Source organism: Perognathus longimembris, chromosome 28, assembly GCF_023159225.1.
Source record: "Perognathus longimembris pacificus isolate PPM17 chromosome 28, ASM2315922v1, whole genome shotgun sequence".
Classification (NCBI taxonomy): Eukaryota; Metazoa; Chordata; class Mammalia; order Rodentia; family Heteromyidae; genus Perognathus; species Perognathus longimembris.
Window position 1 is genome coordinate 66276020 of NC_063188.1, and position 140991 is coordinate 66417010.

Here is a 140991-nt window from a genome sequence, read left to right on the forward strand (position 1 = left end):
CCTGAGTATCTAGGATTACAGGTGTGAGCCACTGGTGCCTGGCAGGAATATTTTATGGCCTGTAATTTCCATTTGGTTCTATATAGTTTATACTTCTTGATACATTGTAATTCAAGTTTCTTCTGCTTTTTTTATAAATTGTAATTTTTGTACCAAGATAAAATAACCACATACCTCAAACTTCATACATCCAAATCCTAGGCCATGTTCACCATCTCCTAATGAAAGGTAATATCCATTAGCAATTAGTCTGTACCATATGCCTCTCCCTGACACAAGCCCTTGGTAGCCACTAATCTACGTTATGTCTTTATGGATTTGTCAATTCTAGACATTTCAAGGTAATGAAATCATAAATATGTGGCATTTTGTATCTGGAATCATTCACTTATGACATTATTTTGAAGGTTGTGTTCAACATTATAACATGAATATGAATCAGTATATTTCATTCATTTATGGGTGAATGAATAAGATCCCATTTTATAGATATACTACACTTTACTTACACAAACATCAGTTAAATGTTTGAGTTGTTCCCATTTGGGCTATTTTGTATGTGCATGTTGGTACTTGGGCTTGAACTCATGGCCAAGGTGCTATCCTTGAGCTTTTTTGCTCAAGGCTGGATTCCTGCCACTTAAGCTACAGCTGCACTTCTGGCTTTCTGCTGGTTAATTGGAGGTAAGTCGCCCTGACTTTCCCTCATGGGCTGGCTTAGAAACTCTATACTCAGATCTCGTCCTCCTGAGTAGCTAGGATTACAGGTGTGAGCCATAGGTGCAAGATCTACTTGGGCTATTTTACGAAGTACTACTATCCCTATTCATGTTTTTGTTATGTACATGTTTTCACTTCTCTAAGGTATATATCTAGCAATGGCTGGGGCTGGGAATATGGCCTAGTGGTAGAGTGCTTGCCTCGTATCTAGCAATGGGATTACAGAGCCATATGGTATACTGAACTTTTTTTGTGTGGGTGCTGGGGATCTAACTCAGTATCTCACATATGCCAAGCCAAGTGCTCTATCACTAGTCCCTATGTTGAACTTTATTTCTGTTATCTTTTTTTTCTTTGTTGCATTATAACTGCCTAGACTCTCCCAACCCCCTGGCACTTGTACAAGTGCACTGAGAACTAACTTACTTGCTTACTTACTTCTTATTTCTTTATTTACGTGGGGCTTGAATTCTGGGCCTAGGAGCTATCCTTGAGCTCTTCAGCGCAAGGCTAGAACTCTACCACTTGAGCCACAGTGCCACTTCTGGTTTTCTGGTAGCTAATTGAAGAGAAGTGTCTCATGGATTTTCCTGCCTGGGCTGGCTTTGAACCACAATCCTCAGATCTCAGCCTCCTGAGTAGCTAGAATTACAGGTATGAGTCACCGGCGCCTGGCCCTAGTTTTAAAAACAGGTAAAAACTATCTGTTTGTAGCAGCCAGGTACTAGTGGCTGTAACCGTAGCTACTCAGAAGGCTTAGATCTGAGGATTAGGATTCTAGGCCAGCCTGGGCAGAAAAGTCACTGAGGCTCTTATTTCTAATTAACCAGCAAATAGCTAGAAGTGAAACTCTGGCTCAAGTAGTAGGGCATCATCAGCTTTGAGTGGAAAAAGTTAAGTGTGTGTGACAGGCACTTAGCTGAACCCCAGTACCAGTGTGTGCACATGTGTGTGCTCACACGTGCATGTATATGTGCACATACATGTGTGCACGTGCGTGCACACACACATATCTGTTTACAAATATCTGGTAACTGAGCCAGTCAGCACTGAGCTGTTAGCTCCTAGCACAGCAGCTGGGGGGCAGGGTGGGGGAGGGGCCTCAATTAAGGAGCACTGACTGGGAAAACAGCCTGGCAGTTTTTCAGAAAGTTAAACATAGACTTGCCATACAACTCAGCAGATTTACTACTAGCCTATATCTGAAATAATTGGAAACACATGTACACTCTAAAATGTGGATATGAATGTCCTTAGCAGCATCCCTGACTGCCTGGAAGGTGAAAACCATCTAAGTGTCTGTCACCTTGACAGTGGATAAATAAAACTTGGTATATGCACACAATAGAATGCCATCTGCAAGAAGAAACTCAGTGCGGATCCATGCTACAATACAAAGATTGCATATTGTATGATTCCATTTCTATAAAATGGGAGCTGGGAACGTGGCTTAGTGATAGAGTGCTTGCCTAGCATGTGTGAAGCCCTAGGTTCAATTCCTCAGTACCACATAAAGAGAAAAAGTTAGATGTTAGTTAAAAGTTAGGTGTTGTGGCTCAAGTAGGAGAGTGCTAGCTTTGAGCAAAAGAAGCTTGGCTGGGCACTAGTGTCTTATGCCTATGGTCCTAGCTACTTAGGAGGCTGAGATCTCAGGATTGCAGTTCAAAGCCAGCCCCTAGATTTGTTACCTTTAAGTAGCTGCACAAAGGAGTTTCAATTCTGGGACTGGGGATATAGCCTAGTGGCAAGAGCGCTTGCCTCATATACATGAAGACCTGGGTTCAATTCCCCAGCACATATACAGAAAATGGCCAGAAGTGGCGCTGTGACTCAAGTGGCAGAGTGCTAGCCTTGAGCAAAAAGAAGCCAGGGACAGTGCTCAGGCCCTGAGTCCAAGGCCCAGGACTGGCAAAAAAAAAAAAAAAAAGAGGAGTTTCAATTCAACATATCAATCTGAGTACAATGCAGCTTGATCAATTCACCTTTTTAAGGAACTGTCAAAGCTGTTTTCCAAAACAGTGGCACGATTTTACATTCCCATGACTATTATATGAGGTTCCAATTTTTCCATGTTCTATTTAACCCTTTTAATTGTCTCTCTTAATGCAAGACTTTCTGGTTTTAGACAATTGCTTTCCCTGCTAGTGGTGCTGGAGAACCTAAGATCTTGTGAAAGTGAAAAGCCTTTGTAATGAATGAGAAGTGCTATCTCCTGTGATTTGCATTTTGCTAATGTCTAATGAGGTTGAGCATTTTTGTGATTATCAGCCACTGTATTGTAGAAAGGTTTGTTCACATTCTTTGCCCATTTTTAAGTAAAATCATTTGTTATTTTTTGGTCAAATTGCCTAGTACTTTGTAAATTCTGTGTACTAGACCTTTACCAGATAAATGATGTTCAAGTATATTTCCTACTCCTGCTGGTTTTTGTTTTACTGTTTAGATAATGTTCTTTGAGGTGATCTATCTATCTATCTATCTATCTATGTAGTTTTATCTTTGTTTTCTTAGTTATTGGTGCCATGCCATGTCTAAACAGCATTTCCTAATCGATAGTCACAAAAAGAGTTGCATATATCTTTTCTTCAAAAAGTCTGGTTTTCTGACTTTGATCTATTTCTGTACATGTTGTGTGATATGATTATTATGATTATAATTTCATACCTTTGTATATGAGTACCCATTTCCAGTTAACATATGTAGAAAACATTTTTCCCCCACTAAATCATGTTGGTACTATTTTAGTTTACTCTGGACTTCTAAGTATATTTAAATGATTTCTAGGTCTACTTTTACACCAGTGTCTCACAATCTTGAGTACTATGGCAGTGTAGTAACTTTTGGTATTGAAAAGTGGAAATACTTCGACACTGTTCTTTTTAAGTGCTGGATGCTAGAGGCGTTTTACTGGTTAACTGGAGATAAGAGTTTCACAGAGCTTTTCTGCTTGGGCTGGCTTAAAAACCGTCCTCTGATCTCAGCCTGCTGAGTAGCTAAGATTACAGGTGTCAGCCACCAGCACCCACATTCCCCCCTTTTAAGCAATAAACTATTTACATATAAACATCCAAACATACATATAAAATAGACAACCTGTGGGTTGAGGTTGAGGTGGGGATCTAGAGCCTTTTCACTCCCTGAAGCAACAATATTTGGAACAATCATTAGCAGAGATTCTAAATGGATTTTCCTATCCTGATGTTTGATTCACCTAGAAATGCATTACCAGCAACCTTAGAATTGAAATGCCTTCTCTTCAATCTACATTTGGCAGTGCTAAGGTTTGAATTCAGGACTTACTTCACATAGGGTAGGCAGGTTCTCTTAGCACTGAGCTACATCTCCAGGCCTGATTTTGATGGCTAACACTTTAGAATTATCAGTTATGTTGCTACCTTGTCTCCCCTACAAGAAAGTAACATTTGACCTGACAAAAATAATTGAATGTGTGACACATTAATCATTGAAAGGACTGTAACATTTGGGATGTTTCTTTTTTTTTTTTTTTTTTTGGCCAGTCCTAGGCCGTGAACTCAGGGCCTGAGCACTGTCCCTGGCTTCTTTTTTGCTCTGCCACTTGAGCCACAGCGCCACTTCTGGCCGTTTTCTGTATATGTGGTGCTGAGGAATCGAACCCAGGGCCTCATGTATACAAGGCAAGCACTCTTGCCACTAGGCCATATTCCCAGCCCGGACTGTAACATTTGGCAGACATATTTGGGAGTCACTGCAGTAAAAGATTGTTGTTAGGGGACTGGGAATGTGGCTTAGTGCTTGCCTAGCATGTGTGAAGCCCTGGGTTTGTTTCCTTAGCACCACACACAGAGACAAAGCCGGAAGTGGCCCTGTGGCTCAAGAGGTAGAGTGCTTACCTTTGAGAAAAAGAAGCAAGAAACAGTGCTCAGGCCCTGATTCCCCAGCCCCAGGACTGGCAAAAAAAAAATGTGAGAACTTAAAGCATCGGTGACAATTTACTTTTCTACCAGGAAAAGAATTGCCACTAAGAAGTGAAGAGTACCATGTCCAGGACAACCATGAAGACTTACCCAATTCTCAATTTCTTCATCTAAAAGATGACAATAACCATATATAACCTATAAAACTGCCACTTTTTTGTGCTTGGGCAACAGTCTCTAGTTCCCAATACCAATCTAAGAGTATCCCAAGATTAATGCAGAACCCATAACCCACTAGAAAAGTTAGCCAGCAGCCACAGAAAGGGCAGTGTCTTCTATGACAATTCTGTGACCTTAAGAGCTATCCTGCTTTGTTCGGCTATTTTAGGTCAAAAATGGGTACTCAAACTCAGTACCTGATGGTATACTCATTGGCTAGTGATCTACCCACTGGGCCATACCATCAACCCCTATCCTGCTTTCTTTTGAACTTATCCCCTCCTATTAAAATGGGGATAGTTCTACCCTTCCTCTCCACAGAGCTAAAGTGAGGGTGAAGCAAATAAAGGATGCCAATGTGGTTTACAGAGGTGATTACAATGAAATACCTTACAGACACCCACCCATGCCACAGGAAAGAAAATTGAGTCACAGTGAAGTCTCCCTAAATTTTATTGGCACTGAAATAGAACATGGGTTGAGCATAAACCCCTCCAAAACATTTTTTTTAAACCCAAAAATACACACAAAAAACTGAATATAAAATCTAACTTTTCTCCCCAACCTCCCTGGGGGTAGTTTACTGCCCTTCGGGGAGCTAGGTTGCCCCACAATTACAGGTCTGAATTTAGCTGATACAGGGCACATCACCAAGTAAGTGTCACTATAATTCACAGCAATGCGTACAAGACTCCCCAAGATTAAGTGGTGATGGGAGGGTGAGGAAGGTTGAGGGAACTTCTGGGCTAGGAACACTGCCTAGGAATAGGACAGTCCATGGGGACTGAACCCTGGGGAGAAGGCAAACAGAAACAATACAACCAAATACTAAGTTCTTTAAAAAACTGGATTGCATGACCTATAGTGACAGGTAACATCACTAATACTGAAAGCTTTTTTAATGTTTCTGGCAAAATATCCTTTCATAATACAGTATATGCTTCTGAGGTGTGGAGGGTAAATAAAGGAATGAGGCCAAAAAAAAGATCCTGCCCCAAGACTAGTATCTCTAATAGTGCATTAGCAAGAAAGACAGAAATCAATATTGAGTTAGAAATTATTACGTTATATAATACTGATAGAAAGAAAAAGAGCACACAAGAGATGGGGCGAAGAGGATACTCCTGGGTTGAGTGCAAGACATGGAGGTGTGGAAGGGACCAGGCCAGAATCCCCAGAAGCTCTCTGATCTATAGTTCCAAGGGACAACACAGCTGGTAACAAGACCTGGGTTAGAGGCTTGTCAGAGGCAGGGCCCAGTCACCACTTGGGACCTGGGGGTGTTGGACAGGGAATATTGGACACCTGAGAGGGTTGAGTAATAAGTAAACTGTGGGACGAGAGGTAAGAGCTACTCTTGCTACACACAGCTTCTTCTTCCCACTCCCCAATACAGCCTATTAGACTCAAGATCTAGAAGTCACCATACCAAGGCCCACGCAGCTATGAAGCAGGAGCTGTAACTCAAGTGGCTCTGAAGTGGACTAGAAATCCTGGCAGGAAAAATACTGAAGCCAAGTATGAATATTTCCTCCTTTTTGGCAAGAGCTGTGAGTAAGGCTTGCTGAGCTTCGAAGTATTTATCTCTGCTATTCCAGCTCTAGGAAACTTGGGAAGGAAGGGACAACAACAAATCTAGAGAAGGAACCATGGACCTGGAATTTAAAAAAGGTATATACCTCTGCCCATATAAGCTCACTTGAGACAAGCCTAGGTTCCCTTAAGGCAGAGGGGCAGGATCTCTTACACAGCCTTGACTGAACAGAGGGCCAATGGCCTTCTAGGATGTTCCTGAAACCTCTTGAAGGCAAGGCATCATCTCCCCCATCCCACCCTGGAAAGAAACTGAGTCCCTGAATTCAGGGAGAAGGCTTATTGGGACTGAGCTTGTAAGAGGCCCAATCTGGGAGGTAGAAACAGGAATGACTAAAAATGTCTTTATCCTCCAATCATCACAAAGCCAACATCAACTCTTAAAGAGATGGGCACTGGGAGGCCAAATCCTAGGTTTGTTGATATACTAGAGCAGATTGCCAGGGCCTTGTCTCCTTCCCTAAACCCTGTAATACTTGGATCTTGCAAATCACAGGACTTGAAAGGGGAAGGCAGTGATATGGCAGGAAAGGGAAGCTAGCTTTCAACCCATTCCACACTTAACTCCTATAAGGACCATGTAAGCATGGGAGTGTATTTGTCAAATCTGACTTGGGGAAGAGATCTATTCTATCAAACTAGATTAAATAAGACAGGAGGAAAAGTGGGTCCCAGTGGCATCATAGTAGGCCATTTGTCCACCCAGGGAAGTGAGTGGGGGACAAGGGAGCTATGTTTGGTCCCATGGCTGCATGGAATGCTTGGCATGATTCCAGGGCTGCTCTAGTTAGTGGCTCCAGCACAGTGTGAGTTAGGTAAAGGTACAGGAGTGTGGGGCAAGGATGAAGGGAGGAGGGGTCCCTAGAGGCTGGGCAGATACCCATTACATGGACTCAAACTCATCAATGCGCTGCTTGGTATTGCCCTGCCGGATCTGGCGCAGAGTCTTGTATTTGTCTCGGCCAAGCCGCATGTTCTCAGCATGGATCATGTCATTGGCAGTCTTCTTGGACTCATCACGAGCATTGGCCAGCTCAGAGGTGAGGGCCTGGGGGAATACAAGGGGATGCAGGTGTTAGTGGTGTTCTCTCATTTAATTTCTCATTTAATTGTTTCCTAGTCCTTTCTTTCTCTCCCTCCTCTCTCCCAGATGTACACAGGTGCACACATAAGCACTTAAGAGCACCAGTTGGATGATGGGTATCTTGTGAGTAAAAGAATTCATCAACAGGGCTGGGAATTTGGCCTAGTGGCAAGAGTGCTTGCCTCATATACATGAAGTCCTGGGTTCAATTCCTCAGCACCATATATATAGAAAACGGCCAGAAGTGGCACTGTGGCTCAAGTGGCAGAGTGCTAGCCTTGAGCAAAAAGAAGCCAGGGACAGTGTCAGGCCCTGAGTTGAAGGCCCAGGACTGGCTAATAATAATAATAATAATGATAATTCATCAACAATCTAGGCAGGAATTTTAACAACTGGGTACTTTCTGAATGGGACAGGCATATCAGGTAGAAGTGAGAAGTGGTGCAGAGAGAGAAATTCCAAAACAAGTCAAGAAGTAATTTAGGGTCTGATCAATTCAGTTTTCCTATGAATGAGGCTCAGACTCCTAGACAGCTCTAGGACACACTTCTATGCCTATCCTCCCCCATGGTGGTCTAGGACATGCCAAGGGCTCTAAAGTCATTCATTGCCTCCTTGATGTTTGGGCCCCTGCCTGGATACCTTCAGGTGCTTCTGCACACGTTCATTCTTCTCTGCCTCAGTGGTCCGTTCCTCCTCGCTGCGGTCCTTGGCCATTGCATCCGCCCGCAGGTCAGCACTGGCCTCTGCCCCATTCTCATCCTGTTCATCCTGTTCATTCTCAGCAGGCTCCGCCACATGAGGTGTGCTCATGGCAGTCTTCAGCTCAGCACGGGTTTTCTCCAAGTCCTCCTGTACCATCTGAGCCTGTCCAGTGACAAAGAAGGACCAGCAGTCAGAACAAGTCACTGGGGCAGCCAGTAAGATACAGTCACTATATATAAATCATTTCATCTGCCTAATACTTAATTGTAACAACTTCCCAGAGGCACTAGGAGATTTTGGAAAGTATTTCAGAAAGTCTGAGCACTTTCTCCCATATGGCCTGTTGTCAATGAATGCTGGAAGCAGCTGGGCACCTGTGGCTCACACCTGCAATTCTAACTACTCAGGAAGCTGAGAACCAAGGATCAGGCCTGGAAGCCAGCTAGTGGGACAAAGGGTAAACCAATGTAACAGTGATATTTATTAGACACTATATTGGAAATGAATTTTGCAACTTGAGGTGGGAGGGAGATGGGGGAGTAGAAGAAAGAAATGCACTGGGGCTGGGAATATGGCATAGTGGTAGAGTGCTTGCCTTGTATACATGAAGCCCTGGGTTTGATTCCTCAGCACTACACATATAGAAAAGGCCAGAAGTGGTGCTGTGGCTCAAGTGGTAGAGTGCTAGCCTTGAGCAAAATGAAGCCAGGGACAGTGCTCAGGTCCTCAGTTCAAGCCCCAGGGCTGGCAAAAAAAGAAATGTACTCACTACCTTACTTATGTAACTGTAACCCCTCTGTATATCACCTTTACAATAAACTTTGGCACCAAAATAATAACCAAAGGTTGGAAGCAGGAGGGATCCAAGCCCTAAGTAATTGAAGGAACTGGAACATATGTATGAAGTACTCCTGGTCACAATGCTTTGCTCTGGGTATGGTATCTTACCTTCTGCTGCCACTCCACAGCCTCACTCTCCTTCTTCTGCCGGGCCATTTCCAGCTGAGAGATGCGAGCTGTCAGCTCTGCCATTTCTGAAGCCTATGGATAAATTGGGAGCATATGAGAGCAAGGATTCAATGTCCAGGTGTCCATACTCCAGTTCCCCTGGAGAACCGGTAGGGGACCTCCTGCTCCCTGTATGCTTGCTGTCCTATGGTCTTTGAACAAATCCACTTCATTTCAGTCCCATTTTCCACATCTACCACTTCTTCGTAAGTTATAGCTACCTTCCTGGAATATAGGCTTCCTGAAGACAAACAACATGTCACCTCTCTATCTCCTCTTCTTCCTTTCCCAAGAATTATTGCCAAGTACGCATTCATATGGAGCCTTAAGAAAGAAGCAGTGTACTCATAAACTGACATGTTGCACTGAAACCTCTTTGTACAACTACTTAAAGGTTAATTAAATACTAAGTGCAAGCTTTTGAGATTGCAGCGTGGAATAGTAGATATTTCCCTACTGTCTGAGGAAGCAGAGACCTTCACTAAGACTCTTCTCAGGACAAGTACAAGGAAAGACACTGAAGCATCACAAGGCACTATGAACAAGGGAAAAAGCTTATTCATATCCCCTTTATACTTTGGACCAGTTGCCCATGAAAACTTCTTCCTGAGAAATAGTCTAGTTTTCTCTAGTCCCATCCAAAACAGTACAAGGGTAGAACATATCAAAAAATTAGAAGTCAAGTATGGGTAGCTCAGACCTGTAATCCTAAACTACTCGGGAGGCTAAGTAAGATCGAAGGATTGAGGTCCTCAGCCAGCCTTGGCAGGAAAGTCTATGACACTCCTATCTCCAATTAACCAGCAAAAAGCCATAAGTGTAGTTATGCCTTAAGTTGTAAAACACTAGCCTGAAGTGAAAAATCCAACTGAGGGCAAGAAGCTATGAGTTCAGGCCCTAGAACAGGGGGTAAAATAACAGACAAAGAAATTGGGACCATAGGTTTTTAACTTCTGAATCAAAGAACACTTGGAATCTATGATTAATACACGAGTACTCAACCCTAGCTCTTCTCCTATCAAATACATGGACACATGGTTTTGCATATGGTTTCTTTCAAATGCAGATAGAAAGAGGTTTTCTCTTCCTTGTCCAATCACAATTATTTGACCTTTGGCAAGTCTTTTAAACTCCCATAGACCTAATTTCCTTATCTGGGCATGAATTCTATGTGAGAGTTAATACCAAAGTCACTAGGAAAAAACTAAGTAAGAAAAGGGAAATGTAGCTAGCCTGTACCTACCACAGTAGATACTCAATTAACTGTGAGTTTTCCTTCCTTCCTTCCTTCCTCCCTCCCTCCCTCCCTCCCTCCCTCCCTCCCTCCCTCCCTCCCTCCCTTCCTTCCTTCCTTCCTCTTTCCCTTTTCTTTGCCAGGTTACCAGTTCAGATCTCCAAAGGTTAGGAAAATGAATGGAAACCAGGCACCAGTGGCTTGTATTCCTGGCTACACGAGATCAAGGTTTAAATGATCAAGGTTTAAAGTGAGTCTGGGCAGAAAAGTCTATGAGACTTTTATCTACAATAACTAACAGAAAGCTGGAAGTGGAAGTGTGGCTCAAGTGGTAAAATACCAGTCATAAGCCAAAAAAGCTAAGCAAGATCACGAGACTCTGAATTCAAGTCCCTATATCAGCACCAAAAATAAAAGTAAGTAAAAACTAATGGTTAGAAAAGACTGTTGGCAAAAGTTGCTGGACCACCCTGAGCTGCTCAGCTTGCCTCTACATGAACGATTTAGATAAGATCTGTGGCATGGAAACCTTCTGGCAAGAATCAGTCCTGTAGGTAAAGGGAGTTAGAAGTAGGTTTGGCTAACAAGGGAGAAAATGCAAGTCTCACAACCCAGTCTCCTGTGCAGCTTTACCAGCTGTTCCTGGGTCTTCTTCTGATCCCTAGACGCCTGAAGCAGGGCCTCCTTGGCCTCTTCGGCTTCCTGACGTTCCTTGGCCAGCTTCTCAGCCTCACTTTGAGCACGCTTCCGTTCCTGCTCAAGTTCCAGAGCCCTGCGGGTTTGTTCTTCCAGTTCTGAGCAGAATAAAAAGAAGGAAGAAGACAGTGAAGGGCAGAGATGAAGACAGCAAATTAGCTTCCTTACTGGGAAGGAACAGTCTACCACATAGCACAGCTGGCAGAAGGCTGTGGGAATGCTTCTTACCCCATCTCCCTCATTTAGTCTGTGGCCACAGTTGGACTACTCTATGATCTGGGTAAGGCAGAGTACAGCCAGTCTTCATGGTGACTCTGAGACTCACCTTGCTGAGCTTTCTTAGTCTGTTCCTCGATCTGCTTCAGCCTCTCCATCAGTTCTTCCTTCTCCCGTTCAATCTTCTCCTTCTCCTTTTCTGCCATCTCACGCTTCTTCTTCTCATTTTCCAGCAAAGCACTGAGAGAAGGAATAGAAGAGGTGAATAGGACAGCAAGGCTGCACTGAGTCTGGAGATTTCGATGCCCTGGGTTCTTTGGTCCCTACCATTCTAACACACCCAGGGCTTGTGAGCTTGGGGCACTGTCCATTTGCTTCACACACCCTTGCCCTAACAACAGAGCCCAATTTTCTGCTATACTGCAGATCCAATCTGTTTGACCTCAGTCAGGAGACCCAAAGCAGACCCCTTGTTATTCAAGTAAACCACTGGGTGGCCTTAGTTATCCTACAACTTTACCTTTGTCATCAGGTTCTCTATCTGTAAAAAGACCCTATGGGACTCTGACAAGTTTCAGCTCTGCACTCAGACTCCATGGTTAAATCTGGAGAGTAAGCCTAATTTTGCCTTTTCTAAATCTCTATGTTCCTTCCTCTCGGAGTTTACTGCCATTCTAGAATAAGTATTTGCTTTGTCTTACTTGAGCAACTCTCCCAGAAAGTCCTCTTATCCCTTAGCTAAATGTCTTCCCCCGCTCCCCGCTGAGCCCCCAGCTGAGCCTTCAGAATACTCAACATAACCTCCTCTCCACATCTTTCTGTTGTTTTTCTGCATAGCGTTTTGGTTTTTTGTTTTTGTTTTTGTTTTTGGTGCCAGCACTAGGGATAGAACACAGGGCCCAGGCACTGTCCCTAAGCTTTTTTTTTTTGCTCAAAATTAGCACTCTACTAGAGCCACAGCTTCATTTCTAGAATTTTGGGTAGCTCCCTTGCCTGGGCTGGCTTCAAACCATCACCCTCAGATTGCAGCCTCTTAATTAGTTAGGATTACAGGTGTGAGCCACAGGGATGGGGTCTGCATCACACTTGTTTGTGTGTGTGTATGCCAGTATGTAGGCTTGAACTCTGGGGTTGGGTGGTGTCCCTGAGCTTTCTTACTCAAGGCTAGATCTCTATCACTAGAGCCGCAACTCTACTTTTGATTTTTTGGTAGCTAACTGGATATTAATGCCTCACAGACTTTCTTGCTTAGGTTGGTTTCAAACTAAGATCTTCAGATCTCAGCTTCCTGAGCAGCTAGGACTAGATTACAGACAGGAGCCACAAGCATCTGGCTGCATAAGCACTTTTTACTCATCTCATAGATGATACAATTTGCTTCTTATGTTTGTTTCTTCCCAGTGGAAGAACAGCTTCATGAGAATAGGGATATTTTTCCTCATATTTTTCGCTGCTCAATAAACACGAAATGACTAAATGGCACAGTCCTGTGTCTATGTGTGTGCGCACACGCGTGTGCACACACATGCATACACATGTGCATGGGTATGATGTATTTCATCTCTTTCTCCTATGAGGCTGTGTGGCCCTAGAGGACATGTTGCTGCCAGATCCTGTTCTGTGAACCACTCTTCAATCTTGGTATTTTTTTCTTCGCTGGTACTGAGATTTAAACTCACAGCTTCACTTGGTTTGCTTGCTCACACCTGGTATTCTACCACCTGAGCCATGCCTCCAGCTTGACATTTTGCTGCTTAATTGGAGCTAGAGTCTCATAGACTTTTCTGCCTAGATAAGCTTCAAGCTATTATTCTCCAGGTCTCACACTCCTGAATAGCTAGGATTGGAGGCATGAGCCACCAGCACCTGGTTAGACTTTCTTTTCTTCATAAATTTGAACTTTAATGTCTAAATTTTCATATGAAGTTATTTCCACCTTATTAAATTAGAAGTTTTCTGAGGTCCTAAACACTTTGGAACAGAGTACCCCCTACAGTAGCATTCCTTCAGTGCTAGCCCACATAGAAATAACCTGGAATCTTCTCAAATAGTTCATTAAGTGAAATTCATGTAATTTAAAATCACATGGCCATTTAGTACATTCCCAATGATGTATTGCCACTTTTTTCTAGTTCCAAAGTATGTTTATCATGCCAAAGTAAAACCCTATATTCATTTACCAGTCCCCACTTTCTATCCATCCCCAACTCTAGGCTCTGACGACCACCAAATTACATTCCATTTCTACCCATTTTTCTATTCTAGATTATTACATATAAATGAAATCACATAATATTTAACATTTTGTGTGACTGCTTTCACTAGAATAATGCTTTAGAGCGGTACCTCGACCTGTAGCATATATGGCTAAATCATATTCTACTACAGTTTGGATATGGCTATCTCTCAAACCTCTGGTAGGTTCAGCCCTCAATGTAATGGCATTGAGAGGTAGTGAAACATTTATGAGGCGGAGTCTGGTTTGAGAAGATTAGGTTGAGTAGGGGAACCACCCTCAAAAGGGATTAATGCCTATGCAAAGGGAATGTGGTAGGTCCCTCAGAACTGGATTAGCACTTGTGAGACCAGCTTGGTATAAGTGAGCCTGGCACTACCCCCGAGTCCCACAAGTGTTAACCCTACTGTGTGATATTCCCTGCCACATTATAAAACAGTATAGGGCTCTCACCAAGTGTAGCTGCCCAATGTTGGACTTATCAACCTCCCAAATCATGTGCCAAAATAACTTTTTATGCCAGTTCTGAGGCTTGAACTCGGTGCCTGGGCACCGTCCCTGAGCTTCTTTTGCTTAAGACTAGAGTTCTACCATTTGAGCCACAGCTCCACTTCTGGATTTTTGGTGGCTAATTGGAGATAAAGAGTTTCACAATTTCCTACCCAGGCTGGCTTCAAACCATAATCTTCAGATTTCAGCCTTGTGAGTAGCTAGGATTACAAGTGTGAGTCACCAGCACCCAGCAAATATTATTTTCTTTATAAAACTCTCAGCCTCAGGTATTCTATAGCAAGACAAAATAGATTAACACATATTCCACTGTGTATATTTATAACTTTTATCCACTGATACAATGATAGACATTTGGACTATTTCTGTCTTTTAGTGATTGTGAACTGTGCTACTACGAATGAGTGTAGATGCATTTGTTTAATTCTGTTGCTACTTACCTAGGAGTAGGACTGCAGGATTATATACTAATTCAATGTTTACCTTCTTGAGTATTTGTCAAAAATTTCCCACAATTTGACTTTCATATCAGCAAAATACCTGGCTTCCAATTTCTCCCCAACCTCATTAACCTTTATTTTCCATTTATTATTAGTTATTCCATACTAATGAGTGTGAAGTGGTATCTCATTAATATTTGCATTTCTCTAATGACTAAAGATTGGATCTGGAGAGAAAATTAATCTCTATCCTTTGTGTGTTTGTGGTAAGGGGTACTGGGGCTTGAACTCAGGACCTGGGCTCTTTCCCTTAACTTTTCTGCTCAAGATTGGGGCTGTATCACTTGAGCCACATCTCTACTTCTGATTTGTTTGCTGGTTAACTGGAGATAAGAGTCTCTAAGATTTGCCTAACTGGACTGATTTCTAACTTGGATCCTCAGACCTCTGCTTCCTTAGTAACTAGGATTATAGCCATGAGCCACCAGCACTTGGCTTCACTTGGGATTTTACGGTGCCTATTCTCATCAACAGATCTGGGCTAGGGGCTCAAATTTTACCTTTCTAGCAAATTCTGAAGTTGATGCTGATATTTGTGGAGCCTCAGATTATATTTAGAATAACAAGGCCTTCAGAATACAGACTCAAATGTGTATGAAGCCCTCATGGGCTACAAATGTGTATGGAGCTTAGCTGGGACAGAAATGGCATAATGTGTACAAAGCCCTCATGGGCTACAAATGTGTGTGGAGCCTAACTGGGACAGAAATGGCATGAGGACAAAGATATGGGGAAATTATTATGAAATCCTCTCCCTTGTATATAAGCCTGTGAATTTCTATGCTTCTCATGGCTGCTTCTCAGGAATGAGGATGCTATGGATGCTAAGTGCCTTTGAGAAGCTGAATTAGCCAAATACTGGCCCTCATCTCAACTCTGTAAGACTTACCGCTCCATCTGTTTCTGGTGTTTCTCCTCCCGGGCTTGTGCCTTCATCTGCTGCACCTCAATGGTATCTGGCTTGCGGCGACGCATGTATAGTTCATGGTTCCCCATACAAAGGGCCAAGATCCGCTTGTTAATTCGCAGCCGAGGAGCATAGAAGACAAAGTCCTGGTAAGAAAATAGCAGTCAAAAAGAGTTTGGAGGAAGAAGGAAAAGTGAACATCTGCTTTTGGACACATTAAATTCAATCACTCCTGAAATCCTAGCTACTTAGGAGGCTGAGATATAGGAATTACTATTTGAAACCAGTTGGGACAAACAAATCCCTGTGATTCTTATCTGTAACTAAGCAGCAAAAAGCTAAAATTAGAGCTATTGCTCAAGTGATAGAGTACCAGCCTTGAGCCAAAAAGCTTAGGCACAGTACCCAGGATATATGTCAAGCCCTCATACCGTAAAAAATAAAGAAGTATTACAAAGATCATTTATTTTCATCTTTCACATTACAAATGGTAATGTTTCAGGAAGATGAAGTGGTTTGCCCAGGTTCGAATAATAGGCTAGCCATAGGCCTCACGCTAGAACCTAGTGCTCTTTCCACCAAACCACAATTTCTTTTGAAGAGCCAGACTAAAGCCATTTTGAAGTCAGGCCCCACTTTACCACACGAACCTGAGATAAGCAGGCCCTGTGAGCAAACCCAGGACAAGCTTATTAGGGCCCAGCCGGTCAAGAACTCTAACCGCCCCCAAAATGCCTTGAGCCCTGAGCCAATCAGATTTGTACCCGTGTCCTAATCCTGCTTGCTTGAACATCTGATGGCTGTAACTTTGTTTTTTGCCTTTATGAGCCCTGTGCAATCACAGCTCGGGGCTTCCTCCCAACCTCCGCTGTGTTGGTGGGTAGGACGAGGCCTGAGTTGCAGCTCGCCTGAATAAAGCCTTGTTTTTGCATTTTGGAATGTCTGAGTCTCGGTGGCCTTCTTGGTGGTCTTCTCGCAACTTGGCATAACAGTTGGGGGCTCGTCCAGGATAGCCCCAGAGACCCCCAAGACCCCAGACTCCGAAGGTAAGAAAACAGCGCTGTTCATTTGTCTTGTCCTGTAATTTGTCTGTTTGTCTGTTTGTCTGCTTTGCTTCCTTTTTGAGGACAGCCTTTCCGACTCGTATTTCTTGAAGGGGTTATCGAAGCGGACGTGCTTACTCAGCAATCCTGGGGACACTGGGGGACGCCCCAGACTGTCCACACTTGAAGGGGGACCCCTGGAACCCCGCCTTGAACTTGGGTCCACTCCTTCTGCACCCTTGCAGGAGGTTGTGGGCCAACTTGGGTCTACTCCTTCTGCACCCTTGCAGGAGGTCATGGGCCAACTTGGGAGATCTCCAACTCGTAGCTTTTCTTTTTCTCAGGCCTGTGTGTTTTCCTCCTTTTGTATTTATTGTTTTGTTTTTTGTAGCCTTTTGGACTGAACATCTGATCAGAGCTATGGGTAACGTTCTATCTTGGGGACCTCCATCTAGCCCCCTAGATTTGACCCTAGCTAACTGGAGGGAGGTCAAGGAGATAGCTCAGAACCAAGGTGTGGCCCTTAAGGAGGAAAAGTGGATCACCCTGTGCAAGTCAGAATGGCCCACCTTTGAGGGAGCTAATTGGCCACCTGAGGGGAGCTTTGACATAGGTAAGATCAGGACTTTGCAACCTCATTCGGGCCATCCAGACAAGAGAAACCAAGAAGGAAGAGAAGAAATTGTACCCACCTGTCCTCCAGGGAGGAAGCACGGAGGAGGAAATGTTTCCCCCTCCATACGCCCCACCCCAGTTAACTCTACAAGAGGACGCTGAGGAAAATGTTTCAGCTGTGTCCTCCCCTCCGGAGGGTCCCGCCCAGTCAACTCACTGGCACCAGCAGCCCAGGACACCGATGTGTCAGCCCCGAGTCCTGACCTGCAGCTGCCGACTGGGGCAGATGTGGGGCCAACCCAAGCCACCGGGCAGGCGGTGGGGAGTGACCCCACCACACAGCGCTGTCGTCTGTGTTGTTTGTGATTCTGACAGTCTCTTCTGTGTCAAACCTACATAAGATGTACAGGCGACAGTTCACAATCAGAGTGTGAGTGTCCACAAAAAGAACTCTGGGGTCCCCCACCCAGCCTTCTTAAGCAGAAAATTATTTGGTGTGCTAAAATGTTTACGAAGACTATCAAGCCCTGGAAAATGAGGCTGGAGAATGCTAAAATCATTTGTTAAAGGTTTTGTCTTAAAATTTGGGTGTTGAAGGAGTAAGAATGACACTGGAAAATGTACGGCTGATGTTTATTTTACGTGCTTTAAGATCTTTTGAATATGTATGTGTGTGCATGTGTGAGTGTGAACATGTTCAAGACTGTTAGTATGATGTAAAATTGAGTGAGTTCAAGTTTAAATTCAAATGGTCATCAAGTTTGGGCATTACCAAATGTTTTAAAAGATTAGTGCATAGTTTTTAAAAAAAAACAGGAACTAGAGTTAAAAAAGGATTTCTCAGGGTTCTTTAATTAGCAGTCAAAAAAAAGTGGGTATCTTAATACATTAAGACTTGATTTAACAAAGGGCAAGCTGGAGTGAATTCATCAAGCCCTATGGAGTCAGGATGGAGCCAATAGAGGGCTTTCTTTCGTCTTTGTTTCCAAGTGAACATTGGAAACCTAGCGATAAAAATGAATGTTTTGACTGGAATTTCTAAAACTGCCCCTTGAGAGGTACAAAGAATTGGAAAAGGTTTTAAATGGTTAAAAAGTTTATTTATCTGATGTGATTCGATTCCTATGCTATTTTTGTAATTTGGATTTTAAAGGATATATACTAAAATAATGGGGATAGAAGTAAACTCTCATTAACTCTATGTATGTAGGAAGAAATGGCAAAATGGGCTAACGTTTCTCACTAATTTATTGAAAGCTAAATGGATAAGTATTTCTAATTTTGTAATTGTAATTCTTTCATTAAGGAAAAATTGTCATTTGAGCTCAAAGGTCTTCATGCCATTCGGTAACTGGAAGAAAAGAACAAAAAAAAAAAGAGGCTCTTTTAAAACAAGCAGCCTAGAGGCAAAGGGTGGCACCTGGTTTCAGAATGCCTGTAAGCTTCAGAGTTTTTCCAATGCAGATAAAAGCTAAAGTGTTAGTGTTAATGCAGAGTTTAGTAAAAAGACTTTGGAAATCAAGAATACATTTCTAGATAAGAAATTTGGAAGTAAAATTGTCCTAAATGATTATTGCAAAAAGTGTTTAATTGCCATTCCAGTTTCTTTGTAGGTTTTTTGTAACAGTTTCCAGCAGACCCACAGAAAAGCACAGGTGATTCCTACAAGTTTATCAAGATCTAAAACTGGCCCTTAATAAGTTCCAGGTAAGAGCATGCTTAAAAACTACTTCTGTGTGAACCACCTTGCTGCTTTTAATTGGAGTAAAGTGGCCTCTTGTAAGACTCATTGATCTGAAATCTGCAGTTCAAAGCCAGCCCGGGCAAAGAAAGGTCCCTGTGAGAGACTTGTCTCTAATCAGCCAGCAGAGTGCTGGGAAGAGTCGTGAGTCTCTTTGAGGCTCAAAGTTGTAGGGTGCTAGTCTTGAGCTGGAGAGCTGAGGGACAGCACTAAGGCCCTGAGTCCAAGTCCAGTGAAAAGTCACTCCTGGGACAAAAGTGATGGAGCCATCCAGAGGCAGTAAGCCAGCCACTGCTTGGATGGCAGAGATGGTATCAGATCCTAGAGTCACTCCTGTTTGGCCTTTCAAAAGTTAATCAAAGCCGGGAAGTCCTAGAAGAATACTTCGTAAGCATGCCTTTCTAATGCCCATGTCTATCTACTGGGCAGGAACTTGCCAGTCATCTGTGATAGTGGGTAGTAATGGTAAGTTTGTCAAATGAGAGGATAGTTTAAAATCCCAACCACCCGTATCTAGTCAAAGCCTTGACTGGCAGTGAGAATTTTAAGCTGGTACACCTGTTCAGGAAAGAAAGCTTGTAGACCTGAGATTGTGTCCTTATTGAGATCTGTTAAAGGCGTGCAAAGGTAATGTAGGCATTTTTTTTAGGTCATCAGAAATCAGTTCCCCAGCCAGTCAGGAAAAAGCTTTTACAAATTAGAATGTTAAAACGCACAAATCTGTAAACCTGAAGTCAACCTATCTGGGCTTCATATTAAAAGAGAGCAAGCATTGGCTGTCAGATGCACATAAAGAGACTGTGCTAAAAATCCCTGTGCCTAAGTCAGCCAGACAAGTCAGAGTTCCTGGGAACAGCAGGCTTTTGCCGGCTGTGGATACCTGGGTTCGCTGAGATATGAAGCCTCTATATGAAGCCACCAAAAACCTCCCAGAGTTTCATTGGACTGAGCAGATGAAAAAAAGCCTTTGAGGCAATCAAGAAAAGCCTTCTGGAAGCCCCTGCCTTGGGCCTACCTGACATGAATACCAAGAGAGGGGGCTACTGACAGCCAAAGGAAAGGCCATTAAAAACAAGCAGGAGATTTTAAGCCTCATCTGGGCCCTATGGGAACCATCAAAAATTGCCATTATGCACTGTCCGGGTCATCAAAAGGGAGTTGATTCAGTGACTAGAGGGAATAATCTGGCCGACCAGGCAGCCAAGGAAGCAGCCCTCCAGCCCAGGGCAGAAGTATTGACTCTAGTAGACCAGGGCCACGAGCTTTTCCTCCTGTGCCCCAGTATTCCCAAGAAGACTTGGAGTGGATAAAGAAAATTCCCATGGCCCACAAACCCCCAGACAGAGAAGGAAACAATGACTGGTGGAAAACTTGTGAAGGGAAACTTATCTTGCCACAAGGGCTGGGTAAGGGGATCCTTAAGAGAATCCACCGAGCTTCTCACATGTGAACCCGAAGAATGCAGGACTTGCTCTGACACTCCAAAGTGAAAATTAGACAAGGAGATCAACTTATTGAAGATATTGTTAAAAATTGCAAGGCCTGTCAGCTCATCAATGCCCCCAATCAACAAGTTACTAAAGGAGCTTGCCTCCGTGGGAATAGGCCAGGCATGTATTGGGAAGTAGATTTCACAGAAATTAAACCTGGAAAATTTGGATACAAATATTTGCTAGTTTTTGTAGATACCTTTTCAGGATGGGTTGGAGCTTATCCAGCAAAGCATGAGACCGCAAATGTAGTGGCTAAGAAGATCCTGGAAGAAATCCTACCCAGGTATGGCTTCCCATCCACCATTGGGTCGGACAACGGACCGGCCTTCATGTCAAAAGTAAGTCAGGGAATAGCTGCTGCACTGGGGACGGATTGGAAATTGCATTGTGCTTATAGACTCCAGAGTTCAGGACAGGTAGAAAGAATGAATCGGACTCTAAAAGAGACCTTAACTAAATTGGCCTTAGGGACTGGCGCAGACTGGGTATCACTCTTTCCTTTTGCTCTGCTTAGAGTAAGAAATTCTCCCTATCAGCTTGGCTTTACTCCTTTTGAAATAATGTATGGGTACCCCCCGCCCATTATCCCTAGCCTTCAGACTGAATTGCTTGCTGATTTTGATGATACTGAATTTTTGTGTAAACTTGATTATTTGCAGCTCGTGCACAAGAATATGTGGCCCCAACTTAAGGCATTATATGATTCTGCTTCTGTCCCTACCCCCCATTTATTCAGACCAGGGCATTGGGTGTTCGTCCGGAGGCATAACCCCAAATCCTTAGAACCACGGTGGAAGGGACCCTACATGGTGCTACTAACTACTACCACCACCCTCAAGGTAGACGGCATCGCCACTTGGGTCCATTGCTCCCACACCAGGCTAGCTGACCCCTTTGCCCTAGACAATGACTACCGTGGTGGAACATGGGAGGTCTCCAAGCACCCGACTCAGCCCCCTCGCCTTCGCCTCAAGAAAAGAAAGTTAGACTGAATATTGTTATAATTTTCTTTTTGCCTTCTTTCCTTGCTACCCATGCTAATGTTGATGCTATTTTGGCAGCTCACTCCAAAGTGGGGTGACCCCCTTATTTTAGCAACTAAGGAAGCCCCCTTAGGAACCTGGTGGCCAGGCTTAGTAGTAGACTTATGTGATCTGGCCGCAGGCAACTGGGATGTGCCAGATCACTCGAACCCAAACCTGAAAACCTGAATGAGCAGGAGTCCTGTAAAGTCCCATGCAAGCAAGAAGGCATTGGTAGTTTTGGGCTTGCTCAGGAATACAGATATAGCCACCCGACCCTCAGAGCACAGCTGAGAAGTTTACCATTCTATGTATTATTTTGTTGCTGACATTTGGACCCTAAACCCTATACAGCTAATGGTAAAAGGCTACACTGCTATAGCTCAAAAAGAAGTCTGTATAGCTGAAAGTTAATTTCCAGTTTGAAGTAGTCCTGCAATCCCTTGGTAAAGTAGACTAAAGTTATAGATTCCTGGCTAGGTAAGGTCAACGTCCCTCAGTCAGCCTGAAGAAGCTACAGAAGATGGATGATCTTCACCCATCAGCCCCCCTTTAAAACCAAGGGACCAGAGTTGTTTTTGGTTACTACTTTGGGCCCTATTGGCCCATGCCTTATCTCTATTATCCCCTAGACATGCAAGCCATTGAAATGGACAGAAGGGAGCCATAATTGGCTCCCAAGGTACCAAAGAGAAAAGGGGGAAAATGAAGAGCCAGACTAAAGCCATTTTGAAGTCAGGCCCCACTTTACCACACGAACCTGAGATAAGCAGGCCCTGTGAGCAAACCCAGGACAAGCTTATTAGGGCCCAGCCGGTCAAGAACTCTAACTGCCCCCAAAATGCCTTGAGCCCTGAGCCAATCAGATTTGTACCCGTGTCCTAATCCTGCTTGCTTGAACACCTGATTGCTGTAACTTTGTTTTTTGTCTTGCTTGAACACCTGATGCTATAACTTTGTTTTTTGCCTTTATAAGCCCTGTGCAATCACAGCTCGGGGCTTCCTCCTAACCTCCGCTGTGTCGGTAGGTAGGACGAGGCCTGAGTTGCAGCTCGCCTGAATAAAGCCTTGTTTTTGCATTTCGGAATGTCTGAGTCTCGGTGGCCTTCTTGGTGGTCTTCTCACGACTTGGCATAACACTTTCAACCTTTACTTATGGAAACTCTTCTAAAATACTCTCAATCCCATCGAATCAGAATTTCCTTCTCTGCTAACTAGAGATACTCCTGAGTCTCAAAGGACCCCTTTTGGAAGCCAAACAATCCCAGCAAAATACCCCAATGGGTACTGGGTATGCATATTAGCCACTAAGGATGTCTAGACTGTTCCTGAAGTCTGGGAAAAAGCATATATCCTATACCCAGTCCCTCATGTCATTTTTGAAACAAGGAAGGTTGTACACACATACACGAATGCATATATCTCCTAAATATCGATTGTCCTAGTTGTTGTTTGTTAAATAAGCCCTTGATCTCAGCTGGCTTTCTTACTTACCTTTTTCTGATGATAGGTGAACACAGCAGCAATAAAAAAAAACACATAAGAAAATCCAGTGAGTTTGAGTTTCAAACTACAATAGCACTGGACCAAGGTCACTAGCTGATAAGCTAGCCATCATATCCCCTGGCAATGAAAACAAACTTCTATCACCTCACAGAGCTTTACATAGAGTAAAAGAGCACAGGGTCTCAAGGTCAAATGACCTAGGGATAAGTACTAGTTGTATGACTGAAGAAATCACTTCATCTTTCTGAACCTCAGTTTCCTCACTGCAGTGGATATGCTGCTACATACTTGCCCTTTACTTGAAGCTTTAAGGACACAACACAGAAAGTATCTATCAAGGCAGGGTACTAGATGCTCATTTTTGTATTCCTACCTACTCAGGAGGCTGATATTTGAGGATTGTAGTTCAAAGTCAGCCTGGGCAGAAAAGTCTATGAGACTCCTCTCTCCAAAAATCTGAAAGTGTAGCTTTAGCTCAAGGGGGAGGGGAGGGGAGGGGAAGAAAGGGGAGAGAAGGGGAGGGAGAGGGGAGGGAGAGGGGAGGGAGAGGGGAGGGAGAGGGGAGGGGAGGGAGAGGGGAAGGGAGGAGAGGGGAGGGGAGGGGAGGGGAGGGGAGGGGAGGGGAGGGGAGGGGAGGGGAGGGGAGGGGAGGGGAGGGGAGGGGAGGGGAGGGGAGGGGAGGGGAGGGGAGGGGAGGGGAGGGGAGGGGAGGGGAGGGGAGGGGAGGGGAGGGGAGGGGAGGGGAGGGGAGGGGAGGGGAGGGGAGGGGAGGGGAGGGGAGGGGAGGGGAGGGGAGGGGAGGGGAGGGGGGGAGGGGAGGGGAGGGAAGGGAAGGGAAGGGAAGGGAAGGGAAGGGAAGGGAAGGGAAGGGAAGGGAAGGGAAGGGAAGGGAAGGGAAGGGAGAGGGAGAGAGAGATCCTAGAAAGGGGAATCCTAGAAAGGGGATCCTAGACAGGACATCTCAGAGCTAAGAAACATTGGACCCTCATGAAATGGATCAGGCTCAGTTAACATGGTTACTGGCTCCTGTTGGATACAAAGTACACAAGGACAGAGGAATTTCATTTTACATTTTTAACCTAGCCTCAAACATCATCTTTCTCTTCTTGTCAACTACAGGAAAGTTGGTGTGAAGTGTGGTGAAGGGTGAGTGTAGTGAACATGTGAAAAGGGCTAGACTCAAAGCATTTTCTTCATCTTAGGTTGGTTGTGCTGGAAAAACATCTAAGAGGGCAAAAGTAAAACTATGAAAAAATTTAAATGTGGATGACCATCTATGGATTTGGTCTCTTCCTGGTTTTTGCCCTTTCCCACAATTAAAGATAGACTATACTTGCCCCAGTGGCCTAATAGATAAGACACTATCCCCTAACAAAGGGATTGTGGGTTTGAGTCCCACATTGGGTAATATGCCAGCTCTTCTCATTTTCAGATGTCTTAATGATGGTTTAGCACACACACGTGTGCGCACATACACCCCCTACACGCAAACTGTCCATCTTCTGGGGCTCAGTAATTGGAAAGGTGAGGTGTATTCTCTTTGTACCACAGTGCTTGCTCAGAACAGCAAATAGTATTGGCTAAGGAGCAGCACTTTGGGCTGCTTGTAGTCTTCTCTATCCACCAAGGGAGACTAGATAGCACTTGAGACACAGATGCAGAAGGCACAAGGTAACAAGGTGCTTCCTGGCTATTTCTTAGCATTGGTATCTCCTATGTGTCTCCATTTGTGTCCCCTGTCCAAATGCATACGCACACCTAAGTAGATGTTCTCACACACCAGTAAAGGAAGGACAGACACAATGACATGGTCGTACCTACCATTGTCCAGGTGTTGGCAAAGAACCTATCAGGGTCACTCACCGGGGCTTTTTTGTCAATCGGCTTGATGACAAATTTCTTATCATTGAAAGAGATGTTCCTGATTTCACTCCAGGGGAAGCCAATCTTGGGAGTCAGTCTAGACAAATGGAAACCAACAACATTAGGACAAAGGGAATATGAAACAGACAGACAGACAGGGCTACTGCCTAGCTCTTATCCTTTTCCCTCAAGAAAGTAGACCCATTGCTAGCTCAGCCAGTGCCATCACATTCCATCAAGTCAATTTCCAATACTGAGATTGCACAAAGAACTTCCTAATGCCACAATCAACACATTAATCCTGTTCCAATCTCCACAATTTGTTTTGTTCCATTTTTAGTTGAGGCATAGATCTTAAAATAGTCCTTCAGCCCTATTTAACTGGGACTCTCCTATCAAATATTATAAAGGTTGGAGAGAAGGCAAATAATGAACTGCAAGATTCAGAATTATATGAAACATAATCTACTGGTCCCTATCCTCACCGAGGGCACAACAAAGGTAAAAAATAATAAAGTGAGATAAAACTACAATACGATTATAAGTCAAAAGCCACTTAATGATTACATGGAACTTTAACATCAAATCTTGATGAGGGAGATTCTAGGCCAGCATCGTACCCCAAAAATGCAGTGAAAATCATATACATGATTTTTAATTTTTTTCTAATAACTCATATGAAAATGCGTAAAAATAAACAAGTGGAACTAATTATAATAACACTTTAGTCCAATATGGCTCAAATGCTAGCATCCAAATATATAAATATTTTTAATTGGAACATTTAATATTCTATTTATAGTTTAGATCTGAAATGTTCCTCAAAAGCTCATGTGGTTTGGGCTCTAACTAATGGCATTGTTGAGAGGTAGTAGAAACCTTGGGGCAGAGCCTAGTGAAAGTAAGTAGGTCATTGAGGTTATGCTGAGGGCAGAGCCTAAGTAGAGGAAGTAAGTCATTGGGGTTTATACTCTTGGTTTCCCATCACCCTTCCTCAGCTTTCTGCTTCCTGGCCTCCATGAGAAGAGCAGCTTTAATTCTGTCACATGCCACAGGCTCAAAGGAATTACACCAAGCAACCTTGGACTGCTACTTCTGAAACTCTGAACTAAACTAAAACATTCTTCCTTTAAGATGATTGATCTTGTCATCTTGTCACAGTGATAAAAGGCTTTTTAACACACATTTCATCCTTTACATTAAGTCTTTAGAGTGGTGTGTACTCTGTAATATGCTTATAACATGCAATTCAGAGTAGCCATACTTCAAGTGTCCAATAGCAACATGTGTTTAGTGGCTGCAACAGTATACAGGATTAAGATCCATAAGGGATGTTATGAAATGATCAGGCCTAGATTACATTAAGTAGAAAAGAACTAATGTGCTCGGCCAAAAAGGATGAGTGCTATGTCTGTCTCAGAGCAATTCAAAATAAAAGAGGATTAAGGGATACCTGTCATTCTGCTCATAGATGTTAAGACCCAAGGCATCGACCCCCAGCCACAGTTCTGAGCCTTTCTTGTTCTTGATGCTGAAATAATTCACACCATACATCTCCAGATCTTGGGCAATCTTCAGGTATTCCAGGACAGCATCCTCCCTAAATGACACAGAGTAGATAAGGGAATGTCACAGAAGGAAGCTCTGAATCACTCAAGGAGACAAAGAAGCCGACTTGTTCTACGTTTCTGATACTGTCAGGCATGGGGAAGGAGATAGAAGTTGATTGCAGAGAACTTACATGACTTTTGTCAAGCAAGTGTGTAGCTAAGAACTTCCTATCTGAGGACACCAATGGGAGTAAGGATAGGCCTTGATGGCCTCTGGCATGTCAATTGTCCTAGAAGCTATTTTCTTCTCCCCATTCACTATGTTTTATTTTATTTTTTATTTTTTGCCAGTCCTGGGGCTTGGACTCAGGGCCTGAGCACTGTCCCTGGCTTCCTTTTGCTCAAGGCTCGCACTCTACCACTTGAGCCACAGTGCCACTTCTGGTTTTTTCTATATATGTGGTGCTGAGGAATCGAACCCAGGACTTCATGCATGCAAGGTGAGCACTCTACCGCTAGGTCATATTCCCAGCCCTCCCCATTCATTATGAAAGCCTCTTATTTGGTGCCAGTCTTGGGGCTTGAACTTGGGGTATGGGTGCTGTCCTTGAGCTTCTTTTGCTCCAGGCTAGTGCTCTACTGCTTGAGCCACAGTACCACTACTGTGAAAGCCACTTTTATACAAGCACTTTTATCTAAGTGCTTATCACAGCTTAGATATTGTTGGGAAAAATGATAAGCTTTATTCAACTAAAAAATAATACCAAAATGCTTTGCGATGTTTATAGAGAGTTCCTTTCCCACTCTTTTTTGTGGAAAGAGCTATTGAGTGGTGCAGAAATTCTCTGGGGATCCGGAGGTCTCCCACATTTCTTTTATTTATTTATTTTTTTGTCAGTTGTGGGACTTTAACACTGGGCATGGGTGTTGTCCCTGATCTCTTCAGCTCAAGGCTAGCACTTTACCACTTGAGCCACAGTGCCACTTCCAGCTTTGTAGTGGTTAGTTAAAGAGTCTCATAGGCTTTCCTGCCCAGGCTGGCTTTGAACCATGATCCTCAAATCTCAGCCTTCTGAGTAGGTAAGATTACAGGTGTGAGCCACCAGCTCCCCCATTTCTTTGTAATCAAAACTTTCCCATTTTTTAGGGGAAGACTTACCAAGTGGCCCAGAAATTTCCTGGGGATCCTGAGATCTTCCCAATTTCTCTGTAGTCAAAGCTGTTTGAGCTACCTAATTGTTACTATTTACCTAAACAAAGAGCATTCTTCATAATGGTTCAGGTTGCTATCTATGTTTAAGTGCTAGAATCACCTGTATTATCTTTCTGCAATATCCATTAATGTACCTGATTATCTGTTTATTCTCTTTAGGACCCACTCTCATTCTGCTTGCAAAGGGCAGTGGGGCTCACAGCTGCTGGATAGGCTTACCTAAGCATGCCCCGGTGTTCCTCATGCCACACCTGGATCCGCTCTTCCCACTGATCCTTGTTGAGTTTGTGCTGCTCCAGGACTCTGGAAAAAATGTGTAGAAAGGAACGGAATCCCACTTAGCAACTCAAGGCGTTGGTAAACATGTACAGTTGACCCACTGAGGTTGCACACTGCCCCCAGGTTGAAATTAATAAAGATGTTAGACATAAAGACCTGCCTAAGAAGTAGGATAGCTGCAAGAATAGATGGCCAAAACAGATGATGAGAGTACCTTCTTTGTACCTAATGGAGAAAACCACATAATGTGTTGCAGTCTCTAAGCACAGTAGTAATGTATCAGAAGTCCATGAGGACCTGAGAGGCTCAGAGTTTGGATGAACCTCACAAAACCAGCACATTCTCCCCTAGATGATCCTGAGACTAACAGTTCCTGTTTGTAAGACTACTACTCAAGGACAAGACCACGAATTTTGTATACAGAGCAGAGAACTGAGCCCAGGTCTACTAGACTATAAGCAAGGTTTGCTTTAAACACGCATCTCAGACATCACAACAATGACTCAGAGAGGCTTAGGGCACAACTAGTTTCCCTAATACCTTCTGATGGGTTGTACACATGCCCCAGCTCCAATGGCATGAGGGATCCCAGAATGATGCTTAATTTTTCTTTCTAATCCGAAAGCCTATGGATATGAATATCATATGCCACAGGAAATAACACAGAGTTTTAAAAAATTCAGTACTTGGCACTGGGGGCTCATGCCTATAATCCTAGCTACTCAAAAGGCTGAGATCTAAGAACTGAGATTCAAAGCCAGCTTGAGCAGGACAGTCTATGAGACTCTTACCTCCAATTAGCAACCAAAAAAATAGAAGTGGAGCCATAGCTCAAGTGGCAGAGGGCCAACCTTGAACAAAAAAGGGACCAAGGCTCTGAGTTCAAGCCCCAGTATCAACACACACACACACACACACACACACACACACACACACACACACACAAAATCAAGTTTCAAGCCTGGCTTGGTCTTAAATGAGCTGTGGGAGACGGGCAACTCAGTGTAAGTTCCTCTGTACATCTCCTAAGCTAGGAAACAAGGCTAATGCCTGTTTTATTAGTTTTGTGTGTTATCGTGATGTCTAAACAAAACAAAACCAAAAAATAAGTGTTTGAGAGATTCTGATTTTTAAGTTTACAAAGCAGAAAAGTCTGTATACTGGTTATTAATACTAAAAGACTGTTTGAGCCCCCGCCCCCATGTCCCTGCCTTATGCATTTCTGTTTCCCCCATGAACTTCTGAAATAAAAGATCTAAATCAGTAAAAAAAAAAAAAAAAAAAAAAAAAAAGGATAGAGAAAATAAAACCAGGGAGAGGGAAAATCAATCCTTCTCTGGTTCTACATAAGCACCTGTCTCCAGGGTAATGAAGTTCTGTAACCAGGCAGAGAGAAAGAAAAAGGCTTTTTTTTAACTGAGAGCTAGAAAAACAACAAAGTGTGACACTGTGTGTAAATATATCTCTCTGAGCAGCAGAACACTGTCTTCAGACAGACCTTAGTGGAAAGAACAGATTTGGCAGCCCCTGTATAGCAGAGATTAATCAGCTTTGGGCTGCAGTCCCCTTTGGTCAGGATAAAGGAAGTCACAGTACCACCTTACCTCTGGGGCAACAATTTGTCTCCAGCCAAGTAGCCAGACTTGTGTACCTCCTTATTAAAGTCACCATACTTGGACTGAACAGCATAGGAGGCCAACAGCACAGCAGTTTCAGGTGGACAATAAATGTCATCATTGAGAATCCCCTCCTTCACTTGCAGGAAGAATAGGCGCTGGGTGATGTCCTGGATCAATTCCTCAGATACATCCTCAGGATAGAACTTGGCCCGGAACTTGAAGAGAAGGGGGCTTTCCTTCCGCACATCCTGCGCGGTCACCTGGGAAAAGCAAGGAATTAAAGGCTCTCAAAAATAGGCTTTAGGGGTGCAAGCTTAAGAGCAGCAATCCTATCGGACTGGCTCTTGTCTCATTCTTGCTCTCCCCAGCAGCCGGTGGGTGGAGTCACTTTACAGTGCGGGCAAGATTAAGCTCTCCAAAAGAGAAATCAATGATTTGATTTTTATGTACAAGAAAAAAGGGGGGGAATGTAATATGGAGGTCAGATCTGGCCAGTGCCATCATTGGCTATTAAGGGGTATCAGATTGACTCCATCTCAGATTAGTTAAAGAGAGCAGACGGTGACTCCATCTTCACTAAGATCTCCCCCGGCCCTATCGAGGGAAGTTCCCCTTTGCTGTGGTAAGACTGTGTAAACTGCTTGACCACCTGAGTAGTACAACATTCAAGGTTAAACCTGTGCCCTCCCATGAGTAGGCATATCCACCTGCATCATGTGAGCCCCGCCAAATCCTTGCACCAAGTCTAAAATGATAGGTTGGTTCAAACAGTTGCTATAAGGCAGATTGTAACCCCACTGGCCACCTGCGTGTGACCTGGCATGCTCTGTAAGTGTTGTAACCTCATTGGCCACCTGCATGTGGCATGCTTGACCATGTGGTATTTGCCTTTATAACCCAACCGGGAGCATGGTCTGGGGCACGCGGTTCCAGCTCCTGAGTCTGGGCCATAGCCCTGGCCAGTTAGCATACTTTTTACTTCCCCAATAAATCCATCTTTTTACTTGGAAAAAAAATAGGCTTTAGTAATCCAGGCACTCATAGCTCATGCCTATAAACCTAGCTATTCAGAAGGCTGAGATCTGAGGATTGGGATCTGAAGGCAGCCAGGGTAGAAAAGTCCACGAGACTCTTCAACTAACCAGCAAAAACACGGAGGTGGAGCTGTGGCTCAAGTAGTACAGCACTACTATTCTTGAGCAAAAAAGCCAAAGAACAGCTCCCAAACCCTCAATTGAGCCCTATTGCTGGCACGCATAAACAAAAAAGAAAAAAAAGGAGTGCCTGTATGATCAGTGAGAGAGGGTCAGCTCAGTTTAAAAGTCTATGCCTCACCTTTTTGTGCATTTTTATTGTCATTGTAAAGGTGGTGTACAGAGGGGTTATAGTTATATAAATCACATAAAAAGTACATTTCTTTTTGCTATGTATCTGTTTTAAACAAATATTGCCCTTGACTTTAAAAAGAGAAAGGGACACCAATCCCCTTTTTTATATTTTGCCATGCTTAGGACTACACCCAGAGCTCTGAACATGTTAGGGTCATGCTCTACCATTGAGCTACATCCCCAGCCTACTAATGCTCTGTTGGGGAATCACTAATATATTTGACCTAAAATAAGTCTTGGTCAAAAGTCAAAGTGGAGAGAGACCAAGATCTTTGCCATGGCTGAGTCCTCTCCTCTTCTTCTGATGGTGACAAATAGATAACCCAACGACAATCAAAGCCTTAAGTATCCCAGATTTATTACCTAGTGCATTAGCCACTGAGCTCATTTTGCTGGGAGAAAGAATTCTAAACCCAACAAAGGAATAACCAGTTACCTTCTTATTGAGTTTCAGCCAAGTGGAGAAACCTTTAGTGTCCTGGTACTGCAGACCAAAGAACCAAACTTCCCGCAGGCCAATTGTTTTCACCACCTAGAAAAGAACAGCCCCATAAAACACCTGTTGAATATCTACAGTATGCCAGGCATTGAAGGCACAAAGGTAGAATCAACTTGGTCTTTGTCCTTAAAAGGTTTTAAGGGCTCAAGGTCTAGAAGGAAAACACACCTGGGTAACACTCAAAAATGTAATGTATAGAATCTAAACTTTCTAAGATGACATGATGATAGAAGGAGACTAGTTGGAAGAGGACAGATCAATGAGAAGGGAGAGGGGAGCAAATGTAATCAAAGTACATTTTCACATGTCACATGCATATATGAAAATGTCATAATGAAACCAAACCTATGATTTTGAACAATTAAGATATGCAGCTGGAGCTGGGTGCTGATGGCTCACGCCTATAATCCTAGCTACTCAGGAGGCTGAGATTTGAGGATTGTAATTCGAAGCCAGCCCAGGTAGGAAAGTCCATGGGACTCTTACCTCCACTAAAACTACCAAAAAAGCTGGAAGTGATGCTGTAGCTCAAGTGGTAGGGTGCTAACCTTGAGCAAAAGAAGCTAATGGACAACAGCCAGGCCCCATACCAGTAGCCCAGAAAAAGATATGCAGCTGCAGCTGGTGACTCACACCTATAACCCTATTTACTCAGGAGGCTGAGGATCTGAGGATTGACTTTTGAAACCAGCCTGGGCAGGAACATTCATGACACTCATATTCAATCAACCAGCAAACAGCTAGAAGTTGAGCTGTGGCTCAAATGGTAAAGCAACAGTCTTGAGTGAAACAGCTAAAAACAGTGTCCAGGCCTTGCGTTCAAGCCCCAGTAAATACACACACACACACACACACACACACACACACACACACACAAGAATGAGAGAGAGAGAGACAGAGAGAGATGCATCAACAGTTGTGCATTGTTTAGGAGCACTGTACCACACCAAGGACTTAGCTCCATCATCTTCATTAATTTTCATAACAACGCTATGATATAATTAGACCCATATTGTAGACAGCAGAAATGAATTTAGAAGTAAAATGATTTGTTAAAGGTTCAGATAGTGAGGGGCAGATTCAGGATTTGAACCTGTTCTGTTTGACTCCAAATCCATTCAGATCCAGTGCTTTTTACCACTGCCTCCCTCCCCCTATAGCACCATGTACTACTTCTACACAGATGAAAGACTTCACATAGACATTATTGCATTGACTCCTATATCCTGGTCTCCTGGGTTACTCCAGTATTTTGTCCTTTATTTTTACATGTTTACTTGCTTATTATAAGGGTTATTATAAGAAGTGGTGCTTTGGCACAAATGGTAGAGCGCTAGCCTTGAGCTGAACTCAGGGACAGCACTCAAGCCCAGAGTTCAAGCCCCACGATGACAAAAAAAAAGGATACAGATTAACAAAAAGAAAGAAAATCTATAAAGGGTAACCAAAGGGGTGCAGAGTGTCTGTGTCCTCCAACCATCTTTCTCCAGGAAAGTCTACATGTTCAGTTTATCTAGAAGCTCCCTGAACGCTGGTCTTTGGGTTTTCACAAAAGAATTATTATATGGGAATAATTGATTACATTATATATCACTGATATAATCAAGTCAGCTTCAGCTTTTCTTTATTTTCCTTTATCTTTAGGAACTGGGAGTAAATGTTAGGTGCTCAAGGTTCACACCTATAACCCTATATACTCTGGAGGCTGAGATCTGAGGATTTTAGTTCCAATCCAGTTCAGGCAGACAAATCTGAGACATTTTTATGTCCAATTAACCACCAAAAAAAAAAGCTGGAAATGAAGTTGTGGCTCAAGTGGTATAGAATCAGTCGTGAGTGAAAAGCTAAGGAGCAGGGAATCAGGTCTCAGCATGGGAGGGAGGAAGGGAAGGAGAGAGGGAAGGAAGGAAGGAAGGAAGGAAGGAAGGAAGGAAGGAAGGAAGGAAGGAAGGAAGGAAGGAAGGAAGGAAAAAGAGAATGAAAGAAAAAAATGAGAGAGTGAATGAAAGAAAGAGAAAAAAGAAAGGAAGAAAGGAAGGAGAAGGGAAGGGAAGGGGAGGGAAGGGGAGGGAAGGAAGGAAGGAAGGGAGGAAGGGAGGGAGGGAGGGAGGGAGGGAGGGAGGGAGGAAGGAAGGAAGGGAGGAAGGAAGGGAGGAAGGAAGGAGAAATGAAAGGGAAAGGAAAAGAAAAGGAAAAGGAAAGGAAGGAAAGAAATTGAGAGCAATGCCTATGCCCTTAAGGCTCAACCTCATTTATGATACACCAAGCATGGGCATTTTGGAAGACAAAGCAAGCTCAGTGAGAAGCATAAATTTCAAACTATGCTGTTCTTGGGTGCTGAGAAGATTGTGCTGGCCCCTGTCAGATACCAGATATGATTCCCCTTACTACTCTCAGGTTAATGGTGAAAACAGAGTGAAGTAGCTGAGGGGCCTCTTGGTTCCCTGGGCCTCCTGGCTAAGCAGAGGGCAGGGAAGGGAGCCCTGCCAGGAAAAAAAAAAACAACAGATGGGGTCTGTTCTCCAGTTTCTGACATTAGCATGTTAATGGTAAGGCTGTCAGCTCCACCCCAGCATGCCCACCACTGGGGGAGGGGGGTAACAGCAGTAAACTGAGCCACATCCTAATGAAGTTAGGGACATCAAGCACTCTTCTCTTTTATTTTTTTCAGAGAAGGAGATGGAAATGGAGGTGTTGGGGAGGTCAGTAGGGAATCTAAGAGATATAACCAGATAGAAGCAATGAAGGACTAAGAATTGTTTATGCCCTTCTGTGCGAGCAAATTTACATTTCCACTACTTATATTTTCCCTATTTATATTCACTCACACACACACAAACACACACACACACACACACACACACACACATCCCTCCATTACTGTCACGAAGTTTCTACTACATATTCAAAGCCCAGTCCCACAGTTGCAGCCAGTGCTTCAGAATCCCAAATAAGTATGAGCTCCTGGGAATGTGGCTTAGTGGTACAGTGCTTGCCTGCGTGCATGAAGCCTTGGGTTCCATCCCTCAGTACCACATAAACAGAAAAGCCCGGAAGTGGTTCTGTGGCTCAAGTGGTTAGGCGCTAGCCTTGAGCAAAAGAAGCTCAGAGACAGTGCCCAGGCCTTAAGTTCAAGCCCCAAGACTGGCAAAAAATAAAAAGAAATATGAGCTTCTATGTGGAAGACATTGAACACAAAACCACCCTATAAGATACAGGTGAGGAAACTGTGGCTTAGAGGGAATGCCTGCCAAACAACACAGAAACATGAGTCCTGATGAGTCTGACTCCACAGCCTGCATCTCTGGCATCTGTCTCTTAATGCCAAAGTTTCACAGGACCTCAGGGTCTCAGGGTTCTTAAGTTAACTAGCTGACTTGTCTCTAGTTTGGCCCATATACCCTAACTATACACTGAACATGGACCACCTCTGCATTCGTTATGGTTTTTTAATTTTCCACAGGCAACAAGCCATGTCCCTAAGGTATCAACCCTTTCTCTTCATAGCTTGATGTCAGACATCAAGAAATCTGAGCACAAGTCTCCAACTGAATGTGTGCTCTTAAGGCAATATATTTCCCTTCCTGAGTCTCAGCTTTCCCATCTATCCAATTTGGTTGTATGTTTTAAATAATATCTCTCAATTTATTTCATTCCACTAATTACACTGAAATTTGAGGGGCAAATTGCTTAGACATACAATCTCATTTCCTATCAACCTCTTGCAAACTTGAGTAATTAAGAACATGTTTAGGAGTGAGCATGCTGGCTCATGTCTATAGTACTAGCTACTTGGGAGATGGAGATCAGGAGGATTATGCTTTGAGGACAGATAGCCTGGGCAAAAATTTAGCAAGACTCCAAAGCCTGACAATGGTGTCTCATGCTACATGGGTGGCATAGGTAGACGGATTGTAGTCTGAGGCTGGACCATCCAAAACTATGAACCCAAAAGACCCTATCTGAAAAATAACTAAAGCAAAAAAGAGCTGGAAGCATGACTCAAGTGGTAGAGTACAAGGGAAAGCTATGACTGAAAGGACAGGTCCCGGCCATCCCAGAGGACCATGCAGAGATAATCACAGACAGGAGAAGAAGGTTCATAAGGAGGTTTATTAGTGGGTCCATAGTTCCCACAGGAGAGGGAGCTACATGGCATCTGTAACTTATCCAGGTGGCAGCTTCTCTCTCTGAGGGTAAAGGGGAAGTAGTTAGGTAGTGAGTAGGAGTGGCTCATTAGGTATGGGCGGATCTGGGGGCTAGTGGGAGGAGCTGAGGACCTGAGGCTAGGGAAATGCTAACAATGACTTCAAACCTGAGCACTATTTCCCCACATACAACATGTTTAAAAAGATAAATGGGGCAAGGAATGATGGTGGTGAGAAATGGTGAGGGAATGTCAAAGACTAAGGACTAGGTAAGACCCTTATTCTAAATTAACCAACAAGAGCTGCCAGTGAACTGTAAATGGAGAACTGTGAATGCTTATACTGAAGTGTGATAATGGCTTTTCATATAGGCTAGATGGACAGATATAGGTGAGTTTTTTAAGCTCTTGTGGTAGATCTAAGGTAAAGCTTAACAGTTGTACTTATTTTCCATGGGGTAGCAGAAGAATAGTGTATTCAGAAGCAATTGGTAGGAAGGAAATGCCAATAAAGAATCTAGTCTTGAGAGAAAGCAAGTCCCATGTAAATACAGAATGAAGATAAGTTGAACCAACAGACCTAGGATTCTAGGAGCTGCCGAAGGAACAGAACTGGAAAAGCAGTAACTGTCCTTTGCTTGTACCAACAGACCAGTTGAAGAATCTGAGAAATCCCAGGGCTGAAGGGAAGTAAGGCAGGTGTAGATTGTACAGTAAGGCCTGGAGGACCCAGGAATAAGTCCCTTAGTCTCTTGTTGCACCATACTGGCCGTTTCACAGACGATGAATGGGTAGAGAGAGGACCATGCAGACTCATGCAGTTCTGGGATCCAGAGTCCCTCTGAAAAGTTAGAAAAATCAATAGCTACAGCAATATCAAAGGAAATATGTAAGAATCAGTGGGGAATTTTGATGTCTCTGGACATGGTCTTTGTGTTTGTGTGTGTGTATGTGTGTGTGAACAAACAGAAATTGAAGCATAAATTTTCCACTGCCCTAGGTTCTAGGGCTTGGAGAGATAAGTAGTGTCTCTCAGCCTGTGCTGAAGTTCCAAAGTGAAGAAGTTAAAATTGAAATGGAAAAGAATGAAGGGCGCAAGAGATGCTCCTTGGCCACAAGTTATAAGGAAATCTCCCGTTAAGGTTCATGGGGTACAGAGAACCATATGATCGGACATTATTTCCAATTCTTCGAATTTGGAAATAATACCAAATTTTGCTCACTGCAAGCTCTGATTTGCACTCCAGAGGAAAAGAAACTCTCCTTCACAAGGTAGAGAAAAATACCTAGCTCCTTGTTCCAGGAACAGTCTCTATGATTACAGAGGACCTTATCATTTCACTGTTGAGAAACACCTCCATCCTTTAAGAAAAATAAATTGTATGCGTTCCATTTTGGATCCAGAAAACCAGATATTCTGACCTAAGCTAGTATTTTGCAAGGCTGCCATAGAAGAAATCCTTAAGCAGCAGAAAATAAGGAATAAAAATACTCAGGGGTCTGGAGGGGGTTGTGAGAGGAAGATGTAAAATGGAAAGATAGATAGCTGCAAGCTAGGCAGAATTTCTTTGGAGCCCCAGGTTTTTAGTCTTAGTCATTTGTGTGAATTTTATATCCTATTCCTTAAATAATGATTTTTAAATAATTATAAGACATGTACTAAATCACTTTTATCCCATAGCTTTATGTCATCCTTAGATCCACATATTCCTAGAGGTACTAGGGACTTCAGTTTGTAAAGCACTGACTGGCTTAAGAAAACTAAAACCATTGGGCACTGGTTGCTCTCACCTGTCATCCTAGCTACTGAGGAGGCTGAGATCTAAAAATCAAAGTTCAAAGCCAGCCTGGGCAGGAAAGTCTATGAGACTCTTATCTCCAAATTAACCACTAAAAGGCCAGAAGTAGAGCTGTGGCTCAAGTGGTAGAGCACCAGCCTTGAGCATAAAAGCTAAGGGGCAGTACCCAGGCCCTGAGTTCGAGCCTGAGTTCTGGCATAAAAAAAGCAAAAAGTAAAAAAAGAAGAAAAAAAGAAACAGAAGCCTGTGAATTCTCACAAATCTCCAAAAGTCACATAAAGTAGAAAACTGAAATCCAGTGGATAGAAAAAAATCTATCTTGAGAAGATCCATTTGCCTCTCTTTTGCTTGTGCAGACTGCCTACGCTGAGGGCTGAGTAAAGTGGAGAGGGGTGGAGTCTCAAGTCATTTCCGGAACTGAGAGCCTCTCTCTTTGTATACCCCATGCATCTAACTGAGTAAACAAAACACTGACAGCATCAGCCACTTGAGAAGCCCAGAGAAGAATCAAGAGGCAAGGCTGGAGCCACTAGAGAAGAGTCATAGGAAAAATTATGTACAAAACTACGTCAATGCCTAAGCACTTGAGGCCCATAGAGATCCTATTATAGGATTGGCAGTAGAGGCATCAGCAACCCACCTGAAAGCAAATCAGTATACAATGAGAAAACCCCAAGAGGGGCTACATCTCTCCTTAACAGTGCCAGTGTCCCCCACAGAGCAATAGCCCCAAACACATGAAGTTAGGTTTTTAGTTTGGGGAGCAGGCAAGGGGATGGGGTAGATTCAGAGAGAACATAAAATTCATCATTGACAGAAGACAGAAAAGACTGGAAATGCTACCTTCCCTGGTTCAAGCCCCAAACATACTACTTCCTGTAGCTCTGTGATCTTGAGCAGAACCCACTCCCTCTTCTAAGCCTCAGTTCCCACTCTGTTAAAATAGGAAGACTTATAACTATAACAATGCATGTTAATACTTTTTAGATTGAAAACAGAAGAAATGAGAGGGCTGTTTTCTGAGTGCTGGTGGTGCTTGCCTGTAATCCTATCTACTGAGGAGGCAGAGATCTGAGTATCAATGTCAGTCCAGGCATAAAAGTCCTTGCGACTCATCTCTAATTAATTAACCACAAAAAGCTAGAAGTGAAACTGTGGCTCAAGTGGTAGAGCACTAGCCCTGAGCAAAAAGGCTGAGGAATAGTGTCTAGGTCTAGGGGAAAGAAAGGGAGAAGGGGGGAGAGATGGGGGAGGAAGGAGAGAAGGAAGGAAGGAAGGAAAGAAGGAAGGAAGGAAGGAGGGAGGGAGCAAGTGAGGGAGGGAGGGAGGGAGGGAGGGAAGGAGGGAGAAAGGAAGGAAGGAAGGAAGGAAGGAAGGAAGGAAGGAAGGAAGGAAGGAAGGAAGGAGAGAGAAAGGTTGCTGTCCTTACTGCAAAGTCCATAAGTCCTAACTATTTTACTAAGCCAAACATTTTTCTGTGATTTCATGATTTCCTCCAATGAACTCCCATTGTAATTGCCCCCTACATATTTGGTCAGTAAGAAAGACCAACATTACAATGTTTGCTATGAACCAGGCAGTTTATTTCAGGATTAAAAACAAAATCTCTGAGATCTTAATATGATTACCATCTTACTGAGACAATTTCTAAGATGCTAAATGATCCATCCAAGGTCACCAACAAAGTAGTAGGGCAGAATTAGAACTCAGAGCTGACTCCAAATCCTAGGCTCTATGCTCCACTCCATGTAATATTAGCCTTAAGAATATTTCTTTCCTTCTTTGTGGGAGGAATGCTGTGTGTATTTATCTATGCTTCTATAGGTAAAGAAATTCCAATTCATAAGGGCAGAGATGGTGTTTTCTAGGGCTAGTGAACAGTTAGTGAGGCAGTAGATAGATGAATGAATGTATGTACTGAGATCCCATGTCTGACTGAAAGCTCAAAGACAAGAGAGGGCAGGTAGAAACAGACTACATAACCAGGCAATGGGTTTTCAAAAATGCTACTCACAGTGGCGACATTGCCCCCTAGTGGCAATTTGGTAATCCAAGATGAAGGTGAAGAAATCAAAACCTAAATTCTGTGGCGAGGTGGACACAGAATTCCCGTAGCAAAACGTGCTGTCTCTTTTTCCTGGCAGTGAGCATATTCACAAGAAACTGAGGTAAACTGAGGGGGAAATTCAGGACCCCACTACCACTTCCCACCAGGCCCTGAGCCTCGTTAAGCTATGGGTTTCCATTGTTACCAGTTATTTATCACTTGTGCCAAATTCTTCTCCAGTCTGTTTCCCCTCTGGTCATAGACCAGATGACTGCTGGGTTCCAGGATGGCCTCAGCTTAAGCCTCTCCAGTCTGTTTCCCCTCTGGTCATAGACCAGATGACTGCTGGGTTCCAGGGTGGCCTCAGCTTAAGTCAATTTCTCCCAAGGAGTACACCTCCTTCCTTCCAGGCTCTGGCTCCCATGAAGACGGCCTCCTTGAATGATGGGTCTGAAGGGCCAGGCACAGTGGATTTCCTCCCTATGTCTCATCAAATTAGACAGAGGGAAGAGCTCACATCCTCCAACTGCCTATGAACACAGACCTCTGTGGATTCCCATCCTTAAGGACCTCCCCTCAGAATGAAGAATGGAGCAGATGCTCCATTCTTTGTCTCAAGCTCAAATATTTTTTCCTGTAACTTTCATGTTTGAGGTCACAGTACTGCCCTTTCTGACCTCACAGAAACTGACTGTGCCTCCTCCTTTCCAGAACAGCTCCTCAGAAGCCTTCTCTGATACTTCTCCAAGCTGTAACATCTTCACTGATCCCAAGCAGTGTTGTGCTGTGTGGGAAGGAAGGTTATGTTTGCTCCATCAAAGCTGTGTTGGAAATTCTGTATCGCAGCTTACTAACTATACGACCCAAGGTAATTTCTCTCACCTCTCAGAGGTGGAATCATTGTGAGAATTAAATCACACAGTCATATGTGTCACCTCACCCATCATTTCTTTTTTTGGTACAATAGTATGGCTTGAACTCGGGGCCTTGTGCTCTCACTTGTCTTTTTTCACTCAAGGTTGGTGTTCTACTTGAGCCACAGCTCTACTTCTGACTTTTTGCTGAATAATTAGACATAAGAGTCTCATGGACTTTTCTGATGGGACTCACTTTGAAACATGATCCTTGGATCTCAGCCTCCTTAGTAGCAAGGATTAAAGGCATAAATCACAGGTACCCAGCTTACCTACCCACCATTTTATGTGGTGGCATAGTAACACTTCGAGTCTACTTTCTACAACTTTCAAAAAATACATCATTTAGTATAGTTGCCACATCATCCAACAGATCTCTAAAACTTAGTCTTCTTTATATCCTTTGAACATCATTCTAACCTCCACCCACTCATAGTCCAAGCTGCGGTACCACCACTATTTAACATTTTTTAGATTCTACATATAAGTGAGACTGTGCAGTATTTGTCTTTCTGTACCTGGCTTATTTAAACTTAACCTGAGGCCTTCAAGGTTTATGCATATTGTTATAAACAGCAGGATTTCCTTCTTTTGATGGTGGAATAGTATCTCATTGTGTATACAATACATTTTTATCCATTCATCTCAGGTTAACTTTGTATCTTAACAATTGTGAATACTTCTGCAATGACTATGGGACTGCAGCTATCAACTTAACATACTTGTTTTGTTTCCTTTAGTCATATAGCCAGTTAGGTCCATTTAGTCATTCCATAATATGTACGTATTTCCATATACCATGTTATGCATGGTAAACATGCATAAACTTGTGCTAGTGGCTCACATTGATAACCCTAGCTATTCAGGAGGCTGAGCTATAGGGATCTACGTTCAAAGCCAGCCCTGGCAGGAAACATGGAATTTGTGACTAAAACTGAACAAAAGTGGTGAAAAAAACTGGAAAATTCTCAACTTGCCCTTGGAAAGAATTCTAAAAGTAAGTTTTAAAGTAAGCTCAAGACAAAACTATAAGGATGTGACCATGCAGCTATTTGCTAAAGACATTATTTTGTTTGCAGGAGACTAATAAGGATATGAGAAAGCCATATTCTAGTCTTCAAGAATATATAAAAGATGGGTGGCATAGTGCACTATGCTTGAGCAAACAGAGCTCAGGGAGAGCACCTAGGCCCTGAGTTCAAGCCCTGCAACCGGCCAAAAAAGAAAAAAAAAGATGATTGACAGTATCTCACACCTATAATCCTAGCTACGCAGGAGGCTGAGATCTGAGGATCATGGTTCAAAGCCAGCCTGCACAGGAAAGAAGTCCATAATACTCCTATCACCAACTAACAACCAAAAAGCAGGAAGTAGATAGAGCTGTGACTCAAGTGGTAGAGTGCGAGTCTTGAGAGCAAAAAAGCTTGGGGACAGTGCCTAGGTCCTGAGTTCAAGCCCCAGAACCATCACAAAAATGAACAAAGAAAAAAAATCAGCATAGCTGTCTGGCCAGGACTCCCTACCATCTGGGCTTCCCTCAAAACCACACCCATATTACATAAGGCAAACCTACACTAACAAAGAATGACCAGGCCATGTGGCTTTTCAGAGTTAATAAACATCTTTGTTCAAGGATTTTTCTGCCCTAGGCTGTAAATCATGCTCTCCTCACCCTCAGCAGCTATCCCCCTCCAATGCTAAAAGACAAAGCTCCCAGTGTTAAAGGCTAGGATGGCGTCATTTCAGTTGGGAGGGGGAGGAGGAGGGGGTAGAATCAGAGCTTCAGGAAAGAGTCTAAGAAATGCGTGAAGGCTCCTCCAGCTCCCTAGACTACAAAATCTATCCTGGTAGATATCCTAGCCTCTTAAGCCTCAACCCAAAATGATACTATAGCCAAAATAAAGGTCTACCATCAGCTTAGGTATCATATGTCTCAGAGAAAGCTAGGATCCTATCCAGGAAGGGAAGTCCCTCTGCCAGTTGCAAGTCCCCTCCTATACATGCCAACTCAAATGAGGCATTTCCCTTTTTTTAACAGGAGAGAGTTGTATGAAATCCATACAGTGGGAATAGAAATGGGAGAGAAGTGCCAGAGAAAAACTTTTTGCGATATATCCAAATTTGAGAGATCGAACACTATACTGATGACAAAATTAAGGAAGGTCAGAAGAGGAGAAATATTTACACAAAGTAATGTAGGGAGTTAGGGACAGAGTTAGGATTCCTGACTTTCTATCCAGTGTAGTCTTTTCTGATTCACTGATCTGTTCCTTTAAAAGCTCTCCAACATAAAAGCCTGCATGCAAAGGGAAATTGCAAAACTTAATATAACCAAGATATATTCAGTCATTCCTGACTAGCACTGTAATTACTGTCTGCACATTACTTTAATTGTAATGTGTGTTTAAAAATTCCTGACTAATTTGTATTTTCACAGATTTTAAGTATCACTGATTTCCTACACCATTCAAAACAAAAACCCCAAACAAACTCCAAGAAGTTCCAGCTAAATCCAAAGTAAGGCAGTCTGAGGATCATAAGCTATAGTTCATGAATGAGACAAGAAGCTCTCATTTATTACATTTCTACTACATCCTGGATGCTTTACGTAACACTTCCTTCTCTGCTTATATTTTTATTGCCTTTCTTAATTATTTCTAATTTACCTTTTAGATTTCAGGCAACTTTATATGCCAGTGTAACCAGTTTTAAGGGAAGAGGAAACAAACAATCTAACAGACTTCTATGGGGTTTTGTGTGCTGGGTTTTGAACTCAGGGTCCTCATGTTTCCTTGTTCATAGCTGGTGCTATACCATTTGACCAATAGCTCCAGTCCAATATTTTGTTGATTAGAGATAGAGTCTCACAGACTTTTTCCTCTGTGTGCTTGTCCTAGGGCTTGAACTTGCGGGGGGGCCTGGGTGTTGTCCCTGAACTTCTTTTGCTCATAGCTAGTGGTCTATCACTTGAGCCATAGCTCCATTTCACAGGGAGTTATGACAGCAAAAATCTTGTCACAGTAATCAGCATAAGTGAGCCTTGGGAAAACCTATCCTGTCCTTCTCACCTCATTCTCTGTCCCTTTGTCTTTCCTCTCACCAAACAGAATATTCACAGGGATAGAAAGAGCCCATTTGAATACAACCTCCTTCTTTCCTCTTTTCTTCATCCAACCTTGAGGAAGTTGTCATACAGTGGAGAGACTCAGAAAACAAAGAGAAAGGAAAGTGAGACCGCTTGGAAAATCTGTTAAGGTTATAAGTAACCATAACATCTTGGATAAGTCAAATCCCCAACCTCACCAAAGGTTGGTTGGGAAATAAAGTGGTTCCTGGTGTCAGATCCCCAGCCCCTGGAAATAGGAGTCCCATTTTTATTTTTTTGCTTCTGTAAAGATGGTCACAGGTGGCCTATTCCCTGGGGCCCTGGAAAGTTTTTCAATGCCAAGTTTCTATAGCTCTTACCTGGTTATTATAGCACACAGCACATCCTTTCAGAGTGAAAGAATACCTTTTGAGTTGGATAAAGGAATGACCACTAAACTGATTGAGAGTAAGAACTATATCCATTTCCATGGCAGACCAAGAGGAGATTAAGTACTGCTCTCCATACATCATCTCTAGTGTTATCCTAAGTCCCAATAGCCCTTTATCTCTCTTTTTTGGAGACAGTCCTGAGGCTAGAACTCAAGGCCTGAGCACTGTTCCTTGAGCTTTTATGCTCAAGGCTGATGCTGTACTAGAGCCACAGGTCCACTTCTGGTTAGTTTTCCTGACTTTCCTATCCAGGCTGGCTTCCAACACTGACCCTCAGATCTCAGCCTCCTGAGTAGCTAGGATTACAAGTGTGAGACATCCAACATTTTTTACTAGCATCAATTAGTGATACAAGTCCATATATGATAATAGTACACCTTGGTCAGATTCACCCTGTCTCTCTCTGATTCCTTCCCCAACCCATTTTGACAAGTGTATTGCCTATGTTCTATCAAAAGAAAAAAAGTGCTGTGGGAGCAGTATAAGGTTCAAATCTCAGCCAGAAAACAGCTGGGAGCAATTAGCTTCTGAATCTCATCATTAAAATGGAGAAAGAAAGAACTGATTGACATAGTTCATGCCAGTAATCCCTGAATTTTGGAGAGAAGTATGAATTTAGAGTCAATCTGGGCTACAAGGGAGACCCTGACAACTAACCAACTAATCAATTAATTCATAAGCACATGAATGAATAGATAAGTAGGTAGAGATCACTTATATCTCTCAGAGAACCTAGCACAGAATCATACTTCTCTTTTTTGTTTGGGATCAAGGATAGGATTAATTAGGGTCATGGGCACATGCCAAAGTTAAACTTTGACTCCTTTTTCATTAAGGCTGGAGTTCATCTTGATTTTGACCTTCCTTTGAGAATCAAGCAGGAAATGAAATTCTCTAACAAGAGGTAGACTTGTGATGAATCCTATACTGAGAAGAGAAGGTCACTTAAGAAAAACAAAGTTCTCTTACCTGGTCAAACAGCTGCTTGCCAGTGGTGTTAGGCTGGATGGCAAACTCCAGCTCTGCATCCATGGTGGTCACACGCACACTGATCTAGGATAAGATCAACAAGGTGCATTAGTTGTCGGGCTCTGTGCTCAACAGAGGTTGGGACAAATGTCTCTGATATCTCTGTTCAACTACAGAGGAAGTTGGATGTTAAGAAACTGAGCAACTTGGGATATGGGTAGGAAGAAGGAGATATATTCATACAACTAAGTCATCACCCAGTCCCTGTTTCCTTACTGAAGACAAAAAACAGACACAGAACAATGCATATCAAGGAGCAAACAAGAATGCAAACTATCCTACTACCATGAAGAAGAACATGTTGCATATAATGCTTCCCAGAAGTCCTCCCCACTCCCATAAATCAGACCCTCCTACTCCACACAATATTTTCACCTGTGGTCTACAGTGTGGATTATCTATAGCACTGGAAAATAATTGCAGAGATAAGTTAAGGGCAGGATACAAAAACAACAACACTGGGAATGGGAACTGCTGGTTTATGGCTGTATTCATAACTACTGAGTAAGCTGAGATTTGAGGCTGGAAAGTCTGTGAGACTCTTAGATCCAGTTAACTACTAAAAAGGCAAAAATACAGCTGTGGCTCAAACTCAAGAATGACGTCCGTGAGTGAAAAAGCTAAAGGACAGTACCCAGGCCCTGAGTTCAAGCCCAGTACCAAACCTCCACGCACACATACACAAAACCCACTGGCTGCCAAGTTAGCACTTTTTGAGTGCTTTAAGCTATAACCTTCACTAATTAGTATCCCTTTCCTGAGCCTAAGTTTTTCTCATCTGGGAAGAGTTGCAGAGGGGGCAGTTAGTTAGAAGATGATCTCTAAGGACCATTCCAGTGATGATGTCTCTGGTTTTAATATATTGCTTTGCATTGTTAACATTTCCTGTATTTATGTCTCATTGGCCTTCCTATGCACAAGAGAGGAAGGAGGGCCTCAGCAGAATTAGATGTGGGCAACATGCAGGGGACACCAAGGCCAAGTTTGTAGAGGGACAAGGGGACAGAAACACGTCTAAACCAGCCACCATATGTCATGGGGCACTAGAAAGCATAGCTACTACCTTATCAAAGATTTCTTACACAGGTCAATGATAGCAAAATTTCATTATTAGAGGGGTTTCCCTTTGGCTAAAACCTTGGCAGTGATGGCCATAACAATAAGAATGACAATAAACAGTAGTTTGGGGGTATCTAGATTTAATACTCTCAAGATATTTTGTTCAAAGTATTATGTTTATAATAGGAATGGACAAGTAGATACTTGCCTAAAGTCAAACTGCTAATAAGTAAGGATTTGAATCCAGGTCTAGGTCCACAAACTTCATAATTTAAGCCAATATTTATATTTCCTGATACACAGTACAACAAATTGTATGAGAAGTGTACCCACTGCCTTACATATGAAACTGTAACCCCTCTGTATATCACTTTGACAATAAATAATTATTTAAAAAAAAAGAAAATAAACTGGGCATCAGTTGATTACACCTGGAATCCTAGTTCCTCACAAAGTTGAGATCTGAGATTCAAAGCTACCTTGAACAAAAGTATCTAATTCTTTTTAAAAAATTATTTATTTGTTGTCAGTGATGTACAGAGGGGTTACAGTTTCAAATAAAAGGCAGTGAGTACATTTCTTATCAAACTTGTTACCTCCTCCCTTGTTTTTCTCCCACTACTCCCCCTCCCCATTTTCCTCCCAATCCCAGAGATTCTTAACTGATTAACCAGCAAAAAGCCAGAGGTGGGGGTGTGGCTCAAGTAGTAGAATGAAGGTCTTTAGTGAAAAAAGCTAAGTAAGAGCTAAGTAAAAGCTAAGGTTCAAGCTTCAAGTACCATGATGCCTCCACCCCTCCCGCTTAGAAAAGGAACACTAAATTTTAATGGCCAGATAATTTCACTTCAGTCACCTATATAGGACCGACAAGACTGCATATTATATAGTCATATAAAATATTTAGGAAGAATGAGGGACGAGGTAACAAACAGTACAAGAAATGTATCCAATGCCTAACGTATGAAACTGTAACCTCTCTGTACATCAGTTTGATAATAAAAATTTGAAAAAAAATATTTAGGAAGACTACTACGTGCTCAAAGAAAATACCTGAATAATACTAAGGAGAAACAGCAATATGAATATATGAATTCAACTTGGTAAAATATATCCATAAAGATGTTTGGAATCATGTTCATGTATAATTCCTGCTTGGCTTTTGAGTAGTGATCTTTAAATTTAAATCAGTCAATCAATCTAACATATGTCTTCTAGGACGCTGACTACTGAAGATGTTGAAGGAAAGACCAAAATGTAGAATTATCAAAGATGTGAAATGCCCAGGGAATGGGCAAGCCATTAATTGTTACCAGTGTTTGAACCTCTGGGTCTTTCCTGAGCACAGGGGTCAGGTAGCAGAGAAGAAGTGTCCATGCAGCCATTTTGCCATCTAAACAATTCTAATGAACAACAGACCCGGGGAACTATTTTGTAAATAAATCTCACCAGGGATCCAGGGAGGAAATCTATTTCAGGATTGACAATAGCACAGGAAAAGCCCTGAAAGCAAGAACAAGTAAGTCAAGTGCCTCACGGGAATAAGGCAAGGTTAGCCACCTTGACTTGGTGTTACTCTAGGCTTCCTGCCCATCCAGTAACCCTTGTGGAAATGGGCTATCCATGGGAATGGGGCCCAGCCAGGCTAGAAACTTGGGAAGCCACAATGCTATACTCAGCTTCAACTCGCCCTTAAGGTAAAACAGAGGTGACCTCAAAGCAGCAATGGCTGAAGGGACAGGGGGGAATAGGATGGTTTAATTTTGCCTAAAGTTTGTGTCTCAGAACAAGATCTCCAAGCTGGGTGCCAGTGGCTCATACCTGTAATCCTAGGTACTCAAGAGGCTGAGATCTGAGGATCAACGTTCAAAGCTGGCCCAGGCAGAAAAAGTCTGTGAGACTCTTAACTCCAATTAATCACCAAAATAAACCAGAAATGGAGCTGTGGCTCAAGTGGTATAGGCCAGCCTTGAGTGAAAAAGAGACATCACCCAGACCCTTGGTTCAAGTCCCAGTACTGATTTACACACACACACACACACACACACACACACACACACACACACACCCCTCAAATATCCAAGAACTGATGACTACTCAGAAAATTCTGGATATATGAGCAGATACCAAGCAATGGAAAATAAGAGACTCAAGGAATGGGGATGTAGCTCAAGGACACATTGCTGGCCTAACATGTGCACAGCCATAGATTTAATCCCCAACACCACAAAAAGTCACCAATACAATTAAAATGCTAATGCAATAGCTCTTAGCAGGAAAAAACTGTACATATTCAGTACAGATATCATTTTCCCCAAAATATTTTTTCAATCCAGCTGGTTGAATCATGTATGCTAAGCCCATGTATATAGATATCATATATATATATATATATATATATATATATAAATAAAATTTTCAATCCAAGTTAATAGATCTTTCCCCTTTCAAATCTGATCCACTGTCCTCAAGGAGTTTCAAGGATTTCAGGTTACATTTATTCAAACTACCTAATGTTGATGGAACATAATGCTTAAGAAACTATGGTTAGAATAGAGCTGTAGAAGCATTCATTGACCACAAGGCACTTACTAAATAAATAACAAATAGACACTGAAAAGTGCTATAGCAAACATGAGAAACCTTTTTGTGGACATTAGGGATCACAGCTCTAAGTGTTATGTCACTGGTCTCTCAGAATAATATAGATCTTAGGAAAGAGAGACTGTGGGTGAAGGAAGGAAAGTAGATGCTCTAAATGGAGAACCAAAGTTTGTGACAGCCTATGAAAGGAAACAGGGATATAGATAGCCCATCTATAGAAGCAAGGTGAAAGAGAACCCTGAGGTGCAGAAAGAAGAGTGGTTAGGAGGGTAGGTGCAAGGCTTTGAAGGCTGTGCTTTAAAAAGCTGGGTCTAAAACCTGCTGGCAGTGGCCAGCTAGCCTAGAGGTTCTGAGAAGGATGGTGAACAAGTAGAAACCGAGAAAATGGGTAGAACTCAAACATATCCTCAACTTAGCAGTTCCCTTTAATATACCATGTTACAATAACCCTTCAGGGGCTGGGAATATGGTCTACTGGTAGAATGCTTGCCTTCCATACATGAAGCCCTGGGTTCAGATTCCTCAGCACCACATATATGGAAAAAGCCAAAAGTTGCACTGTGGCAAGAAGAAGAGGAGGAGGAGGAGGAGGAGGAGGAGGAGGAGGAGGAGGAGGAGGAGGAGGAGGAGGAGGAGGAGGAGGAGGAGGAGGAAAAGGAGGAGAAGGAGAAGGAGAAGGAGAAGGAGAAGAAGAAGAAGGAGGAGGAGGAGGAGGAGGGGGGAGGGGGGAGGGGGGAAGGGGGGAGGGGGGTGGGGGAGGGGGAGGGGGAGGGGGAGGAGGAGGAGGAGGAGGAGGAGGAGGAGGAGGAGGAGGAGGGGGAGGAGGAGGGGGAGGAGAAGGAGGAGGAAAAGGAGGAGAAGGAGAAGGAGAAGGAGAAGAAGAAGAAGAAGAAGGAGGAGGAGGAGGAGGAGGAGAAACCGCCCAGGACAGTGCTCAGGCCCTGAGTTCAAGCCCCAGGACTGTCGCAAAAAAGAAAAAGAACTTCAAGGAAGGATCCTGTCAATCTAGCATATCTTCAGGGCAGTGGCCAAGGGTAGGGCCAGTACTGCCCTATAGTAATGTTCATTAAAGTAATGTTGGTTAAAGGAATATTTCTATGTGGCTCATGCCTGTAATCCTAGGTACTTAGGGGGCTGAGATCTGAAGAGCATGGTCCAAAACCAGCCCAGACAGTAAAGTCCATGACACACTTATCTCCAGTTAATCAGCAAACAGCTGTGGATCAGGTAGTAGAGTTACCAGCATTTCGTGAAACGCCAAGCTGGAGTTGGAGTTCAAGCCACAGAAAGAATGCACGAGTGCGCACACACACACACAGATGTTTGCAAAGCAAATAAATTGGTAAAAATGGACCATTCTGGATAGTAGAATAAGCATGGCATATAGACCAGGGTCGGCCAAGTTCTCATCCACCTAGAGCAAAGGCTCTCCTGAAGGTGTCTAGTTGAACCTATTTTTTCTAAATCTCCACTTAAAGTTCCTGTCATTCCTGTCTGGCTGTTTCTCTAGGGGATAACAGCTGTCGGAGGTTTCCTGAATTTCATTGTGGAGACAGGTTTAAAAGAATGAGAAAGAAAAACAAACATAAAGGAACTTCCATATTTACCACCACTTAACTCAGAAGAAAATGTGAGTCATAAGGCCAAGGCCATGGGTTGGTGCTCTCCTGTTTTCTGTGTGTGTCACAACTGAGGGGAAGGCACAGGGTGAGAACATAACTGGGGCCTAACCGTCGATGAAGAGTCCTGTTCCAAGGTCTGTGACTTCTTAGATGATTTGGGATTCAAATGTCCAAGAGGAGCTGTGGGCACCAAACTCACTGTCACGAAGGCCCACTGCCTTCCTTTTAGGTGTTGCCTCTGGTCACTCACTGCCAACACAGTGGTCTAGTTTGCAAGGCAAAAATCAGAAATTTTCCAAGAACCTTGACAGAAGCAGAGGAGGAGATCTGGGCAAGGTAGCCAGTTCAAGATGCAGTTCCCAGCAAAGGGTATTATAAAATGGCTAAATCCCTTTCGAAGTTGGAGTCTAGGATTTATGTAGGTACTGCCTGAAGTCAAGGGTTTTGTCTATAAAGGATACAGAAGGTTTAAGAAACAAAAAAATCTGGGTATGATGGTGCTGAAGAAGGGAGTATTATCCTCCCACATGTACAAGCCCTTCTACCTCTAATCCAAAAGCAATAAACCTACTGATACTTACTGAACACATGAATATAGATACTTCCCAAATCAAGCCCTTCTCTAAATATTCACAACTCATTTTGCTCATATACCATCTAAAAGCTTCAACAAACTGGGATCACTGCTGTATCTCTAGCTGGCTAGCCTGAGAAAGGAAAACTATCAAACTGAATGCTGTCTCTGCCTTGGCAGCAGCAGCTGGACTAGCTCCAAAGAAGGGACCTTCCCTTTCCCTAGAGTCAGTAGTAGTCTGGCAAGCAGTAGCCTGGCACAGAAGAGGGTCTGCAATGGTCTGCCCTTACCTGCCTTGTGCCACTAAATTATATAACATGGCTCTTTCCAAAAGAGAGGTTTGGATGGGGAGGGGTGGGGAAAGGAAGAGAGAGGGAGAGAGAGACAGACAGACAGAGACAGAGAGAGACAGAGACAGAGAGAAGGAGGGAGGGAGTAAGGGAGGGAGGGAGGGAGGGAGGGAGGGAGGGAGGGAGGACAGAGAGATAGAGAGACAGAGACAGAAACAGAGACAGAGGTGGGGGGAGGGAGAGAGGGAAGGAGGAAGGAACTAATCCCAAGAAAACTCACTCAAAGCATGGACTTTCAAGATGGAGGGGATGGCGTATTACTGGTCCTCAACCCATAGAGGAACAAAATGAAGGACACAGGGGCAGGTAACAGAAGGATGGAAGTGAACACTTACTGGATGCCAACTATGTTCTGGGACCATCAGTTTAACATCTCTGAAGCCACATTTACTCAGCCAACAAGTGGTGGAGGCAGGTCTTCTGGACATTCCTGGAACTCCTTCCACAACTCCACCCACCTCTCCTGTCATGCTGCTGAATGCAGCCTTCAGATACTGCCTTAGCAACTGTTTTGGTTAAGGCCCAATACTGTGGCATAGAAAGCCTGGGTACATCTGAAAGCACTGCTTGGGAAGCCCCCACCCCCTGCTTCACTGGGGTAGAACTTGTGAGTCATCCCAGTTGGGTTTAAGCTCAGTGACCTCACTTCCCACCTGCTGTCTTCTGCTCTCCAGGGGAATGCCCATCCCCTCTGGGCTTGCAGTGGGGCTGCTACTGTGAAGATGGCAATAAAGATTATGGGAAGGCAGCCAGAGGAAGACCAAGCTTTATTAGGGCAATACCAGAACTGAGACTAGTCACCAGTATTCCCAGAGACACCTTCATCAGCCTGGAACTCAATCTAAATATAGGCTGTAGCATCCACCATTTCCTGCTGCCAGGGCTAGGACCAGGGTAGGGCAGGGCAGGGCAGGACCTCATCTTCCCTACTTCTGTGGATGACAGCACTGCTTCAAGCAGATGTTTTCCATAAGAGGAAAAATAAGGGTTGCTTTGCATCTCTGGCCTAAGAGCTGTTCACTTCCTGCAGCTCCTCTTGCTCCACCCCTTTCAGTTCCCAACAAGTCAACCTCTTTCTTATTGACTTGAAAATGGTACCTGGTACAGTATCTGTTCTGACCACTTCCTGCCAACTTCTAGACCTTTAACACAGCCAGCAAAACCTGCCAACTGCCTGGAGTTACATTTCCTATTCCTGTACTTTTCCCCTGTCTCCTCCTCCTCCTCCTGCTCCTGCTCCTGCTCCTGCTCCTGCTCCTGCTCCTGCTCCTCCTCCTCCTCCTGCTCCTGCTCCTGCTCCTCCTCCTCCCCCTCCCCCTCCCCCTCCCCCTCCCCATCCCTCTCCCCCTCCCCCTCCTCCCCTTTTCTTCCTCTCCCCTTTCTGTCTCCCCGCTCTGCCCTCTCTGTGCCAGTAATAGGACTTGAATTTAGGACTTGTCATTGTCCTTTAGCTTTTCCACTCAAGGCTGGCACTCTACTACTTGGGCCACAGCGCAACTTAAATTTAATTTTATTGTCAAGGTGATGTATAGAGGAGTTACAGTTACATATATAAGGTAATAAGTACATTTCTTACCAAACACAGTTACCCCCTCCCACAGATTATTCTGCTTAGGCTGGATTTGAACCATGCTCCTCAGGTCTCAGGCTTCTGAGTAGCTAGGAACAGACATGAACCATCACTTCTTGGATCCCCTATAGTTTCTAGAAAGGAGAGCCACACACAATCCTACTCACACCTACACCTTAATGGGTCAACACTGGTTCTTCAGTCACCCCAAATACATCAGAAAATGGTAGAAAACAAGGTCTTCTTTCATTTACTTGGGCTCAGCGCCATCCTCCAAAAAGTCCCCAAGAAGCATTTCAACTGGGAGGCTATTGAACGACTCAGTGTTGCTCTTCTAATGACTACATTTGGAGCACTAACCCAAAGGAGACAGATCTTGTCTCAAAAAGGAGAGCTCTCAGGGCAGAAGCCAAAGCTGGGGGAAAAAAATCAAAAAGCTCTGTCCATCATAGCAAGCTCCAATTTCATCAATCTAGCCTTAATTGCATGACCTTCTTTTTGCTCAACCACAGTCCTGAGTAGAATCCCCTCTTATTTCTGTTCACACATAAAAGCCAGGGAAAAAAATGAGGCTCCCTAGTGTTTTACCACACCCAAGAGTCTCACTATCAAAAACAGCTCAACCACAGGTGTCCTGTGGTTCTTGCCTGGAATCCTAGCTACTCAGGAGGCTGAGATCTGAGGATCATGGTTCAAAGTCAGCCTAGGCAGGAAAGTCCATGATACTCTTATCTCCAATTAACCACCAAAAACCCAGAAGCAGAGTTGTGGCTCAAGTGGTAGAGCGCTAACCTTGAGCAAAAGCTCAGAGGCAGTGACAATGCCCCAAGTTCAAGCCCAGGACTGGCACAAAATCAAACAAACCAAAAAAAAGCGTCAGTTCAAACTAGGAGCAAGACAGCCCAGTCCCAGCTCAGCACTGGTTCTCGGGAACATGGACTGCTCTACAATGCCCAGAGGATGGCCATTCACATTTACCCTGCTGGCCATTTCTTCATTATTTCAATCCACTCACCCAATATACTTATCTGGCTTCTCCTTTCTGAACTTCTCATCTCTGTTCTTCAAAACAATAAAAAATTCAGAATTGCAAACTGTCAGAGCTGAAAGGGCCCTCAGTGATCACTTAACTCCAACCCTGAAATATATGTTCTGAAAAACTGAGATCCAGTGAAGGGGTAGCACTGGCTCAGATACACATAGCTGATAGTAATGACAGCATAAATAAAAACCTGGTTCCTGGGGCTCATGCTTCTAATCTCAGCAACTTGGGGGGTAGATACTGGGTGACAGCCATTCAATGCCTGTCTGGGCAAAATGTTAGTGAGATCCTGTCTCAAAAAACAAGCCTGGTGTCTTGGTAAACACCTATGATCCCAGCTACAGCAGGAGGCTGTAGGTAGGAATAGGATGGTACAGGCTTTATTGGAAAAATAACTAAAGGAAAAAAGGATAAGGGGTGTGGCTCAAGACCCTGAGTTCAAACCCCAATACCCTAAAAAGCCCTTTCTCTTGTACTTGGAGTATAGCTGGTAGTAGAATGATTCCCTAGTATTCATGAAGATTTGGATTTAATTCCTAACACTACAAAGAAAAAATTAATACCGATTATTGTTTTAATCACCTATTTAATAGGCAACACTGACCTGGGTCTTGTGTGTGCGTGCATGCTGGTACTGGGACTTGAACTGGAGACTTGTGCCCTTGTTTGGCATTTTCAGTCAAGGCTGGTACTCTACTACTTGAGCAATGCCTCAACTTGTGGCATTTTGCTGGTTAACTGGAGATAAGAGTTTATTGATTTGGCTAGTTTCAAACCTAGAGTCTCAGATCTTTACAACCTGAGTAGCTAGAATTTTAGGCATGGGCCAGAGGAGCCCAACCAACCTGACTTTTGCAGGTACTTCAAGAAGAAACTATGGATCACAAACTATGTGGAGGAGGCTAGACTAGCTTGCTTCTATGAAAAACCAAGGTGGTCGGGTTGGAGGCATGGCTCAGGCGGTAAAGCAACAGGCAATGAGCAAAAGCAAGCATCAGGTAGCGAGTTCAAGTTCCGGTCTTGGAGCAAATAAAGCAAGGTGGCACTCTTGGAAGTCTAGCCTTCACTCTCAGACATCCACTACCTCTAAATCATAACAACATGGAGGAACAAAAAGCAGGGAAGAACAGGAATGAGTGTATCCAGGCAGCAAAAACAATAGAAATCTTTAATTCCCATAAAACTTCAAAGGTATTGAAACAAAAAAGGAAGAGGTCCAATTTAATAAAATATAGTCCCCAAATGGAAGAAACTGTTCTCTAAGCTACACCCAACTGAGCTTCACACTCAAATGTCAGCTTCCTGCTTGACCTAGCTTCCTGCCTGCAAGTTTCAGAGGAAACACTTGTACAGTGGAGAAACGAACCATTTTGGGTTGCCTGAAGATTCCAGGTCTGCCCAGGGCACCAGAAGAGGGCTCTGTTCTCTCTGCTCAGAAGTATATACCAGCACCTCCAACATCACAGTTCTAAAGTACACTGGAGCTGCCCCAAATCCCAGCGTGGCTCCCATCAGTTGCTCATGGTAATCACCCTCAGCCCTTGTCCCCTGAGTGCTAAAATTGCTGAAGCTCAGGTCAGTCAACTAAGAAGGGTAGGGGAAATTTTCTGAGCCTAGGCACAAAGCAGGGTTTTCCACACCAGGTCTAGATTAAGTTTGATTTCCTATCTACCTTGTCAGAAGCAGACAGTCTAGCACATTATCTTAGGAATCCACAAAACTGAAGACTTTGGGGGCTACAGGTATGGTTCCAGTAGTGAACATGAGACCTTGAGTTCAAACCCCAGCACCACCAAAAAAAAGGGAGAGAAATCTCCACTAAAAGGGGGAGAATGTTATCACAAATTCAATGCATATTGTACAAAATTAAGAACAATTAATGAAGAGGTAGGTGAGAATACTGATGGGGTGACACCAATGAAGATGTATTTATAAATTGCTTTGTTAAATGGCAACTTCTTTGTACAAGTACTCAAAAATAATAAAAATGAAATCAAGAGGAAATAAAAGAATAAAAAGAAAGAAAACAGAAAATAAAAAGGGAAGGGGAAAAGGAAAGAGGAGGGAAGAGAAGTGAAGAAAGGAAGGGAAGGGGAAAGAAGAAAGAGGAAAGAGGATAGGAGAAAGAAGAACTTGAAGCCCTTGTCTTAGGAATATTGGTCTCATCTAAATCGAGTGCCAAGTGAAGTACAGTGGGTAGAAGCTTTGTAATCTGAATTTCTTAAAACCTAGTTTCCAGTACTGGGAATATAGCTCAGTGGTAGAGTACTTGCTTAGCTTGCCTGAGTCCCTGGGTTCCATCCCAGCATTACAGGGGAAAAACATCCCCAAATCCTCAGAGTGTGTGTGTGTGTGTGTGTGTGTGTAAAATACCAACTTAACTACAGGTTTATTAGGAGATTTAATTTAAGTTTATGGACAAGGTAAATACTTGCACACCATAATTAAAATGTGATGGCTGTTAAATTCCTCCCCTTTGAGCCAGTTTTTTTTTTTAATATTCTATGTTCCAGGGATGATTTAAAACAAAACTTGTTGAAGCTGGGCATTGCTGCCTCATGCCTATAATTCTAGCTTTTCAGGAGACTGAAATTCAAGGATCACAGTTCCAGGCCAGCCAGTGCAGACAAAGCCATGGGACTTTTATGTCCAATCAACCTAAAAAAACTAGAAGTGGAGCTGTGGCTCAAGTGGTCAGGACAAGCCATGAGTAAAAAAGACAAGAGCTTGAGGCTCTGATATCAAGCCCTAGGTACAAATGTATGCATACATGCATGCACACACGCACACGCACACACACACACACACACACACACAATCCTGCCTAAAAAGACCCCCCCTCCCCCACCAAAGAGCCACAAAGCCCTTCTAGTAGAAACAACTTTCCTTTGGGGGACAAACTCTAAAAGTAATTAGATTTCTAGTTGGTTTCAACTGCATACAACAGTTACACAGGCTCACATCACCACATTATTTGAAATGTACTATCTTACGAGGGATGGGAAATTCCTCAGAACACAACAGAGCACCTATGCTACCTTACCCTTTTCATAGGCTGCCTGATCTTCCTTCCTTATTCTGGACTCTACTGGTCATTTTGTTTTTCAAAGAAACATCTATTGTTATTACAAAGGTGATGTATAGAGGAGTTACAGTTATATAAATCAGGTGAATAGCACATTTCCTTTTTTTTGGTTTTCATTTATTTTAGTCTTGTTCAGTTAATTGTCTTTGGAAGGGTAAGGAGAGATAGAAATGGTGGGACAAAGGGTGGACACATGCAGCAGTGGTACTCACTAGACAACATGTTGGAAATGAACTATACAATCTGTGGGTGGAAATGGGAGGGAAAAACTGGGTGACATTGTCCAAAAAGAGATGTACTCATTGCCTGACTCATGTAACTATAACACCTCTGTACATCACTTTTTTGCCAGTCCTGGGGCTTGGACTCAGGCCCTGGAGCACTGTCCAAGGCTTCTTTGTTTTCAAGATTAGCACATGAGCCACAACACCATTTCTGGCTTTTTGTATATATGTGGTGCTGAGGAATCGAACCCAAGGCTTCATGTATGTGAGGTAAGCACTCTACCACTAGGCCATATTCCCAGCCCCACTTTTTTTTAATAAGAGAATAGTTTACTTAGAGTTAAAAATATGGAATGCTTCATGAATTTGCGTGTCATCCTTGTGCAGGAGCCATGCTAATCTTCTCTGTATCATTCCAATTTTAGTGCATGTGCTGCTGAAGCTAGCACTATACATCACTTTTATAACAATTAAAAATTTTAAAGAAGTATACATTTCTTTTTGGACAATGTTACCACTTCCTTGCTCTCTCCCAGTTTATTCCCATTTTCTTCAAACCTGTCCCACTAATATACAAAAACTCCTGCCCTTCAACAAAACTCTCCAGGACTTTTAAACTCCCCCAGCTACTATACTAAAGATTACAAACTGGATTGCAAAATGGCTTATCAAAATCACCTAGGGGTAAACAGATTCCATGGTTTCATCCACAGAGATTTATTACATCAGAAACAGGGCCTAGACACAGGAAGTTAAGAGCCTCTGAGATAATTCCAAGGCCTGGCCAGATGTGAGGGTCTCTGGCACAGATTACATAGTTCTCTGAGCCAACCAGACTCTCATAGGCCGGTATTAAAATGGCTTTCAGATTAGATAGCAGAACTGGTGGTTTGATGAATGGCTCTGTGGAATTGAACACAGCCCACAACAACGGAAGATCAAGGATATACTAAATCCTACTAAAGCCTCCAAATCCCTCTGCAATGAGTCCTGAATACAATGATTATACCTGGCTCTCCCTACCAAGAGTCATTATGACCCACAACCACAGGGTAAAGTATATCTCAGAAGTAGGAGAAAACACCACCAGTAACAAGCCATGATCTCTCAAATCTCCATTTGTAAAATGGCCATTATGAGGCCAACCTGGCAAATGTTGTGCAGTGCTTAATGAGGTGTTTCCCAAAGTTAACTCATCAAAAGAATCATTTGTGGCAGTAGTCAAGAAACCCAGATTCCTGGACTGTGTCCCAAGCTTACTAAACCAGACTCTCTAGATTCTGGGAATTTCTGTTTCTACAAGGGCCCCAGGTGAGGCTTCTGTCTGGGAAGTTTAAAAGAAACAACATCTCCTGGCACAGATGTTGATGACAGCATAGGAACTGGAGGTCTGATCCTCTGAAATGCCTTCTGGCTCAAGATCTCAACGGCAGAAAACCTGAGGGGACCCATGGGTGCAGGGTCTGCAACCAAGGAGAGGAAAGAAGACTTTAGAATTCTAATCAGACAGCTTAGTATGCCAAACTTTTGGGTTGTGGTCCAGAGTGTTCAGCCATCTTCCTATCTATTTAAGAAGAAGTGGGAGGAAACAGCTGGTGCACATACCTCAGTAGTCAAACTAATTGATCAAAAGGTTCTAATTAAAGCCCTAATCAGAGCCCTCTTCAGAGCCTCTTTTTTGTGTGTGTCAGTCCTGGGGCTTGAACTCAGGGCCTGAGCACTGTTCTTAGGGTTTTGTGCTCCAGGATAATGCTCTACCACTTGAGCCACAGCTCTACTTCTGGCTTTTTGGTGGTTAACTGGAGATAAGAGACTCACAGACTTTCCTGCCCGAGCTGGCTTTGAACTACGGTCCTCAAGAGTCTCAACCTCCAGAGTAGCTTATTATTAGAGGTGTGAGCCACAGCACTTGGCTCAGTTCTCTACCTATTAAACACTCCATATTTACTCATTCCTAAGAAAGGTTTAAGGCATGGCATGACGCTTAAATGCCATTGTACCTTTCCAGGATGGTCTGGGAACTAAGCAAAGAAAGGAAACATGGTGAAAGGATGCTGCATTCATGTACTGCTAAGAGTAAGTAGTTGGAGTGGAAAGAGTGGGGATCTAAGACTAGGCTGATGGGCTGGGGATATGGCCTAGTGGCAAGAGTGCTTGCCTCGTATACATGAGGCCCTGGGTTCAATTCCCCAGCACCACATATACAGAAAATGGCCAGAAGTGGCGCTGTGGCTCAAGTGGCAGAATGCTAGCCTTGAGCAAAGAGAAGCCAGGGACAGTGCTCAGGCCCTGAGTCCAAGCCCCAGGACTGGCCAAAAAACAACAACAACAACAAAAAAAAACTAAGACTAGGCTGATGTAATGATGTAGTGGAATCAGCCAGCACTAGAGCTGATCATGCATACCTCTCCCTAGCTCCTCCACACCAAGGGAGTTTGTGTTGGCAAACTTACACCAAAGGAACTGCCAACCAGTGCAAATCCTGGTTTTGCCAGGAAGCTGATTAAACATTTACATACCCAACACTATAGACACAAAATATATGCAAGGTAAGCATTCTTTTTTGTTTAAACATTTTCAATCTACTTTTTTTTATTTTTTTATAAATATATTTTATTTTATAAATATAAATATGAATACATACACATAGTTACACTAATACTTTAGGTAAGCATTCTTAAAAGCTCATTTTGCAAATGAGAAAACGAAGTTTCTGAGAAGGATAGCATCTTCTAGATGAATGACCTTGACCAAGAGTGATGTCTGTCTAGTTAGGTAAAAATCCTTGGCTCTCTCTATTAATATCACAAGGTAGTAAGAGAACTCTCCTGTCAGTCAAAAGGTAGTTGGCTCATAGGCTCCCCCATCAGCTAAAGGTGAAACAAGGCCACCTAATGGTGACTGGTGTGCCACCAAGCAAAGTTGGCCACCAAGCTACAGAACCCAGGACTGAGACATGAATTCAATAAAAGGTAGTCCTATTCCCAGCACAAGAGAGATGAATGCAGCTCAACTCCACCCACTTTTTCCTGGAGATAACGTCTTACAGATCTTTTTGCCCAAACTGACTTTGACTGTGATCCTCTAAATCCCAGCCTCCAAAGTAGCTAGGATTTACATGCATGAGCTACCAGTAAATTTTTTAAATTGTGTGTGTGTGTGTGTGTGTGTGTGTGTGTGTGTGTATGTGTGCATGTGTGTACCAGAGCTTGGAACTCAGGGCATCTCACTCTTGACTTTTTCACTCAAGGTTGGCACTCTACTGCAAATTGAGCCACATTTCAGCTTTTTTGCTAGTTAATTGGAGATGAGGCTGTGAGGACTGGTTTCAAACCATAATCTTCAGATCTCAGCCTCTCCAGTAACTACTGTTGCAGATGTGAGCTACTGACAGGCAACAAATTTTTACAATTTTAAAGCAACTTTCTGCCTTACTCTCTCCAACAAAACATCCCACAAAACATCAAGTCTACAACAAATAGACTGACTAGACTGAGAGTTAGCAAGAGAGAGAAAAGAGTTCTAGGTATAGCCTTTTAGAATTTTAGCTCTGCCACTGATTCCTAATAGAACTCCCTGGGCTCTCTGGTTCTGTATCTGTAATATGAGGTGCTTAAATTAGTTGGTTTCTAAAGGCCTGTCCAGAAGCCTACTTATGTTCACTGTAAAGAGTGGACCAGCATCAGCAAAGTGTCCATCTCTATGTCCCAGAGGGGCCCCACAGCTTCTGATGACTCTGAACTGAACTCTTCAGGCAGTTCCTCAAGCACTGGGTGAATGGTGGTTGGGCGGGTGGGCCGACAGGCAGGCCGACAGGCAGGAAGGCGGGCGCCCCACCCTCCCTTGCACAGGAAGCTAGCCACATCCTCTTTTCCCCACCCCAGGCAGCACATCTCTAGAGGTCCCCAGCAGAAGCAGTGGGGGCAGGGAGAAAAGGGTGGGGCCTAAAAGGAAATTGAACATGCAAATCACCTCAAATGTGCGAAGGTGCCATCTGGGGAGGAGGCAACCAACTGAGGCCCTGAGAAAGAGCAGCAAGGCACCCCAGCTCCTGGGGCCCAGCTCCTCCCTTCTCCACCCTATGCCTCTGAACTTCTATAGGCCAAAGAGCTGGGCCTCATACACACAGGTGTTTGTCAATCACTTTCAAATTAAGAGTAGAGACATACCAAGATGGACACCAGTGGCTCACACTTATAATCCTAGCTATTCAGGAGGTTGAGATCTGAGAATCCCAGTTCAAAGCCAGCTGGGGCAGGAAAGTGTGATCTTCTTCTCTCCAATTAACTACAAAAAAGATGGAAGTGGAACTATGCTAGAGCACTAGCATTGATTAAAAAAAAACTCAGGGACAGTGGTCAGGTCCTGAGTTTAAGCCTAGGACCAGTACAAAACCAAAACAAACTGAAGCAAAAAGAATACAGACATGGGCAGGGAATGTGGCTTAGTGGTAGAGAGTGCTTGCCTAGCATGAATGAAGCCTTGGGTTTGATTCCTCAGTACCACAGAAAAGGCCAGAAGGGCGCTGTGGCTCAAGTGGTAAGTGCTAACCTTGAGCGAAAGAAACTCTGGGGCAGTACCCAGGCCCTGAGTTCAACCCCCAGGGATGGCAAAAAAAAAAAAAAAGAATACAGACAAACCATGGAGAAGGGTGGGACATGGGAGAGTGACCACTTTGAGAATACAAGATCTCTCTATGTCTCTCAAAGACAAAGAAGCAGGCACCAACCACCATGGCCTCACCATCAGCCCACTTTCCCGCCAATTGCCCCCATACCCTGTGACTGGGACCCAACCCTCCCCACATCCTGTTCTCAGAGAACATGTGTCTGCCTGGGGAAAGATAACGTCATTACCACACTTCCTCTCCCTAGAGGCGGCTTTGGTTGACTAGGGAGGGGACCTAGAATTCTCTGCCTGACCAGGCTTTAATAAATCTCCCAATCTTGCAGATGGAGACAGGAAGAGTGATTAGCTGGCTTCCACCTTGAAGAATCCATGCCTCTACAGACAAATGGTGATGATCCAAAGTACTTCCAGAAAAGGGAATTTTCTGGGGGAAAAAAAAATGGCAACTTCTTCTACATTTGGAGGTTGGAAAACCATAGGCCAGTGTTCTTCCATGATTAATTAAGTAGGAGGTGCAAAAATACAAATTATATTTTTTAAAGATTCCCAAAATGACACTCAAGCTTCAATACACATGGTTTTCAGAGGCTAGTATTGGCATTTCTTCTACAGCAACATGGTGGCATAGAGTGAATTGGCCTCTTTGGAAAAGGAAAATTACTTTATAGAAGCAGCCTCCCTTCCCCCAACTCAGAGAAGAGCTGGTACTACACACTACTCCATGTTGGATCTCTTTTCATTCCTCTCTCTCCAGCTCACTCTCTGGCTCCTCCTTGTCTTCACTTCTCAGCTTGTAAATATAGTAAAGAATGTGGCTGAACATTCCATTGAATATTCAGGGAGGGCCTCCTCACTCTTGCAGGATGAGGAGTTGAAAGGCCTATGTCATTCCTCAGCACTGCCTTCAGTGCTTTAGCTGGTAACTCGTAAGTAGAATGTCCCTAATCCCACCCAGCCTGTTAGGACTTGCACATCTAACCTTGCTACCTCAATTCAATTCCTCAACTACATTAAGGAACATGTCCTTTTTTTCTTTGCCTGTCCTGGGGCTTGAGCTCTGGGCCTGGTCACGGTCCCTACGCTTCTTTTCCTCCAGGATAGTGCACTACCACTTGAGCCACAGCATCATTTCTAGCTTTTCTTGAGTAGTTTATTGGAGATAAGAGTCTCCCAGATGTTCCTGCCCAGGTTGGTTTTGAACAGCGATCCTCAGATCTCAATCTCCTGAGTAGCTGGGAGATGTGAGGCACCCTGGCACCCAGCTTAAGAAACAAGAGTAGTAAAATAAGCTTTCAGAAGACAAATACTTTCAAAGACCACTCTTGCCAGCCATGATGGCCCATATCCATAATTCTAGCCATCCCAACACTGAGGAGGCTGAAACAGGAGAATCACATTCCAGGCCGCCAGCTTATCTTAAAAACAATCTCCAGTGGATGTGCTAAAGTCTGTCTCCATTTATAGCCACTGGCTCATAGTCTTCATTTTTGTATGACTATCATCCTGGAGGCAGTGCTACAGAGCCCCAGGTTCTGTAGATCTAGCATTGTTTCTAGAAAAGTCCCTTCTGGGACAATGAGACGGGAGGGAAGAGAGCCAGGAAGAGAACAGGGCTGCCAGGTTAATAGTCTGAGTCCTACATAGCTTGAGATAACTTCACTAGAGGCTGGCTTTGTTATTTGTTCTTTCCTTTCCTTTCTTTTTCTCTCTCTTCTTTCTTTCTTTGTTTTTTTTTTTTTGAGTTGATAAACCCACATATTGCCCTCTAAACCACAAGCCATCTACCAACTTGCTGCAACCAGTAAAAACTGTTTAACCTACCCAGCAAAAATACCAGGAGCATTAGCACCCTTGCTACCACAAACATTGAACTTCACAGTCTCTAAATGTTACCCAGCCCCCTCATGCAAACATCAGGTGTTTGTTTTTGAGTAGAGCAAAAACTCTTCTTCCAATTGCTCCAGCATTGGTTTAGTTTCTTCAGAAAGGAGCAAGGGGGAAAAAAGGCCTGCTAGAATCTCTATAGAAATATCTCAGCGGGTTCTTTAATGACTCAGGTCAAACATACATTATTCTATAATCCAATAAAGACCTCGGAACCTGGGAAAAACAGCCTACCTCTTGCCCACTTCAGATGCTTCAAAAAGAATTCACATCCCCAACATAAAACATTTATCTACACACACACTGGTTCCAAATAACACCAAGTTACTAAACATCCAATATAGACCAGCCTTTAATTGATGAGGATGAGGATGGTGGGGAGGGGTGACAGTGAGAGAACTAGAGGGAAAGAAAAGATTTTGAGACAAGGTCTCATTATGTGACACCCATCCCCAAATGCAGAGCCTGTCTTCCAAGATTCAGATTATAGATGTACACCATCACAGGTGTGCACTATCACACCTGCCTGAATTTTTTGGTGGAGGGAGGTGATGGATATATAGGTATATATCCGTGAAAGAGAAATTAAGCATTCCATAAAGCAATGGCAGTGATAAAAAGCAACTAGAAACTGTTGTGAAAACACAGAGCGGCTTCCAGACTGTAATAGGGAAAGTAGAGAAGCCAGATTTCTAAACCCAGCAAAAAATTGAGACAGATTTCCATAGAAAGGGCTGGCATGTCCTGGAGGATAAAGATTTTCATAAGAAAAAGGTGAAAGGGGAAAGGGAGGTCATGGTATTCTGGATGGAGAGACAGCATGTACAAAGACACAAGGCAAGAAACACAGTGAATACCTTCCAAATGCCACAGGAAAACATAAATCAAAAGCTCTCCCAAAGGCATGAAGTTAAAAGATCAAGGCCTCCTTTCCCAGCTCCCTGACCTTCTTACCAGAAATTATTAAAAGAGAATAAATTGGAGGAGACCTTTTCACTAACTTGGTATTTGGTATCAGCTTATCCAATTTGAGAGAGAACGAAGTATTGCACTGAGACAGAAATCCCTGAACACAAAGTGAGATAAGGTAGACAAGCATACAAGACACTGGGAAGAGGCTATTTCCCCACAGCTCCACTGAGAAGCCAGATTAGCTTTGGGAGCACTCCTTGCCCTAGCAGATCTCATGAGAATCACTCTCCAGATCTGACACAGCCAGTCTAAGACCCTCTCAATTCACACAAAGAATCTGAACATTTAGCGAAAGACCTGGAGTGGTGATCAGAATAAGATTTCCCTATACCACTTCTATCTCCCAAAAAAAAGGAAGTGAAAACTACCAACACAGCAAGAGCCTAGGGTGGGAAGTCCAGGCAGCCTGGCTTCTACTAAGAGGTGGGACACTTGTTAATTTCACAAACTAGTTTATCTTTTTAATAGTAAGATTCTTCTAATCATTTTCTCCTTGGCACATCCTCCATCCTTCCTACCCCATAGCCATCTTTTCTACTGTGGTTCTCATACCCTTCTTCTCCTCCCCTACCCCAACTACTTCATCCTGGGAGGTTCAACGCTCCCCAGAGCTAAGTTTCCTCCTTACAGGGTGACAGGCATCCTCATACTGCCCCCCCCCCACATCTTCAGACTGCTCCCACCTCTACCCAATGAGCAAAAGCAGAAGTAGAAGGTATGGAGGAGGTCACTGAAAGCTAAATCAGTCATGGGCATCACTGTTTGAAATACCCATTTTCTCATCTGTTTTTTAAAAATCATACAGGCCAGGCACTGGTGGCTCACACCTGTAATCCAAGCTTATCACAAGTCTGAGATCTGAAGATCAAAGTTTAAAACTAGCCTGGGTAGGAGTGTCCATGAGATTCATCTCTACTTACCCACCAAAAAGCTAGAAGTAGAGCTGTGGCTCAGGTGATAGAGCACTAGCCTTGAGCAAAAACAGCTGAAGGAAAATTCATATAGAGTTAGTGTGGCCCAGAGGACACACTTCGAAATTAGAGGCAAACCCTAACAGGGTCCTAAAATTGTGATTTTTAGTACTTAAAAGAGGGCAAAATATGGAGATATTTAGGAAAATGACACTCATTAAGCACTTCCTATCTGCTAGATACATCCTCACATCCTCCAACTCTAATTCTCTCATAAATCCCACTGATGTGGTTCTCCTTACTAATCATCACTTTAAAGATGGAAACTAAGTATCAGAGAAGTTAAAAGAATCTTGCCCAAAGTCATGGAGCTCTAATAGTTGAGAATTATTCTAATAATAGGTCCACTTCTTTTAATTCATGGCCAAATTCTCCCTTCCCTCAAATCACATTGAGCAATACTGACCAAACCTAGGCTCACAAAGTCATGGGATGACCTAAGGCAACTCTACTGGGGACAGTCACCATTATTTTATTGTGTGGATTAGTACTCAGGCTTAAACTCGAGGGCCTGGGATCTGTGCCTTAGCTGTTTTTAGTTTTTGGTTTTGTTCTTTTTTGTGTTGTTGCAGATTTTTTGCTCAAAGTTGGCTCTCTACCAATTGAGCCACAGTTCCAGCACTTTGGTGGTTAATTGTTGATTAGAGATAGAGTCTCATAGGCTTTCCTGGCTCCAGCTGGCTTTGAACTATGATGCTCAGATCTGAGCCTCTAGAGTAACTAGGATGACAAGTATGAGCCAACCAGCAGTCACCATTAATTGCTATTTGCAAAGCACTAGGAACACTGACAAGTGATTTTTAGCACATTCCACTCCTGGGAATTTCACTCCACTACTGGGAGTAGACTGCGGTGCTTTGGGAACACTAAGGAAGGGAAAGGAAGCGAAAAGCCTTGATGACTACTGCTCATTCCATTGTGCTCAGGTGGGGTGATGGGTGAGGAAGCCCAGTTTTCGAGTCTCCCAGGCCTAATAACCTTTACCTAGTAGGTGCACACTTACAGGCCTAGATGTGGCTAGAGGCAGGTGCAGCAGCAAGGTGAAGAGAAGGCATTCCAAGGCAGACTTGGGGTAACTCCTTTTATACATCCTCTACAGGAGAGTGACTTGGCCTTGGCACCACATGTCTCTCACTTCAAGATTCCCCAACACTCATCATGGTATGCATGTTGAAATAGGTATGTACTCATATAAACACACAATAAATCGAGTGCCAGTGGCTCACACCTATAATCTTAGTTACCCAGCTAATGGAGGTCTGAGGATCAAGATTTGAGGCCAATTTAGGCAGGAAAGTCCATGAAAATCTATCTTCCATTTACCAGCAAAAAAACAGAAGTGGGGCTGCGTTCAAGTGGTAGACTGTCAAGGTAGGGAAAAAATAGCTAAGGGACAGTGCCCAAGTCTTGAGTTCAAGCTCCAATATCAGCACGCATGCATGCACTGATGCACACTCACACACACACACACACACACACACACACACACGCAGATACACATGTCCATACATCCAAATAGCATCATGATCTTCCTTCCAAACAGTATCCTTCTCTTCAAGATGGTCCCATAGCAACACAAAGGAGATAGCTTCTCAAAAAGATGGGTTGGATTTAAGGAAGCTTAACAAAGTCAGAGATGGATGTGGGCAAAGAAACAGGAAGAGCTTGCTTCACACTTCTGGAATCCTCTGTTGAGTATAGCTTTGGATATGTGTGCTTATGTTTTCCAATCTCCATAATTACTATCAACAACAGCTGCACATTCATCAGATTTAGGGCCCTCTGGGATGAAAAGCAAAGTTTTACAAAGAAACAGCAAGCTTGAGGAAAGCATCATCTATCAGGTTTTTTTTTCCACTTCAAGGGTGAATACGAACAATTCAAACCCCAGATAACTTATAACCTCCAATGATACGCCAAGAGAGGAAAAGTAGTTTACTTACTTAATTACCAACATGGAGATGATTTATGATCTGTAACAAGTACTCTAATAAACCAGAGGTGTAAGGCCTACAGCATGTCTCTAAAGAGGTAACAAGGAAGGACTCCTAAAAAAGAGGTAACAATGAAGCCCTCCTAAGTATATAAGAAATGGATACAAGCAGGGTGTGGTTGTGGAATTCATTTGTTGATCTAGCTGCTAGGAAGCTGAGGTGGGAGGAATGTTTGAGTCCATGAGTTTGAGACCACCCTAGACAACACATCAAAACAAAATAAAACATATTTAAAAATGAGTATAGGAATTGGTCATCAGTGGCTCAAACCTAGCTACTCAGGAGGCTGAGATCTGAAGATTGACTCAAAACCAGCCCAAGCAGGAAAGTTTGTGAGACTCTTGTCTCCAATCACCAAAAAGCTGGAAGTAATAGTTGTAGCTCAGGCTGGGAATAAGGCCTAGTGGCAAGAGTGCTTGCCTTGTATACATGAAACCCTAGGTTCGATTCCTTAGCGCCACATATATAGAAAAGGCTGGAAGTGGCTCTGTGGCCCAAGTTGGCAGAGTGCTAGCCCTAGCCTTGAGCAAAAAGAAGCCAGGGATAGTGCTCAGGCCCTGAGTTCAAGCCACAGGACTGGCAAAAAAAGAGTTGTAGCTCAAGTGGTAGACTGCCAGTCTTGAGCAATGAAGCTTAGGGACAGAGCCCAAGCCCTGAGTTCAAGCCCTAATAATGGCTCATGCATGAGCACAAAAGTATAGAACAGATTAGCAATATAAAACACAAGCTACCAAAGGTTAGCAAACTGTTTCTGTGGGCCACATATGGTTTCTGTCATATATTCTTCTCTTTCTTTTTCTTAATATTATTTCTTAATAATGTAGAATCTATTCTTACCATAGAAACAAAAATATATAAGTCCCATGGATAGGTGTCCCAATTCTTAGGGTAGACTAAATATTGCTAAACTGACAACTCCACTGTCTGAAAGGCCTCAAACATAGGCTAACAGCTCTCTTTACATTCTACTTTCCAAACAATGCAGAAAGGATCTTTTATCTGAAAGCTATCCAAAGATTACTAATCCATATACAAGGTAATCATACACAATACTGTACTCCCTTACTACGCAAAGGCATTGGAAGAAAATAAATAAGTTTAAACCATCTTCCACCAAAACTCATTCACATACCCAGGAGGCATTGGATCAAGCTGATCTTCCCCCACCCCACAATGTCAGGTCCCTGTATAAGGCATGATCCACAGAGTGCTTGGTCCCCAGGCCTCTGGCTCAAATCCCTGACCTTGGAGAGCAGTGGCAAAAAAGGGGCCCCTCCCAGTTGGCCTATTAAATGCTCAAGAAACAAAGACATATAAGGCTTGCTTTTCTCCCTGTCCCTACAGAAAAGGTTTGGAGAACAGAAGGAAATCAAGTGGAGAGGCTAAGAAGGAAACTAATGCCAACCACAAAACCCCAAGAAACCAGACCCTGGGGACTCACATCTGTAATCCTATCTACTCAAAAGGCCAAGATCTGAGGCTCATGGTTCAAAGGTAAGTCTGAGCAGGAGTGCCTGTGAGACTCTTATCTCCAACTAACCAGCAAAAAGCCAGAAGTGGAGCTAGGGCTCAAGTAATAGAGTTTTAGCCTTGAGCAAAAAAGCTAAACAGAAGCATGAGGCCCAGAGTTCATGCTCTAATACTGACACTAAAATAAAATAATATCAAACAAAAACAGTGGGAAAACATGCAGACCACACTGTGATATGGTGCCAGGCCACATGAAAGAGTAGATACACTCTGCAAGTACAGAAGCAGCAGGAACTGGGGACCCTGCAGAGGTCACTTGATTGCTGGGCCCACTCCCTGGACAGGTATAAAGGCCACCCAGATGCATGAAAGCAGAGAGCAGAAAACTAGCAGTCCTCAGTTACAAAGCACCCTCTTGGACACAGGATAGGGCCAGCCTAGCACTTTCATATAGAGCTCAGGAGTGAAGTCACCAGCTCCTTAGGCTCTTACTCACCAACTGCCTGCAATGTTCCCACTAACTGAATGCCTCAGTGCCCACAGCATTACTCACCTCCCATCCTTTCCTGTTTTCCACCCCCACACACATACTGGTTTGCACATGCCCAGACAGTGAACACAATCTGAAGAGAACTACTCATCTCCCTTGGGTCTTCTTACATGGAACCCCACCCTTTCCTCTAGCACTTGTGGTTTGGAGGCTATATATCTTCTTTAGGCTCCCTCAGTTTAGAGGATGCCCAATTGAACTGTTAAGACCAGCGTTACCAGAGCAAAGAACTCTGAACAGTCTTAGCTTACTCTGTTCAGCTGTAAAGACCGCCCAGCTGCATGAAGCAGGGAGCAGAAAACAAGCTCAGGTTCTGGAGGTAAAGACTGGGGGAAAATCGCAGCTTAAGGCCAGAGAAAAATGTTAGTGAGACCCCCATCTCAAGAAATAAACCAAGCACGGTAGTGTTTATCTGTTATCCCTGCCATGTGAAGCTATAAATAAGAGGACTACAATATAGGCCAGCCCAGGCATAAAAGCTCGACCTTACCCCAAAAATAAAGCAAAAAGATCTAGGGGAAATGGCTCAAGTGATAAAGTGCTTACCAAGTAAATGTGAGATCAGAATTCAAACCTCAGCACCACTGAAAAAACACTGATTTCAGGGCTAGGGCATAGCTGAGCAATAAATCACTTGCCCAGAAAATAAAAGACCCTATTGATACCTAGTACCACATACAAATACTAATGTCCTCAGCCCTAACCCATACCAACCAGAATCCCCATGTACTTCCATAAACTGGCCAAGACCATCTACATAAGCAAACTGAATTTCCCTCAGGCACACCCTGTCAGGAGACAAGGAGCCTAGGTGGCCTCCCCTACTATAAAAGGGGAAGGGGTCCAGGCCAGTAGCCAATGGCTCACACCTATAATCCTAACTACTCAGGAAGCTGAGATCCAAAGATCGCAGTCCCAAGCCAGCCCAGGCAGATATTTCCATGAAACTCTTTTCTCCAATTAACTAAAAATAAAAAGCCAGAAGTGGAACTATTGCTCAAGGATAGTACCCAGGCCCTGAAGTTCAAGCACCAGGACATGCACATGCACACAACAATAGGCAGCTCTAACAAGTAACTTGCAGCTTCCTTCTATCATTCTAAGGTCATTAGATTCATAAGTTCAAATCCCCTCTTTTTCTTCATAGTACTGAGAGATCAAACCTAGAGACTTGCACATTCTAAGCCAATGTTTCACCACGGTGTTATATCCTCAGCACTAATCTTCACCTTTAAAAATCCAAAATGTATCAGCATTAACAAATCTAACCCAGCATGCTTTTCTATCAAGCAAACAAACTGTTCCTTTTGCTAAAGGACCAGTCTCATCTGCCACTGAGAACTGGGTTTTTCCATTTGTGGCCCAACTTTAATGACCTCCCACCCTACTCAGAGAATGTAGTGACAAGTGGGTTGCTCTTCCTATGTCCACAACCCTTAGCTGCTCTGGTGACACATTCCCATGTGATAGTGTCACATTCCTGTGGGCTTATCAACTGCTTATGACCAGAAACTATGCTAACCCATCTACTTCATGATGTCAGTCTATCGCCTGTTTCTGGTGGCTGTTCCTGAAGATTAGCCTTTATAGACCATTTCTTCTTCCCTCACCCACATCTGGCCTGAACTGACTCCTGACACCCTCACCTATTATGCTCCAGGGGATTCCCAAGGCCATCCATAAAGGACTCTTCCAGAAACCAGACATGGCTGTACACTCCCAACCTCTTAATGCTGGTAGAGTTGCTTGTTCATCTTAGTTTCCCTCCCATCGCTTAAAAAATGAGACCATTTTTTGTGCCAGACATTGAGACTTGAACTCAGGGCCTAGGCCACTATCCCTTAACTTTTTTACTCAAGACTGGCAATCTTGAGCCACAGCTCTACTTCTGGCTTTTTGGTGGTTAATTGGAGATAAGAGTCTCATAGACATTCTTCCTGGTGCTGGCTTTGAACCCTGATTCTCAGATCTGGAACTCCTGATCAGATAGGATTACTGGCCTGAGCCGCCAGCAGGGCTGAGACCATTTGCAAGATGTATGTTTCCACCCCCATTGTTGGAGGAACTGAACATAATCTGAATAAATCACAAAAACTTCAAAGCAAGAATAACTTCCAGAGATTTACCATAACCAACTTCTTCTAGAACATACTACAGTGCTAAAAATTGATAAGACTGCCCTTTGAAGGAGCTGGGGTTTTAACTGTAGTAGAGGGCATGCTTAGCACATCTTAGGCCCTGGTTAATCCCCAGCACCACCACCACAAAAATGAAGATTGCCTAGGGATGCTAGCAGCAGAGCCAGACTAAACTATAGAACTTCAATTACAAGTGTGCCTCTGGAATGATTCTATAACACTCTTTCTCTAAACAAGAAGCTTGCTGAGGTCAGGCATGATGGTGCAGGTCTGTAATTCCAACTATTTCAGAAGCAAAGATCAGGAGCACCATAGCATAAAGCTACAACAGAACCCATCTGAATAACAAGTACTTCTAGCTATGCAGGAGGTATAGATTGGAAGCATTATAAAAGGACTATGGTCTGAGGCCAGAGAAGACCCACTTTCCCTTAAAGAAATATGAGACTCTAAAAAAATAACAGAAAAAGCAAAAAGGGCTGGATGACTCAAGTAGTAAGACACTTGCCTTTGCAAGCACAAGGCCCTGAGTTGAAACTTGAGTACTGCTCCAAAAAAACTCATGTTCCTGCCAAGGTACAAATAAGGCTTTACATAGGTATATGCACGTAGGTATACAGCAAAGCCAAGTAAGTTATTGGTTCAACCAGGTGGAAAGTGCAACTAGCCTTGAAGGCAATGGTCTGACACTAGCAAGAGGGTTAACATAGGAAGCCAGCTGCAAAACAAGAGTCAAGCCAGGCCCTGAGCAGACAGAACACAAACAACTTAACAGGTAATCATCTCTACACAGCCCTCAAATGCTAAAATTGTCTCTAAACTTCATTCTTTCCTACAATCTTTTAGAAGGGACACTAAAAGGAGGTTAGCAGCTAGAATGGGAAAGGAGCCAACCGTATAAAGTTATAACCCTCAGAACTTTGGCCTAACCATGATGAATGCTTTAAGTCCAGAACTTTATGACACATACTTGTCTCCATTTCCCATTCTACATGCTTTACATAGCCTAAAACCAGTCCTCTCTCTGTGACTCATTGGTGGAGAAATCTTTGAAGAGACCTTTATCCTCTTTGAAGCCTCAGTTTCCCTATATGGAAATGTACAGATAATTACTAATTTTTCAACTGTAGAAAATATCAAGTACCAATAATTTTTAAAAGGACAAAGCATATTGCAAGTATGGATAGTTCAAAAAGAAATGCACTCTTTAACCAATGTAACCACAACCCCTCTGTATATGACTTTTATAATACCAGTAATAAATAATAAATGGGCCAGGTACTGGTGGCTCATGCTTATAATCCTAGCTACTCAGAAGGTTGAGATATGAAAATCACAGTTCAAAGCCAGCTCCAGCAAGAAGGTCCACCATCTCCAAAATAACCAGCAAAAAGCAAGGCTGGAGAAGTGACTCAAGTGGCAAAGCACCAGTGATCATAAGACCCAGAATTCAAACTTCAGTGCCACCACAAAAAAAGCAAGAAACACTAGAAAATAATTACAGAGAAAGACCACAATACCAGCCACTCTGTAAAGGAGTTCCTTCAATTCACACCTGACTGAGCTATTTTAAACAGGGAACTAACTGAAAAATAGCCAGCTGCCCCTAAACTTATAACTCCCTCCTAGCTTCCCTAATGCTACAATTTCCTTTTCTGGGCAGTTCAATAGCTAAAGCTTCCAGAGACTCTTGCCCAGAAAGGGCTCAAATAGCTCTTTCAAGGTTTCCTTTCCCTTTTCCCTGACAAAGACTGAATCCTAGTGTGAAGAAGGGAAAGAGAAATACCCAAATCCTTTCCGGAATACAAGTTGGTACAGGACACAGGTAGAAATGGGCTTATCTGCCTCCAAGGTTTGAAGGGCTGCCTCCCTCCCAATTCACAGCTTGACAAAGTGGGTCAGTGAAAATACAAATGACCTGGAAAGCAGAAGCCTATCCAGTTCCTTGCACCAGGGCTTAGCCACACTAACCACTTTACTTTGGAAATGTGGGACTCACATACCTAAATAAGAATAATCCTCAGGGGCTGGGAACATGGCCTATTGGCAAGAGTGCATGCCTCTTATACATGGAGCTCTGGGTTCGATTCCTCAGCACCACATACATAGAAAAGGCCAGAAGTGGCGCTGTGGCTCAAGTGGCAGAGTGCTAGCCTTGAACAAAAAGAAGCTAGGGACAGTGCTCAGGCTGAGTTCAAGGCCCAGGACTGGCCAAAACAAAACAAGAATAATCCTCAATACCATCATCATCTTATTTAAACTAACCCTTGGAAGAGTCAGAGTTTGCATTCCTTGAGCTCACATGGCTTGGGACAGACACTCCACAAGTAGCTGGAACAAGTATGTTTTGTTATGAACACTTGAGAGTTGATTATATGGCAATGCCTCATTGGTCCCAAATGATCTATGAATGACCTGTTCCACAAAAGTGAACTTTTCCTTATACCTGAGTTTTACCCTTTTAAGGATTATAACCATTCTTAATGGTATTTCATCTACCGATAGGCTCCACTGGCTTTGTCAACACAGGCTATTAAAACATGATTGAAACTGTTTTGAGCCCCTGAATCCTGTCTTCTTGAGTTTCCTACAAAACTAACATTTGGCCAAGCACCAGTGGCTTATGACTCATAATCTTAGCAACTCAGGAGACTGAGATTTGAGGATAGAAGTTTGAAGCCAGGTCTCAGCAAAGTCTGTGAGACTCATCTCCAATTAGCCAGTAAAAAGCCAAAAGTGAAGGTGTGGCGCATGTGCAAGTGTGCTAGCCTTAAGCAGAAAATGCTGTTCTGCTGAGAGTATGAGATCCATCTCATGCCTGTAATTCTAGCTATTCATGAGGATGAGATCTGAGGATCATGGTTCTAAGGCAGCTTGGGGAAGGAAAGTCCATGAAACTATCTCCAATTAATTACCAAAAAAGCCAGAAGTGGTAGAAGCTCAGGGACAGTGTCCAGATCTTCAGTTCAAGCCCCAGAGCATAACAAAAAAAGTGCAAGTCCCTTTCAAGCCCCAGTGCCAATGTATACAAACACACACACACACACACACACACACACACACACACACACACACACACACACACGAAGACTTTCTAATGTTACTCACCTACTTTAAGGAAGATTACCAGTATAATTCCCACTTTACCAATGGGACAATGGGAAGTTCAAACAGGTTAAAGGACTTCCTCAAGTCCATGCACCAGTAATTATGGAAACACAAAGTTTCCATAGTGAGTACCTGGTGATAGGTAGGATCTATGCCTTCTTATACAGACAAAAAGACCAAATCCTTAAAATCATCCCCTTTCCCTCTTTTGGAAGCTGATCTCAGCTTTGCTGTCCCTGGCCCTCTAAAGACTGAGAAAACATGAATCCGTCTGCAGGTAGCTTCCTGTTTGTCTAAAGGGAAAGAGAAATAATGCCTACAGTGGTCTGTAGGTCCAGCCTTGCCAAGGTCAGCTGCTGGTGCTAGAGACTCCAGGATTAAAGGCAGGTAAAGGAGAAGCTCTGCTCCACCCACTGTAAAAGGCTGGGAACTAAGAAGGCAAGAAAAGGGTGTGGCCAGCATTTCTGGTAATTCTGCTTCTCCTCCCCTAGATTGACTCCTTCAATATGCTCAATATTCAAAAAGCTGCAGCAAGAGATTCAGAGAAGTAGGTTCTCAGTCAGATAGTGCCTGTAAATAATCTATTCCAAACTGGCAAAACTATAGAACAGAACGGAGTCACATAATACATTATGCACAGGAAGGTGACTTACCTGACCGGCAATCGCTCCAATGAGATTGTTCAGATACACACATGAAAACATAGAAATCTCTAGAAATTTGCTGAGCATGGAAAAGGAAACAGCCCTCATCATTCTTCATCCCAATAGAAGGATATATGAAGCCCACCTACTTCAGAAAGCCTTCTGTCCCAGGTAAGCAAACCCCTCCAAGGCTCTCCTTTTCCACTTTTTAAGAGTACAGACCATTTTCTCACATAGGTTTTAAGAATTCTCTTCATTTGTGAATTTCCTTGCTAATAAGCTAATCCAGAACTTTACTATGTGGTTTTACAAAAAGATGACTACCACCTACTAAGGCAAAAATGCAAGTTGCAGAACAACACAGATTAGTGTTACATGTAAAGATCTATCTGTATAAATGCATTAAAAAAAATAGTTCAGCTGATGCCAGTGGCTCACCCCTGTAATCCTAGCTACACAAGAGGCTGAGATAGGAGGGCTGTGATTCAAAGCCAGCTGGAGAAGGAAAGTCTGAGGAAGGAAGTCCATGAAATTCTTCAAAGAACCAGGAAAACCCACAAGCAGAGGTGTGGCTCAAGTGGTAGAGCACCAGCCTTGAGAGAAAAAAGTCATAGAACAAAGTCTTGAATTCAAACCAAAGCACTGGCACAAAGAAAAAAGTCATTCACCTAGTTGATTAAATTAGTTAAATTTGCTTCTCTCTGTAGAGTTAGGGGCAGAAGCAGAGACTGTAGTTTTCAGTTTTGATTTATTTCCTACAGCAAGTATATATTGACTTTATAGATATAAAAACAAATCCAAAATCATAGTTTCTCTTTATTTAAGTATGCCCTACAAATTAACACTTTGCTAACACTGTTAAGTGTCTACAGCTCATCACTGTAAAAATACAAAAAGTCTTTTCAGACAAGGTGATCTTCAGAAATTATTATTGGAAAGCATACTATCTTACCAATAAGTCAAAACCTATATGCTGGGCATACCCCTCTCTCGGAAATGAGTGAGAGACAACATCCTATTAGCCCTAAAATAGTATTACCTTGTTCAAAACATGCCCACAACTGTGGGTCCTTAGGCAGCCTCCCTCTTACTGGTGTTGGAACTGCTAGTGGTGGCAAGAGTAGTAACAGGAGTAGCTGTTAGGTGCTTCAACTTGAGCTCCAGGTCTTCCTGTTATCCTCCCTGATCTGTGTCTGACTCTGCTTACCCCTGAACAAAAGGCCAACAACCCATTCTCTAAACATCAGGGGCACAAACCTCTTAGGATTAGAATTACCCAATGCAGATCTGCCTACTGGGCAGGCCATAATGAACAGTACACATTAAAAAACATACGGGGGGCTGGGAATATGGCCTAGTGGCAAGAGTGCTTGCCTCATATACATGAAGCCCTGGGTTCTATTCCCAAGCATCACATATATAGAAAATGGCCAGAAATGGCACTGTGGCTCAAGTGGCAGAGTGCTAACCTTGAACAAAAAGAAGCCAGGGACAGTGCTTAGGCCCTGAGTTCAAGGCCCAGGACTGGCAAAAAAAAATACGTGGCCAAGCACTGGTGCCTCACATCTGTAATCCCAGCTACCCACTCAGGAGGTTGAAATCTGAGGGTCACGGTTCAAAGCCAGCCAGGACAGCTAGTCTGTGACACTCTTATCTCCAATTAATCAGCAAAAGCTGGAAGTAAAGCTGTAGTTCCAGTGGTAGAGCAGCAGCCTTGAGCCACAAAGCCAAAGGACAGTGCCCAGGCCCTAAGTTCAAGCCCCAGTACCAGCCCAAAATTCTGGGCTCCTTTTCAAAGGTGGACAAAAATACTTGCATGGCTGCTTGTTAAGAATCCACTAAAAGCTTTGATTCTAATATTTCCTCTTAGCATGAACACTACTGTATTGTATAAGACAAGGAAAAAGGGAGTGTTAATTGGCTGTGAACAAGCTGGCCACTCAGATATAAATGAGGCTCTCCACAGTGTACAAGAAGGACAACGCTTTCTCATTCCTGCCACTGCCCATCTCTATTCTGCCAGGACCCAGATGAATCCATCTTAGGTAGTTTCCAGTAGACAGACCACCAGGATTGTTACTGGCTACATAGCAGACCTAGCTAAAGGAATCTGAGAAGACAATTCCAGCTTGACAAAGGTGATTTAACAACTAATTGGTGAACTAGGCACTGGTTGCTCATTCCTGTAATTCTTGCTACTCAGGAGGCTCAGACCTGAGGATCCAGGCCTAAAGCCAGCCAGAGCAAAAAGTCTGTGATACTCTGATCTCCAATTAACCACCAAAATTCTGGAACTGATGATATGGCTCAAGTGGTAGAGCATCAACCTTGAGCAAAAAAGCCAAGTAAGAGTGTGTGATCCTGAGTTCAAGGCCCATTATCAGAATGAACATACACACATACTATTTGGTGAGCACTCATTTTTTTGTCAAGCACTATGCTGGCTTGAGGGGATAAAATGAATAGTGGGAAATGACATCTGTTCTCAGAAAGCTTACATTCTACTGAGCTAAGCTAATACAAGTTAAACTCTTCCCTGAGAGTCACAGATTTAAGACCAGATTTTTCTCCTTGCTGACTACAAGACTTGGAACAATCCCCTTCCAAATATTCCACAGGCTTGGATTATTTTCTTCTTTTTATATTATTTTTGGTAGTAATAGGGTTTGCGCTCAAACCTTGGTGTTTGCTAAGGCACAAGCTCTACTCACTTGAGACATTTCTCTAGCCCAGGTAATTTTGTTCTTTACAAAAGACTTTGCAAAGCAGTCAAGACAGCAACAAGAAACAATTGGTAATGTTAAAACACAAAGCAGGGGCTAGGAATACGGCCTAGTGGTAAAGTGCTCGCCTTGTACACATGAAGCCCTGGGTTCGATTCCTCAGCACCACATATATAGAAAAAAGCCAGAAGTGGCACTGTGGTTCAAGGGGTAGAGTGCTAGCCTTGGACAAAAAGAAGCCAGGGACAGTGCTCACGCCCTGAGTCCAAGCCCCATGACTGGCAAAAAAAAAAAAAAAAATGCAAAGCACATGAGATCAATACAATCTACCCAAAGACCTTTGAGCCACAGGTGCCGGTGGTTCACAGTTGTAATCCCAGCTACTACTGAGGCTGAGATATAAGAATCATGATGCAAAGCCAGCCTGGGCAGGAAAGTCTGTGAGACTCCTTATCGCCAATAAACCACCAAAAAGCCAGAAATTGAGCTGTTGCTCAGGTAGTAGAACACTAACCTTGAGCAGAAAAACTTACAGATAGCACCCAGGTCCTAGGTTCAAACCCCACTACCAGCACACAAAAACAGACCTTTGGAGCCAGGTGCCAGTGGCTCAGGTCTGTAATCCCAGGAAGAGATCTCATGGTTGCAGTTCAAAGCCAGCCTGGGCAGGAAAGCCCATGATGTTTGAGTAATTTATTGGAGGAAAAGCCAGAAGTGGCACTGTGGCTCACGTGGTAGGGTGTGAGCCTTGAGCACAAAGAGGTTAATGGACAGCACCCAGGCCAAGTTCAAGCCCCAGGACTGGCCAAAAAAAAGAGCTTTGAATCTGAATTTAAACTAGGAAGTTCAACATGAGCTATTTGCCTAAAAGAGGTGGATTGAGCAGGCCTCAGAAGTGAGTGAGTGGAGAGGGAAGATGGCGCCGCCACAGTAGGGAGGCACCCTGATTCGCTCCAACTGAATAGCTAGCTGGGAACTCCAGCACCCAACACCCCATCAAGAACCCAGCAAAACCAGCAGCCAGAAGAAGTGGAGAAACACAGGAAAACAAAAAGGAACAAAAAAGAAGAGCGGAAAACCTACACGGAGCTGTAGAATCTACGGGGCACGCTCCCCCACCAACTGACCCTGGCCCGAACAGGGCCAGGCTGGGAAAGGGGACCCGACGATCAGCAGACCAACTGCCGGGAGCGCAGAGTCCAGACAACGGGAAATCACTAACACCAGGGAGAGTGCGGACCAAGACACACACCTACAGTGGCGATGGGAAGTTCGGGTCCACACCGGGAATGGACGCAAGTGGCTGGGGAACCCAGCGGTGCAGAAGGGGAGAACCGGGGACGCCACCACGACCTTTCGCCATACCCGAAGGACCAATGGCGGCCCAGAACACACACACAATCAAGGACCAGTGAGTCCCCCATTACCACCTCCCCCAAGGGGAGACCAGCTATCAGAGACCCAAACCCTACAAAGAAGCTAGATCTCCCTCCCTCCCCCTCCTCACCCCGAGGGAAAAAGGAACCCCCAAACCAGGTGGGAAGCTCCCATCAGGCTCTGGGAAGTCACAGGAGTTTAGCAGGGGAAGGGTGGAGCAGCCCCAAGGCCGCCCAGGAGCCTGACTGGCGGAACCGGCCCTGCCCCCTTCCCAACAGGGGCCGGGGGATGGCTGGCCGTCAAGCCCCACCCGAGGCGCCTGGACCTCGTGGACCATTACAACTAAAATCACAGGCACTGGTGGGCAATACCAGCACAGCAGGGACACCTGGGCCTGATCACACCGCACCCTCGCAGCGGAGGCACAGTCTGAGGGCGCTAACCCACGCCTGGACAGTTGATCCAACTGGGCCCCACACATACCACGCCCCACGGCAGACTAGCGGGAGGGCACAAGCAAAACCCAACAACCCGGGGCTCGCTCTGGTAGGCGAACCCTGCTCAGATGGACGGGGCCACAGCAGCAGCGCCCATGGTAGTGGGCACACAGCGCAGAGGTGGACAGGGCCCCCAGCGACAGCGCCCGCCCTGATAGGCGTACCCCACTCAGGTGAGCAAAACCACAGCGGCAGCACCCACTCTGGTAGACTCACCTACACAGGAGGGCAGAGCTCTCCATCGGCCCGTGCCCACTCAGTTTGGCGCATTTCGCACAAGTGGGTGGGCCACATCCCATCAACACCGGCCCCGGAGCGGTCCACATAGGAAGACGAACTGCCTGAGAGGTAAGCTCCTCTGACCAAGATACAGAGTGGAAAAAAGAACCAAAAAACAGATAAGCCTCCACGCCACGCTGCATTAGCAACCATCAAACCCCCAACGGGGGCACGATAGGGTCAGCACAGCACAGTGGTAGGACGCTGTCCCCACAGAGAAAGACACAGAACCTTCCGGCCCCCAAGGGCAGGGAGAGTGACCACCTCAGCAACAACCGAAAAGGTCACGCTCACCCATGGGGAAGCAAGGTCCAACAGCCAAACCAAACCCAGAGCCAGGACACCAGGGCACAAGGCTCCCACTGACAGACCAGCGGGAGCCAGCACAAAACCAAACCAGGGAAGCCACCCACAGATTTCCAGATGCGCAAATCACAAAGAAATATAACACAGGTCATCAAAGGACAAGCCAAGTCGCCAGCTCCAAAAAGCAGCACGACTGAAGAGGAGATGGAGAATAAAAAATCAACTGAGGGAATGTTAACAGAAATGATGGAAAGCGTCAGAAAAGAAATCAGAAAACAATTCCAGGAGTTTAGAGTGGAAGTCTTGAAGGACATGCAGGAAGCCAAGAAAGAAATGGAAGCAAAAATGGATACAATGCAAACCTCCGTTAAAGAACACCTTAACATCCTGAGAAGTGAAATGCATAAAAAAATAGATTTAAAATACAACTCTTTAAAGGAAGAAATTGCCACGATCAGAGCTGATCTGACAATCATAAATAGCCTGCTGTTGGTATAAAAACAGATCGGAAGACCAATGGATTAGAATTGAAGATCCAGAAATAAAACCACACTCTTACAGTCAGCTGATATTCGACAAAGGAGCTAAAGACATACAATGAAATAAACATAGCCTCTTCAACTACTGGTGCTGGAAGAACTGGGCAGCTATATGCAGAAAACTCAAAGTAGACCCAAACCTATCACCATGCACCAAGATCAACTCAAAATGGATCATGGACCTCAATATCAGACCTGAATCCTTGAAACTACTGAAGGACAGAGTAGGAAAGACACTAGAACTTATAGGCACAGGAAGGAACTTCCTGAATAGAGTCCCAGGGGCACAACAAATAGGGGAGAGACTCGACAAATGGGACTACTACAAATTAAAAAGTTTCTGCACAGCTAAGGACATAGCCACCAAAACAGAAAGACAGCCAACCATGTGGGAAAGGATCTTCACCAGCACAGCAACAGACAAAGGCCTAATATCTGTCATCTACACAGAACTCAAAAAACTAAGCCCCTCCAAGCCCAATAAACCAATTAGGAAATGGGCAAAGAGCTAAAGAGAGACTTCACCAGAGAAGAAATAAAAATGGCAAAGAAACATATGAGGAAATGTTCAACATCCCTGGTAGTAAAGGAAATGCAAATAAAAACAACCCTGAGATACCAGCTCACTCCAGTTAGAATGGCCTATACTCTGAACTCAGGCAACAACAAATGCTGGAGGGGGTGCGGGGAAAGAAGAACCCTTCTCGATTGTTGGTGGGGGTGCAAATTAGTACAACCACTTTGGAGAACAGTATGGAAGTTTCTCAAAAATCTCAATATAGACCTACCCTATGACCCAGCCATACTGCTCCTAGGCATCTATCCTAAACAGCAAACCCAAAGATATCAAAAAGACATTTGTACTTCCATGTTTATCGCGGCACAATTCACAATAGCCAAAATATGGAAACAACCCAGATGAATGGATCCTAAAAATATGGTACCTTTACACAATGGAATACTACATAGCGATTAGGAATGGTGAAATATTGTTATTCGCAGGGAAATGGTCAGAACTCGAACAAATAATGTTGAGCAAGACAAGCCTAGAACACAGAAAACAAAGGGGCATGATCTCCCTGATATATGACTGTTAAGAAAGGGAGACGGAGAGACAGTAGAGACCAGGTCTGTGAAACCAAAAACTGCTTGTCACATGGTATTTCCCACAGGATTGGGGCAGTGATCCAACAGTATGTAACTAAAACCAAACAACTACTCAACATATAAATGTCAAAAATCTACCTCTTAGTGGAATACAATAGCTCAAAAGCTATTTATGTACATTCATATAAGACTACTATCGACATATTGTCTAATATAGACATTATATTTTAAGCCCTAGGCGAATTTTCTTGGGCTTGGTCACGTGGCTACTGTATATATTCTTGATACCTTGTATATTGTATATATGTCTACCTGACCTAGAGAAGGGAAAGAAAAACAGGGTGTAAGATATCACAAGAAATATACACACTGCCCTACTACGTAACTGTACCCTTTTTGCACAACACCTTGTCAAAAAAATTTATGTTCAATTAATAAATAAATTTAAAAAAAGAAGTGTTTGTGTGTGTGTGTGTGTGTGTGTGTGTGTGTGTGTGTGTGTGTGTGTAGTGGCACTTAAACTCAGAGCCACAGGCTCTCCCTTAGTTTTATGGCTCAAGGCTAGTGCTCTACCACTGGAACCACAGTTCCATTTCAGGCTTTTTGGTTTGTGAATTGGAGATCAAAGTCTCATGAATTTCCTGCCTGAGGTGGTTTTAAACTGCTATTCTCAGATCTCAACCTCCTAAGTAGCTATTATTACTGGAGTCAGCCACAAAGGCCCTTATCAAATCACTGCCTTTACAAAGGAAATAAAAGCCCACTAGCTCAGAGGGCTGTAAAACTATAAGAACAAGTTTTATACAAAGTCCACTAAGACAACCTAAAAGTATTAAAGAAAACTTCCAGGGGCTGAATATCATTGGTACAGTGCACACATGGCATACATGTGGCTCTAGGTTCAATGCCTAATGTAAGCATAAAGGAAAAAGAAGTATTAATGGCAGAAATAGAAGAAAAGGAATTCTTCTAGTACCAGTATGGGAGGTTTTAAAAAAAAAAAGCACCTGTTATTTCAAACAGAAACAAAAAGCATATACTAAAATTCAGTGACATAAAAGGTATGACTTTTCTACAATTTAAAAAAGAAGGTGAGGGCTGGGGATATGGCCTAGTGGCAAGAGTGCTTGCCTCGTATACATGAGGCCCTGGGTTCAATTCCCCAGCACCACATATACAGAAAACGGCCAGAAATGGTGCTGTGGCTCAAGTGGCACAGTGCTAGCCTTGAGCAAAAAGAAGCCAGGGACTGCTCAGGCCCTGAGTCCAAGCCCCAGGACTGGCAAAAAAAAAAAAAAAAGAAGGTGAGGCTCACTTGGGAAGCCTTGAACCTACACAACTACAGCATACAGCTCACTAGAAAGGGAAGCAGGATGGAACCAGTACTAAAGGGCCCTCCCTACATACCATATTAAAGGGTTCAGATTTTCTCAAGTTCACTGGCAAATGATGGTAGTTCCCCAAAAGAGAAATAGTTAAATTTTAGCACAGCTGTTGGATGGAACTTTATATAAAGCTATTAAAACATTCCTTTTGAAAAACAAAATAAAATCTACCCAAGCTTTCTTTTAAGTGACATGTTCAGTAGAGAAAAGCTAGTAGACTTTCTTACATACATAATTATTGCACCACATCAACTAAAGTACAAAGATGTGACAAGAAATATAAATAATAATTGCCATGTTAAAGTGTTGGGTTTATGAAAGATTTCTCTATTTGTCATATGTTTAGTTTTATTAAAAAAAACAAACACATAAAAACAAAAAGTACTCTTCATCCATTTGACTCCAATAGATCCCTTCTACTTCCTCCATCTGCTTGCTTACCCTCTCTCACTAAAAAGTCATTTTGGCTGGATGCCAGATGCCCATGTCTGTAATCCTAGCTACTCAAGAAGCTGAGATCTGAAGGTCATTGCTCAACAGCCAGTCCAAGCAGAAAAGTCTATTAAAAACTCATCTCCAAGTAACCAGCAAAAAGCCAGAAGTGGAGGTATGGCTCAAATGGTAGAGTGCCAGCCTTGAGCAAGAAGCCAAGCAAGAGTGCAAGGCTCTCTGAGTTCAAGTCCCAGTACTAACACCAAAAAAAAAAGCTATTTTGCTCTACCACCTGTACTAGCTAGCACCTTTAACAACCAATGTGTGGACCCTAAGAAGAATGAGGACCTCTTTCACTGCCCAGAGGCCACTGCAGCTCAATGAAACATGCTCCCAGTGGCACTGCGCAGCTTTACCCAACTAAGCCTTCCTTTTCTGCTTAAACTGCTCTCTAATCCTGAAGGGAGGGAGACAGGAGGTGCTGATTCTTTCATATTTCCCATACCCCCTTCTACACTGTGGGGCAGTGAGGGGAGGGCTCAGAGTAGATGAGGCTCAAGTTCATGGAGATCTAGGCAGCTGAGATACAATCTGGGATCCCTGACATGCGCAATCACTGGGCACAATGACAGCAAGGAAGAGGAAAGGGAGGAAGAAAAATAATTGTAAAAACAGTGCTAGGAACTTGCTTATGTTTTTATCATCCCAACACATTCTCACAAGAACTTCAGAATTTCCTCTCCTTTCTATAGGTCTCAACACCATATTCACAAAATGAAGGTTTTATTGCAAATTTAATGCAATGTGACAGGCAGTAAGCAACAGGCGCGTGGCATACTCCTTGGGGAGAAATCACTCCCACTGATTTGCTCCTCGTAATCCCACATCACCTAGCTCTCTCTATACTAGGGTGGCATAGACATAAATGACTCACACGGAGGAAAGGGAAGGGGATCTTAGAAATTTAAGACTCAGCCAAAAGCAATTTCATAGCCACAAGAAGGATGTTGGCGGGTGGGGCGGGGAGGGGTGAAGAGTGTAGAGGAAATCAAATCTCATTTATACTTAGTTTGGGTTTGATGGAACAATGACCAATCCAAGGATTTTCTAGGCTTCCTGGAGTTACCAATGACCAAAAATAGCCAGCAACTCTAGTGTGAAGGCCAGACTCCAAGGCCCCACCCAAGGCTCTCAGTCAACAGTTGTTTCCTCAAGCCAGGATCTTCAGAGTTGTTGTATCTCCAGAACAGAGCTCAGTAAAATAGAGGAACTGTTTACATATTGATAACTAGGGGAGAAAATGATGTCTATGCCATATGCCATTCTAAGGGGTAGAGGGAAAATTGTCTAGTCACTACTGTTTTATACTTTCCAAGACACCCTTACTAACCTCTTAAAGCCTAAACACAAGCTGACAGAATAACTCAAGTGGTAGAGTTCTTGTCTAGCATGTACAAAGCACTCAGTCCAAACCACAGGACTGCCAAAAACAAAAAGACATTGCCAGGAGCCAGTGGCTCTTGCCTGTAATCCTAGCTATGTAGAATGCTTAAGATTTGACTAACACAGTTCAAAGCCAGCTGTGGCAAAAAGTTCATGAGACTCTTACCTTCAATTAACCAGCAAAAAGGCAGAAGTAGAGTTCTACCTTACGTAATAGAGTGATAGCCTTGAGTGAAAAAGCTAAACAAGAGCTAGCCCTGAGTTCAAGTATTAAGAGAAGGATAAAGATAAAAAGATGAGAGAGAGAGAGAGAGAGAGAGAGAGAGAGAGAAAGAGAGAGAGAATATCAGGCAGGCAGGCAGACAGACAGACATATGAAGACAAGTGCCCCAAAATTTAAGTGTCAAAAGCTCAGCTCTGCTAACCTAAGGTCAGCAATGGAGAAGGCAGGCAGAGGGAGCTTAGATCTAGCCTAGCCCACTCAGGAAAACCAAGTGGAAAGGTTAAGCATAGAGCAAGCACATGCCAAGATGTGGACTTACCAACTGAAAAGATTTTCCCTATTACAAAGGAATAGTTTCAGATGCCGAGAGTCATAGCCCCACCCCATCCCCACACATTGAACCTTTTCAGGCCAAGCAAGACCACTCTCAGGCAGTCGGAAATATAGGTAAGAAGCTAGAGAGGGGAGATCAAGCTGGGTCAAGAAGGCAAAAAGAAAGCAGGGAGGAGAAATCATAGTCATTCCAGAGCTCTCTCAAACTCTCTCCTCCCCAATTAGGGCTCGAACCAAGAAGAAACATTTGCAGGTAGCATTGCATAAATTTGAAGAAATCATTCCCAGTACTGAAGGAGAGCAGACTAGTTGAAGAAAAAAGTAGTATACTTGAGGGAGGAGAAAATAACCAAATAAGGCCGACTTGACTAGTAGGGAATCATCAGGAAAGGTTCCAAAAGCTGACGTCTCAGGGAGGAAGCCTTTAGTCATCAGTTTCCTTTGGTAACTGGCCTAGGGCCAGAAGGCAAACTCCCAAACTTAGGGAAATGCCCAGGCTATGGCAGAAAAGCAGCAAAGCAGACTAAATTTTCCCCAGACTCATCTCAGGCCCTGCCTGAGAATCTCTCCAAGTACTCAAAGCAAAGATATATAGTGTCACATTCAAGCGAAATGGCTGATGTTCTTACCAAGAGTATGCTAGGGCTGGGGATATAGCCTAGTGGCAAGAGTGCCTGCCTCATATACACGAGGCCCTAGGTTCGATTCCCCAGCACCACATATACAGAAAACGGCCAGAAACGGCGCTGTGGCTCAAGTGGCAGAGTGCTAGCCTTGAGCGGGAAGAAGCCAGGGACAGTGCTCAGGCCCTGAGTCCAAGGCCCAGGACTGGCCAAAAAAAAAAAAAAAAAAAAAAAAAAAAAAAAAAAAAAAGAGTATGCTAGATTCCATCATGGCCCTGGCACTAAGGAACCTGGGGAAAGGAGCTTTACTTGTCTGATAATGCTGGTATTTTGGCATTGACAACAAGGAAAATCCAAGGACAAAAGACATTGTGTGGTTGGGCACTACTGACTTACATCCAGGCCTTGAGTTCAAGCCCCAGTACTAGAATAAAAAGAGAGATCATGTGACTTTTGCTCTCAATAAGGGAAGTTCTGTGGGTTAGTCTCTCACAAGTATCTCTGATGGTTGTGTGTGTGTGCATGTGTGTGCATACACGTGTGTGTGTGTGTGTGTGTGTCCTGAGGCTTGAACACAGGATGTGGGAACTGTCCCTTAGCTTTTTTGTTAAAGGCTAGCAGTCTACCACTTGAGCCACAACTCCACTCTAGCTTCTTTTAAAATAGTTTATTGGAGATAAAAGTCTCAAAGACTTTCCTGCCCTGGCTGGCTTTGAACCGCTATCCACAGATCTCAGCCTCCTGAATAGCTAGGATTGCAAGCATAAGCCACTGGCGCCAAGAAGTATCTACAATGTTTGAAGAGGAATTCAGCTCAATTGTAAATCCTTGAAGACTGCAAAGACTTATAAAACTTACCTAATGATACTTATACTAGCTGTTACCTTGACACCCACCTTCCAATTCCATACTACAGATTAGTCACCACTAGTTAAAGATTACAACAGTGAAGAGCCTCTTGGTATACTTCAAATACCCAGTCTGAGATTTCTAAAGAGGTACTAGACCATGGGTGAGGCAAGTTAGACTAAAAAAGTAAGATCAGGAATTATCTAAACTATCTTATCATGAAAATAATAAAACCAATCCTTCCTAGGTATTAAGAGGAACCAGAAGTAGAAGAGGAAGAACAAAATGTTGACTAATCCTAACAGGTAGCCTTATTCCCCCCACATAGGTCCCTATCACCTCCCAACTATATAAACAGAAGAAGGAATTTTCAAGATTATACTTTGTGGGGCTGGGGATATAGCCTAGTGGCAAGAGTGCCTGCCTCAGATACACGAGTCCCTAGGTTCGATTCCCCAGCACCACATATACAGAAAACGGCCAGAAGCGGCGCTGTGGCTCAAGTGGCAGAATGCTAGCCTTGAGCGGGAAGAAGCCAGGGACAGTGCTCAGGCCCTAAGTCCAAGGCCCCAGGACTGGCCAAAAAAAAAAAAAAAAAAAAAAAAGATTATACTTTGTAGTCAGGTGCCAGTGGCTCACAGCTATAATCTTAGCTACTTAGGAGGCTGAGATCTGAGTATCGAGGCTCAAAGCCAGTCCAGGCAGGAAAATCCCTGATGCAGGAAAATCCCTGAGACTCATATATCCAATCAACCACCAAAGAGTCAGAAGTGGAGCTGTGGCAAGTGGTAAAACACCAGGCTTGAGAAAAAAACAACACAAAACTCAGGGACAGCACACAGTACTTGAGTTCAAACCCCAGTGCTACCAGTTATCAGCAAAAAAAAAAAAAAAAAAAAAAAAAAAAGCCTATACTTTGTTTTGAGTAACCAAATTGCTCACAGGTCACTCTTTTCTCATTTGACCTTGAGTACCTACCAAAAGGCTTATTGGGGATGGGAAGAAATAGCGACCTTCAAATTAACTGATCCCAAGAGCTCCCTAGCAAAAATCATACTACAGTACTAAGAAAGCATGGAGGACTGGGAATGTCGCTTAGTGGTAGAGTGCTTGCCTAGCATTCATGAAGCTAGGTTCGATTCCTCAGTACCACATAAGCAGAAAAAGCTGCAAGTGGCACTGTGGCTCAAGTGGTAGAGTGCTAGCCTTGAGCAAAAGCAAGCTCAGAGACAATGCCCTGGCCCTGAGTTCAAGCCCCAGAACTGGCAAGAAAGCAAGCAAGCATGGAGCCATTCACATTAACAGTAGCCTAGGAGCTATGTCAGCCCTTATATTCTGCTATTAACAAGTCCATTGATTGAAAGGAGCATCAGACTTGATTTGTTATCAGACACAAAGAGATATATGGTTTCAAAATCACCTAAAAGCCCTGTCTCCAAGTTGCAGGCACAAATGCTGCAACTAGGCCATGGCTAGAAAAATGCCAGTCTTTCACCTATCAAAATCACACACAGGACTCTCTTCCTCATCTCTATACTTCCTCAAATACCTGATCTCACAGTAAAGCCCTTGGTACAACTGTAAGCTGTTTCCAGCCTGCTGACCTAAAGACAGTGAGTCTTCAGTGAACTTTACTTTTCTCATCAGTTTAGCTCAAATAAAAAAAAGAAACTTTTCACAGACCTGCTTGGGCAAGAAAGACATCTCACCTGGAAATAATCAATACTGCCAGCCTTCCTACATTTGAGACCAATTCACTTTCATGAGGGTCTTAGCCTAGGCCCACCTGGCTTACAGACCTATCTCGTTTACACTCCTTTACCTAAACTCTATCACTTTTCTACCTATAACAGCAACAGCCACCCTGATGTATACAACTTAACTTTAAGGCTCTGTTAATGTTCAAAAAAATCCCTTCCTTATCAAAATGTACAGAAAATGTTGTTCACATGTTTTTCCAACTGTTTAAAAGTGAACTAGTGAAAACAGGTGGTTCATGCCTGTAATCTTATCAACTCAAGAGGCTGAGACCTGAGGATCCCAGTTGGAAGTCCTCTCAGAAAGACTAATCTGTGAGATTCTTATCTCCAAGTAACCACCAAAAAGCCAAAAGTGGAGGTGTGGCTCAAGTGGAAGAACACCAGCCTTGAGCAAAAATGTTAAAGGAGGGCTGGGGATATAGCCTAGTGGCAAGAGTGCCTGCCTCGGATACACGAGGCCCTAGGTTCGATTCCCCAGCACCACATATACAGAAAACGGCCAGAAGCGGCGCTGTGGCTCAAGTGGCGGAGTGCTAGCCTTGAGCGGGAAGAAGCCAGGCCCTGAGTGCTCAGGCCCTGAGTCCAAGGCCCAGGACTGGCCAAAAAAAAAAAAGTTAAAGGACAGCGCCCAAGCCCGGAGTTCAAGCTTCAGTACTGGCACCGAAAAAGGTGAATTATTTCTAAATCCTCAATTAAAGAGGAATCTTTGTAAGTAGGACTCTCATGTTTACTAACTTTATTTATATTCCTTACAGGATATAGTACATTATAGAAACTACCCAATCAATGACAAAAATTCAGCTTCCTGCCTTTTTCACCCTTCCTATCAGAGGGTCAGACAGCTAAATAATAAGCAATTTGTTGATAAATAATTATACTAACATTTTATTAGTATATTTATCAGTATATACATATATAACAATTATGTCAATAATAATTATTATAACTAACATCAATTCAGAATAAATACCTTCTACACATAGTTCTAAGCATTTTATATAAACTGCCTTCATTAATCCTCATAACTCTATGAGACAGGTACTATTACCTTCACTTTACAGTTGAGAAAATGGGGAATAGTATTAAAATAACTTAGCTGGGCATACTGTTCCATACATAAAAACCTTTCAGCCTTTATATTTTAGGTGAAGAGGCCAAGCCCAGAAAAGGGAGGGGATTGGAGTGAACTGGTAACAACTAAAGCTAAGTCCAACTTACCTGCCCCTAATATAGAAGAGGAGCTTTGAGTACCTACCTTCTAAATGCAATCAGTGCCAAATGCTCAGTGGTTTGTGAGGGGGCAAGGTTTCTGAGTGTGTCTTGTGTTTACCAGTGCTTGGGCTTGAACTCAGGACCTAGGCACTGTCCTTGAGCTTCTTTTGCCCAAGGCTAACACTTTGTCACTTGAGCTACAGTGCCAATTCTGACTTTTTCTGTGTAGTTTATTGGAGATAAGAGTCTCAGGACTTTCCTGCCCAGGCTGTGTTCCAACCACAATCCTCAGATCTCAGGTTCCTGATGGGCTAAAACTATGGATATAGGCACTAACACTAGGCTTTCTTTTCTTTTTATGCTAGAACTGGGGCTGAACTTAGAGCCTTGTGCTATCACTTGGCTTTTTCTCTCAAGACTGGACTTCTACCACTTGAGGTACACCTCCACTTACAGCTTTTTGCTAGTTAATTGGAGGTGAGAATCTCATGGATTTTCTTTCCTGCCCAGGCTGGTTTCAAATAAGCATCCTCAGATCCAAGCCTCCTGAGTAGCTAGGATGACCAGCATTTAGTCACCAGCACCCAAATGGTGCTCCATGTTTTTTAACTCTGAGATGGGAGTGACTAGATCATGAGTATTAACAATCCTGGAAAGAATAGGTCCTGAGTGTGTAAAGCTGACCTCAAAGGCATCTTTATATATAGTTCAGGCTCTGATCTTGCCTTGGGAATTCTTTGTTGCATTTCCTAGATAGGTGTTCTGCTTTGACTGTAAGGATGCTGAAAGGCAGATGTGTGTGGTCTATGGGAGGTACAAAATGGACACGTGCTACATGTTCCTACTTGAGGGTAGGCCTTGCAGTCCTAAGAGTCCTTATGGAGTAGTTATTTCTTCTCCATATACATAGCTAGAGGGAGTTGGCAGCTTGTTAGGGGTTATATAAAGTGGATAACTAGTATTGAATTGGAACCGGGCACCAGTGGTTCACACTGTAATCCTGGCTACACAGGAGGCTGAGATCTGAGGATCATGGTTCAAAGCCAGCCCCAGAAGGAAAATCCCTGAGACTCTTATCTACATTTCACCACCAAGAACCTAGAAGTGGAGGTGTGGCTCAAGTAGTAGAGTATCAACTTTGAGTAAAAAGGGCAAGGGAGAGAACCTAAAGCTAAAGTTCAATCCCCATTACTGACACAGAATCAACTTGAAAAGAAAATTATGTCTCACTATATAGCTCAGATGAACCTAAAACATAGGATCCTCCTCCTTCTGTCTCTCAGCTACTGGAAGTGTAGACATGTGCCATCATGCCAGGCAGAACTTGGCGGTCTTAATTCTCAAGTGAGTGACTGGACTTGTCTGCCTTGGAAGGCTAAGGCTTGCCCAGAATTAACTCCATGATGATCACATTAACAAGATAGCTACAATGGAATTCCTCTAGCTTCAGCTCTACCAGGTTCAGTGAGTGGGCGAGCCAGAACTTCGGCAGCCTCAAAGCGAACTTTTCTTCTCTTCCTACCACTCACTCAAATTCCCTGCATTTTTTGCGCCCCCCCCCCCCCCGACACTTTTTGGTGATACTGGAGTTTGAACTCAGGGCCTTATCCTTGTTAGGTAGTCTTCTCCCTTTTGAATTTTGAGATCTGACTTCTGTATTCTGACTCAGGGTTCCAGCTTGATCTGTCTCTTAATTTAGGAAAAAACTATGGTACTTTCCATTCTAATTTTGTGACAGTATTTGATGCTATCATAACCATCTGAACTCAGACTAGAGTCCCTTGGCCTTGTTCTCACCATTCAACTCTAGGTGCTTATAAGCCAGGTCTGGGCAGGTAGCTAGCCAAAAAGTTACTTTTCAGACCTTAATAGGAAGGAAGCATACAAACCAGTGCCAGTGGTACACATAAGTAATATCCTTTCATCCTAGCAATTTGGGAGGTTAAAATTGGGAGGATTTTGGGTTGATATCAGCCTGGGTATAAAGTACAATAAAGCCCTACCTCAACAGAAAAATTTGAACATGATGGCATGTGCCTGTCATTCTAGCTACTGCAGGAAATGCAAATAAGAGACTTACAGCTGGGCACTGGTGGCTCAGGCCTGAAATCCTAGCTTATTCAGGAATAGTAGATCTGATGACTGAGATTCAAAGCTCCCTCAGGCAGGAAAGTCTTTGAGACTCTATCTCCATTTAAGCACGCAAAAGCCAGAAGTGGAGTTGTGGCTCAAGTGGTAGAATGCTAGCTTTGCACAAAAAAGCTCAGGGACAGCACTCAGGTCCCATGACTGGCACATACACAGATAAAAGAGAGAAAGAGAGACAGCAAAAATAACAGTACAAGATGGTGTTTGAAAAATGAGAAATCAGGGCTAGGAATGTGGCTTATCACAGTGCTTGCCTAGCATGCATGAAGCCCTGGGTTCGATTCCTCAGCATCACATAAACAGAAAAGGCCAGAAGTGGTGCTGTGGCTCAAGTGGCAGAGTGCTAGCCTTGAGCAAAAGAAAGCCTGGGATAGTGCTCAGGCCCTGAGTCCAAGCCTCAGAACTGGCAAAAAAAAATGAGAAATCATATCTCAAAATAACCATAGAAAAAGAGCTAGAACTATAACTCAAGTAGTAGATTGCTTCCCTGACAAGCATGAAGCTCTGAGTTCAAACTAATACTCCAAAAGAAAGAAAGAACATGCAGTAATATTGAATAGTACATATTCTAAAACCAGACTCAAATCCCAGCTATATGGCCAAGTAATTGTGTAGCCTTAGGCAAGTTACTTAAATTCTTTTGTGGTTCTAGATATTGAATTCAGAGCCTGTACATGCAACATAAGCACTCATAGTACTGATCCACACTTCCTGACCTTTTATTATTTTTCCTTTTTCTTATTTGAGACAGATTTTGAACCCCTGGGCTGAAGTGTTCTGTGGCTCAAAAACACAAGTTTTGAGAAATCCTGACCATTCAGAATGATTATCTAAAGAGAAGGTTAAGGCTGGAGCAAGCTCCAGGATGTCCTAAGTAAAGATGCATTGATTTGGTCTGCCCTAAAATCGCTAGGACGGTTGTTTATGCCCACCAACTTTGCACTATCTACCAATATCTACAACATCCATCAAGTTAAAAAGAAATGTAGACTTAACCTAGTAGTTTCCTGACCTTTTAACAGAACAATGCGAGTACCTCTACAATACTGGCAGGCAGCTATTAGGAAATGCAAGAAGAAATTCAGGAAAGTGTATAAAGTATTCACGTGTCTGTTCAGAGCTCTTTAGTCAGCTCACAGAATTTACACTATAGTCAGGATTTTCTCTTCAATAAAGAAAGACACAGACATCTCTTTCCTCTCAAGACTGGAGAAGATAAAGCCAAGAGTACTCAAGTCAATATTCTTCTTGGATCTATTCATGAAACAAACCAACTCTCAAGTTAGAAACTTTCTACTTCGCCTTTGTACTAAGAAACATTAAAAAGCCCTCTAAAAGCATGGGGGGAAAGAAGATAGAGCTTAACAAGCACTGTTCAAATCTGTATCCCCAGCAATATTTGGCACATAGAAGGCCTCCAGTTTTGAAGAATGCATGTGGGAAGAAATGAATATTCCAAGGCTATGCCCATCAAGGCTATCAAGAACATCATTACTAGCCAGGTACTGGTAGCTCACGTCTATAGTCCTAACTACTCAGGAGGCTGAGATATGTGGACCAAGGTTCAAATTCAGCCTTGGCAGAAAACTATGACACTCATCTCCATTGTAACTGCCCAAAATCCAGAAGTGGATCTTGAGCTCAAGTGGTAGAGTACCAGCCTTTAGTGGAAAAAGGTAAGGGACCATGCCTAGATGATGAGTTCAAGCCTCAATACTAGCCAAAAAAAAAAAAAAAAAAAACCATCATTACTGGAAGGGTTCCTAGAGTTGACCTATTAGTGGTATTGTTCCCTCATGACAACTTGAAGGCACTGAGGGTCTAAAGAAAGAACTTGCCTGGGAGCCTGCTTCATCAAGACACTTTTAAGAGAAGGTCCTCTTACAAGGAAAGAAGAAAAATTATCTGCTCAGTTTTACTTTCCATTTCTCAGCACCAACCTCCCAATTTCATGTAATTCTGAGCTAACCATTCAAAGTTATGGCTGCTGTCCCACACATTAGAACTTGAGATTGAAAAGTTTTCAGCTCTATCAAGCATGAAATAGCAGGAGGGATGAACAGCAAAGCCAGTCCCATGAAAAGACCAGCCCCATCAGTTGACCAATAGACTGCTCCAAAGGAGACTACCTTTGTACTCCATTTTTTTTCTACTGGGACAGAAGAATGAGGTTGGAGTAGTATGTAAAAAAGTTTGTGAGTTAAATAAACTCAGTTCTATCTTGGAAAGATCAGAGAGAGACTCAATTTTATCTTTGAAGATCAGAGCATTTCTGGCCACGAAAAGCCTAACCCTGATAGTGTTGGTAGCCAGATCTTCTCCCCACTGGGGACCCTGAGTCTAGAAATTCCACTGGGGGGGGGAATCCCAGGAATATACAAAGGGACCTAAGACCGGCTGTTGCCAGGCAACACAATTAGAACAGAATTCAGAATAATTGTGGTTGTCATTGCAACTCATCCAAAGAGAATCCAATTTGGAGACACTACATGACCTATAAATGTCCCTTCCATTTCCACCATTAAGTAAAGTAGTGACATGAGAAAGGGCCACAGTGGGGAAGGGAGGTGTGCATCACCCTTAAAAAGCCACTGCTACGGGAATCAAGAAAATAGAAAGTGAACATATTCATAGTCAATACCACCTCTGTCACTGATTCACAGAGCAGCCTTTCCCACTCAAAGCCAATGAGAAGAAAGATTAGCTGGTGTTCAGACCTTCTCTTTCCCAGAAGACTGTTCACTGACAAGCCTAAAGGAAATGTCTGAGATGCTCTGTGTCTATCATCTATACTTCACAAAGTGTTCAATGAGATCCAGGTGCTGGTAGCTCATGGCTGTAGTCCCAGCTACTCAGGAGGCTAAGATCTGAGGATTGTAGTTCAAAGCCATTCAGGGCAGAAAAGTCCGAGAGACTCTTAACTCCAATAAACTAACCAGAAAAAGCCAGAAGTGGCTCTGTGGCTCAAGTGGTAGAGCACAGAGGTTCAGGGACAGCACCCAGGCTCTGAGTTCAAACCCCAAGAGCAGCAAAAGAAAAGGAAGGAGGGAGGGAGAGAGGGAGGGAGGGAGGGGGAGGAAGAGAGAAAGAAAGAAAGAAAGAAAGAAAGAAAGAAAGAAAGAAAGAAAGAAAGAAAGAAAGAAAGAAAGAAAGAAAGTAAAGAAAGGTTCAATGAGCTGGAGAATCTCTCACACCACCTCCACTCCTAATCTTTTGCCCCACCCTGCAGACTACAGGCAAGGCTAGTTCAAGGGTTAGAAGACTGGAGATTCTGCTCCCTATTTGCCAAGTGCCACTTTAGTGCCACTCCAGTGGCTCAAGCAATGCTAGGAATGGCAGGAGAATAAACAGTCCACACAGCCCCTGTTAAAGTTTAGCTGAATACAGACTCAGGAGCCCTCAAATCCTTCAAGGATCCAAGCAGTATGTCTGCTCATGTGCACGGCAACATCAAATAACCACTTGATCACCTTTCTTCACTAAATTCAAAGACTGAGGCTCTAAGACCTCCATTCACGCCTAGTCATTGGCATGCTTTACCACACTAGTTCCTCTCTATAATAGATTCCAACTTCCCTATCTAAAATGGTGGAAGACTTTAAAACTCTTAACACTTAATAAACTGCTTACTTAACCAAATCCAAACCTCCAGAACATCTAGAAAATTCCAAAATTTTAGGGACTCGAGAAAAGCCCTTCCCCAAAGCCTTTGAGATCTTTCAAATAAAATGTTAAAACAGGGTAAAAAGGAAAAATCTTTCTTTTTATAAGTGTGTCACCATCAGAAAGTACAGATGCCAGTTCATAAGCTTTTTCCATTCTGGCTACTAAAGTAGATTCAGGAAACTGGCATCCAGAGGCAGAGTCCAAGAAGGGCATTTCTGGCTAGTAAGATGAAACTGGCCCTGGAAAAAATGTATGTAGACCTGGTTCCTGCAAATTAACAGGCTTGATTTATTTTCCACTACCTTCCTATCAGTTACATTCTAGAAATAGCCTAAATCTACCCATGAAGGAGTGAAAATAGGACACTTTCCTTCTTCTTGAAGTTACTGGCTAGCATTCACTGAAGTAGGGTGTGTCCTTGAAGGGCTCAGCATTAGAATAACAAATGAGCAAAGTAACAGGAGGTACCTAGTGACACTCCCAAATCTTATAGACCACATAAATGCCCATGTTGTTCACATTGCACAAATTACCTACTTAATCTGAAGATCATGAAAGCCTGCGACCAGCAAGCAATTGGTTTGGGGCAAGAAAGGGAACTCAAACTTCAAGACCCAATCATTGGGTCAGAGTAGGGGCTCAATGGGGAAAGAGTCAGGAAGCCGAACACCAACCCTGGCTTAGTCACAAAATGCTGTGTGTGTGTGTGATTGTGCATGTGTGGGTGCACACACACGCACACGCACACCAGTAAAAGGGCTTGAACACAGCTTGGGCACTCTTAGCTTTTTCACTCAAGGTTAGTGTTCTACAACTGGAGCCACAGCTCCATTTCTGACCTTTTGGTGGCTAAAAGGAGATAAGTATCATAAAATTTATTTCCCTGGGCTAGCTTCAAACTGTGATCCTCAGGTGCCAGGCTCCTGAGTAGCTAGGATTACAGGATGAGCCACCTGTGCCCAGCCCACGTGCTCTTAAGAAGGTGCTTTCCACAAAGCCTAAATATTTTTACTCACTTTTTAAGGGTTGTACTACATAGTCTAGGACGTATCATTCAGGTTAAGAGTGTATGTCCTTAATAAGCATATTTTCCTAAAAGTTTCCACTCCCCTGAGATGAACAACATGGAAAACTCTCAGATGCTTGTAGTCTACTAAGGTTCTTTCTTTGTACAACTTGGTTCAGGTTTCAGTCAATTGGCATAAAAATACTTTCAGTGCTCAAGTATTTTCAGTACTTCAGGCCAGCCTCCAAGTTATATTCCAATCTCTTTCTATATTCAGGGTAAGGGTCACCAGGCTGTCTTCTTTATCACTTTTGACTGGGGCACTTTTTAGGCCCCTCAATCTGTTTAAAGACAGGAAGTCTCAGAATTGAACTGTCACTATATACCAATAGGGAAGAGGTCAGAGAACAATCTATTCCAGACAGCCATCTAACTGCTTTGGCAAAGCTACATACAAGAGGCAGGAATCTATCAATGAGAATCGGACCCAAAGAGAGGCTCCTGAATGATCTCCATATTCCTCTATGTTGGCAGAATTGGTAGGGATTTCCTGTCCCGCCCCCCCCCCGCCCCCCCCCCCCCCCCCGCTTCCTTTTGGGAAAGTACTTTTTCTTATTTTGCAAGGGGAAGGGTCTGGGAAGAAAGAATGGGAAAGCCCTATGTTATAAAACCTTGGGCAATTTGAAAGAGAGAAATGGTGGAAACATAATTGTCTCAAAGTTGGGTATTTCAGAAGGTCAGGGCTCTGAAAATACAAGAATGACATTGGCAAGTGAAGTTGGAATTCAGCAACATGGCAAATAAACTTCAGCACGTGCCCAAAGAACTGCTCCCCCACATAAGTCTCCTCTCATCCCAGAGGCCCTCAACCCTTCCCAAGGCTACTAGTCACTGTCAACTGTACAAGGCTTGGGTAGTCCTGGGGTGATGACACAGGAAGCAGGCCAACAAGCTACTGGGTCTAACAGACTCAAGGCAAGGTGGTCACTAGCCCTTCTTCAACAAGGGAAGGAACCCAGCAGCCATTTGGCATGACTTGCACAAAAGCAAGCAGAGCTTATTAGTCAGGCACACCCCTCCCCCACCCCGCCCTTCTGGGCATCCGGCCCCCCTAGGCCTCACTCCCAGGAGGCTTCTGCTCTTCTCACAAGAGCCATTGACTGGTTGGTGACCAGATCCCCAATTAACCACCACTCTAGAAAGATGTGACCACCCCCACCCCCACCCCCTGCTAGAGAGAACCAACACCTCCCCAAACGGGTCTGAAGTGGATAGATTAGTATTTAGTCCTGGGAAGGGCCGGGATTTGGTGCGTTGGAGAGGAAGGAGAAATCCATCCCCTCCAGGAGCACGGGTAGGCCTCTCTTCAGAATGCTGCCTAGTGGAGTGCTGGCGCTCCTGGTTGAACGGAGGTAATCTAGAGGGTGAGCTCTCTCTGCATCTCTGCCCTCCACTCCTAGGGGGAAACAGCTGACGCCACCGGGATGGCTGTGAGAAGGGGTTGGGGGAGGGTGCGGGTGTGGGATCCGCCCTAGGCAACTCCCTCCTCCCCGCTTCTCAGTTCCGATGGCCCCACTTGGAAAGTAACAGCCTTGGCCCTAAAAGGCGCCAATTTCTGGGTTCCGAAAAGTGCTCCCGGTACCAAAGTCCAGTCCCTTATGCCCACTACCCTTCAGGGAATGGAAGGGACCCTTGGCCCGCAATGAAACCTTCCCCACTGTCGCATCCCCGACGCAGGGAACTGGAACATAACAAGCTGCCCCTGCCTGGTCCACACTTGTAGATTGGACGCCCCCTCATCCCCAAGGGCACGCAACACCACGAGAGCCCCCAACTCATCTCCTCTCCACCTCCAGCCTGGCATAGGGTACAGCGTCCCAGGCGGGGTTCGGTGGCCAGCCAAGCCCGCGGTCAGCCGCATAGGGCTCAAAGGACTAACGCATACCCTAGGGGTCCGCAGCGCCCATCCTCGGCACTCACCGTTTTGGGCATCGTGGCGGCAAAGGCAGCAGAGTTGGCGAAGTTTAGCTACAAAGTATTTGGCAGCACTGAGCACGCAGTACACACTCGGCTGCGACTCGGGGGATCGGAATCTCGAAATGGGTCCCTCTGTAGCGTCGGGGCGACTGCTTGGCTTCCTGCTAACGGGCCACGACTTCACAAACCCCACCCAGGAAAGAGCCGCCCCCGTTGCACCGCCTGCTCCTTTATGTGGCCCGGCTTCCGCGCCGCTCCCCGCCCTCGCGCCCGCCTCCTAGCCGGCCGCCGGCCTCGCCCCGCCCAGCCCAGCCCAGCCACCCCGGCCACGTGGGGACCCTCAGCCTGGGCCCCGACTGCCCAAAGAGGCTTTCACCTTCAGCCCAAGACAACCCTATTCTTCTCTCAACCTTCCCCACGGTCCCTAGCCCACTGCGTCCGGTAAGTCTGGTCCCACTCCCAGTCATTGCAAGAGCCGACAGTGGGCCACACCCTGGCAGATGCTTACAGAGACCCTCCCTCCCTGCAATTTACCGCTGATCCACAACTTACTGTCTTATCGACGCTGTTCAAAGCTGTCCTCTCTAGTCATTTCTGCCTCTTTGAAAAAGTTCTGAGTGTGTTGGAACTCTTTCATTAGCTTTCACTCATGGATCTCAGCTCTGCCCTCTGGGGCCACAACAAGTCCAGAACAGCACCTCAGAGGTCTGAAGGTCCCAAGTCCCCAGGAAACTCATCTGGACAAAACTGCCAAAGCTCCAGCACTTCATGTATTCTCTTCTGTAGAACTCTTTTCTCATCATATTTCATCGTCTTGCTTGATCCTCCTCTGTGTGTGTGTGTGTGTGTGTGTGTGTGTGTGTGTGTGTGTGTGTGTGTGTGTGTGTTTTGCCCATACTGGGACTTGAATTCATAGCCTTGGGTGCCCACTTGGCTTTTTCTGCACAAAGCCAGAGTTCTACCACTTGAGCCACACTTCCACTTTCCCTTTTTGCTAGTTAATTGGGAATAAGAGTTTCAAGGACTTTTCTGCCCAGCACTAACTTCAAACTTCATCCTCAGATCTCAGCCTCGTTAGCTAGAATTACAGGTGTGAGCCAACAGCACTCATCTGGTGCTCATTTTCATCAGAATTGAAATCCCTTTCCCAATATTTGACTTCTAAGCATTTTTCTTCCCTTAAATCTCAGTCCCTACTACCCTCCTCAAATCAATACTTTGATCTTGGAGCCCTTCCCCCAATACATTTACAGTTTGTTGAGGTTATAATTCTCCAGGTACACACCTCCAGTGCATTTCCTTGAAGCAGTCTGTAGGCTCCCTTTTTACTTCTTGTCAAGGTCACTGAATCCTGAGACCACTGCGCTGTGCTGAACACTGTAGCAGTCACTTCCTTAAGTCAGAAAGTGATTGGCCCTTATCCTTTTCATTTCTTTCCACTGGAAACTGTGGAAAGGTATGATCTGAAAATCTTTTTCATATGTGTCAATACTAGGGCTTGATTTCAGAGCCTCAAACTCTCACTTGGCTTTTTCTCTCGAGGCTGGAGCTCTACTACTTGAGCCACAGCTCCACTTCTGGCTTTTGTCTGGTTAATAGGAGATAAGAATCTCTCTGACTCTTCTGTCCTGGATAGCTTCCAGCCACAACCTTCAGATCTCAGCCTCCCGGGTAGCTAGGATTACATATATGAACCACCAAGTCCAGCTGGGATTTAAGTATCTTTTCTGATATAAGACATCCCATACCTCAGTGATGGTCAGCCAAGATGGAGTGGGATAGGGATCAGAACACTTGGGCTCTCCTTAAAACTCTACCATTAACTCACCCTGTGACATCTGTGTGGTCTTCGGTAAGTCCCTTTCCTTCTCTCATCTAGAGTTTTTCCTTCATTAACAAAAGCTGAACTCCTGGGTTTCCAAGGTCCCCCCCACCCACACACACACACGAAAAGGGAAATAGGTTTCCTAGGAAAATAGGTGACCCTAGTAGGGTTGCATAAGGTCTTGCATTCACTCAGGAACCAACAGTCCTATTTCCACCCCCTCTGCTTTCCCAACTTAACTGTGTCTATCAATCACTGTGCCTCAGTTTCTCTCACTGTGCCAAGATTCCTTGATGGATGCTAGAGTAAACAAAGTTCCCTGCCAAGACCATTTCCTCAAGCTGAACATTTGTCCCAAGGAAGAATAGCACTTAACAGAAAAGCCTCAGAAGCAAGAGTAGTGATAGCAGCCAATAACATACATGCCTGGATATTATCATGGTCCTCTTTTCCCAGAAGTTCAAGGAGCTCACTGATTTCTTCTCCATTCATGATCCCTTAGGGTCTAGAGGGGCCCTAGTACTGTTAAATGGCTAGAGGAAAAAAGAGAAGTTGCTTAGAGTCCAACTTTCTGGAAAGTGGAAATTCCCTGTGTATAATTCACAACCTACCATGTCAAAAACCTCTTGTGAGTGTGAAAAAACACACACTTGTGAACACATACAGAAAATGGGTAGTGTAACAAGCAGTTAAGCATAGGACTAAAAGAGAAAGGGAGCACAGGAGTACAAGTAGGGGTGGAGGAATGTGTCCAAGATTGGAGAAAGAATAAGGAAGTAGACACAACCAGAGGTTTACATGGTAATAAAGAATACAAAGAGCTCAGTTAAGAAGCCAGGCACTAATAGCTTATGCCTATAAAACTAGCAACTCAAGAAGTTGAAATCTGAGAATCATGGTTTGAAGCCAGCCTGGGCAGGAAAGTCTGTGAGACTCTTATCCCCAATTAACCACCAAAATGTATATATTATATATAGAGATATTACATATACATATATATATATGTATTTGGAACCAGGGGAAGTTATAATCCGCCCCCCCCCCCACCATCACTTTACTCAAGCAACGATATCTAGTTGTTTGGAGCCTAGATTTGAAACCCTCTGCTAGGGACCCATCTCAGTCATCTCCTTGTTGGAAAAGAAGAGAAGAAATCATGATTCTGTCTTGTTTTTCAAGATGACTAGGGAAACACACTTCTGTTCCCTACTCCATGCCTAGATAGCCAGAACTTTTGATCTCCCTCACAGCCGACCTCTTACTATGTTTTAATGTGACTTGAGAGTGAGATTAATCATCCTAGGACAAGATGAATACCCACAAATAAATTTATTTTTGTATCAATACTAGAGTTTTAACTCAGTACTTGGTTTTTTTTGGTAGTGTTTGTTTTTTCTTTGTTTTTTTTTTCTTCTTGGAGGAGGAAAAGAAGGGGTGAAGAAAGAGGGAGGGAGGGTAAGCAAATGATATCATGTTCTTCAGTATATACTACATGGAGAATGACCTTTGTAAACTTGTGGGCAGAGATTGGAGGGGGAATCTGGGGGAAAGTAAAGAAATGGGTAACATTGTCCAGAAAAAGAAATACACTTATTACCTGACTTACGAAATAGTAGCCCCTGGTACAAGTTAAAAATAACAATGAAATTAATATTTTTATTTATGTTATTATTTTTAAGTAATTGTACAAGGAAATTTAAATTTAACAAGTCAGCTTATGAGTACAGTGCATCTTGATTAATGTCACCCCTTCCTCTGTTGTCCTGCATTTTTCCCAACCCCACCCATCCCATCAAGTTACTTAACTCTTTTCTCAAACATATACGTTGAATACAATGACTATATTCTCCCACCCTGCCTCTCTCCAGTTAACCTTTTCACTCAAGGCTATAGCTCTACCACTTGAGCCACAGGTCTACTTCCAGATTTCATTTTGGTATTTAATTAGAGAAAAGAGTCTCAAGGCCTTTCCTGCCTGGGCTGGCTTCAAACCACAATCCTCAGAACACAGTCTCCTGAGTAGCAAGGATTATAGGCATGCACCACAGGCTAACGATCCACACATAGGTTGATTACCCTAGGAGAAGTGAGAGGTTTAAAGGGATTAGAGGGTTTTAGTGTGCTGACATCAGATATTTCAAGGAAGACCTGTCATTGCAAGGAAGGACAGGTCATTTTACAAATATTACATGTAGATGAAGGGCAATGTGAGCAGAAGTTGCTTAGGCACATTCAGGCTCTGAATTTCAAAAAAAATCAAAGGCATTCTCTTAGGGAAAAGAGATAGGAAGGAAGAGATTTGACCTAGACTCTAAGCCCAGACTTGAGTTCCAGTTAGAAAGGTCTGGGATTCCTTGGGTACTGAGATAATTCCAGAGCCGCAGCAAATGTGGACATCAATGTCAAGGGAACAGCAAGTAAGAACTGCACAAAGCTGATTTATGTAAAAGCTTATGCCAAGCTCAAGAACGAAATGAAATTGAATTTCTAATCACTTCCCCATATATCGTATCCACCTTAGATCCAAGCTTACTGCAGTAAAAAAGCATCTGCATTCTAAATCCAATCCTCCTTCAGAGGACACAATGCAGGAGAGGTGATATAAGATAGGAACTAGGTAGGGAGCATCTCTGAATCCCAGGGACATTTTGCATAGACACATTCCCCCACTCAATGCATTGTATGGAAGCAATTGAAATTTCCCCATCAGTAAGAACTTTTGCCAGGAGCTTTTCATTTTCATCATTGTTGAGAAACCTTTCCATACAGGCAAGTTAGATTTCTGCTGTCTTCAGTACATTTTCCCTAGGCTGATCCTTGAAGAAGAAACAAACTGTCTATGAAGCTTTTCCTCTTTTCCACTCAAAAGAAGACAAATATGTCAGACAGAAATGGGGGCAAGGGCTGGGAACATGGCTTAGTGGTAGAGTGCTTGCCTAGTATGCAGGAGCCCTGGGTTCAATTCTTCAGTACTACAAACACAGAAAAAGCTGGAAGTGGTACTGTGGCTCAAGTGGTAGAGTGCTAGCCTTGAGCAAAAGAAGCTCAGAGACAGTGCCCATGCCCTGAGTTCAAGCCCCAGGACTGGCAAAAAAAAAAGAAAGAAAGAAATGAGGGCAAATATCATCTTCAAGCTAAACACTCTGAAGTGTTCCCAATTTCTTCCTACCCGAGGTGATAGCCCAAACATTTGGCTAACTATATGCCTTAAACTAACAAGAGAATGAGCTGAAGACACTGCTCTTCCCAGCAGTAGGACAATCTATTTCTGGGAAAGAAATTCACTAGGGGTTGGTGGCTCACCCTGTGATCCTAGCTACTCAAGAGGCTGAGATCTGAGGATCAAAATTCAAGGACAGGGCTGGGAATATGGCCTAGTGGCAAGAGAGCTTGCCTCGTATACATGGAGCCCTGGGTTCGATTCTCCTGCACCACATATCTAGAAAACGGCCAGAAGAGGCACTGTGGCTCAAGTGGCAGAGTGCTAGCCTTGAGCAAAAAGGAAGCCAGGGACAGTGCTCTGGCCCTGAGTCCAAGCCCCAGGACTGGCAAAAAAAAAAAAAAAATTCAAGGACAGCCTATGAAGAAAAATCTATAAGCTTCTTAGCTCCACTTAAGCAGAAAAAAAAAGCCTGAAGTAAGTGGCTCAAGTGCTACAGCACCAGCCTTGAACAACAACAACAAAAAAGTCAAATGAGCTCATGACCCTGAGTTGAAGTCCCACTAGTTTGGCACAGAGAGAGAGAAAGAAAGAGAGCGAGAGACAGACCAACAGACACAGGCACAAACAGAGACACGGAGACACAGAGAGAGATTGTCTTGTGATACAATATAGTTGAGAACATAAACTGATACATTTTTTGTCAGTTGTGGGGCTTGAACTCAAGGACTGGTGGCTGTCCCTGAGCGCTTTTGCTCAAGGCTAGGGGTCTACCACTTTGAACCACAGCACCACTTCTTGTTTTCTGATAGTTAATTAAAGATAAGAGTCTCAGGGAGTTTCCTGCCCAGGTTGGCTTCAAACCAAGGTCCTCAGATCTCAGTCTCCTGAGTAGCTAGGATTAGAGGCATGAGCCACTAGCACTTGGCCCAGAACTGACACTTTTAACCATCCTGTCTTTTATTCACGTCTTAAAAATAATAAATTTTGAGTGAAAGAAGATAATGTTGATGAGGCGTCTACTATGTGCTGAAAAATAGGAAGGACATTTCTATATCTAACCTAATGTAACCCTGACAAGAAACTTTAGAGACAGCAATGAGGACAGCGAAGGTCTGAGAACCAAAGTGGCTTACCCCAAAAGTCACATGGTTTGTTGACTGTGGGATGAGTCTGAATCTGGGTCCTATGAGTTCAAAGTTCAACTTCTTTCCATCATCCTGAACCTGTGACCACTTAACTCCTGAGCTTTTGAGCTGGTACACTGAGGAAGGATATGCATTTTACAGTGCCCATCACCCTGGTACCTTAGTGGGCAGGCTAGACAACTAGAGCTAATGGATGGGTAACAATTAACAGCAGCGCAATGGCATCTCACCAGTATCAACTGCTTGGATATTTATTATTAATCACACTAATGGACCACAGTGAGAGGCCAGAGACTTTCTCCCTGGCTTTTTTCTGTAATAAAACTGGAAGCTGTTCCCAGCCAGTTGTTATTAATTTCACTTGAGCCAGTGTCCTCCTAAAATATGAAATTAGTCCTGCAGAGCAGAAAGGGTCTCCTAGTCAAGTCATTAGCCACAAGGCCCGCCCTCCCCAACAGATGTGTGACCATACACTTGACTAGCCTGCATGCACCTAGGGGAAAAACAGCCCTCCAGATATGAAGTCCCTCCATGAAGCATGCACAGTACACATGCACACACCTAAAAGGACAGTCTCCATCCTGCCACCCTGCCCAAGTGTGCATCAGTGCTGGGGCCAAGTTGTAGGCCATTCTGGGTGAGATGTGCTCGCATTCTCCCACAAGCTCTGTATCTGGTTATTGATTGATGTTTGTGCCATCGTTTGTTGCGTGTGTGTTTACACATGGTATCATCATGTTTAATTCTTTGACCCTTGCTGTTGGTCCCTAGACCCTGCTCTGTGTGTGTGTGTGTATGTGTGTGTGTGTGTGTGCGTGCACGTGTGCGTGCACGTGTGCGTGTGTGTGACCAGCTTCTCCCTCACATCTCCACTGGCAGTACCCTTATGTCAGCCCTCACTGACTCTGACCTGACCTGTACCAAGAGGCTCCTCCCTGGTCTCGCTGCCTCTAGGCTGCCCTGCCCAGGTCCTATCTGCAGGGACATCCAACACCTCATCACCATGATGCTCTTCAGAAACTGCAGTCTTCACGTGTGCTCAGAGCTGGCAGGTGACCCTCACCCCAACACAGATGCACCTCCATTTTCAGCCTTCTTTTCCTCTCAGTGCTTCAAGTCAGTACTGGAGCCAGGCTGCTCTCACCACATGCACATCATTGTGCTCACTCTGGTCTGTGGTTCCCAGGAGGGGCTCACCTGAACCAAGCCCTCCTTCCCTCTCCTCCTTCCTTGTGCTCTCTGCCTCTCTATGGCCACTCCTGTAGTGCCCACAGTGGGTCCCCAGTACTTATCAGGCCTTCCTTCCACATCCTGCTTTTTTCTTGTCAACTGTTGCTTATGTTTTTGTGTGTGTGCCAGTACTGCGGGTTGAAATCAGGGCCTTGCCCTCTTTCTTAACTCACAGCTAGGGCTTTACCACTAGAGCCACACCTCCACTTTCACTTTCTGATGAATAATTGGAGACAAAAATTTCTCAAATGTGGGGCTGGGAATATGGGCTAGTGGCAAGAGTGCTTGCCTCGTATACATGAAGCCCTGAGTTCAATTCCCCAGCACCACATATATAGAAAATGGCCAGAACTGGCGTTGTGGCTCAAGTGGTAGAGTGCTAGCCTTGAGCAAGAAGAAGACAGGGACAGTGCTCAGGCCCTAAGTGCAAGGCCCAGGACTGGCCAAAAAAAAATCACAAATGTGAGAGAGAAAAATTTCTCAAATTTGTCACGTGAAGCTGGTTTCAAACTATCATTCTCAGATCTCATCCTCCTGAGTAGTTAGGATTACAGGTGTGAGCCACCATCATTTAGGAGCTTGGGGTTTTTTTTAGTTTTTGTTTGTTTTTTCTTTTCTCCAATTCCAGGCTAGGCTGTGGCTGCTCCCACTAAGAAAGAACATCTTAGCCAGGCGCTGGTGGCTCACACCTATAATCTTAGCTAACCAGGAGGCTTAGATCTGAGGATTGCAATTTGAAGCCAGCTGGGCAGCAAAGTCCTGAAACTCATATCTTTAATAAACTACTCAAGAAAAGGCCAGAAATAGCACAGTGGCTCAAGTGGTAGAGTGCTAGCCTTGAGCACAACGAAGCTCAGGACAGTACCCAGCCCCTTAGTTCAAGCCCCAGGACTGGCAAAAAGAAGAGAGGGAGAGGAAGAGAGAGAGGGAGAGAGAAAGAGAGAGAGAGAAAGAGAGAGAGAGAGAGAGAGAGAGAGAGAGAGAGAGAGAGAGAGAGAGAAAATACATCTTGTGTTCCATGCAGGAGACCAGCACACTTTCAGGCATATTCCTTGGAGCTCAGGAAAGATTGCTCAGCTAGTCCTGGAGGAGAGATAGATCTACTCCAGCCCTATAGGCCTATTAACATGTATTATGTCCAGACTGTCTAAGGAACCAACTTCCCTATCTTATTGCAGCAACTTTTAGGACACAAGTCCATTGGGAAAGTACCTCGAGCCTTACTGCCCCTTCTCTCCTGACTCACAACAGCACATGCACTGCACTAGTTCTGCTCCAGATTATCTTGCTAGGGGCAGGTATATCCAGCTCACAGACATTGTAAGGCTCACAAAACCATCTGGTACATGACAGGGCATATTACCTGAGGCCTGTCTGCCCATATTTATAATTTTTTGCAGCCTGTAATGAGTTTGTAAATATCCAAATGGTCCTTGGCAAGATAAAAGCTTACTACCCCTATGAGAGGAACACTCTATTATGCATAAGTATTAATGTAATGTTATAAGTAAAGAAAGCAAGCTGGGTGCCGGTGGATCACCCCTGTAATCCTAGCTACTCAGAAGGGTGAGGTCTAAGGATTATGGTTGAAATTTGCCCAGGCAGGAAAGTCTGTTGGACTCTTATCTCCAATTCATCAGCAAAAAACCAGAAGTGGTGCTATGGCTCATAGTAGTAGAATGCTAGCCTTGAATACAAGAGCTCAGGGATACCACTCAGGCTCTGAGTACAAGACCTATGACTGAGCAAAAAAGAAGCCAGAACTAATGCTCTGGGTCAAGTGATAGGGGACTGTCCTTGAGCAAAAGACGTTCAAGGACTACATGCAGGCCCTGAGTTTCAGGACAAGCACAGAAAAAAGAAAAAGTAAGCAGTCTAAACATTCATCACTAAATGGTAGTGCTCATATGTACTCAAGGGCAAAGTACTTGCCTAGCATGTAAAAGGTTCTAGATTCAATTACAGCACCACAAAAATTGACGATATATCCAATCTATAGGATGGTGTCTGTCTTTTGAAAACAGAAGCTACTGTGAGAAGAGGCTTTTGGAGCCAGGCACCAATGGCTCACTCCTGTAATCCTAGCTACTGAGAAGGCTGAGACCTGAGGATCTCAGTTCAAAGCCAGCCCACATAGGAAGGCCTGTGAGACTCCAATCTTCAATTAACCACCAAAAAGCTAGAACTGGAGGAATGGATCAAGTAGTGGAGCACCAGCCTTGAGTGAGAAAGCTGAGAAACAGTGCACAGACCCAGAGCTCCAGCCCAGCACTGGCACTGGCCCAGACTTTTGATTTAAATCATAAAATCATATGAATAGGATAATCCAATTTATGAATTTAAAATACCCAAGTGTTCACTCACATGCTCATAAGTCTCTAGTAATAGAGAAAGATGCACAGAAAACAAATAACAATAGTGATTTCTGAAGAAGATACAGGAAATGATGAGAATAAAGAGAGTTTTTACCTTTTAGTGTGTAGGTTTACATCCTTTAATTTTTTTCAGTGAGCAGAGATCACTGTTATAATGATGTAAAACATTAATAATAGAAAAGGAGAGGGGCTGGGGATATGGCCTAGTGGCAAGAGCGCTTGCCTCGTATACATGAGGCCCTGGGTTCAATTCCCCAGCACCACATATACAGAAAATGGCCAGAAGTGGCGCTGAGGCTCAAGTGGCAGAGTGCTAGCCTTGAGCAAAAAAAAAAAGCCAGGACAGTGCTCAGGCCCTGAGTCCAAGCCCCAGGACTGGCCAAAAAAAAAAAAAAAAAAAGAAAGAAAAAAGAAAAGGAGGAAGGTGAAAGAAAGGGTGTAGGAAAGAAATAATAGTAAGAGGAGAAAAAAGGTTGAATAAACAAGTATTTGAGGGACTCCATTTGGGATAGACTCCAAGTAGTCTCCCTACTTTCTTTCATGGCTTTCCTTTGAAGTAAACTTACATGCTGGGCAACAAAATCAGGACCCAAAAAGTTTATAGCAAGCTCAAATAATAGTAAAGCTTAAAAATGAAGCAAATGTAGAAATTATGTTTGAGTTGACCTCATGAGAAAAAGATGGTAAGCATGCAGCCTACCAGCAGGGTGACTAAAACCATCTTTGAGGCTGAGTGTGGTGGTTCACACCTGTGGTCTCAGCACTTGGCAGGCTGAGGCAGGAGGATCACTAGATGGAGATCAGGCTGAGCTGCAGAGTAATTTCCAGACCAGCTTGAACTGTTTAGTCAGACTGTGTCTCAAGTACATAAATACGTGGATATATCGCTGAAGTTTCACTTGGCAATAAATTCTATATATTATAGCAGTGAGTGAGCTATGGCTGCAGAAGAATTAGTTCAGATCTGGAAGACTACTGTGTATGGATAGAAAGGCAACCTCCCTTCTTCCCTAGTCAAACACTGGTATAAGAACTTTATCACATGCCTGTAATCCTAGCTACTCAAGAGCCTGATATCTGAGGATCGAGATTTGAAGCCAGCCCAGGTTAGAAAGTCCATGAGATTCTTATCTCCAGTTAACCACCAGAAAACCAGAAGTGCAGCTGTGCCTCAAGGTGGTATAGTGCTAGCACTGAGGAAAAAAATAAGCTCAGGGACAACAACAAAAAGAATTCTGTCATTCTATGGTCCCCAACTTTAATGGAAACACATGTCAAAACCTGTTTTTAGGGAATGAGGTGGTTGGGAAAGGGGATAGAACCCAGTTTACATGTGGAACAGTTGAAAAAGTTGACATTGTTCAGCTAGAGAATAGCAAAATTGAGAGGTGTTATCTATGTGATTCTTATCTATATCTTTGGGACTGAGCTAGGACCAATGGGAGAAATCTGCAGAACCATACAAAGGAGAAGCAATAGCTGTCCAAAACTACATAATGTCACTCAGGGGGACATAATTGGAGGTGTTAAAAACAAGTTGGATGATCTCACACTCTGAGAAATTGAAGAAAAGACTCCTTTGCTCTGAGAATGTCTGAAACCAATATGTTAAAAAATGTGTTACTCAAAAGGATGAGATCTGAGGATCATATTTCCAAGCCAGCCTAGGAAGACACATCCATGAGACTCAGAATTAACCACCAAAAAGTTGGGAGTGGGGGCTGGGAAATTTGCTTAGTGGTAGAGTGCTTGCCTAGCATGCATTAAGCCCTGAGTTCGATTCCTCGCCACATAAACATAAAAAGCCAGAGGTGGAGCTGTGGCTCAAGTGGTAGAGTGCTAGTCTTGAGCAAAAGAATCTCAGGCACAGTGCCTATGCCCTAAGTTCAAGCCCCCAGGACAAGCAAAAATAAAAAAAATCTGGGGTGTAGCTGTGGATCAAATGCTATAGCATCAGCCTTGAGTGAAAAGCTAAGGGACAGTGTCCCAGCCCTGAGATCAAACCCCAGCACTGACCCCTCCCCCCCCAAATATCTAAATTGAGATCTGAAGGACAAGAAGCATCATATAAAGATCCAGAGGGAGAATTCCAGAAGAATTGGCCAGGCAAAAGGAGCAGCATTGGGACTGGTAGATGGGAAAAGATAGGACACTAAACAGGAAGTAGGAGTAGCCCGAGTTTGACTTTGCCTAGGAAAAGTGAGAGAGAGAGCTTGGTGGCAGAAAAGTTTGTGAATGTAAATGAGATAGCATGGCACTGGTGGCTCAGGCCTATAATCCTAGCTACTCAGGATGCTGAAGTCTGATGAACAAGGCTCAAAGTTAACCCAGACAGACAAATCCAAAAGACTTCTTATCTCTAACTTGCATCAAGCTGGGAGTTAGACACATGGCTCAAGTTGTACAGCTCCAATCTTGGTAGAAAATGCCATGTGGGAGCAGGAGCCCCGGAGTTCATCCCCCATTACTAGCACACACACACACACACACACACACACACACACACACACACAGATGAGATAATAAATGAACAAATGTGATTCCATCTCTACCCCTCATTCAATCTACGAGGTCAGAGTTCTGGAAGCAGGAAGCAGCTCCCCTAGGCTAGTAGGCAAGCCTCTTGGTGTGTACTGTGCTGATTCAGTCCTCTGAAAATGGGAACAACTCGTCTGTGGAGGACCAGACATGTGCCTTAGGGACACAACCAACTAGTGGGTGGATCCAGACAAGCCTTTGGCCAGGAAGCCAGAATGATCTCATCTTCATGGCAAAGAGCATCAATCAGGAGGCCTGGTACTAAGCAAGTTCCTAGGAGATTAAAAGAGAAGGCAAGCCTCAACTCTTTCATTCAAGAGCTTTTATCAGTGATCTGGAAGAATTGTTGCATAAGAACTGTTGCATGAGGAATAAGACATTCCTCATTTCCTGATCATCTTCTGGATAAGAGTATCTCACATTTATCCTGGGTCTTAGATCCTACCTTGAACTTAGGATGGCTCTTAGCAGAAACACCCACCAGCCAGCCTCTACCTTTCCCTAAAAACCTTTCAGCTTCTATTTTCAGGAGATATCCTGAAAGCATCTGCAGTATAGGACCATTCGTCTTTTTATAAATTGACTTTCTTGGTTCTTATTGCTCTTATGTCTGGAGGCCCCAGGGGAAAACAATGCTAGAGTGGAAGTCAGGAGAGTCAAATTTTTTTTCCCTGAGCAGTGCATTCGCCTCTCTTCACCTTCTCTCACATAAAATACAGATATAGAGCCTGGCTGATAATAAAGGTGTTACATTTTTAGGATTCTGTTTTCTATTTTCATCCTTTCTCAAAAACATGAAGGAAGTTGGGCACTGGTGGCTTATGCCTAGAATCCTAGCTACTCAGAAGGCAGAGATCTGAGGATCAAAGTTCAAAGCCAAACTAGGCAGAAAAGTCTGTGAGACTCTAATTTCCAATTACAAAGTAGAAGGCTGGAAGTAAAAGCATGGCTCAAATGGTCAGCCTGGAGCAAAAAATCTAAGCAAGAGTACAAGGCCTGGAGTTCAAACACCAGTATTGGCACACAAAAAAAACTAAGGTTTGGTTAGGCAGTGATGAAAGACCATGTTCAAGTATTCAGTGTTAGTATGAATTAAACACTGGGCTCTTTGTCTTCTTCAAAATATTCTGAAACTCAGCATCAATGAGTGGACATCTTGGGACCCAATAATTACAAAGCACATATTAAGGCTTTGTTCACCTGAGGAAAGTAAAGCCAAATCTCTTGGCCTCCAATCTCAAAATCTGGGAGAAGAGGCTGGGTGTAGGTGACTCAAACCTGTAATTTTAAGGATTTAGGAGGTTGAAATCTGGAGGATAGTGGTTTGGGACCAACCTTGGCAGAAAGCCCATGGGATTCCATGTCTAGAATAACCAGCAAAATGCAAGACTGAAGGCATAGCTCAAGAGATAGAGCACCAGTTACAAGCAAACAAGTATGCAAGTGTGAGGCTCTGTGTTCAGCCTTTGTATTAGCACAAATAATAGCTTCCCCTTGGAGAAAAGAAAGCTGAGGAGTTCAAGTGGTGTGCCTGTGAGGGGAAATTAGAAACAGGCCTGTCCTCTGTCCCTGTGGTATTACACTGGCAGCACCATATCTTTTAGAGTCACAGGGGAATTCTGGGAAAACACATGGCTGGGTCTGTGGAACCTTTTATTATTTATTTATATGTTTATGTATTTATTTATTTCTATTTCTTTTTCTTGTGAACCTGGGACTTGGATTCTGGGCCTGGGCATTGTCCTTTAGCTTTTTCACTCAATTCTGGCACTCTATCACTTTAGGCATACTTCCACTTCTGGCTTTGTAGTGGCTCATTAGAGAAAAGAGTATCACAGATTTGTCTTCCTGGGCTGCCTGGATCCTCAGATCTCAGCCTCCTAATTAACTATGATTACAGGTGTGAGCCACCTGTGCCCAGCTCTAAGGACTTTAAACCCTGGGAAGCCTCTTCACTTTCTTCCAGTGAGATGCAGCTGGTGATGGACTAACAGCCGTATGGACACATGGCTGAGCCAAATGGAAATAGCAATTTTGACACAGAGGAAATAAGGTGAAAGGCTTTATTTTATATTTTTCAGTCTCACCATATAGCTGACCTTGAACTCAGGATCCTCTTGCCATAGCCACCTGAGTATGTGGGATTGTAAACATGTATGCCACCAAGGCCCTGCGTGAGGAAAGTCTCTGTAAGGATGTTTGAAATTTGCATTTTTCTGCTAAAGTAATGTTGGGATATTTTCTAGTCTGAGACTAGAAACTGAGAAAACTAGGGCAAAGAAATGAGAATATAAATTCTGGGAGAGGCTGTGGAAGATGGTATTTACTACATAATCAAGCCTACTTGGAAAAATGTATTTAGCCAACCAACATGCTTACAAACAAATGGACACATAAGCAGTCAAGTTTGGAAACATTTGAACCTCATTCAAAGACTTATACCCACATACACACAGCTGTGATGATTCACATTCTCCCTCTGTGTCTCTCCTGTATCTCTGTCTCTCCCTGTTTCTCATGTTCCAGTACTGGAGCTTAATCTTAGGACCTTGTGTCTTGATTGGCTTTTTCCAGGTTGGTGCTCTGGTACTTAAGTTAGACCTCCAATTCTGGCTTTGTGGTGGATAATTGGAAGTAAGAGTCTCCTAGACATTTCTTCCTGAGCTGGTTTCAAACAGGAATCCTCAGATCTCAGCCTGCTGAATAGCTAGGATTATAGACATGAGCTACCAGTGCCCAGTGGCCATTCTCTTTTAGCTATATGCATTTCATGGTATACAAAACAGTTTTCATATCTAACCTCCCATAGGCTTTTGACAACAATCCTCGGAAAGTATTACTATTATTACTTCAATTATAACAAACAATGGGGGCTGGCAAAATGACTTAAGTTGCCTAGTAAATACAAGGTTCTAAGTTCATACCCTAGTACCACTAATTTTTTTACAAACAAGGAAACTGAAGCTTGGATTAATATGTTCATTTATCTAAAGTTATCAAACTAGTGGATGACAAAACAGAGTAAAGTCAATTCTTCTAATTACAAATTCAGATATACTTTCTCTCCTCTTTTATTTTTTTTGCCAGTCTAGGGGCTTGGACTCAGGGCCTGAGCACTGTCCCTGGCTTCTTTTTTGCTCAAGGCTAGCACTCTGAAACTTGATCCACAGTGCCACTTCTGGCCAATTTCTGTATATGTGGTGCTGGGGAATTGAACCCAGGGCTTCATGTATACGAAGCAAGCACTCCTGCCACTAGGCCATATTCCCAGCATACTTTCTCTCATCTTATCTCCTCTCTCTCCTACATATACTTAAGGAGTTAGAGGCATGGCTCAGTAAATAGAACACTGGCCAGTGAGAGAAAGGGTCAAGTACTGAGTTCCAGTATGCTCCTGTATATGAGTGAAAGAGTCAGGCACTGAGTTTGAGAATGCGTGTAAATGACATATGTATGTAATTTTGTTGAAGATCTTTTTTTTTTTTTTTTGGCCAGTCCTGGGGCTTGGACTCAGGGCCTGAGCACTGTCCCTGGTTTCTCTTTGCTCAAGGCTGCTATAGCACTCTGCCACTTGAGCCACAGCGCCACTTCTGGCCATTTTCTGTATATGTGGTGCTGGGGAATTGAACCCAGGGCCTCATGTATACGAGGCAAGCACTCTTGCCATTAGGCCATATTCCCCAGCCCTATGTATGTAATTTTGATCTATATTTTTTCATGAATTAGGATGCTAACATTTCTACATATATCTGTTTATTTTCCAGTCCTGGGACTTGAACTCTGCGCCTGAGCATTGTCCGTGGCTTCATTTTGCTCAAGGTAGCCTTGAGCTACCACCTGAGGCACAGCCCCATTTCTGGCCTTCTCTGTTTATGTGGTGCTAAGGAATAGAACCCAGGGCTTCATGAATGTGAGGCAAGTACTCTACCACTAAGCCACATTCCCAGCCCTCTACATATATCTTATTTGTCATTTGTCCATCATATTTTGAGAACTATTCATTTCAATTATTTGATCTCTTGTTTATATAATAACTCTTTATATATTCTGATTATTAAGTCTTTGTCTAATAAACAACTTGCACAGGTTTTTTTTTTCCACTAAGTGATTTATTTCTTCACTGTGGTAACAAAAGCTTTTTGCTTTGATGCAGTCCCATTTGTCAGATGGTACTCTTTTTTTATTTAAATTATTTATTAATTGAACACAAATTTTTTGGACAGGGTGTTGTGCAAAAAGGGTACAGTTACATAGTAGGGGAGTGTGTACATTTCTTGTGATATCTTACGCCCTGTTTTTCTTTCCCTTCTCTAGGTCAGGTAGACATATATACAATATACAAGGTATCAAGAACATACAGTAGCCACGTGGCCAAGCCCAAGAAAATTCGCCTAGGGCTTTAAATGCAATGTCGATATTAGACAATATGTCGACAGTAGTCTTATATGAACGTACATACATAGCTTTTGAGCTATTGTATTCCACTGAGAGGTCAATTTTTGACCTTTATGTGTTGAGTAATTGTTTGGTTTTAGTTACATACTGTTGGGTCGCTGCCCCAATCCTGTGGGAAATACTATTTGACAAGCAGTTTTTGGTTTCATAGACTTGGTCTCTACTGTCTCTCCGTCTCCCTTTCTTAACAGTCATATATCAGGGAGATCATGCCTCTTTGTTTTATGTGTTCTAGGCTTGTCTCACTCAACATTATTTGTTCAAGGTCTGACCATTTCCCTGCGAATAACAATATTTCACCATTCCTAATCGCTATGTAGTATTCCATTGTGTATATGTACCATATTTTTAGGATCCATTCATCTGTGGAGTGGCATCTGGGTTGTTTCCATATTTTAGCTATTGTGAATCATGCCGCGATAAACATGGAAGTACAAATGTCTTTTTGATATCTTTGGGTTTGCTGTTTAGGATAGATGCCTAGGAGCAGTATGGCTGGGTCATAGGGTAGGTCTATATTGAGATTTTTGAGAAACTTCCATATTGTTCTCCAAAGTGGTTGTACTAATTTGCACCCCCACCAACAATGGACAAGGTTTCCTCTTTCCCCGCACCCCCTCCAGCATTTGTTGTTGCCTGAGATCAGAGTATAGGCCATTCTAACTGGGGTGAGCTGGTATCTCAGGGTTGTTTTTACTTGCATTTCCTTTACTACCAGGGATGTTGAACATTTCCTCATATGTTTCTTTGCCATTTTTATTTCTTCTCTGGTGAAGTCTCTCTTTAACTCCTTTGCCCATTTCCTAATTGGTTTATTGGGCTTGGAGGGGCTTAGTTTTTTGAGTTCTGTGTAGATGACAGATATTAGGTCTTTGTCTGTTGCTATGCTGGTAAATATCCTTTCCCATATCGTTGGCTGTCTTTCTGTTCTGGTGGCTATGTCCTTAGCTGTGCAGAAACTTTTTAATTTGTAGTAGTCCCATTTGTCAAGTCTTTCCCCTATTTGTTGTGCCCCTGGGACTCTATTCAGGAAGTTCCTTCCTGTGCCTATAAGTTCTAGTGTCTTTCCTACTCTGTCCTTAAGTAGTTTCAGGGTTTCAGGTCTGATATTGAGGTCCTTGATCCATTTTGAGTTGATCTAGGTGCATGGTGATAGGCTTGGGTCTATTTTGAGTTTTCTGCATATGGCTGCCCAGTTCTCCCAGCACCAGTAGTTGAAGAGGCTATGTTTATTCCATTGTATGTCTTTAGCTCCTTTGTTGAATATCAGCTGACTGTAAGAGTGTGGTTTTATTTCTGGATCTTCAATTCTAATCCATTGGCATTCTGATCTGTTTTTATACCAATAGCAGGCAGTTTTTATTATGATGGCCCTGTAGTAGAGCTTGAAGTCTGGTATTGTGATACCTCCTGCACTGCTTTTTTTGCCTAGATATGCTTTGGCTATTCTAGGTCTTTTGCTGTTCCATATGAATTTATGGATTGGTTTCTCTATTTCAGTGAAGAATGTGGCTGGGATTTTGATAGGGATTGCATTGAATTTGTATAACAATTTGGGCAACATGGCCATTTTCACTATATTGACTCTGCCTACCCATGAGCATGGGAGGTCTTTCCATCTCCTTGTGTCTTCTTTGATTTCCCTTATTAGATTTTTATAGTTTTCATTTAATAGGTCCGTCACATCCTTAGGTAAGTTGATCCCTAGGTACTTTATTCTTTTTTTTGGCTACTGTAAATGGAATTGTTTCCATGATTTCCTTTTCTGTTTGTATATTGCTGGTGTACAGAAAAGCTGCTGACTTTTGTGGATTGATTTTGTATCCTGCTATTTGCCAAATTGGTTTATTAGGTGTAGGAGTTTGGGGACTGAGTTTTTTGGGTCCTTCAAATATAAGATCATGTCATCTGCGAATACAGATAACTTGATTTCTTCCTTGCCGATGTGGATCCCTTTGATGTCCTCCTCTTGCCTTAATGCTATGGCTAGGGATTCCAGCACTATGTTGAAAAGAAGTGGGGAAAGTGGGCATCCTTGTCTTGTTCCTGAGTTTAGGGGGAATGATTTAAGTTTCTCTCCATTTAATGTGATATTAGCAGTTGGTCTATTGTATATGGCTTTTATTGTTTTGAGGAATGTTCCATCTATTCCTGTTCTCTCCAAAGCTTTTAATAAGTATGGATGTTGTATTTTTTTCAAAGGCTTTTGGGGCATTGACTGAGATAACAATGTGATTCTTGATTTTAGTTCTGTTTATGTATTGAATTATGTGAATTGATTTACGAATGTTAAAACATCCTTGTGACTTTCGGATGAAGCCTACTTGGTCATGATGTTTAATTTTCTTGATAAGTTTTTGGATCCTGTTAGTTAATATTTTATTGAGGAGCTTTGTGTCTGTGTTCATTAGTGATATTGGTCTGTAGTTCTCTATTTTTGTTGGGTCTTTGCCTGGTTTGGGAATGAGTATGATATTGGCTTCGTATTGGTTTGAGTTTGGTATTTCTCCCTCTGTTTCTATTTCGCGGAAGAGTTTGAGGATTATTGGTATTAGCTCCTCACTAAAGGTTTTGTAGAATTCGTTGGTGAATCCATCTGGGCCTGGGCTTTTCTTTGTTGGGAGGTTCTTGATTACCACCTGTATCTCACCGTAAGTTATTGGTTTATTTAGTTGATTTATTTCTTCTTGGTTCAGTTTGGGCAGTTTATACTTTTCTAAGAATTGATCCATTTGTGTAAAATTATTGGTTTTTGCTGAGTAGAGGTTTTGGAAATAGCTCCTCATGACTTTGAATATCGTGTGTACTTGTTGTTATTTTTCCGGTGGAGTCCTTGATTTTACGTATATGAGTCTCTTCGCTTCTTTTTTTTGTAAGACTTGCAAGGGGTCTGTCAATTTTGTTTATTTTCTCAAAGAACCAGCTTTTAGTCTTATTTATTTGTTGAATGGTCTTTCTATTTTCAATCAGATTTATCTCTTCTTTAATCTTTGTGATCTCTCTCCTCCTAGTCGATTTAGATTAGGTCATTTCTTGTTTCTCCAGTTGTTTTAGTTTCATCGTGAGTTTAGTCACCTGCTCTGCTTCCATTCTCTTAATGTGAGTGCTGAGGGCAATGATCTTGCCCCTCAGTACTGCCTTAGCTGTGTCCCATGGGTTTCTTTGTGATGTGTTTTCATTGTCATTGTGGCTTATGAATTCGTTGATTTCATCTTTAATTTGGTCTGTGGCCCAAGTGTTGGATAACAGTGTGGCGTTTAGCCTCCAAGAATGTGTATAGCCTCTGTGGTAACCATTGTTATTGAGTGTTACCTTTAATCCACTGTGATCAGATATAATACATGGGATGATGTCAATACTTTTGTATTTGCTGAGGTTCTTTGTGTGGGCTATGACATGGTCGAGAAGAAGGTGTATTGGGTCTCTGTAGGGTGGAAGATTCTGTATAGGTCTGTCAGATCCATTTGGGTATGATATTACTTAGGTCCTCAGCTCCCTTGCTGATCCTCTGGGTGTTGGGTCTGTCTCTTGGAGAGAGTGGGGTATTAAAGTCACCCACTATAATTGTGTTTGCGTCTATCTTGTTCTGTAATTCTGTGAGAATTTGCTTGACATATGTAGGGCCTCTTTTGTTAAGTGAGTATACATTTATCACAGTGATGTCTTGATTCTGGATTTTTCCTTGCATGAAAATGTAATGTCCTTCTTTGTCTTATTGAGTTGATATTAATGAAAAGTCCAGCTTGTCTGAGATCAGGATGGCTACACCTGCCGTTTTGTTAGGTGTGTTTGCTTGGAAGATCTTGCTCCATCCTTTCATTCGGAGCCTGTTTTTGTCCCTTGCTGTAAGGTGCGTCTCTTGTAGACAACAGATGTCAACTTTTTGTTTGTGAGTCCATTCTGCCAGTCTGCTCCTCTTTATCGGACAGTTTAAACCATTTATATTCAAAGAAATCAAGGATAAGATTGTTTTTTCTCCTTCCAATTTCTTGTTGGGCTGTTTTTCTTCTTTTTTTTCTCGTCTTTAGTGAGCTGTTCTTTTGTTGTGCTTTGGCTATTGTATTTTTTTATGTTTCTGTCTCTGTCTCTTGTACGATCCCAGCTACGTGGGTTTCCCCTCTTAGAATTCGCTGTAGGGCTGGTTTTTATTCACATACTTCTTTAGCTCCTCTTTGGTGTGGAAAGATCTGGTTTTCCCTTCGAATGTGAACTCCAATTTCGCTGTGGCTCAAGTGGTAGAATTCTAGCCTTGAGTGAAAAAGCTAAGGGATTAGGGAAGGGGTGACATTGTCCTAAAAGAAACATATGCTTTACCTACTTATGTAATTGTAACCCCTCTGTGTATTACCTTTATAATAAAAATAATTTTTTAAGATAAAGGATTATGTCTAAGTCCTGAGTTCAAGCCCTAGTACTGGCACACACAAGAGGAGGTCAGAGTGATATGACATAAAAATTAGGCCTGCCCTTGCTGGCTTTGAAAATGGATGAGGGAACAGGAACATGTGCCTTATGCCTATAATCCTAGCTACTCAAGAGGCTGAGACTGAGGGTTATGGTTCAAAGACAGCCCAAGCAGAAAATTCCATGAGATGCTTATCTCCAATTAACTACCAAAAGCCAGAAGTACAGCTGTAGCTCAAGTGATAGAGCGCTAGCACTGAGCACAAAATCTCAAGGAGAGTGCCCAGGCCCAGAATTCAAGCCCCAGTTCTAAAAAAAAAAAGAAAATGGAGGAAGAGGGGACTACAATCAAGAAATGCAGGCAGGCCATTACTGTTATATAACCTCCCCACCCCCACCCCAAATGATACTTTGGGAAGCTCCTTGAAAAAAAAAAAAAGAAATGCAGGCAGAGCTGGGAATATGGCCTAGTGGTAGAGTGCTTGCCTTGCATACATGAAGCCCTGGGTTCAATTCCTCAGCCCCCCATATACAGAAAAAGCCAGAGGTGGCACTGTGGCTCAAGTGGTAGAGTGCTAGCCTTGAGCAAAAAGAAGCAAGAGACAGTACTCAGACCCTGAGTTCAAGCACCAGGAGTGGCAAAAAAAAAAATGCTAGTAACAGGAAAAGGCAATAGACAATCCCCTAGAGTTTCCAGAAGGAACTCAACCATGGTGATCCATTTTAGACCTCTAAAAATATGAGTTTGTGCTTTTTAAAAATAGTCTCCCTATGTAGCCCAGATGGGCCTGAAACTCATTATCATGTCCCTTTATTTCTCTAGTTCTGGGATTATAGGAGTGTGCCACCGGGTCTGGTAAATGTGTGTTATTTTAAGTCATTAAGGTTTTAATAACCACAGAAAATTATTACACTCCTTCATCAACCCATGATTTTGATGTGGGCAGGAACTATGGCTGTTCTGCTTATCATCACAGCCCCAGCACCCAGTACAACAGTATGTTGTCAATATCAGTTAGTTTAGTCAGTGAAACACGGACATGCTTAGTACTCCTACCTCCATAGTGTCTTGTCTCTGGGGTGGGGTGACATTTCATCTAAATATCCCAAAGGAAACCAACACTTTTCAATAGGAGAGAGAAACCTGGAAGCACCTACAACATTTATTCATCACCTACCTCTTTTTCTTTTTTTCCAGTTCTGGGGCTTGATCTACAGCACTACTTCTGACATTATGGTGGTGGTTAATTGGAGATTAAAGAACCTAACATACTTTCCTGCCCAGGCTGACTTCAAACCACAATCCTCAGATTTCAACCTTCTGAGTAGATATAGGATTACAAGCATGAGCCACTGGTGCCCAGCATGAGCTACATCTTTTATTTTTCACAAAAGGAGCCATGTGGTCTCTATATCAGAAGTCTATTTATATACACAAGAATGTACACATTCTCTCCTTTACATTCATACAGGCAAACTCTCTCTCTCTCTCTCTCTCTCTTTCTCTCTCTCTCTCTCTCTCTCACACACACACACACACACACATCCTGACTCTCACCCAAAAATTTTTTCTATAGCACCTGATGTATGCCATATACAATGCCAGAAGTTTGCTCATATGCTATTTGTGTATGGTGGCAGTGACAGTCTGTTTTCCCACAGTTTATTCCTTTTTACCTCATTTGCTTCTTGCTTTGGCAGGGTGGGTATTACTCAGAATCCTTATTTTTAAAAAGACTAAGAGAATGTGTGAATCCTGCTGAAGATTTCATGACTAGTGTATATGAGAGCAGAAATTCAAGTTGAACTTTCCAGATGCCAAAACGATTATGTATATACATATAAATCATATACATATGTATATAAAATATATATATGTATATACAACTACATATATTTAAATGATGAAACTATATCTATCATCTATGTATCAATCTATTGATCTATCTATCTGTCTATCTCTCTCTATATATCAATCTCTATATACAGTGCCAGTTCTGGGCCCTGAACTCAGCCTGGGCACTGTCCTTGAGCTTTTGTGCTCAAGGTTAGTGCTCTACCACTTGAGCCACACCTCCGCTTCCAGCTTTTGTGGTGGTTAATTGGAGATAAGAGTCTCACAGAGTTTCCTGTCTGGGATAGCCTTGATCCTCATATCTGTCTTCTGAGTAGCTAGGATTTCAGACCTGAGCCACTGGTGCCCAACAGATTAATTTTGTTTTTGTCGGTCATAGGGGTTAAACTTGGCCCTGGGTGCTGTCACTGAACTCTTTTTTCCCATCCTGGGGCTTGAACTCAGGGCCCGGGCACCGTCCCTGAGCTTTTCTTGCTTAAGGCTAGAGTTTTGTCACTTGAGCCACAGTGACACTTCCCACTTTTTCTGTTTATGTGGTACTGAGGAATGAGCACAGGGTTTCATGCATGCTAGGCAAACACTCTGCCACTAAGCCACATTTTCAGCCTCCCGAGCTGTTTTGCACAAAGCTAGCACCATACCATTTTGAGGTACCACACCACTTCTGGCTTTCTGGTGGTTAATTGGAGGTAAGCGTCTCATGGATTTTCCTGTCCAGGCTGGCTTTGAATTGTGATTCTCAGCCCTCAGCCATGTAAGTTGCTAGGATTACAGGCATGAGCCACCAGCATCTGTCCCAGATTAATAATTTTTTGATGATGCTTCGGAGCAAGTCTTGGGGCTTGAACACAGGGCCTGGGCGCTTTCCCTGAGCTTTTATTTATTTTATTTTTTTTGCTCAAGGCTGGCACTCTACCTCTTAAGCCACAGAGTCACTTCTAGCTTAGCTGTGAGTAGGCATTTCATAGCATACATACAGTGTGATCTTTGCCATTTTCCCCCGTCCACTGCCAAGCTTCGTTTTTCATTTCTAGCCACCTCTCTCTCATTAAATGCAACTAAAGTAGGGCTTGGTAACATACCTATAGTGTTCCAGCTACTCAGGAAGCTGAGTCAGGAGGATCACTTGACATTACAGTTTTCAGGCAAGCCTTGGCTACACAGCAAGACCCATCTCTCCACCCCAATTAAAAATACTTCGCTGAGGGCTGGGGATATGGCCTAGTGGCAAGAGTGCTTGTCTCGTATACATAAGGCCCTGGGTTCAATTCCCCAGCACCACATGTATAGAAAATGGCCAGAAGTGGCGCTGTGGCTCAAGTGGCAGAGTGCTAGCCTTGAGCAAAAAGAAGCCAGGGACAGTGCTCAGGCCCTGAGTCCAAGCCCCAGGACTGGCCAAAAAAAAAAAAATACTTTGCTGAGTATTTGTTGTTTATAATTAACTCATTTACTCTTTACAAAAACTTCACATACTATTATTTTTATCCCTTATGCTGTATGCTATAGAGGAGGAAACTTGGGCTGGGATGTAGCTCAAGTGATAGAATGCTTGCCTAGCAAGCAGTGGTTCCATCCCCAATATCTCTTGGACAGCTACATAAAATATTACAAGTCAGGACATGGTAAAGATACTTGTACAACTATGTTCATTGTTGCACTGTTCACAATAGCTAAGTTATGGAAACAGCCCAGATGCCCTACAACAGATAAATGGATCAAGAAAGTGTGGTATAATGGATTTTTTCTCATCTATTAAAAAGAATAATATTATGTTGTCTGCAGGGAAATGGATGGACCTGCAAAAAATTATGTTAAGTGAAAACTCAAAGAGATAAGTAGTGTGTTTTATCTCATATGTGAACACTAGATCTAAAATATAAACATTCGTGATAACACCTACAGAGTATCATGCATGTAGACACAAAAAAATTGACTGAAGGATGGTACACTTAAGAGAGGAATCAAAAAGTGTAATTCCTTAAAACAACTAATATATTGTTTATCAAAACAAATATCAGGAAGTGAAAACATGTTCTGGGGAGGTGGGCAGTGGAGGGAAGTGCACAAGAATGGAGGGAGGAAGGGTGAGCAAATGGAGTCCCTTATATTTAGTGTACATTATGTAAGAAAATGAATTATGTTACTTGAGGGTAGGAATGTGAGGGGGAATAATGGAGGAGAATGAAGGGGTGATACTGACCAAAAGCATTGTACTTATAACCCGACATACAGAATTGTAACCCCTTTATACAACTCCTTAATAATAAAACTTTAAAAAAGAAAGGAAGAAGCTGAAACAGAGAGAATAAGTAACTTGTCCAAGGTCACTAGCTCTGCAATATAGAAGAATATGTGCCCAGATATTCTGATGTAGGGCCCAGACATTTTGGGTTGAGTTTGTTTTATTGGTACGTATTGAACCAAGGATCTCACTGGGATAAATATTCTTACCACTGAGCTATAACCTCAGCACCAAACTTTCAGCTATTATATTCTCTCTTGGTTATTCTACATTGTCTTACACAGCACATACACACATACACACACACACACACACACACACATACACGCCTACTCTCATCATTTACCTAGGTAACTCTAGTACAATCCTATCTTTAGATAAAAGATCACTTCTTGAGGAACTGTCACTTTTTTGTGTGTTTTTACTGGGGCTTGAACTCGGGGCTATGCAATTACTAGAGTTGCACTCTACCACTTGAGTTGTATCTTCCAGCAACCTTTTCTTTTTGGTGGTTGTGGACCTTGAATTCAGACAGGACCTGGCACCGTCCCTGAGCCTCTTTTTGCTCAAAGCTAGCACTTTACCACTTGAGCCACAGTGCTACTTCCTGTTTTTGAGAGCCATAAGAGTCTCCCGGGGTGTGGTGTGGGGGGGGGGGGCTGTGATGCCCTGGATGAGTTTCAGCTGAGATCCTCAAATCTCAAGCCTCCAGAATAGCTAAGATTAGAGGCATCAGCCTCTGGTGCCCAGCTCTAGGCCATTTTTTTAACTGGTTATTTTGGTGATAAGGTTTTGTGAACTTTTCTGCCTTGGCTGGCTTCAAATCTTAGTCCTCTAGATCTCAACCTTCTGAGTAGCTAGGACTAGAGGCATGAGTCACCTGTGCTCAGATTCTTGTGAAACTTTCGAAAAGCTGCTGTATGTCAGGACCTCTGCTATATGTCCTCAAAGAACTAGGTACCCTTCCTCCAGGCAACTTATCACAGTTTCTAAGTACACATTTGGATCATGAAATGACTCATGTCTTTCTTTGTAAATGGATCATAAATTCCAAGAGGCCCAGTCCCAGTTCCTCGATAGGAAGAGATCTGGAAAATCACAGGTTCCAGGACAGCCTGAATAAAAACTTACTGACACTCTCATCTCAACAAGTATGCTGGATGTGGTGGTATGCATCCGCAGTTTAGTACACAGGAAGCCATGGTAGAAGGAACACTGATCAAGGCTAGCTCTGAACAAAAAATAAAATAAAAAAATAATAAAAGAGCAAGCCTCCCAGAAAAAATACCTAAAGCCCGAAAGAGATGAAAGTGTAGGTCAAGCTGCTTAGAAAGCACTAGATACCAAGGTCAAACTCCAGTTCACCCAAAAGAAAAAGAAGTTCGGAATAATATAATAACTAGGGGTGTGTGTGTGTGTGTGTGTGTGTGTGTGTGTGTGTGTGTGTGTGTGTGTGTGTATGATGGTACTGGGGCTTGAACTCAGGGCCTGGGGGCTGTTCCAGAGCTCTTTTGCTCAAGGATAGCATTGCACCACTTGAGCTACACCTGCACTTTTTTTTTTCTGTGGTTAATTAGAGATAAGAGTTTCATGGCCAGCCTGGGCTAGCTTTGAACCACAATCCTTAGATCTCTGCTTCCTGAATAGCTAGGATTACAGGCATGAGGCACCAGTGTCTGGTTTAAAGTCTATTTTCAATTACTATGGAATGCCAATGCACATAGCATAGTGTTTGGCCTATAGTATAGTTGGTACTCATAAGCACAAATGAGCAAGTGGTGGTAAGTTCACAAAGAGCTTATTTGTATTTCATTCTAATGGTTGTCGTCAGGGTAATGAGGAACTAGTGGTAGTTGATTTTCTTTTCAGCATCTTCATGCTTTTTAAAAAAAATTATTGTCAAAGTGATGTACAGAGAGGTTAGTTTCATACGTTAGGTCTTGGGTACATTTCTTGTACTGTTTGTTACCTCCTCCCTCATTCCCCACTCCCCCCTCCACCTTTTCCTCTCCCCACATGAGTTGTTCAGTTGGTTTACACCAAATGGATTTGCAAGTATTGTTTTTGGAGTCGTTTGTCTTTTTATCCTTTGTCTCTCAATTTTGATATTCTTTCACTTCCCTAGTTCTTTTTTTTTTAAAAAATTTTATTGTCAAACTGATGTACAGAGAGGTTACAGTTTCATACGTTAGGCCTTGGGTACATTTCTTGTACTGTTTTTTACCTCCTCCCTCATTACCCCCTCCCCCCTCCCCTTTTCCCTCTCCTCCCATGAGTTGTTCAGTTGGTTTACACCAAACAGTTTTGCAAGTATTACTTTTGGATTCGTTTGTCTTTTTATCCTTTGTCTCTCAATTTTGATATTCCCTTTCACTTCCGTAGTTCTTTTAAAAAATTATTGTCAAAGTGATGTACAGAGAGGTTACAGTTTCATACATTAGGCATTGGGTACATTTCTTGAACTATTACCTCCTCCCTCATTCCCCCTCCCCCCTCCCCCTTTCCCTTTCCCCCCATGAGTTGTTCAGTTGGTTTACACCAGTTTTGCAAGTATTGCTTTTGTAGTCGTTTGTCTTTTTACCCTGTGTCTCTGGCCTAGTGGCAAGAGTGCTTGCCTTGTATACATGAAGCCCTGGGTTCGATTCCTCAGCACCACATATATAGAAAATGGCCAGAAGTGGCGCTGTGGCTCAAGTGTTAGAGTGCTAGTCTTGAGCAAAAAGAAGCCAGGGACACTGCCCAGGCCCTAAGTCCAAGCCCCAGGTCTGGCCAAAAAAAAAAAAAGAAAAGAAAAGAAAAGAAAAAAAAAGTTCACTTCCCTAGTTCTAATACCAATATATACAGTATCCAGGGTACTCAGATGAGATACAGTGATAGTGCGGGTACAACCACAGGAAAGGGATACAAGAGGATCATCAACAATAGAAGCTATGGTTTCACATGGCATGTTGAAAGTGATTACAACAGTGATATAACAGTCATTTCCATAACATGGAGTTCATTTCACTTAGCATCATTTAAGGTAATAGAGTGGCTTGTGCAGCGATTGATAGAAAGGAGTGGATGAGATTAAGTAGAGGACATGAAACTGAGTTGGGAAGCCACTGTAATAATTCAGACAAAAAAAAATGAGGAGCTGAACTATTTTCCTTCCTGGGAGTCAGATACCTCACAACTGGTTTCACAAAGGATTTGAGGTAATGCATCCCAGGGAAGCAATATAACTATATAAAATAAAGAAAAATATGCCAGTTGGCAATGATACTAAGACATAGTGGCTCTCAAAGCTAGCCTAGGCAGAAAAGTCTATGTGACTCCATCTCTATAATAATCAGTATGGCTGGAGGTATGGCTCAAGTGGTAGAGCACCAACTGCTGGCAAAGAAAAGGAAAAAGCAATCAAACAAGATTGTGAGGCCTGTAGTTCAAGCCCCAGTATGGATACATTCATACCCTCAGTTCAAAATGCACAATCTGACTTGTTGGATTGAAATCCCTTTGTACAACTACTTTAAAAAAAGTTGCACAAGAGAAGCTTGTGAAGCATGGATAAGATGATGATATGTTGGGAAATGGTCAATTTGAGGTACCCGTGAACCATCAAGGCACAGGAGAAAGCCAGGAGGCAATTGAACAATCTTTCCCAGGGATTGAACTCAGGGATTGAATGTTGTCCCTGAGTTTATGTGCTCAAACCTAGTGCTCTACCACTTGAACCATATCTCCAATTCTGACTTTGGAATTTTATTAGTGATGAGTCACATGGGCTTTCCTGCCCAGGCTGGCTTTGAAATACAATTCTTAGTTCTCATTCTCCTAACTAGGATTACAGGTGTGAGCCACTGGCAGCTGGCAGTTTACAATCGTTTTTACCTGAACAACTCCTATCTACGTTTCACAATCCAAGTCAAATGCCATTTCCTCTGTGTGTAGGTGCTCCACCCTCAGCCTCATACCTCACAGAAATTCCATTCCTTCTCTATATTCCCACAATTCTTTCCAACACTTAACTCCACCCAAGTACATGGTTTAGGGAAACTCCATGGGATAGAAAGAGAACTCTTGTGTTATGGGGACCTAAGAGTATGAGGGGTCATTATTCAAAGGCTAGAAGATGAGGAAACTGCACTGATTCAGATAATCCTAGCTACTCAGAAGGCTGAGATCTCAAGATGGAGGTTCAAAGCCAGCCCTGGGCAGGAAAGTCCACAGGACTCTTATCTCCAATGAACTACCAAAAAAGCTAAAAGCAGAGCTTTGGCTCAAAGTGAGAGAGCATTAGCCTTGAAAAAATAAGTTCAGGGAAAACATCCAGGCCCTGAATTCAAGCCCCATAACTGGAAAATACAAGCAGAGCCAGATGCCAGTGGCTCACACCTGTTGTAATCCAAGCTACTCAGGAAGCTGGAGTCTGAGGATCACAGTTCAAAGCAAGCCCAGGCAGGAAGGACTCTTGTCTACAATTAACCAGGTAAAAGCCAGAAATGGAGCTGTGGCTCAATTGGTAGAGTACCAGCCTTGAACATAAAGAGCCAAGTGAGAGCTTGAGGCCCTGCATTCAAGTCTTGGGATTGGCACCAAAAAGATAATAGTAACAATCAGAAATCTTGAGGGATTTGTTCCAGGGAGAGCCTAGAGCTCACTAGAATGCATATTCTGAAAGCCTGATATTCTGGCTAGAGCTGACAGGGCTCAGACTGGCCCAAGCCCAGTCTGGGGAGTGTGGGGCTGGCCTCTACTCAGCCCAGTGTTCCAGGATGAGTCATGGCTAGACAGCGGTTTGGGCCCAGAAAGCTAAAATTCAGCACTGAAATTGATGGTGACTGTAAATTTCCCGTTTTTTGTGCTGTTTTTAGGGCTTGAACTGAAAACCTGGGCACTGTCCCTAAGCTCCTCTTATTCAAGGCTAGTACTCAATCAGGTTAGCTACAGTTCCATTTCTTGGTTGTTATTTTTTTTTTGTCAGTTGTGGGGCTTGACCTCAGGACTTGAACACTGTTCCTGAGCTTTTTCACTCAAAGCTAGCACTCTACCACTTTGAGCCACAGCACCACTTCGTGTTTTTTTTTCCTTTAATTTTTTTCTTTATTGTCCAAGTGTGGTACAGAGGGGTTACAGTTTCATATGTAAGGCAGTGGTGAGTACATTTCTTTCCAACTTGTTACCTCCTCCCTCATCTCTCCTGCCTGCCCCCTGTCCCTTTCCCTCCCTCACCATGAGTTGTACACTTGGTTTACATAATAATATAGTTTTGTAAGTATTGCTGTTGCATTGGTTTGTCTTTTTATCCTTTGTCTCTTCACTTCGGGTTTTCTGGTGGTTAATTGGAGGTAAGGAAAGTCAAAGACTTTCCTGCCCTGACTGGCTTTGAACTGGGATCCTCAGACCTCAGCCTCCTGAATAGCTAGGATTACAGCTATCAGCATCCAGTACATTTCTAGTTTTTAAATTTGTTATTATTATTATAAATGTGATATAAAAAAGGTCTACATTTTCACAAGTCAGGGAATGACTACATTTCTTTTTGGGCAATTTCTTTCCCAGTTTTTCCCTCTAGTCCCTATTGCCTTACAGTTACATATATATGTATATATATGTATATACATACATATACATATATACGTATACGTATATATGTATATATATATATATATTTGGGGGGGCAATCCTGGGGCTTGGACTCAGGGCCTGAGCACTGTCCCTGGCTTCTTCTTGCTCAAGGCTAACACTCTGCCACTTGAACCACAGCGCCACTTCTGGCCGTTTTCTGTGTATGTGGTGCTGAGGAATCGAACCCAGGGCTTCATGTATACGAGGCAAGCACTCTTGCCACTAGGCCATATCCCCAGTTCTGCCTTATAGTTTTAAAATGGTTGAAGTTATTTAATTATCTGACCTTAGCTTAAGACATTTCAAAGGTGTTCTGACACCTACACAGTAAAGACAATATCCTAAGCAAGGAAAATGTGGTCAGGCTTTGCTCATGTATAGCTACCCATGCCCTGCCATGCAGACATCCCAACCTACATATGGCAGAAAAAGCCAAGTGTCCTGACTCCTTCAGAACACCTCCTAGATAGCTAGGATTACAGATGTGTGCCACATGGGGCTGCTCCCTCTGCTAGAACAAGGCCCTCTGTTGACTTGGAGAACTGTTACTTTTTTTGGTGTGCGCGCGTACGTGCATGCATGCGTGCATGTATTGATACTGGGGCTTGGAATCAGGGCCTTTCCCACTCACTTGGCTTTATTTTCTCAAGGTTTGCTCTTCAGTACTTGAGTCACAGCTCCATTTTTGGCCTTTTTCTGGTTAATTGGAGGTAAAAATTTTGTGGACTTTCCTGCCCATTCTGGCTCCAAACCTCACTCCTCAGATCTCAACCTCCTAAGTAGCTAGGATTATAGCAGTGAACCACCAGCGCCTGGTAAGCACTGTTATTTTTCTTCTAGTTTCAATTTATCTTATCCTGGAAGTCCTCCCTAACCAAAGCAGCTTCCCTAGACTGATTTGATTTTTCTGTCCTGACCTTCTATAGTCCTTTTACTCTTTATACAGAGTATGTTTTTCAAGGAGCATTAAAACACCCTCAAAAGGATATATTGGTATTTATCAAAATGAACTCAAGGAAATGAAAACAGATATTATTCCTTGTTGCTGTTTTTGTTTTCTTTCCTTTTTGTCTTGTTTGTTCATTTGTCTGTCTTTAGGAGGTAAGGGCACAGAAATAGAGGGACAAAGGGTGAACAAATGCAGCAATGGTACTCACTGTAAGAGTTATTAAAGTAGGTGGCCGATAAAGGAGAACACCATGTGGTATTCAGGCAGGAGACAGAAGTGTATTCCTGAACTACTAGCCTGTAGCAGAGATGATGCATGGCCAGAGAGAAGGGCTGAACCCTAGGGGAAGGGGTGGGTGGCATGGCCAGGTGAATCGGATGTGACCGCAGAGAAGAGGGAGGTTACTGCCTCCAGGTGTGCCAGTTACATAAGTAACACAGGTACTGGGCACAGACTTAAACAGTTGGGGGGAGTGGGAATCTTCATAGAACCTTGCATGGCTCTTACATTCCAGCCTTTTAATAACTATGAAAAAGGATATAAGGCTGGGAATGTGGCTTAGTGGTTGAGTGCTTGCCTAGCATGCATGTAGGCCTGGGTTCGATTCCTCAGTACCACACACACACAGATAGCCAGAAGTGGTGCTATGACCCAAGTGGTAGAGTGCTAGCCTTAAGCAACAAAGAAAAAAGATGTAGACTCTCTCTGGCTACTTCTTGCTGGCAAGGGGCATCGACATTAGGGGTAAAAGGTAGAGATGTGGCCCCTCCGGAAGAGGAGGCAAGCAGCATCTGTGCCTTGGTGGTAGATACCAGTCCTTGAATGAAGCCTGGAAGAAGTCTCATGAGACAGGGGCTGTAACTTATTAAGAATTAACCACACACACTGTCAGGTTATATGTCTAAAACTGCTTGCTTTTTCCTTTGATTTGTGGAGTAGATCAAACCCAGAATGTAGACAGGGGTTTCTTAAGGACATAGAGGGGGCTCCACAAGTACATAGAGGGGGCTCCACAAGGAGGTGGGGGGTCTTCAAGGACCTAGGGGGATTCTGCAAGGACATAGAAGGGGGGCTCCGCAAGGACATAGAGGGGGGTCTGTGAGCATGTAGAGTCAAATTCTCTATTCAGGCATCCCTGAAATGAGAACAGACTTGTCACAAAGGCATGATGGGTCCCTCTGGCATGGTCAGATAAATAGAGGACCTGTAGCCAGGAGTCACTCACCAGATGTAAAGAGGAGATTGTATGGTGGATGTGTAGCCAGCAATGGTAAAGACAAGAAGTACAAAGTGAGGTTCCTCCACTTTCAATAGTTTGGTCTGAGGCGAGGTGGTCACAGAGGCGGATTAACCCTCAGAAACCCTCAGGAAGAAGGGGATCCAGCGATCCCAGCAATCACACCACCTTATGTAAGGTTCTCCAGAAAGGAAACCCACCACATGGTTCAGGCAGAAAGGAATTTATTGGGGAGAGAGAAAACTGCCAGCCAGCACAAGATGAAGGCATGGGAGAAACAGAGGGGAAGAAAGAAAAGAAAAAGAGGAAAAAGAGAGAAAAAGATCAAGAGAGAGTAAGAGAGAAAAAGAAAGAGAAAGAGCAAGGATGTGTGTTGAGCCATATTATATAGGGAAAAGTGGGAGATATGTCCAGATGGATTGGATGTGATCTCGGAGAAGGGGAAGGTAACTCCCTCTACGTGTGCCAGTTACCTAGGTAATGCAGGTACTGGGAACAGACTTAAACAGGTGGGTAATATCTGCATGGAGTCCTCCTGGGGGTGGATCTTACGCTACTAGACACCATGTTGAAAATGGCCGGATGCTATATAGTGGCTCGTATCTGTAATCCTAGCTGTTCAGGAGGCTGATATCTGAGGATTGTGGTTCAAAGCCAGTCTGGACAGGAAAGTCCACAAGACTCATCTCCAATTAACCACGAGAAAAGCAGAAGTGAAACTGTGGCTCAAGAGGTAGAGCACATCTTGAGCAGAAGTGTTCAGGGATAGAGCCCAGTCCCAGAGTTCAAGCCCCATAACTGGAAAAAGAAAAGAAAAGAAAAGAAAATGAACTGTACAACTTGTCGGTGGGAATAGGAGGGAAAAAGAGAAAGTGAAGGAAGGGGCAACATTGTCCAAAGAGGAATGTACTCTTTACTTGATTTATGTAACTGTAACTTCTATGTATATCATGTTTATAACAACAATTTAAAAAATTTAAGGGAGATAGGGGCTTTATGGAGTCAGAGAGGTGCTTGGACAGTGACATTCAACTCCAGGATGAAATAATGGGGCTTCAAAGTGTACTGAGTTGGAATCCCAGCTCTGACTCAAATAAGCCATGTGATCCTGGATCAGCTATTTTATCTCTAAATCTCCATTTATCTTCTTTGCCATTACCAGAGTTAGAACTCAGTCTCTCGCTCACTTGGCTTGCTTGCTCATCTGGTGCTATACCACCTGGGCCACATCTCTAGGCCAGCTTTTTTCTAGTTACTCTGTAGATGCAGTCTCACAGGCTTTTTTTTTGGGGGGGGGGCTCATGTTGGCTTTGAACCACGATCCTCCAGATCTCAGCCTCCTAGGCAGCTAGCATAACAGGTGTAAGCCACTAGCTCCTTGCCCTATCCACCTATTTAATGGTTGGATGAAACTGATAGATACCTGTTGTTCCTTCAGCTCTGGTATCCTAGAATTTGTTTATTTTTGTGTGATGAAGAATCAAACCCAGGGCTTTACACATATACTAAACAAGTGTTGTACCACTAAGCCACTTTTCAGGCCACTGAAGTCATATGACTTTTTAAGTGTTGGGGGAAGAGGCAAAGGAAAATATAGGAGAGAAGAAAAGGATATCTAATAGCCAAGCAGCAAGGATCTTATGACTTTTTCTGCCTAGCAGCTACTACTTATTATTTCTAACATTCCATCTTGGTACTCCATGTGCTATATATCACAGAGCCCTCTACCAGCATTCTACTTAATAGCAGGTAGTAAGAGAGGCAAAAATGAGACTCTAGTAGGGGTAGCTCATGCCTGTAACCCTAGCTACTCTGGAGGCTGCGATCTGAAGACCGAGATCAAAGCCAGCCCAGGCAGACAAATCCATGAGGCTCTCATCTGCAATTAACTACCAAAACATTCTACTTGAGCAGAATGTGGCTCAAGTAGTAGAGTGCCAGTCTTGAGCAAACAAATCTAAATGAAAGCTCAAGCTCTGGTACAGGCACACACAAAAAAATTAGCACTTGCCCCACCTTATAGTAGAGTAAACACAAAGAAGGAGAGTAGCCATCCCAATTTGTGCTCAGCCTATTAAGGATTGTTTTTCTTTGCTTTGTTTTAGATAGAGTCTTGCTGTGTAGTCCAGCCTGGCCTCAAATGGTAGATTCTTCTGCCTCAGCCTATCAAATGAAGTACTGAGATTACAGGTATGTGTCACCATGCCCAGTACATCTTAAGATTCATATACCTGTGGTCATTCTATATAGTGGCACCCACTTTTTCAGTTTTTCAAGGATGAAAGGCTGCAGGATTGTTGTTGTTGTTGTTTTATGTGTATGTGCCAGAACTACTAGAGCTTGAACTAGGGGTCTTGCCCTTTCACTTGGCTTTTACTACTCTGGGTTGGCACTCTTATCACTTGAGCCTTATCTCCACTTCCAGCTTTTCACTGGCTGATAGGTGGATGTTAAGAGTCTTGTGGATTTGTCCACTCTGTTGGCCTCTAAATCTTGATCCTCAGATCTCAGCCTCCCAAGTAGCTAGGATTACAAACATGAGTCAGAGGTACCTGGAAGGCTTGAAGTTATTGTTTTTGGCAGTCCTGGGGCTTGAACTCAGGGCCTGGGCTATGTTCCTGAGCCTCTCTGTACTCAAGGCTAGTGCTCTACCACTTGAGCCACAGTGTCACTTTTGAGGGTTTTTTTTTTCTGTTTCTGTGGTACTGAGGAATATAACTAGGGCTTTATGCAAGCTAGGCAAACACTCTTCCACTAAACCACATTCCCAGCGCCAGCTTTCAGTTTTTAAAGCAGTGGAGTCTCCTGCAAATCCAAGTTGGTTTACCCTAGCTAGGTAACTAGCTGTCCATCTGTCAGCAACTGTAGCTGAAGAACAGCAGAGGATCTTACCATCCCTTCTCTGCCTGACTTGGGATCAGGAGTCTAATTCAGCCCCTATTTCTTCTTCTTCAATCCCTGGTTGCACATTGCAATCAGTTGGAAACTTTTTCAAAAATAATTATGCCCAGATACCACCAAGACCAAATAAATTATACCTTCTGGCTTGAGCAAAGTCTAAGCATCAATATTTTAAAAGCAAAACCCTCTGGGTGATAGTAATGTACGGGCAGGCATAGGAACTACCAAATCTGGCTCTTCTAAGTTTCCACCATGAAGTACTGAGGTGCCAGACTTTGAAGTCAGGCCCCACCACGTGAACCCCATTTTAGACTCGAACCCTGAGCCAATCAGATTGGTACCTGTGTTCTAATCTTGCTTGCACAGCTGATTGTTGTAACCTTGTTCTTTGCCTTTATAAGCCCTGTGTAATCACAGCTCGGGGCTCCCTCCTAACCTCCGCTGTGTCGGTGGGTAGGACGAGGCCCGAGTTGGCAGCTCGTTAAATAAAGCCTTGCCTTGCTTTTGCATTTCGGAGTGTCTGAATCTCGGTGGTCTTCTTGGGGGTGGTCTTGAAACTTGGCACAACATTTGGGGTTTCGTCCGGGATAGCCCCAGAGACCCCGAGATCCCAGACTCCGAAGGTAAGAAAACAGCACTGTTCATTTGTCTTGTCCTGTAATTTGTCTGTTTTGCTTTTGCTTGTAGGGCGCGAGTCAGTTTGGTTTTTGGCCGGAACTGACCAGGAGGACCTCCTAAACGAGACTCAACCCGCCCACCTTGTACTTGGGTCTGCTCCTTCTGCTTATCTGGCAGGAGGTTGTGGGCCAACTTGGGTCCACTCCTCCCGTACCCTGGCAGGAGGTTGTGGGCCAACTTGGGAGATCTCCAACTCGTAACTCGGGTCCACTCCTTCTGCACCCTTGCAGGAGGTTGTGGGCCAACTCGGGTCCACTCCTTCTTACAGGAGGTTGTGGGCCAACTCGGGTCCATTCCTTCTGCACCCTTGTAGGAGGTTGTGGGCCAGCTTGGGAGATCTCCAACTCGTAACTTTTCTTAGGCCTGTGTGTTTTCCTCCTTTTGTATTAATTGTTTTGTTTTTGTAGCCTTTTGGAAGAAATTTGGAAGTAAAATTGTCCTAAATAATTATTGCAAAGTGAGAAAAGGAGAATTATGGCTACCAAAATGTTTAATTGCCATTCCAGCTTCTTTGTAGGTTTTTTTGTAACAGTTTCCAGCAGGCCCACAGAGAAGCACAGGTGATTCCTACAAGTTTGTCAAGATCTAATACTGACCCTTAATAAGTTCCAGGTAAGAGAGCATGCTTAAAAACTACTTCTGTGTGGACCACCTTGTTGCTTATAATTGGAGTAAAGTGGCCCCTTATAAGACTCATTGATCTGAATCTGCGGTTCGAAGCCAGCCCGGGCAAAGAAAGGTCCCTGTGAGAGACTTGTCTGTAATTAGCCAGCAGAGTGCTGGGAACGGAGTGGTGTGGAGCTCAAAAGTGGTAGGGTGCTAGTCTTGAGCTGGAGAGCTGAGGGACAGCACTCAGGCCCTGAGTCCAAGTCGAAAGTCACTCCTCCTGGGACAAAAGTGATGGAGCATCCAGAGGCAGTAAGCCGCTGCTTGGATGGCAGAGATGGTGTCAGATCCTAGAGTCACTACTGTTGGCCTTTCAAAAGTTAAAGCCGGGAAGTCCTAGAAGAATAGTTCATAAGCATGCCTTTCCAATGCCCATGTCTGTCTACTGGGCAGGAATTTGCCAGTCATCTGTGATAATGGTTAGTAAGGGTAAGTTTGTCAAATGAGAGGATAGCACTGGGGACAGATTGGAAATTGCATTGTGCTTATAGACCCCAGAGTTCAGGACAGGTAAAGAATGAATCGGACTCTAAAAGAGACCTTAACTAAACTGGCCTTAGAGACTGGTGCAGACTGGGTGTCACTCCTTCCTTTTGCTCTACTTAGGGTAAGAAATTCTCCCTATCAACTTGGCTTTACTCCTTTTGAAATAATGTACGGGTACCCTCCGCCCATTATCCCTAGCCTTCAGACTGAATTGCTCACTGATTTGGATGATATTGAATTTTTGTGTAAACTTGATTATTTGCAGCTCGTGCACAAGAAAATGTGGCCCCAACTCAAGGCATTATATGATTCTGCTTCTGTCCCTATCCCCCATTTATTCAGGCCAGGAGATTGGGTGTTCGTCCGGAGGCATAACTCCAAATCCTTAGAACCACGATGGAAGGGACCCTACGTGGTGCTACTGACTACTCCCACGGCCCTTAAAGTAGATGGCGTCACCACTTGGGTCCATTGCTCCCACGCCAGGCCAGCTGACCCCTTTGCCCTGGATGACAACTACCGTGATGGAACATGGGAGGTCTCCAAGCACCCAACTCAGCCGCTTCGCCTTCGCCTCAAGAAAAGAAAGTTAGACTGAATATTGTTATAATTTTCTTTTTGCCTTCTTTCCTTACTACCCTGGCTAGTGTTGATGTCATTTTGGCAGCTCACTCCAAAGTGAGGTGACCCCCTTATTTTAGGTAGTTTTGAGCTTGCTCAGGAATACGGGTATAGCCACCCGACCCTTAGAGCACAGTTGAGAAGTTTATGTATTATTTTGTTGCTTACATTTGGATACTAAACACTATAGAGCTAATGGTAAGTCTGTATAGCTGAAAGTTAATTTTCAGTTTGCAGCAATCCTGCAGTCCCTTGGAAAAGTAGACTAAGGTTATAGGTTCCTGGCTAGGTAAGGTCAACGCCCCTGAGTCAGCCTGAAGAAATTACAGAAGATGGATGATCTTCACCCATCAGCCCCCCTTTAAAATCAAGGGACCAGAGTTGTTTTTGGGAAGATGAGGCAGGATAAACTAGAGACATGCAGAACAGAGGTACAGAGAATATTCTTGTAAGAAATGGTGACAGGCCCTTTGGTTACTACATTGGGTCCTACTGGCCCATGCCTTACCTCTATATCATCCCCTAGACATGCAAGCCATTGAAATGGACAGAATGGAGCCATGATTGGCTCCCAAGGTACCAAAAAGAAAAAGGGGGAAATGAGGTGCCAGACTTTGAAGTCAGGCCCCACCACGTGAACCCCATTTTAGAATCGAACCCTGAGCCAATCAGATTGGTACCTGTGTTCTAATCTTGCTTGCACAGCTGATTGTTGTAACCTTGTTCTTTGCCTTTATAAGCCCTGTGTAATCACAGCTCGGGGCTCCCTCCTAACCTCCGCTGTGTCGGTGGGTAGGACGAGGCCCGAGTTGGCAGCTCGTTAAATAAAGCCTTGCCTTGCTTTTGCATTTCGGAGTGTCTGAATCTCGGTGGTCTTCTTGGGGGTGGTCTTGAAACTTGGCACAACAGTACTTGGCCTTGTGGGTAGAAAAACTCCTTTTTTAAAGGCCTCCCCACTCTGCTGACTTTTCCAACCTTCTAGCCCACAAAACTTCCTCTAGACACTCAGAAGAGGCCCTGGGCAGAATGCAGAAGCCCTTTACCGCTTCTCCCTTTTCTTGGCAGCTTACGGTGATCCCCTTCCCAGAATTATTGACATTTTTGCAGAAGAATTTGGGAAAGGATTCAAGACTTAAAGGACAAAGCACTTAATGCAAAATGTGACCACTTGCAGATACCTTGACACTCTTAAAGATTTTACATTCTTAGACTCCAAACCATGTAGATAACCACTACCTATTCAGCCTAAAAATGGAGCCAGTTTAAACCTTGTGCTCCCAAAGGAGACCCTCAAGGTGGGAGAGTTTTAGCTAGAAGCCTTGACATTTCTAGAGGCCAGAAACCCTGAAGAAGATAGAGGGAAATGGGGCCTAGTAAATGTGGGTGGTGGAGAGTTTTGAGGGCCTGGGAGGAGGGTACAAAGCAAGGCCTTTGATCTAATTCACTGAACACGTCACAGGGCTTTATAACCTGGAGCCCTGACCTTTTCTACTAGCCTTAAGCAGACAGCTTTAAGGCACCACGTTTATCAAGTCTGAGAATTTCAAAAGCTAGAAGGGAAAATGACCATAGTTCATCCAAATGATTCTCTGCCTCTCTCCTTGCCCAATCTCCAGTGAAAAATGCTGGCCAGCAGTCCCATATGGGCAGCTTACTTATAAGAGGAGACTTGGGCATATAAGTAAAGCCTCTTTATTTCAATAGATATAAATTGCCCAGGAATTTCTATCTCCACTGGCTCCAGTTCCTTCCTTCAACTACGTCCCCAACTTAGATTCCATTCCCTCCCCACCTACATATTTCCCTCTGGACAGATTCCAATTTGTGGCTTGTCTGTGTACTTTTTTAAATGACACGCCCAAAGCTAGGCTCTGAAGGACTGGACCTAATGTTGAAATGAATACCTCTTTCTAGAAATGGTAATTTTGCTAGTACTGTTCAGGATAAACATGCACCCACATGTGCACACATACTGTAACTTATATACTACATGCTGGTTTATGAACTCTTGTTTTCAGATAGAGGGCATGGCTCAAGTAGTAGAGTGCTTGCCTAGCAAGTAGGACCACATTTTTTCAGTTTTTTCTTTTCTTTTTACGTTTTAAAATCACGTTTAAAATACATTATGGTTTGATTTTTTCTTGCCTTTCTTTTCTTCTTTTCTTCGTGTGTGTGTGTGTGTGTGTGTGTATGTGTGTGTGTGTGTGTGTGTGTGTGTGTGTGTGTGTGCTCATGCCGGTATTAGGGCTTGAGCTGAGAGCCTCAAACAGTTGCTTGGCTTTTTTTTTTTTTTTCACTCAAGGCTTGAGCTCTGCTACTTGACAAACAGCTCTACATTTCAGCTCTTTTCTGGGTAATTGAAGATAAAATTCAGATTTATCTTCCTTATCTCATTTCAAACTGAGAATCTCAGATCTCAGCCTGCTGAGTAGCTAGGGTTACAGTCTTGAGCCACCAGCTCTGGTCTCAATAGTGCTTTTCTTTTTCTTTTTTAAATATCAGTTCTGGGGCTTGAACTTAGGGCCAGGGCACTTTACTTTAGCTTGTAGGCTCAAGGCTGGCTATCTTGTACTTGAGCCACCCCATGTCTAGTGTGTGTGTGTGTGTGTGTGTGTGTGTGTGCACATGTTGATACTGGGGCTTGAACTCAGAACCTGGGCACTGTTCCTTAGCTTTTTTGCTCTAGGATAGCACTCTATCACTTGAGTAAGAGCTTTACTTCTGTGTCTCTATCTGTGTCTTTGTGTTTGTCTACCTCTGTGGTTAATCAGAGATAAAAGTCTATTAGACTTATCTGTTTGAGCTGGCTTCAAACAAGGATCCTCAGATCTTAGCCTCCTGGGTATCTAGGACTACAGTCATAAGCCATTGGTGCCCAACTCAATAATATTTTGTGAGCATCTTTGCATGTCAACTAATGTAGGTAATATAATTGGCTTCATAGTTTTTTTTTCATTTTGTGGATATCATATAGTTTATTTAACCTTAGACACTAGGATTACCAAAGTGTACTTGGGTTATTTCTGGTTTTGACTGGTAAGCATCTATATCTACACACTCATTCATACTTATCTTATTTGATCAAAGGATAAACACATTTAATTGTTCTTTTTCTGTAGTACTAAGGTTAAAATTTAGGTCCTTGCACGTACTAGGCAGGCACTGTACTAGGGAGCCATGTCTCCAGCCATTTTTGTGATGGTTATTTTTGAGATAGGGTCCTTTTTCCTGCCTTCATGCATGCCTAGACCAAGATCTGCCTATTAATTTAGTCTCACCCTCCGGATGACAGGCATGCACTATCTAGGTTCTTCAGTTGAGGTGGAAGACTTTTCTGCCTGAGGCTAGCCTGGAACTATAATCCTTGCGTTCTCAGCCCCCTATGAAGCTAGCATGCCAGATGTATACACC

General features: G+C 43.4%; 1 protein-coding gene, 2 long non-coding RNA genes and 1 other non-coding gene across 4 annotated transcripts; 1 reads left to right on the plus strand and 3 right to left on the minus strand.

The window, feature by feature from the left end:
• Positions 1 to 5270: 5270 nt before the first annotated feature.
• Positions 5271 to 99415, minus strand: Msn (moesin). Its single transcript, XM_048336825.1, has 13 exons — positions 99204 to 99415; positions 44769 to 44852; positions 31293 to 31388; positions 29454 to 29728; positions 27790 to 27873; positions 26261 to 26407; positions 24808 to 24904; positions 15507 to 15670; positions 11481 to 11611; positions 11093 to 11253; positions 9166 to 9258; positions 8155 to 8379; positions 5271 to 7476 (listed from the first exon to the last, which is right to left on the minus strand). The coding sequence occupies exons 1-13, from the start codon at positions 99213 to 99215 to the stop codon at positions 7312 to 7314; spliced, it is 1734 nt and encodes a 577-aa protein (XP_048192782.1). The 5' UTR covers positions 99216 to 99415; the 3' UTR covers positions 5271 to 7311.
• LOC125344475 lies at positions 57298 to 57404 on the minus strand. Its single transcript, XR_007209571.1, has one exon. It is a non-coding gene; the product is annotated as a U6 spliceosomal RNA (small nuclear RNA).
• LOC125344208 lies at positions 59320 to 66855 on the plus strand. The gene is made up of 4 exons (XR_007209437.1): positions 59320 to 59504; positions 59623 to 60126; positions 60710 to 60712; positions 66842 to 66855. It is a non-coding gene; the product is annotated as an uncharacterized LOC125344208 (long non-coding RNA).
• On the minus strand, positions 68936 to 89125 carry LOC125344207. The gene is made up of 4 exons (XR_007209436.1): positions 89115 to 89125; positions 81893 to 81899; positions 72534 to 72537; positions 68936 to 69685 (listed from the first exon to the last, which is right to left on the minus strand). It is a non-coding gene; the product is annotated as an uncharacterized LOC125344207 (long non-coding RNA).
• Positions 99416 to 140991: the final 41576 nt, after the last annotated feature.

Bases quoted from the DNA above. Each gene is read 5' to 3' on its own strand.
- Msn (XM_048336825.1), bottom strand. The intron at 11,612-15,506 runs GTAAGTCTTACA...TCCTTCTCTCAG, and splicing joins CACCAGAAACAGATGGAGCG to TGCTTTGCTGGAAAATGAGA. The intron at 9,259-11,092 runs GTAAAGCTGCAC...ATTTATCCATAG, and splicing joins AGAAGACCCAGGAACAGCTG to GCTTCAGAAATGGCAGAGCT.